The sequence below is a fragment of the Lissotriton helveticus genome, chromosome 8 (assembly GCF_964261635.1).
Source record: "Lissotriton helveticus chromosome 8, aLisHel1.1, whole genome shotgun sequence".
Lineage (NCBI taxonomy): Eukaryota > Metazoa > Chordata > Amphibia > Caudata > Salamandridae > Lissotriton > Lissotriton helveticus.
This window is the reverse complement of record NC_136069.1, coordinates 1,078,788,379-1,078,932,557: the sequence shown is the minus strand read 5'-3', so window position 1 is coordinate 1,078,932,557 and position 144,179 is coordinate 1,078,788,379.

Below are 144,179 nucleotides of genomic sequence, written 5' to 3'. Positions count from 1 at the left end.
ATGACCCAATGAAGAGGGATATGGCGCCACCAGGTGTATTTGTCTGATTTCACAGCGCTAGTGGCTTTCAGGATGTAGGGAGTCCAAGCCTCTGTTGTTGCCCAAATCGGCGGGAAGAGAGGCGCTAAGGCAACCCGCACACAGGCAGCACCGAGCCTAGCCCTGCAGCTTCCTTGTACAGGTACCCTCGTGCCCCCCTATTGGGTGTCCCCAATTCACCTAACGTCGCGGAATCACAATATCCAGAGGTCACCGCTGGGTCCCAGGTGAACAGGCACGGCGATCTTCCGTGTACCTCAGCCAAAGCCTGAGGTAGTAGGGTGCAACAGAGCACAGCGCAATCTTCTCGCTCTCAATATGTCAGTAGGCAAATCCCTGGAGGCAACAGTACATGAAGGCCACAGCACCGAATCTTGTGGGTAACAATGTCTAGTCAGCCAGGCACTTCCCCTTCACAATCCCTTTCGGGGTGGAGCGATATGGGGGAGGGCTCCACCAGGGGCTCGGGACAGCAACTCCACTGCATCACCCCACACACACAGCAATGTCTTTTTTTTAAAAAAGGGCACACGGGGCAGTAGAGGGCCCAAGTGTACAGTCACAGGTCCAGGCAGACCTCCACCACACCACAATCACACCAAATTTACATAGGGAGCGTACTTCACTCACCGCTGCAGTGCCTCATCATATGAGGAGGCCCGGGATGGGGGGGGTCAAGGCCATTACTCCAGAACTCTCCCTTCCCAATCCTCGCACCGGTGGCACCCGCCATCTGGTTCGCATCCACGGTGCTCTGTGTCCCGAAGCATGGCACAGGATTTGCCAGGTGCCTTGTAGGCCAACAACAAAGCCGCCAGGGTGCGACGGTGTCTAAACCAAGAGGACCCAGCGGCGGTCCCTGTGGGGTCCCAATGATATGGCTTCACTACTGTGGGCTGCGGGCTCCAGATCACTAGGCCAGCCCACAAGCTGGCCGCCAGCCCGATAGGGTCGTAGAGCCCATACCGAGCCACGTCGGTCCCCGGATCAGGGGACACCGAGGATGTTGTTTGGCGGGCAGCCACCATACCAGGGTCCTCCAGTGGCATCAGAGAACACCACTCGGCTCACTTAGTTCTACATATTCAGCAGCTGAGCCCCAACGAGCGGGCCCCCGGTCCAGCACCATCTTGGGCTGGAAGTGTTAACAATGCAGTAATGGTCAGCCGCGTGGCATGGGCCCGGTCACCGCCTCATCAGCTGCAGTTGGTTCGGTGAGACACACCAGCTACTCCGCAGGTTATCCGGTACAGAGACAGGAGGTTGGGGGTATAATATATAGGCTGATGTACAGTATAACTGAAGGATTTTAAGCTGGCCAATGGAGCTCGGCTAAGGCACATCCACCATGTCGGACCTCTTAGCCACACCCCCTAAATATTAGAATATCTGAAGGTTTCAAGTCAGTGCAGGAAGATTTCTCAGTATAAAAAAAAACTCTGCTGCTGGTAAGCGTGTTTCAAAGACAAGCTTAGGGTCTCATTTATGGCAATTTGGCATCGGGCAGGTCAGCAAGGCGCCTTGCTGAGCTGCCCTACGGCAAAGTAAAAAGGGAATGAATGCACCGTATTTAAGTAATATGGTGCATTCCTGTCCTTTCTGCCTGCTCTGGCACTTTTTCGTCAGTCTAACACCAACACCTGTACCCTTGTACCATGGGTGTCTGCATTGCAGGCAGAACTGAATTTGTGCAGGAAGGGACACTTTCCTGTACAAAAACAATCCTAATAGACATGTTACTTTTTCTATGTGTGCTGGAGAAAGTCCACCCACCCATGGATTGTCTTATTGGTGCTGAGTCCTGTATCATGCATGTACCATTTTACGTGATGCAAAAGTAACACAGGGCATTCAAAAATAAGCACCTAATTTTGGTGTCTTCACCATTCTGTTGCTCTTCTCCACAACAGTCCCTTGAACAGTGTCTCTGCTTGGTCATTTTTATTTCATTTGTTTCTTTCTTCTCTGATAACATCGTTGGTAGAAATCACCTTTGAAATATTGTAATTATTACTGTCATCCTCATTTAAACTCTGATATCTGTGGTCTGAAGATGGAAGACTCAACTCCATTACATTCCTAGAACTCATTTCACTCTGAAAAGAACTAACTATTCAATTTTTCACATCCAACAGGCTATTCAGCTCATTTGTAAAATCCTCAGAATTGATTATAGATATTTGACATCATATATAATTGGAATTAGGACTCTCTCTGACAGAATATTTGCTCAATTAGGGCCTCGTGTATGGCATTTTGTTGTAGGGCAGGCAGTAAGGAACCTCAATGCGCTGCCATACACCTTAGTGAAAGGGGAAGAATGCACCATATTTAAGCAATATGACGCATTCCTGTCCTTTCTGCCTGCGTTTGCACCATTTTGGCAGTCTAGTGCCAATGTAGGCACCTTTGCACTGTGGTGCAAGGTGACTCTGTAACAGGCAGGGTTGTTTTTGTGCAGGAAGGGCACCTTTCTCCACAAAAACAATCCTATGAGGCATTTTTCTCTTTATATGTTTGCTGCACAATGCAGCACACATGGAAAGAGGAACAAACGAGGAGAAACTAACACATTTCTCCTCAAAACGCCTCACCTAAGGAGGCATACTAATTTGATGAGTCCCCAGGTTTACATCACTTTGCAAATCTTGTGCAGCGTCAGACTCTATTGGTGTTTCGAGGGAAACCCCAAATCATTATGAGAGCGGTTCAAAAGTGATGCGAGTCCCTCATAAATATACCCCTTTGTTCTCATGCTCACCTTCTTTGCTCCCAACCTTAACAACACATATCTTGCACCGTGAACCATTTTGTATCCATTATCAAAGAATTTAGAAACGGTTTTTGTAGTAAAGGAAGATGCACAGTCCACTGTGTATATTAAGATCCCTTATTGTAAGTTCCTTCCAAGAAGATAAGTACAGAAGTAAGACCCCACCAGGAGCCAGCTGTTAACAGCTCAGCCTGAGTTGACCAACTGCCACAGTCAGGTAGAGAGAGACACTGTGAGTCAGAGAATCACCCAGGCATTCTATGATGTCAAAGCTGTCATAGTACAGTCTATCTAGTGAAGAATAGTGGAGAGGACATTTACTACACATCCTCTTCCCTTATGGAATAGGAACAGAACAGAGAATACAATAGGCAAAATACCTCAAATGCAACATCAGCAGAAAAGTACAATAATTTACTAAATGAGATGTTCAGAGATAACATTAGCATGAGGTATCATTAGCAGAAATGTGAACAAAGAAAAGTAGATGTTATACTATATGTCTCATCCCCTTCCCTTAACGAACCAAAGCAGCTAAGCTAAGTGGGCACACTCATAACCTCCCCACACACATGGGTACACCACAGAGTAAACACCCTAGAACAAAAGTGAGTGTAGACGGAGACGCTAGAGAGAGACACAATAGGGTTAAATATTCATTCAAGACAAAAGAGAGTAAACCCCTTTTACAAAATTTTACCAAAAACCCCCCAATCTTTTCAAAGAACTAGAGCTTCCCCTGATAAATACGTGCTGACACTAAAGATATGATAAATTCATAGCTCAAAGTCTTATCAACATGAAACCCTGGCCACGAGTTACAAGAAGATAGACTTAGACCAGAACATAGTGCACAAACAATCTCCACCAAAAGCAGGGGACAGCGCAAAGTAGAAACACTGAGATTAATAAGAAATACAACCTCCCCTAAATAGGGTACACCACAGGATATTAAACCTGGGAACACAAATAGGGCAAGGACTACCCGCAAACACCACTAAATGGGGCATGGACTACCCGCAAACACACAACCTCCCCTATGTAGGGTAAACCACAGGACAATACCTGGGAACCAAAAATGGGGCATGGACTACCCTCAAACACACAACCTCCCCTGTGTAGGGTACACCGCAGGACAATACCTGGGAACCAAAATTGGGGCATGGACTACCCACAATCACACAACCTCCCCTGTGTAGGGTACACCGCAGGACAATACCTGGGAACCAAAATTGGGGCATGGACTACCCACAATCACACAACCTCCCCTGTGTAGGGTATACTGCAGGACAATACCTGGGAACCAAAAATGGGGCATGGACTGCCCACAAACATCACTACCTCAGAAAACTAATAGAAATGGGCATTGACTACCCACACACACACTCAACCTCCCCTATGTAGGGTACACTGCAGGACAATACCTGGGAACTAAAATGGGGCATGGACTACCCACAAACATCACTACCTCAGAAAACTAATAGAAATGGGCATTGACTACCCACACACACACTCAACCTCCCCTATGTAGGGTGCACTGCAGGAAACGAACTCTGAGAAGATGAATGGGGCATTGACTACCCACAAACGCTACAACGTCACCAAACAAGAGTACAAAACAAAATACGTCACTCTCCCTTGAAACCTAAAACTACAATATCATCAACGCATGGTACACTATAAGGTTAGATATCACACTAGGAAACAAAATTTAACATAGAATACCCACAAGCACATAACTTCACCAAAGAAGGGTACAGCGTAGGGTGTAAAAGATTTTACTCTAGGAAACACCTCAACAACCTGCCAATGGTAGTGTAACCAAAACAAGAGACTGTGCCCAAAATGCGCCCACTCACAACATGCACTGAGAAACTAAGTATTTTGAAGAATAAATAAATAAACAAAAGACTTTAGCTCCGGTGAGCGGCTTCTCACCCGGGGTCTCTCCGCAGACACCACTGAGCTCCCTGCAGACTCCGTTGAATCTCGCCATAAAAATAAGAAGTAATCCAGTCTATGAGGCAAAACCCTCTCAGTCTGTTGTTCCGCACTTTCATCAAATAAACTTTGTTGGTACTGATGGAGCAGATTTCATCTGCAGTCATGCATTGTTTTATTTTTTGTGCTTCAGACAGGCTGCATTTAAATTGCCACGCACATTTTGGTGCAGGTTAAAAACATGGCACATGAAAAACATGAAAAGTGAGGCCTATTCACTTCAGACTGAAAATGCTTTTGCTGAATTAAATTAACATGTGTTTTTTTTGCAATGTAGAGAAAAAGTGGCCTTTTTACCTTTGAAGATTTTTAATAGAATGTGTTTCTCTCTTCCCAGCACATCCATTTAAACTAAATGTATTATTCCTGTCTTAATAGACTTTGACTTGTTGCATATTTTGATAAACATTTTCAGTTAATAACACCTCTTTTTATAATGTGTGTGAATTAATAATGCACTTGGGACACATAATGGACTGATTTACATGAAATTAATATTATCTTTGTGTTTGTTTTATTTTTGGGGCCTACACAAAACATGGCTGCCTGTGAATCCATCAAGACTATGGCTTGCAATTTAATGAGAAGGGAGCATGCGCAGACTGTGGCAGCTTTCCTCATGACAAAAAGTCAAGGACAACCTGAATTCTTGTCATTCTGCCAATGTACCAGTTAGTTAAAAGTGTCCATCTACTGCGCTGAGAAGGAAGGAAAGATGAATTAGATTGAAACATTTTTCCTAGTAAATGTTGCAATGTTTATAAATGTAGTTATTCATGTATGCTTCTTTTGTTAAGACTAGTGAAGTCAGGTTTTTAGAATGAGTCAGGGAAGTGTGACCTCATGCCTTTATGACTGACCAATCACGTAAGGTTCTCCTGAAAAATGTTACATCTTTGTGTACTCTGCCAATAATTATGGTATAAATACTGTCCTCTCTGGATGGGAGCTTCCACTTCTTCTTTTTTCTCAGCTCAGCTGGCTTCTATGGGTTAGGTACGAGAAACGTCTTGGGAGATTGCTGAAGGGCAGGTTTGCGTCCGAGGAGATTCAGGGGGAGGTTTCTTGCTTCCACGTCATATCTTGGCACTTCATGCCGCATTCCTTTGAGGTCTGGTGAAGGAGGGGCTGCTTTCCTCTTTAGACACAGACAGACAGAGAGTGCAGTGGATCAGGATAGATGCTAAACTTTAAGTTCATGTTTTGACTAATTAATTAGGTCTAAAAGATTTATTTGTCTTATGCATTTATTTCTCTTAATGGGAGATTTTTTGCCAACTATTTAATTATTGATTAGCTTTGCAAGACTATTTTTCTTAGAAACTCTTTAAGAATTGTGACTGAAATTTTGCGCCACATTTTCATAACTACATGTAATGCTTATATGCAGACTGTAATGTGTTCTGTATTATTGATATTTTTCCTTTTTTCCAAAATTCTGTAACCTAATTGATATTTTACTAATGAATAAAGGGTCAGAGAAAAATTAACTTTTTGACTAGAAAATAAAACCCTTTAAAATAATCAACAACTCTCTTTATTGGCTTACAATAATAATTGCATTTTGACTGTTCATCTTTATTTAAATTTCTCCTGATGGTAATACATGGTGTGAAGGGCCCAACACCTTTTGAGCGGTAAAATAGAGGTAGCATGAGGGTTTTGCATTGAGAAACTACCAGAAGAAATTACCGCTCTCCATCAGTTTTTGGTAAGCAGAGGATGGTCATTATTGATTAGTTTGGTGATTAGTAATTATTGATTTCACCATCAACTACTCAACTAATGGATCATTGACCTTAAGAGGGAAATAAAATAATTGCCCAAGTTAGATAAATGTCCAAGTCCTGATTCCTGACTCCAATGCTCAGAACCTGAAGACTGGCAAAGCAGTACTGGCAGGTGATGCAAGAAGAGGTGTGAGTATCAATAGGGTTGTGAAATGTTGTTAATATGCTAGCATGTTTTTTGAAGTGTTGAAAATATTAAGTTTTTTTGCTATTGGTGAAAATTAGCTCATTTTGAATTGATGGTGTTATTGATTATATTGGTAATTTCATAGGACATACTTTTTTGGGTATTGAGTACATGTTTTAACTCTTCATGTTAAGTTAGTGTCTTGTTCTATGTTGTCTGGAACACGCAGGTATGCACACCTGTGGAATCCCGGGAAGGAATAGCGGGTGGTAAATGGAAGCCACACTGCACTGAGGTTACTCGTCTGTTGGAATAACACTGAGAAGCTAGGTAGGGCTGGCAGTGTTAAATTAGGGACTATTTTCTGTGTGAATGATTGATAGCGAAGAGTTCACTGGTGAAACTTTGGTCTGATATCACCTAGAAAGGGTCACACCAAAGGAGTAGCAGGTTCTTCTGAGCTTAATTGACAGCAAAAGGGTTCGCTGGTGAAACTTTGGCCTAAGATATATCCCGGAGTGGATAAGTCCAAAGGAGTAGCAGGTTCTTCTGAGCTTGATTGACAGCAAAAGGGTTTGCTGGTGAAACTTTGGACTAAGATATATCCTGAAGGATAAGTCCAAAGGAGTAGCAGGTTCTTCTGAGCTTGAGTGAAAGGTAAGCGGAAGGGATTTACCTGTAGTGTTTGAAGAGTAAACGGAAGGTCTTACTTTGTGAAGGGTAAGCGGAATGTGTTACTCGCAGTGAATATAAATCTATCCTTTATTTAGCACAACAGACAGAGTAGCGAATGTATTTATGTTGTTACTAACAGAGGTATTGATTAAGAGAAATATTGCAGTATTATTTTGTGGAGGGTCAGTGGTAGGAGTAAAACTGACTAAAATTGACACTGACAGCTTTGGAGAAAAGAAATTGCATTGAACTATTGCAAAAATGAAACGGTTTGAAGGTTTAAAGAAGCTGTTAGGAGGTAAAGTGAAAAATTCGTTTTTTTATTGGTGATGCTCCTGAAGGAACACCTGTGCATTTTATGTCTACCAGTTTGGGACAAAACACATGTATGTGGGTTCAACAATGGTGCAAGATTACTGAAAAAGAGGGTGCTTTGAGGTTTCCAAAAGATGGTACTTTTGAATTGCAAATTATTGACAAATTAAGGGAAGTGTTATGTGAAATAAAGACACCATCTAAAGCTGCACAATTTGAGGCCTTAAGCCTGTGGGAAAAAGCAGCAAGAGAGAAAGCAAGTGAGGATGAAAAGGTAAAGCACCATATACAGGAGAAGGGAATTAATGCTGAAAAAGAGCTTCAAATAAATAATAATTCAGGGGATGAAATAATGGATGCATTGTTAACTGAGTGTCCACCACTTTATGTGGTTCCCAAGAAAAATACTGAAAATAGTGCTCCAGTAAATACTACAGGGGCTACTGCTTCTGTTGAACAGAGAGAAATACAGACTGAGAGAACTGTGCAGACATTTTATATTGAACCATTACCTGTTGATTCAGTACTGACAGTGATACCTCCAGGTGTTACTGCTTTAAATGTGCCTGATTTAGTCCAAGAATTGCAAACTGCAGATGCACAGATAATGCCTAGAAAAATTATGACTGTCCCAATTAATATGGTCCCTACTGAAAAGGTTCAAAGAGCTGCAGAATCAGTGATTTTGCCAGGGTTTATTTCAGAAACTAAGAACACACAGATTATTGAACAGAAAGTACACCAAGCACTGAAAGGTGAGAGAAAAATGGTATTCACAACATCTGCATCCCAGGATAAAATAAATATATTTGAAAATGGGATTTTTCAAACCTGCTTTGAGGAAGCAGCAGTGATTAAAAAGATAGAAAACATGGGAGAACATATTAACACAGGCCCTGAAAAAGAGAGACAGCTTAATGTTTTAAATGGAACATGTGAACATGGAGACATTAACAGTCTCTGCTGTTTAAATAATGAAAATGTGAACCAGTGTCAGGAAAAAGAATTAATTTCCCTGAGTATGGAAACAGCTGCATGTGCATTAACTACACATAATGGACTGACAGATTTGGCTCAAAAATATGAAACTGATGTTTCAGGAAGTTTTCCATTTCAGAAAGGTTTCAGGGTACACATGGATGATGAAGCAAATGAGAAAATGTGTTCTTCAGGAATGCAATTGCACATTGCAGAAATAAAATATTTTTTCAAATGCAATGGGTTTGAGAAATTAGGAGACAAATGGGCACGAAAACATGAGAAGAAAAAGAAACGACCAGACCTAGCAAGGAAACTGGATAAGGAAAAGAAGCCACCAGATTTAGTTGAGAAAAATAATAAACAGAATGAGGGAGAGGCTTTTGCTTACTCATTGAGACAAAAGGTGGGAGAAATGTATGTGCATATGCCACAGAATAAAAGTGAACTTGCAGCATTTCTGAACACAATCCCACAATTGAGAGACACATTTATGCTGTGGTACCCACAAGTTGATGGATTTGATGAATTTTTAAAAGAGTTGTGCATTCATTTGGAAATGTTCTTTTACATTGCCATGCAAACAGAATTGTGGTTTGAATCTAAAGTTGTGGAAAGGCCAAGTGAAGAGACAATGAAAAGGGTTTGCATGAATGCACCATCATTTTCTGTTGTTATGGAGGAAAATATAGCAGTGATTTATTTCCTAAAGGGCAGAGTGCTAGCAAAGGATGTTGATTGGGTACAGATTAAAAGAACACAGGATGGAAGTAAAGGTGTTTTGGTTTGTGCAAATTCAGGTATGGATGTTGTACTGCTGGAAAATGTGTCCTTTTGCCATCTTTATAACAGATTTGAGCATTGGAAGAAGAAAACTAAATTTAAACATGATGCACAAAAACATGGAGAAATGCAGGTGCAAAATATGCCAGTTAAGCAAATGCAAATGTCAGTTCAGAAACAGGTACCAATGGCAGAAATTTTTCAAGCACAGATGGTCCCACAAAATATGGAAAATGCTAAAATTAATTTAAATGAGTTGCCCAGAGTAAATGTGAATTGTTTCCAGAGACAAAAACAGAACCCAGTCCAACAGGTTGCTCTTTTTGCAAATGAGAGTTTTAACACTCACAATTCTGAATTTACCAATTCCATTGTGAAGGCAGTGGAAAGTCCAGATTTAGTTGCAGGAGTTTTAAAGAAAGAAATTACAAACCAAGTATTAGAAAATTGTGCACCAAAATTAGGCCCATTTGAGGAAGATTGCAAAACTGTTGTCTGTGACTCAGGCCTAGCAGGAAAACAATTATTTTGCAAATTAAGCAGCACAGATTACTGTACACCAGATAATGCTATTTTTCAGATTCCTGATGAGGATGTACATTTTAAAATGGCCCATCAAGAGACAGTTGTAGCATTGTTTTCAGAAAAGACAGTTGAAAAATTACCTTCTGCTTTGGAAAAAATAATAAACACAGAAATAAGAGAGTTCACAGAGAAGGATGCCAGGTTAATAACGTGTGCAGAACATGTCTTATTAAAATTTGAACCAGATGACATGTATTCAGGAACACAATCAGTTGCAGGAATTTTACCAATAAAAGGATTTTTGATGGAATTGATTGGAAGTTTATGTAACTTTCTGATCACAGGTTCACAGAAACCAAATAAAAAAAACAGAATAGTGCAGGAGATTAAAAGCATATTTTTTCCATGTTGTCCTGTGGTACCGAATCCAGCCAATATATTTTTTCACATTCCATGTGGTGAAGAATGGCTTATTTTTATTGATTTTTGCCAAGTTCATGTCACAGTGCCATTGCATGAGAATAGTCAGGAGTACTGTCAAAAAGAAGATGAATGTCTGGGACACAAAATTGGAAAGGGAGGTAGAAAGGTGTCACCAGAGAAGGTGGAAATAATTTCCAAGATGAATCCACCTCAAATTCAGAAAGAAGTCAGGACATTTTTGGGAATGGTTAGCTGCTGTAGAGAGTGGTTACTAAACCTTTCCCTAGTGGCTAAGCCTTTACTGAGGCTGACACACTCAGGTGTGTCTGATCCGCTTCCATTGGACAACAACTGCACAAAAGCATTCCTAGAGTTGAAAGAGAAAAAATGGCGCGCCCCAGCACTAGGAATGAAAGTTTATTTGAAAGAAAATACACTAATTTGCAGTGAGAGGGAGGGCTGCGCTCTCTCATTGCTTATTCAAAAAGATGAATGTTTTCAAAGGTCTGTGATGTATTGCCCAATGGCCTTTGACCCTAACTTCACAGAAATGTCAGCAAATGAATTGGATTATGATGAAAATGAATATGAGTGTCTAAATATCATGAAAATATGCATAAAGCCAAATTCAGACTTGAAGGATGAACATCTGAGTCAGCCCAACAGTGTCCTTTTTGTAGATGGCCCAAGTTTGAAAGGTGACACATTAAAAGCAGCACATGCTGTGCTCCTTATACATGATGTTGTCAAAGCTTCATGGCTTTTAGTGATTACCCCAGCCCAAAATTCGAAATTGATTGCCCTTACCATAACATGCAGTATATCTGCTCAATTGGGAGTCACTGTTGTCATGGGAGAGAGAAATGCTAATTCAGTTGCACAAAATTGTGTTCTGTTAGCATGTACATTCTATGGAATCTTCACAGATGAATTAAAAGAGGCCCAAGAAAATGTTTTTGAAGCAGCACAACAGGGTTGTATCAGAACTGTTTTTGAGAAAAATGACAACTGCAAAGTGACAAATGGGTTATTGCAAAGACTGATGCCCAGGTATAAATTGCCAGTTTCTCTGAAATCAGATCATAATGTGGTCTCAAAGATAATGAGTGCAGAACAACAGATTGGACAAGAAATGGATTGTAGCTATCTGCCTGAAGTGTCACGCATAATAAAGCAAAACAATGGCAGCACAGAGTTACCTTTTGCAAAAGACTGTTTTTCAGCATTACCAAAGTGGCTTGAAAATGCATATGCAAATGCACTTGTGGAAAACACTGAGGAGAACACTAGCCATTGCTGTGTAGGTCTGGTTGATGTACAGTGTGCAGTTTCTCACCAGATTGCAGCTGCTACACAAGATCTGCATAATGAATGGTGCAACGGTTTTGATCTGAGAGATGTTGTCGTGAAACATCTGAATCTGATCAAAGTGAAAATAAGAGTGAAAGGCCTTGGTTGAAAAAGTGCAAAGGATTGATGGTGCTCTGTCAGAGTTTCTCAGCACCTAAGTAGTCCAATTTGCATGGAAAGTATGAGCCATACTGATGACAAGCTGATGACAATTAGTAAAGAAATGCTGAAACTGTCCTGTTGAATTCCTTTTTTATTATTTTAGTTACTTATTTTAAAGAAGACTCACTGTTCCAAGAAGCTACTTACAGATCTCTGCACTAAAACATTTGAGCTTGGCTATATATGATCTGATTACAGACCAAACTTGTGTTTGCCTTTGAAATAGAAGTAACATTCTTATATGCTCAGCTTTTGCAATTTAAAAAAAAAAATAAAAAAATTGTCACTTATGAAATGAAATATGTGTGATGAATTATAAATCATTTTATTATGATTTGAATTATCAAGAGGGTGGATTGATGGAGCAGATTTCATCTGCAGTCATGCATTGTTTTATTTTTTGTGCTTCAGACAGGCTGCATTTAAATTGCCACGCACATTTTGGTGCAGGTTAAAAACATGGCACATGAAAAACATGAAAAGTGAGGCCTATTCACTTCAGACTGAAAATGCGTTTGCTGAATTAAATTAACATGTGTTTTTTTTGCAATGTAGAGAAAAAGTGGCCTTTTTACCTTTGAAGATTTTTAATAGAATGTGTTTCTCTCTTCCCAGCACATCCATGTAAACTAAATGTATTATTCCTGTCTTAATAGACTTTGACTTGTTGCATATTTTGATAAACATTTTCAGTTAATAACACCTCTTTTTATAATGTGTGTGAATTAATAATGCACTTGGGACACATAATGGACTGATTTACATGAAATTAATATTATCTTTGTGTTTGTTTTATTTTTGGGGCCTACACAAAACATGGCTGCCTGTGAATCCATCAAGACTATGGCTTGCAATTTAATGAGAAGGGAGCATGCGCAGACTGTGGCAGCTTTCCTCATGACAAAAAGTCAAGGACAACCTGAATTCTTGTCATTCTGCCAATGTACCAGTTAGTTAAAAGTGTCCATCTACTGCGCTGAGAAGGAAGGAAAGATGAATTAGATTGAAACATTTTTCCTAGTAAATGTTGCAATGTTTATAAATGTAGTTATTCATGTATGCTTCTTTTGTTAAGACTAGTGAAGTCAGGTTTTTAGAATGAGTCAGGGAAGTGTGACCTCATGCCTTTATGACTGACCAATCACGTAAGGTTCTCCTGAAAAATGTTACATCTTTGTGTACTCTGCCAATAATTATGGTATAAATACTGTCCTCTCTGAATGGGAGCTTCCACTTCTTCTTTTTTCTCAGCTCAGCTGGCTTCTATGGGTTAGGTACGAGAAACGTCTCGGGAGATTGCTGAAGGGCAGGTTTGCGTCCGAGGAGATTCAGGGGGAGGTTTCTTGCTTCCACGTCATATCTTGGCACTTCATGCCGCATTCCTTTGAGGTCTGGTGAAGGAGGGGCTGCTTTCCTCTTTAGACACAGACAGACAGAGAGTGCAGTGGATCAGGATAGATGCTAAACTTTAAGTTCATGTTTTGACTAATTAATTAGGTCTAAAAGATTTATTTGTCTTATGCATTTATTTCTCTTAATGGGAGATTTTTTGCCAACTATTTAATTATTGATTAGCTTTGCAAGACTATTTTTCTTAGAAACTCTTTAAGAATTGTGACTGAAATTTTGCGCCACATTTTCATAACTCCATGTAATGCTTATATGCAGACTGTAATGTGTTCTGTATTATTGATATTTTTCCTGTTTTCCAAAATTCTGTAACCTAATTGATATTTTACTAATGAATAAAGGGTCAGAGAAAAATTAACTTTTTGACTTGAAAATAAAACCCTTTAAAATAATCAACAACTCTCTTTATTGGCTTACAATAATAATTGCATTTTGACTGTTCATCTTTATTTAAATTTCTCCTGATGGTAATACATGGTGTGAAGGGCCCAACACCTTTTGAGCGGTAAAATAGAGGTAGCATGAGGGTTTTGCATTGAGAAACTACCAGAAGAAATTACCGCTCTCCATCAGTACGCATCCTTTGCATAATAATATTATGTCCAAATATACACGTGTGTATATCACAGAAGGAAAAATAAACGCGCTGACTTTCAGGCGTAGACTACAAATGCGCAGAGTCAAAAGGAACAAGTGAAAACTGTTGTTATGGGAACATAAACAAACTCAAAATGGCCGCTACGTGATGCGTAACGACGTGAGTCAAAGGCAAAGCGACGTCACAGGAGGTGCAAAAGAAGAGTTCCAGGAACTTCACAAGACGTCACTTGAAAGACGCTGCGTGAGCAGAGGTTCGTTGACTTCCTAGGACGCTCTATGCACGTCATCAATTGAACGGAGGCAGGGAGACTGTGAAGATCGCTGCTGGCCAACCGTCACTAACACACACGACGGTGAGTTAACCAACTTGACAAAGAACAGCAATGCTTCAATTCGCCAGGAAACACGGAGAATAAACACGCAGGTACAGTCACCATCCTACCTGACGTGCAAAGTCATAAACTCGTGCACATGCGACACCTCTCAGGAAACAATGAGATTTGATCCGAGGTGCAGGGCAATGTATAAAATTCGCTGAACTAAACACAGACCAGATGCCTTCCTCCAGGGTGCAGGGACAGAGTAGATATTCCAGATAGAATTTCTCTGAGGCTTACGCTTTTTTCCACACGCAGGCACATGTAAGACTGCTGCAGGATATCGATATAGGATCCTGAAACAATAGTAGACCCCTGATAAAGTAGATGAAACCTTCTGTTACACTACGACGCTTCTCAATAGAATGAAGGCTGGATGAAAAAATACAAATATCACACCACAGTCCTTAGAGAAAAGCGTAGCTGTAGACTTATCCAGACAGCAAGAAGGTGACAGGAGGCTCATCGATAACAAACGCCCAGGTGCAGGCTGTCCAAGATGAAACAGGACACTGGTGGGGTCAGCTGTGCATTAACTTTAAGCTTATGTAAAATGTCTTAAGTCCTTTTCCTTGTGGAAGTTTCCTCAATTCACACGTAGGTTCATCCTCTTTAAAACGTCGCCAAACTGTAGTAAAGGAAGATGCATGTAGTAAATACTCTGGAGTCTGTCTTGAAGCAAGCTGGATTTATTGCGCAGTTAACAACAAGCATCTTCATCAAGGAGCTGGTCAGGAACAACTGACTCAACTCAGAATCTACAGAGAAGCACAGAATCATGTACATTCTGGAATACAGTGAGGTAAGAAAAATAAAGGAAACAAAGGTAGGAATAATGTATAACACATCTCCTCTCACTGAACACAAAAGAACTAGGAACACTACAGAAAGAAAATATCTATTAGTAACAGAAACAATCTATTTGTAACATAAGGAAAGTACATGACATAGAAAACACATTTCGCAGTCATTATAGAGAACATGTTTTGATTCATTTAGCCAATCAATCAATCACAACAATAGTCATTAAGATATATGGGTGGTCTGCGAGACCGTAGACACCTTGAGGATGGCTGGAACCCATCTGAACCCTCTTCACTGGACTGAGCTTCAATAGTATCACCACCACCACCCCTCCTACACTGGGAAATATCACCAATTGGAGAAAGTGTGCGGGAATCACCCCCACCACCCCTTCTGCTTAAGCCTCCTACAGAGCTGGAAGGAACATCGGAAGGAATGAACATATAACCAGAAGAGACATCATCAATTTCACGTTGAACTTGAGAAGAATCAGACCTTGAACCATGAGAGCTGGTAGAACAAGCTTTCTGATACAAAGCCACCCTCCTCAAATTCCATTTTTCTCCATTGGAAAGCACAACATAGTGAGGGTAAACCATCTTCACCAAAAAAGGGCCTCTAAATTTGGACAAACCCCCAGAAACCCTCCCGGACTTCACTTTCACAAGATCACCCTTATTGATTCTGCTCGAAGCAGGTTCTGTTAGTCTCCTACCGGAAGTTACATGTATCGGTAAAGGAAAAGACTCAGACACAGAATCATCCTTAGCCAAACCTGATTGGGAAACCAAATTCTTGAGCCAAGAAGGGGTCAATTTCGTGCTGGCAACCCTGCCTCTCATAATCTCAAAAGGAGATTTGTTCTGAGAACCATGAAGTGTAGTACAATAGGCATAAACCATCTCGCTAATCAAGGTAGAAACTGATGAATTCTTAGAAATAGCCATCTGAATGGTCCCCTTGACTAATCTATTCAGGCGCTCACAGAGTCCATTCCCTTGTGGGTTGTAGAGGGACGTTCTGTGATGAGAAATACCTGAGGCACTAAGAAAAGAACGCATTTCATGAGAAATTAACTGCGTCCCATTGTCAGTGATGATGACATTAGGGAAACCCTCCATAAAGAATAAAGACCTTAGATACTTTATAGTCGTTTCAGTAGTTATGTCCTTCAAAAATTCAACAGAAAACCATTTTGAAAAACAGTCCACTACAACAATGGAAAACCTCTGAGAGACAGGTAATTCGTTCATAGGACCTATAAAATCCAGGCATATAGTATGCCATGGAACTTCAGGAAAGTTTAACTCTCCAACTTGAGACCCTGCTGAAACTTTCAACCGCTTTTCACCTACTATACACGTAGGACAATCCTCAACCCAGGAAGAAACAGAGGAGTCTATACCTGGCCACCAAAAATTTAATTTAAGCCTTTGTTGTGTCAATGTTTGTCCTAGATGCCCCTCATGCGCTATGGCGATAAGTTTGGTTCTTAAGTCAGCAGGAGGAACAAATTTGTCTCTGCGCATTATAACATTTTCTTCATACACAGACAATTCGTCAATAATCTTCAAGAAAGGACGAACTGAAACATGCACACAACTTTCCCTTCGTGAACCCAACTTGATCAATTGGATAACTTCTTGTAATACACAATCATTGGACATGGCTTCTACCCAATCCTTATGCGTGAAAGAACTTGCACCAAGAGAGACAACATCGTTAATCCAAGCGATGTTTTCTTCCCCACTTTCAAGATGGAACTCATCATCAGGTAGATGTTTAGTCGAGATTGCTAATCTAGACAGACAATCAGCCTGAAAATTTTTCCAGCCTTGTATGTGAGAGATATCAAAATGATACTCTTGCAGTTTAGAGGCCAATCTTGCTAGCCTTGGAGAACTACAGGCTGCACCTCCAGGAGAGAGTATCCTTATAAGTGGCTTATGGTCGGTCTTTAGGTTAAAACGTGTACCCCACAAATAAGTGCGGAAATGGTGAGCACCCCAGGCGGCAGCCAAAGCTTCTTTTTCAATAACGGAGTAATTCCGTTCACTTTGAGAAAGAGTGCGGGAAGCAAACGCAATGGGCCTCTCACCATCCTTGTGTGCCTGTACTAGAACAGCACCAAGACCACATGCGCTCGCATCAACTAACAAGGTAGAAACTTTTTTGGTATCAAACGGTGCCAATACTTTTGCACAGCAAATGGCATCCTTGATATTGTTGAAACATGTGTCCAATTCCCGCCCCCAAACAAACTTACAGCCTTTTTTAAGCAACGCTCTCAAAGGTAATGTCTTCTCAGAAAATGTTTCCACGAATTTAGAATAATATTCAATTAATCCCATGAAGGACCGTAATTGATCCTTGTCGGCTGGACAAGGAGCAGAGCGTATTGCCTCCAAGAGATCTTTTTTAGGTTTCACTCCCTTGGCGGATATTTCATGGCCTAAATATTCGATGTCTTGGACAAGAAAGGAACATTTCTCTTTCCGCAAGGTAAGCCCTGTATCCCAAATCCTATGTAATACATTCTTCAGAACTAGATTGTGTTCAGCAATGGATTCTCCAAATATCAAGATGTCATCTTGGAAAAACACCACATTTCTCAACCCCTTGAAAATCTCCGTAACTAACCTTTGAAACACACTTGCCGCCGACATCAAACCAAAGGGAAGGCGAGTAAATTGGAAAATACCTTCCGGAGTGATAAATGCGGTGAGGTGTTTCGAGGATTCATGAAGCTTGACCTGATGGTAGGCACTTCTCAGGTCCAGCTTTGAGAAGCATTTTGCTCCATGAAGGGTAGACACCATCTCTGAGATATTCGGTAGGGGAAAGGTGTCGGCAACAACACACTTATTTAAGGTCCTAAGGTCCACACAAAACCTGAGCTTGCCATCGGCCTTCTTAGAAATGACCACAGGGGAAACCCAGGCTGATGCCTCTGTTGGTTCTATGATTCCTGACTGAAGCATTTCTTCAATCAACAACTTTACATCTTCACGAATAGAGATGGGAATTCTTCTGACACGGTGTTGTATGGGTAAACTATTCTTCTTCAGTTTGATAAGGTGAGAGTAACCCCTCAGCTCACCAAGCTCGGCTTTAAACACTTTCCCACGAGTGGATCTCTTCTCAAAGCTAATATCAGATTCGAAAAACCCAAGAATTTCAATCTTCTGGCCATTAAAACCCTTTGCTGAAATGTCACTCTTATTCAAGTTCATCCCCTGCCAGAAGGTGTCAAAAGTAACTTTAGGAATAATGGTATGACGTGATCCTGTGTCCACCATCAATGATACTTCATGGGAGTCAATTTTGAAGACAGCTTTCGGTCTCTTCTGTCTGGGATCATCACCAACTACATCGACTTCATCCACTACTAAGAATCTTTCCGCTTCATTCTCATGCGGATAGTCCTCAACCGTAGCAACCCTTTGCTTAGATTTGCACATCTTTGAGAAGTGGCCCATTTTACCACATTTGAGGCATTCTTTATTTGCCGCAAAGCAGAATTTCGCTTCTGAAGAGTGGCTATTGCTTCCACATCTGCTGCATAGTTTGCTGGCATTGAAGTTTTTCTTTTGTGGAAATCTCGGTTTGTTTCTTACCACTGCAATATTGTCACTCCCACAATGTTCACATTCAGTAGAATTATTCTTATCAGAAACTACTGAAACTTCCTGTTGTGGACTCGCTTTGTGAGAATCAAGTGTCTTCATACACTTGCTAGATTCCTCAATGACCTTTGCTAGATCTATGGCATCCTTGAGCGAAGGATTCTTTGCCGCCCACAACCTCTCCTGAATTTTCTTGTTCGAACATTGTACTATAAGTTGATCTCTTATGAGTTCCTCATTCATGACACCGAATTTACATTTAATTGACAGTTCTCTGAGTTGGGCCACGAAGTCATCTATGGACTCAGATTCTTTTTGTCGTTGGGTGTAAAACTTGTATCGGTTCATGACTAGGTTCTCCTCCTTCGAGAACCTAACTTCCAACCTTGCTACGGCTTCCTTGAACTCATCATCCATGTCTTGTCCGTTAGCTCTTAAGGCTATGGGTAAAAATCTGAAAACTCTCTGCCCTTCTTTGCCCAGCGTGCTCAAAAGGATGGCTTTTTTCCTCTTGGCCGAAAATTCTTGACCGTCAAGTGCTTCGAGGTAGTTGTCAAACATAATGTACCAGTCTTCCCATGGTATCTCTGGTGTACTAGGTTCAGGTAGGAATTGTGGAGGTAATGTAATCAGGATTTGTTGTGCCATATTGATAAGTTCAATTTTATTAAATTAAAACTTTGAGTAACGATGGTATAATGTTAAAATTTTGTTAGTAAAACATGAGAACGTACCTCTGTATATGTTTTGTATATAGGAGAGCTTGTTTTGTTATATTGATGGTCAATCTGCTGATGAGAAAGCTTCTCCCGGACAGCCGGTCACAAACGAAGAAAATTGTACTTTGAAATGTAAACACTTAATAAAATGGCCGCTATGCCAAAACGAGGCTTGGATTGTCTGAGGAGGAGGCGTGAAACGCAAGGGACGTCACAGCGCGCTTGCGTGTAGAGCTCCCTTGACTCAGTCACAGTGCAATGACAACGCGCCTAGCAACACCGCCGGCGTCACATTGAGTGCGCATGTGCGCAGAGCTTTCCACTGCTCTCCGTAGGTGTGACGTCAGGTAACAGCGCGAGGGCAGCGCGCCTAGCAACACCACCGGTTGGGGAGTGCTCGCGCTAAGGGCAGATTTTTACTCACGGTTCCTCCGCAAATGAGAAATTTAGCAAAACGCTGGCAGGGCAGAGAGGTTGCACACGTGGAGTTCTTTATTTTCCTTGAAGAAGTCTTCTGTTCGTTGTTAGCTCTGCGCTCTCCGAATAACAGCCCAAATTCTCACGGTCCGTGGGAGAATACCAAGAGTATCTCTGACCAGCTACAAATCGTCGCCATAAATTGTAGTAAATACTCTGGAGTCTGTCTTGAAGCAAGCTGGATTTATTGCGCAGTTAACAACAAGCATCTTCATCAAGGAGCTGGTCAGGAACAACTGACTCAACTCAGAATCTACAGAGAAGCACAGAATCATGTACATTCTGGAATACAGTGAGGTAAGAAAAATAAAGGAAACAAAGGTAGGAATAATGTATAACAATGCACAGTCCACTGTGTATATTAAGATCCTTTATTGTAAGTTCCTTCCAAGAAGATAAGTACAGAAGTAAGACCCCACCAGGAGCCAGCTGTTAACAGCTCAGCCTGAGTTGACCAACTGCCACAGTCAGGTAGAGAGAGACACTGTGAGTCAGAGAATCACCCAGGCATTCTATGATGTCAAAGATGTCATAGTACAGTCTATCTAGTGAAGAATAGTGGAGAGGACATTTACTACAGTTTTCCACAAAACAGCTGGTTTGCAAATTCCTGTCCTCCCCGTCAAATATGAAGAAGTTGCCTTGCAGGCTAGTTGAAGAAGAAATTTTATTGTAGATTCGTGCCGAAAAAACTAGATAACAACGGACCTTCCTCCACCAGTTCCAGTCCCTCCCCAACTACCTGTCACCCCCCAAGCAGTCGTTTGAGCATCAGTAATAACAATATGTGTACTTCTTCTTGGCGTCTTGGACACTTAAATTAACTCAAAACATATCTGAGTTAATGCATGTTTCCTGGCATGGCATTTCGAAAACACAAAGAGGCAATCACTGCTACTGGGATTCCGAGTACTGTCAGCAAAATATTAATTAACTCAAAGATAGGTGTGTGCTCAAGACGCCAATTAAGAAGCGTACAGATTTGTTCTACACTGGCACAGCACTGAAAACAGCATCATGAAAGGGCCACAGTTGGGCTGCAGGCTATGGTGCAGCTTCCTGAGCTGAGTGGGCTGACATGGCCAACCATGAGCGACCCCCTGGCCCTATTTTAGTTGTGACGTGCTGCGCTAATTTTGGTATGAAGTCCGGTTCTCCTGGACCACTATATAAAATTAAATGATATCATATTACAAATATTTTGTAACATAATTTAGGATAACAAAGAGCGTTGTTAATCAGTCACAATTCTGTTACAGCATTTCTGCCGCTTGTTTCGAACAAAATGTAAATTTCTTGAAGGATTGTTAAACAACTAAGCATTAGTTTGTTCAATTTCTTCAAGGTCGGTACAGTAATTTAGCATTTCTTACTGTAGGTTCACACTCCACATGGCTCACTTGCACATCTCCTGTGAAACAAGCCTCCTTCCTCTAAATACAGCTAAAAGTTGCTTTTCTCAATTACCTAATTCGTTATTGTGTCATCATTTCGTTCCACAGGTCTTGATTGGTCAAGGCACTGCGAGTAAAACTGAAGACAAATCACTTAGTAAGGTGAGCTGCCATGACCCTGGAGACAAGAAAGCTACATTTGATTCATTAAGGTAATTGTGCAGAAACGCAAACACTTCTTCAAGAGCTACTCAAATCTTTTGAAGGACAATCAAGGTTTTTTTTAGCTTTATAAGAAACTATATTTTGTATGCCGCGGAAAGCTGGAAATCTAATGCAGAATAGGTCCTTCTGTACTCATTTATTATTCTCGGAGTCGCCACTTTACACACAACTGCAATTCAAGCACTATTCATCTCCCGCTCATAAGTGATAATTTCAAAAGAATGAACTAATGAAGGCAGAATAATATTTCATGCACACCACAACACGAGTGCCCTCTTTAATTTGAAAACGGAGACTTCTGCAGTAAGGCTCTATATCCATTGATAGGTATTGCAATATCAAACATCTGAATCGAAACAGTCCATAATGCCTGAATGATTAACCTGATATGAATATGAATGATTAACCTTCTGCTTTCTCCGACAAAGTATTTATTACTTGTCTTTTATGCTTCTCATTATACATAAAACGTGGAACTTCGCCTGTGTTCACAACAGTGATATTGCTACCCCTCATGGCAAATATCCATTTTTTTACCATCCCATATTTATGACTTCGGAAATTATGGTCAACTTGCAGATACCCTGGAATAATGCGTGTCAGGTGTAACCAAAATGTTATCACAAATCCTGGTTATGTGAATTCTGCAATCCTCTCTGAATGGCTGAGATCCCAGGGGTGAAGGCCTACCAGAAACAACAGAATTGTATCCATGTGTTTACATTGCCTACATATCAGCATTTTTCAAAAAGCAGTCGGTGTTCTCTCAAGGGACAGTGGTGGCTTTTACAAATATTGGCATGCAGTGAAAATATTGGGGAGAGCTTGCCGTGATCACTCTCTGTTCCCACGGAGGCCCTCTGATACATTTTTCAAAGTTCAAGCTGCCTCACAGGGACAGATTACCATTTAAGGATCACCCCAACCCAGGGAGTGATAACTGATCAATGGTTTGTGATTTATACTAATATAATAAAGAGAGAGCCCAAACCTTTGAGGCGGGTAATCTCAGGAACCACAGCACCAATCACAACATCCAATACAGCATTGGAAAGGGCAGTTGCAGCAGAAGGACATAGGCTATGCAGACGCCCACATATACGTTTAAAAGGTAAAAGAACCGTGCCAGTAAAGTAGTCCCTTGTGGGCGTGTCTGCGTTGTGCTGTGGGCGTGTGCTGGGGGCCTGACAAACGCTGGGGGCGTGTGGTACATTCCGCCCTTCATGCCATGTCTCATATCGTGTGCTGTGGGCATGTGCTGGGGGCGTGGGCGTGTGCGGGGTGCGGGATTACGGAAAAAAAAGCGAGCGTTGTGCCCAATATTTCACTGTTTTTTCTTCCCAGGTTCTGTACATTCCAGCTCCGGGTGTCCAGCCTGCTCCCTTTAAATACCGCTGCACCCCATAATCATAACCCACCCTTACTCCTTAAAATACCCCAACACCCTTAAACACTAACCCATCTTAACCCTATAAATATACCCTGTACCCCAAAACCCAAAGCTATCCCTAAACCCTAAAAATACCCCTGTACCCCAAAACCCAAACCTAGCCCTGAACCCTTAAAATACCCCTGTACCCCAAAACCCAAACCTACTCCTGAACCCTAAAAATACCCCTATGCCCCAAAACACAAACCTAGCCCTGAACCCTAAAAATACCCCTGTACCCCAAAACCCATACCTATCCCTAAACCCTAAAACTACCCCTGTACCCCATAACCCAAAACTATTTCTGAACCCTTAAAATACCCAAACACCCCAAAACATATACCTCAGTACCACAAAACATATACCCCTATACCCATACTTACCTTACCCAAACATTAAAAAAAACATGCTTTTACCATTCATGCATTTACAACGAATTTAGTTGTAAATGTATGCGTGGTAAAAGCATATAAAATGTAATGCCATGCGTTATAATGGCATTGTGGAGTCATCGTACTTTCGTAATGAAAGTATGCGGAGTGATGGTATGCGGAAAGAAATTTGCGGAATAATTGGTGTTTACCCTCCCCCGGTAAGTACATTGGTGGCACGGCGGCCCACATCTCCAGCAACATACTCATGTTTTTTCACCACCGATTTGAAAATATGCACAGGTCTCTCTCATTGATGGCAATCACCGACATACACTTTTAGACACACCTCCCGCCACAAGTTCTAGAATTGTGAACTTTAGAGTTGGGGAGCCACGTTCGAATCTCGGCATCAGCTCAACATCCTGTGATTCCAGGCAAATCGCTTTGTCTCCCCATGCCTACCACAAATGAATGTGTTCTTCTGTAATGTAAATTGTGCTCATGCCATGTTGTCGAGTTCGCGCTATATAATATTGCAAGGAAAAATAAAGTAGGGAAACTCGAGTTCACACACTGCTGAACGCGCACTCTTAAGTGCATCAACAGTGCACTGTGAATCGGAGCGTTTCACAGGCCTGTCACAGATAAGAAATGCCATCAAAACGAAATCCTACAAAACAATATACTACTGGCCGGCAGCAATTCATACCCGGACAACGTCTGGACGGGCGGCTAGTTCACAATAAGGCGGTGACACCCCTTTCATGCCCATCCTGTGTGTGATTTAGAAAGTGTCACAGACCTCACAGACCTTTTATTTTGAGTTGGATAGACTTTTCTGACTTGCAAAAGGGGTTTAGTTCATTGCAGATACATGGCCTGAATAGCAGGGTTTGCAATTGCAAAAACAGTTCTGTTCATTGGGCCTGAAATGCCCAGCATTTCAATGAAACTTCAGGGCAGATGTATTTCCTTTTCTTGCTGCTCTATACATATTAGCCCACAGACTTGACACCTGTGAACAAGCTGTAGCAGTTTAATGTTTAGAATGTGCTCCTCCAGCAGAAAACCCAGTTCGCCTGGATGAGGGACACACCCAAAGTATATTCCTCCCCAGAGAAAGGATCACAATTTCCCTTTGACAGACCATGGGAAGATTGATTGTTGATTACATCTGATTGACTTTCTAGATGTTTCCTTTATGCACAGAGCCACATCTGCTGTACCAATGAAAATATGCTTCTGTGGCTTCTGTATTAGCTTCTGGACTGTCCTGCAAAGAAGAGCTTTCCCATGATTACGAGGAATCCAGCAAGTTATTTTTTGGGGAATGATGATACCAGGAAGAGAACCTGTTTCGGAAGTAGAGGGACCAGCAGCCACCTAGCCAGGTCTTCATTTATTAGGAGGGTCTCTCAATATGAAATTCAATATGCTGAAGTCATTGAAGAGCTCGGTACTATCTCCTGCCAAACTCTGGCTGCCTGATCTTTTTGATCTAAATGCTCCCATTGGCAGTACCTTCTACCCACTCATTACCACACCTGTGCACATGATACCAGTACTTGGCCTTCCATGAACAAGAGACGATGCCCACTTTCCAATATTTCCCATCAGTCTCCCTCAGTATCCCTCTACTTAAGATTAGGGTTACAATTTCTCAGTTGGGTGGTATGCAGTGGTATGCAGTTATATTTTGGACATGATCACGGCACCTCTGATTCGGGTACCCAGAGCAATCCCTTTTGGCCCAAAGTCTGCAGGAAAAACTAAGTAAAAGAACAGGCATATTAATATCACTTTAGTCACAGCCCATTGACTAAATCCTAGATAATATATTTGAAGAGGTCGCTGAAGAGGTCGCTGGGGTTACCCATGGATGGAACATTCAAATGCTAAGAATCCTCATTGTCTGCAATCAGTAATATGAGTAATATGATATGACTCACACAGTATACCATTCAATAATACTGTAAGTTGTTAAGTGTGACAGCTACCCCCAGCACAGGGGTGTCCCGGCGCTGAAAATTACACTAGGTGAAGGGCGATGAAGGCGAGAGGGCAGTGTTTAGATCTGCAGTGCTGCTGTCTTGAACAGCCATGTCTTCGGGGATTTTTGAAAGCAAGCTTTGGATTTGGCGCTGCGCAGCTGGACAGGGAGGGAGTTCCACAGAGTAGCTGTTTTAACCGTGAAAGCACGCCCGCCCAGCCGTGCTTTCTCAAAGCGTGGCATCTGTAACCAGTTGTAGGAATTGGAACCCAACACTCGATACTGTTTATAAGGATAGAGTCTCTCCTTCAGATAATTGGGGCAATTTCCATTCAAAGCCCGATAAGCCATTGTCATGGCTTTAAAAATGATTATTTTCTTCACTGGCAACCAGTGTAGGTTACGCAAATGCGGCGAGACATGATGTCAAAAAGGAATCCCGCAAATCAGTCTCGCAGCCGTATTTTGAATCATCTGCAGGTGATGAATTGCGTATTTCGGGATGGCCAAAATACAGAGCATTGGCATAATCCAGCCTGGACGTAACTGTAGCATGTACCACTGTTTTGCGGCAATCATTTGGTAAGAGATGCAGAATTTTCCGGAGGTTTTTCAGCTTGCTGAAGCAGGTCGCCGAAACTTGTTGTATTTGGGCTGAGAAGGTCAGGTTTGCTTCCCATTTCACTCCTAGATTGCGGATTGAGGTAGCTGGGATGGGTGGAATGCCCATTTAGACTGGCCACCAGAACTCTGACTTCGGCACATTACCTTGGCCGAAGAACAGCACCTCAGTTTTTTCCGCATTCAGCTTTAATTTATTAGCATTCATCCAACTAGCTATGTCGCGTAGACACCTCTTAAAAATTTTAAAACCATCCACTGTCTGCTCTTTAAAAGAGAAGACCAGCTGGGTGTCATCAGCATAAGAAATAGGTTTCACCCCCCAGTTGGCTATCAACGAGAACAAAGGAGCTAGGTAGAGGTTAAATAGTAGGGGACTCAATGCTGAGCCTTGGGGTACTCCGCACCAAAGTTGTTTTGGCTGAGATTCATATGGCGTAAGGGCAACTTTCTGCGTACGTCCACTTAAGTAAGAGGACTCCCATGTAAGAGCTCTACCTTCTTTTAAGCGCCTGCCGAGGATAGTGTGGTCCACAGCGTCAAAAGCTGCCAACAGATCCAGGAGCACCAGCAATGCCGGTGCTCCTGAATCCAGTGGCCACCTAATAGACTCTGCCACCTCCAAAAGAGCCGTTTCTGTGCTAAATCTGGCTCAAAAGACTGATTGCGTATCGTGCAAGATTCCGTTCTGCTCAATAAAGCTTGTCAATTGGCGTTGCAACAGTTTTTCTAGCCTTTTTCCTGGTGCAGGCAGCAGTGATATAGGACGCAAATTTTTAAAATCATCCGGATCTCCATTTTGTTTCTTTTTTGATGGGAGAAGCGTAGCATGCTTCCACTTATCCGGAAAGATGCCCAATCTCAAAGAGGATTTCCAAATCTTTAACATCTCATCCACCACAGAAGGAGCAATTACCTTCCATAATTTCGGAGGGCATGGATCATCTGGAGCTCCCGACTGGCATCTTAACATTTCGCTTAGGGCGTCCTGTCGTGAAATAGGAGAGAATTCACTCATCTTAAATATTTCCCCCAGAGGGACAGAATGGTCCTTTTTCATATTTGCCTCCTGAGCCCGAAACGACTCATAGACCTTTATAATTTTGTCGTCAAAGTAATGTGCAATTTTTTCATACAGTTTCATAACAGTTGGGCTTGTATCTCAGACCCATAATGTTCCACGAGTTACTGGCATTTTTTGGGGTGCTGTTGCTGAGCACCCAAGATTTTTTGATATACAACTTAAGAATTATATTGTTCACGAATAGATTTGACTAGACAACTAGGCGTATTGTGTGTGGGGAATGATCAATAAAAACATTTATAAGGTTGTTAGGAAATACTGCTCAAGGATTTTCTGTGATCATTCACAGGAAAAGTATGTTGTTTTATTTAGACCAGCAGTATTGGAAAAATGTATATGATTGAGAGAAAAATGCGATGCAATGCTTCCTCCCAACTACCTATTAGAAATGTTAATGCCACCACGTGCCTAATAAAGCACACCAGGCTCATTGATATTGTAAAAATATGAGGTTACATAATTGAATGGGATTTCACTCAATACACTTCTAGAAAATGTTTTGTCAAATTGCACAATTGAGGTGCATTGGACCAGTGTTACATATAAAACTCAATATAATGTAAAAGTGATTTTACAAGGCGTGTTGACGGATTGGTTGTTCTCACACTATATTATGGGGATGTATAGTGGCAGGTTGGACATTTTAGCTGCTGCACTTTCTCACAAGCACTCACTGCTGTCTCTTGTCCTTTTTCCACAATGTCTTTTGAAGCTCTCCCCAGGTCCCTTTGGATTCAAATTATCACACCCACTCCCCTACCACTGTACTCCCTCAGACATCCGATGTCCCTACCTATTTTTAATACATTTCTCATTCCATTTTTTTGCTTTGTAGCTAGAGTTGTGCTAAATAAATTACATGCATACATGCATTCATACAAAGTATCATTGTCCAACAGCGGTTAGAGTTCAAAACCAATTTCACATTTGGAACTTTGCATTCACCAATATAATATTACCTAACCATTTGTTTAAAACACTTATTAAAGGACATATGATCATTTTGAATGAGTAGCTTCCATGGTGGATGCTTTTAACTGAGGAGGTGTGAATATTGTTTTATTTCATTGATCTTTAGAAGCAAACAAATGAGGCAAGGAGCTTTAATATTTTCAGGACAGTAGATGAAATGTATGGCTACATGGCACAGTTTGAAGGACAGTGAGGATATCCCTGTTAGACCTGGCATCCTTAGGGTGGTCTTATCCCAGAATGTTTCCTTCTTACCTTCACTTTTTGCTGATTCCTTTTGTGGCCTTAGGACTCTGAGCACTTTACCACTGACAACTAGAGCTAAAGTACATGTGCTTCTCCTCTAAAATATGGTGTTATTGGTGTATCTCTCAAATGGCACTTTTAATGTACCTTTAAGTTCCTAGTACAGTGCACTGTATGTGCACAGAGCATGTAAATTATGTGCTACTAGTGGGCTTTCAGCACAGAGTATGTCACCCACTCTGGTAGCATTTTAAACATGTCTCAGGCCTACCACTGCAGAGCCTGTGCAGAGCCTGTGTGTGCAGTGTATACTGCCACGTTGACTTTCCATTTAAAATCCTTTGCCCCTTTTATTACATATAAGTCACCTCTAAGATAGGCCCAATGTAGCCTATGGGACAGGGAGCTAGGTAATTATAAGGCAGGACATGTACTTTTAATTTCTGCATGTAATGGTAGTGAAAAACTCCCAAACTCATTTCTCACTATTGAGAGGCCGAACCCTCTCATAGGTTAATATTGGGAATTCCTTAATACACTTAATTCCTCATTGAGAGAAGGTCGGGGTACCATGTTTAGTACCTCTGGAAAGGTGATGACAAATCCTCTTTAATGGTAAAGGTGGATCTTTAGTTACCCTTCAGAACATTCTGCTTTTAGAAAATTGTACTTTTGTTATGATCTTAGCTCTTTGGTGTCTACTGCCAGTGTTTGATCACTGGTGGACTGGGTATGCAGTCATTTTATGTATTACCCCAAACAGGCCCTCATAAAGGAAGAGCTGGGTGGGACTTCATGCTCTTCCTGGGAGGAAGGAATGAAGGAGGGGCTGGGCACAGCATCACACCTACAGCTGATGTGGCTGTCCTCTGACCACACTGAAGGAATTGCATAACTGCCTGTAGTGAGTCTGGAGACAGGGCAGGATGAATGGACCTGGGTGCATGTCAATGTCCCTTCTTTGAAGTCACCCCCACTTCAAAGGCACAACTGGGTATAAGTACTTGACATCTGACCATACCAACTGTGTGCACTTCTGGACTTGAAACCACTTGACAAGAAGAAGAACTGCTATGCTGAGGATTACTGCTTGCTGGACTGCTGATCTGGAAGACTTTTGCCTTGCTGTGCTCTCTGCAGCCTGCTTTCTCTATCTGCCTGTCCCTGAGTGTCTCCACGGGCTAGATGACTAACCTACTGTTCTTCAAAGACTCAGGAACACCAAATCTTTTAACCCTGCTCCTGTGTCTGGATCATAGGAAGTGACTCCAGGTGTTCGCTCCAGTGAATTGCCGAATCCTCTGCTGTGACAAGCAGAATTGATGTATTGCACTTGGGGTCTGAGTAGCGTCACCAGAACCACCACATTGACTGCAGCAGTGCTGCCACCACTGAAGGACAATTGACTCATCCCATTGACAAGCATGGAGAAACCCGACACATCATCTATGGAATCAAGACATCGTAGAACCAACACTCGTCTTCAGAATCCGATGCATCACCATCAACGTGTGGAGAAAATCAATGCATTTTTTCAACTGTGGGACTGACATTGGTCCATCAATCAACACATCCTGCATCATGGATACTTTTGCTCAACAGGCCATGCATGGGTCCTATAGCCTGGATTGCACTACATCATGGCTGGCCTGTAATCTTGACATTGTCATGGTCCAGCGTGACCTGATAACCCCTTTAGTGCTATTTGCTTCTAAGCTGTATTTAATTTTTAAAAATTCATGTCTCAATTTCTACATATTGGATTTTGTTGTACTGCTTTTGTTTTATTTATAGAATCCTAATGTATGTTTCTAAACATGTGTGGAGGCTTTTTGTAATTTTTTCACTGTTTTACTCTAGGAGGATTGCACAAATACTTACTGCATGGTCTCTTAAGTTAAGCCTGACTGCTTTGTGCAAAGCTTCCAGAGGGTGGGCACATATTTATTTAAAGTGTGTGTCTGACTCACCCCGACTAGGAATGTGGTTCCTCCTTGGACAGGGTGCATACAGTTTTAACCAAAAACCCAACTAGTAACACACCCCAACAGTAAACATTTTTCACATAAGAAACAGGATGTTCTAAATTAGGCCCCAACTAAAATGGTTCCTAAAGTTGCAGGTAAAATTTCAAAACTAAACTGTGCATTGAGGAATTTTTAATTAAGATTTGAATAAACGGGTTAATTTCTCTGTCTTTCTTTGAGCTATTTCTTCAAGGAACTCCATAAAAGTATGGAGATGACAAGGATGATTTTTTAAACACCATTGGACTTCACTATATACAACTTTTAAACTTTGTAAGTAAATGCCTTTTTTTGCATGATCACATCCAAAGTTTGGACTGATGCTGCTGTTTTTTCAACTCTGAGAGTTACGTTATGTTAAGAGTTTTGTAGAGCACATGGTTGCCCCAGCAACAGGGCCTCCCATCACTAATCCCTAGACAAACAGAAAACAGAAAAATCACAGGGTAGAAATTAATTTGGAAAGAGAAGTGTCTTTATAGCTTTCCGAAGAGATCCATGATCTCAAATACTTCTAATGTTGGCTGGAAGGGCGTTCCAGATTATGGGCGCAAGGGCTGGAAAAGTGCGACCTCCGGTCCGCGCTCTGCTGACACAAGGGGCACATTGTAAGTGTTGGGCAGAGGAGCACATTGGGTGGTCAGATTGTAGGTAGTGAGGAGATTGGCTAGAATGTCGAAGGCAAGAGCATTTAAGATTCTGTGAGAAATACACAGGACTTTGATAATGAATCTCTTTTCCTCTTGGAGCCAATGGAGCCTACATAGGAGATTGGAGGCTGAAAAAGATTTGGGCAGGCTGAAGAGCATCCGAGCAGCAGTGTTTTGTGCCTTTTGCAGGCGATGAATCCGTGCTTTGTTAGCACCTAGATACAGACAGTCTCGAAAGTATGGTAAACTGGATGATGACATCACAGGTGTTGGCTTCTAAGAATCCATGCCGTGGCTTGAGTCCACGTAAGAATCCAAAACAGACGCTGGCAACTGACTTTGTCTGCGCATGGTAAGTTAGGGCGGAGTCAACCCAGACCCCCAGTGAGAGTGCATTGAGGACTGCTAACCAGACCTCAGTGGCGGGGCTTTGACTTTTGAAGTTTAATGTTAGATTGGCTATACCCAGTTGGCACAACTTGATTTACTGATAAGTCCCTAGTATATATCAAAAATATCGGAGGCGGAATATCGATGTCAAGAATATCGAAGTCCTATCTACATTAAGGTAAGTACAAAAATATTGAGAAAAAGAATATTGTTGTAAAAAATATTGTTGCAAAAAATATCGTTTTTTTAAATGTTAAATGTTTAAAAATAATATAAAATTAAATAAATAATACATATAATTAAAATAAACATAGTTACACATATGTTTAAAATTATAAGTAATACATATAATGTAAATAAAAATAAACATATACATATAAAATATAATATATATACTTACTTAATATTATTTACAATTAATTACTCTAATAATTTGAACATTGTTAAAAACATTTTATACATTATAAATACATACATACACATACAACAATAATATAAATAAAAATATCAAAACTATATATAACAAATTATAAAAAATAATTTAAAATAAATTATACACTACATTAAGTAAAACACTAAGGGCCCGATGTAGGTAAGTTCATTTTTCCGGTTCTTAAATACCGATTCATACCGAATCGGTATTTATGAATCGGAAAACTGAATGTAGCTAAAAAATCTGTAAAAAATACCAAATCGGTAACAATCGGAATCCACACTCTGTAAATACTGATTCGGAGAGAATCGGCAATATCCGAATCGGTATCACCCATTCAACCCTATGGGCCTCCAGGCCCATAGGAATGAATGGGAGATACCGAATCGGATATTACAGAGTCGGAGATTACCGAATCGGTATTCACCGAATCGGTAAAATCCGATCTCGAAAATTCGAATATAAGACATGTGAGCCAGTTATCCATTCAGGGACACCCACCACACCCCACAACAAAGCAACTGAGAAATCAACCAATCAGATGCAGGTACCACACCCCAGTTCCTGGAGGTGGCCACACCCATGCAGGTGCAGAGCTAAAGAACTGTTTGGAGAGCTTGAGGGGAGACAGAGGAGCAGGCTGCACTGAGCCCAGCAGAGCATCACCATGGAGTCCCAGGAAGGCCAGAAGGATGGAGGTGACAGAAAAAGGAAGCTAAAATTCAGCACAACTGAGCTCCAGGTGCTGGTGGAGGACTTAGTGCAGCATTACAGGCAGCTTTTTGGGAGACAGTCCCTGCAAGTAGCAGAGTGTGTCAAAATAAACACCTGGCTGGCGATCCAGGGCAAAGTAAATGCCCTAGGGGTCACACATCGGAAAATTGAAGATATAAAAAAAAGGTGGTATAATATGAGGATCACCACCAAAAAGAAGATTACAACCCAGAGGAAAGAATCCTTAGCCACAGGTGGAGGGAAGAGCCGTGCACCAAGCCTCACTGAACTGGAGCAGCTGGTGGAATCCACCATGGAGCCGGAATGCATACACTGGATTGGGGATGCTGACAGCTCAGCCAGAGCTGCAAGAAAGAAAGGTAAGATGCATGGACATGAATCCCCACCCATTCCCTGGCACCTTCCCCAATGTGGGTGACTGAATCACAATCCAGAACACATGTCAGTACTTACCAGCAATGCATCATGGTAGTCGTAATCATAGGAACATACATCAAAGCAGCCAACACAGAATTCAGCATGCCATGCCACACTCCCCATACACAAGCAGTTGAGGCTTAGGAAATTGTGTGATAGGAATGCGTTTAATGAAGACACACAGGTGATCATTGTCCATGTCTGCCCACAGGAGAGTCATCGCGCAGTGCAGCGCAGGGAGGGGAGGCGAGCGCACCAGCAACGGCTGTGAGGGAGAAGCCTTCAGACACATTAGGACCCAGCACTGTCCCTGAGGACACTTCCACAGCGCAGGCACCCACAGCATTGGAGGAAGACACCACAGCACAGCCACTGTCACCCCTGCTGTTTGGGACACAGACTCCGGAAGAACCTGCAGGTGCCACAACACCAACCTCAGGGTCCTCTGTGCATGTGAGGCCAAGGAGGCAGGATGTTCCACCACTCAGGATCTTAGAAAGCTCTGATGAAGAAGAGGTGGAGGTTCACACACCTAGCACTCCACTACTGGCTGGCAACGCAGGGCAACAGGGGGTATCAGGATCTGTGCCTGCAAGTGTCCATGGTCGTAGGGCACGTGAGCGAGACGAGGGGCAGGATATGCAGGGGGTCTTTGCTGGTTTGGAAACCACTATGGTGAAGATACAGCGCATGCAGGCCAAAGGGATCATGGCAGTGCACAGACAGGTGCGCATCCTGAACAGCAGGATGTCAAACATTGATCGGAGGATATGCTCCATGGCCCTAGGAATGGAGTCCATGGCAAAAGGAATGGAGTCTATGGCAGAGGGGGTGAGGGAAATGCGTGTGCACATGGGTTCCCTCTGTGACATGCTGGAGAGTGACCAGACAGAAAGGCGCAGGAATAGGCATTTACTTAAGCAGCAGAATAAGGCCATCAACCGGCTGGCAACTGCAACCACCCTGCTATGCCGCCGGTCAGTGAACATGCAGACTGACATTGTGCACTACTGCAGTGACTTGTCCAGGGGAATGGGGAGAGTGACCTCTGCTATGGAGGTACTGCTGACACAGCAGACAGCCACTGCTGGTAACACGTGTGTCGGGGACACAGAGGAGTCCACAAGCAGGAGTGGATCCAGCACGCCTGTACAGGACGTTCATCGGAGCAGCAGGCTCCATGCAGAAGACCCTGGCACCACTGCGCAAGTTGACCCCCTGCCCCGTAGCTCCCACACCATATTGCGTAAGCGCAGGCATTAACAAATAATCCTGAACACAGGACATGTCACAGTGATGTGAACTTTGGCCACCCAGTCTGAAATGCGGATGTTGTTTGATTCATGTGGTCTGGTATATGTGAAGTGCAGTAGTGCATATTAAACTAAGTGCTTCAGGAACTAAAGATGCCTGTGTCTCCTCACTCTATAAGAAATATCTGGTTGTGATTTCTGCGCGTCTCAGTCTGCCATCTGTTGCTGGTGCTGCTCCTGCTGCATTGTGATCGGCTTGTTCTGTCCCATCATCTATGTCCTCATGATATGTGATTTCTACCTCTGTGCCCTCCTTGGTGGCAAGATTGTGCAGCATGGCGCAGGTCGCAATAATTTTGCAACAGATCATTGGCATGTACTGCCGTGCACCTCCACTCTTATGGAGGCAGTGAAATCTGCTTTTAAGCAGTCCAAAAGTGTGTTCCACCACGCAACGTGTTGTTCTGTGTGCCACGTTGTAACGCCTTTCACTCCTGGTGGATGGATTCAGGTAGGGGGTGAGTACAAATGAACGCAGGGCATATGCACTGTCACCTGGGTGGAAAATGAAATAATGATTAGTCACATACTCATGATTGATCCTTCTGCATTGACTATCAGGGTGTCTCACAGTTATTTACCTAGCAGGTATCCATCCCCAAAATCACCAGCAATAAGGCGTGTGTGTATCCCACTATTCTGGAAGATGTAGGAGTGGTGGGTACTCCCTGGAAATTTGGCAACAATGTCGGTAATGATGTTGGCAGCATTGCAGATCACCTGCACATTGATTGAATGCGTAGACTTCCGGTTTCTTTAAATGTGTTCTGTTGCTGCAGGTGGGCATAGTGGGATGTGCGTGCCATCGATACAGCCTATGATATGCGGGAAGTGTGCAAGTTGGTAGAAATTGGTTTTGGTCTTTGCTAGTTCAGCAGGAGTGTCAGGGAACTCAATGTAGTGTCCCATCCTCTGCATCATGGCGTCAAGGAATTTCCTGAAGAAACGTGACAGGCAGCTTTGGGACACCCCACCTGCAACAGCAATCACATTCTGGTAGCTCCCAGAAGCAAGAAGGTGTAGGCAGCACAGCACCTGCACATGGGGTGGGATGGCGTGTGCTCTTGGGGTTGGATGTTCCAGATATGGGTGGAGGTCCCTGATCAAGTCCAGGATGGTTCTGGGGTGTAGCCTGTACCTTTGCAGGATCTCTGGTTCAGTCAGTTGGAATAGGGTTCTCCCTATAACTCTACTTATGCCCACTGCCTTGTACTCTCCTCTCCTCTGGCGAGCTTTTTCTTCTCTTTTTTTAGCGCGGGGACACGCCGAGATGGCGTAATCCATGCGCTCTATAAATGTCTTTATTATTATTATTTCTGCCTATACACCTGCTCCTTCCTTAGCCAGACCCTCTCTCCTGCTGCCTGTATCCGTAGCCGCCTTGTCATTATGTAGAAAGCCGCCATTGTGGTTGCACTGTTGCATTTTGGGGCCTTCTTTTATATCCTGCACCTGGTTTCCACCTGCTTTCATTCCGTGGTAAATACCGACTCTTAAATACCGATTTTCATGGTATTCGGTATTTTTTGGGTTTCCTACATCTCGATATGCAGTTTTTACCATTTCTGATTTACCGATTCGGTAAATAAGAATTCGGTATATTACGATTCGGAAAATACCCATTTCTTATTTACCGACTCGGTAAATAAGAATTCGGTATATTCCGATTCGTGAAATACCGAATCGGTATTTTACCGACTGGTTTTTACCGATTCGGACACTTTTTTTCCACATACATCTCGAAACTCTTATTCCGGTCGGTAAGGGCCGAAATTACCGAATTTCGGCCGTTACCGACCGGTATTTGGCTACCTACATCGGGCCCTAAATATTGGATAGCGAAGGGGTAAAAATTACTGTTCCAACTCCAGAGAGTGCAACAGTAGGGAAAGTGTTGGATAGCGTAGGGGTAAAAATTACTATTCCAACTATAATAATAATAATAATAATAATAGGCAGGTTTATAAAGCGCCTGAATATGCTCAATGGCGCATCTCTGCGCTATAGTGGGTGGTAATGGCAGAACCCTCGCAACTTTAGCATAGCACCAGTCTACCGAGCAAAAAGATGAGTTTTAAGTCTGCCCGTAAATCTTGCCTCTGAGGAGTTCTAGGCGAAGTTCCAGCGGAAGTTTATTCCAGCTTTTTGCCGCCAGGAACCTAAAAGACCTACCACCCATGCGAGCCTTTCTCACTCTGGGGATCTTCAGTAGCCCGGAGCCAGCAGATCTCAGTGCTCGGGGTGGCTCATAGCGGGTCACAAGGTCCTGTAATGGCACCGGTGCCTTACCACCCATAATGCGGTGGCACAAACACAGAGCCTTGAACTCAATTTGGCTCCTCACCGGAAGCCAATGAAGAGCTCGGAGTGCTGCCTTCGAGGCCGATCTCCTAGGCAACCTCAGGACCAGGCGGGCCGCGGCGTTCTGTAACACCTGGAGATGATCAAGACTCCTTTCTGTGGCCCCCAAATAGAGGAGATTGGCATAATCCAATCGTGCTGTTACCAGGGCATGCACCAGTGTCCTTCGGGCCTCCGTGGGTAGGAGCTCAAGAACCTTCCGTAGGCCCTTTTGGACACCAAAGCACACCCCCACCACTCTGTTAATCTGAGGCCTGAATGTCAGATCAGTATCAAGCCAAATACCAAGATTTTTGGCTTCCTGACAAGGTATCGGTGCCAGCCCCAGACAGGGTAGCCACCATGCTGAGTTCCACACAGACGACCCCCCCCCCACCACGAGCACCTCTGTCTTTCAGCCGGTCAGCCTCAGGCAGTTGGAAGACATCCAGACTGCAAGCTCCTGCGTGCAGGCTCTGAAACTGTCCGCAGCAAGACCCGGCGCGCTCGATAGGGAGATGACCAGCTGCGTGTCATCAGCATAGGACACTATGCGCAGCCCATGGCCCTCCACAATGGTAGCCACCGGGGAAACATACAGGTTGAATAGGGTTGGGCTCAGGGGCGGCCCCTGTGGAACACCCTGGCCCAAATTGACCACTCTGGAATAGCAGTTCCCCTGCCTAACCTGAAAACCCCTTCTCTGCTAGGAAGGACTGGATCCATTTCAGAGCAGCGCCTGAGATCCCACCTTCATTCAGACACTGTAGCAAGGTGGTATGTGCTACAGTGTCGAACGCTGCACTTAGATGCAGCAGAATCAGGGCCATGGTTTGGCCCTCATCCACCCCCTGTCTGATGGTCTCTTTTGCCATAAGTAGGGCCGACTCGGTAGAATGTCGAGGCCGGAATCCAAATTGAGTGGCGTGAAGGAGGGCCGCCTACTCCACGAATTCCATCAGCCGGATATTCACGACCTTCTCCGCTAATTTGGCCATATAGGGTAGGAGTGATATGGGGCGGAGGTTCTCCAGTTTCTCGAAACTGACGTTCGGTTTCTTTTGTAGGGGAAGTACTACCGCCTGTTTCCACCCTATGGGTACAGTATGAGTCCTAAAAGAAACATCCAACAGATGCCTAATATAGGGCTCCAGGATCACCAGGCTTTCCATGAGCCGTTTGGGTGGTGCAGGATCCCTCGGGGAGCCAGACTTTACCGATCTGCAGATCTGTATAAGCGCCTCCGGAGGGGGGATGGTGAGGTAAGCTAAGCCACACAGTCCCCTAACTTCCCTCGTAGCTTCAACAAACTCAGCACCAGTTGTAGTTTGGGCAGGGAAGGACAAATAGATGTTTGCAACTTTTTTCGCAAAGTAATCCGCAATACGGTTGCATGAATCCAACGAGCAGGCCCCCTGCACCACGGAGGATTTCGCTACCGAGATGGATTTATAGATTTTAAACAATTCCTTCGCGGAATTCTCCGCCTCCCTAATCCTTTCTGCATAGTAGGCTGCTTTTGATTTCCTTATCAACCCATGGTAAGCCCGCCTCTTCACTAAGTGCTCCTGTCTGGTTTGGCTCGAGAAAGCCACCCTCCACTGCCTCTCCGTGCGTTTACATTCCGACTTTGCCAGCCGCAGCTCATCGCTATGCCACGGAGACATTCTGTGTGTGCGGCGGCCCGGCTTAACCAAACAGAGAGGGGCAGTGCAATCCAGGGCCTCTAGAATACGCTTGTCAAGGTTACTACTGGCTGTCTCCGCATCCATCCCACCCGGCCTCCCTCCTTTATTGAGTGCCTCATCAAAACTAATCTGAGAGAATTTTGCCCACTTCCGGCTGGGATAGTTCAAGGGTGCCTGTTCCCATAACCTAGCACCTGGTATTTGCACCACAAAGGGCACAAGAAGATGATCTGTCCAAGGCACCGGGATATTGGGTTTGGTCTCTACATTCCCCCAATTAGCGAAAATTGGGTCCAATAGATGGCCCTGCTGGTGGGTGGGGGTCTTCACTCGCTGTTCCAGCTGGAGTGCCAGCAGTTCTTGACACAGCCCTGCCGCTCCTCTATCTAAGGGGTCGTCCATGTGCATATTCAGATCTCCTAGCACAAGGAACTTATCCCTTCGAAGAGCGGCTTCGGTAATTCCCTCTACCAGACTGTCTGCAAACCTGGAATAGGGACCCGGAGGCCTATAAATCAAGAAGCCCTTCACAGTGGTGCCACCATTTACCCTAATGGTAAAGGCCCCTGCCTCACTGTCCGTAATGGTCATGTGCTCCAATTGGCAGGTAAGCGGTTGCTTAACTGCAATAGCAATGCCCCCGCCCCTGCCGATGGGCCTGTCCAGCCAGGCCATCAGATACCCCTCTGGTAAGGCCTCAATAACATCTGGATCCGAGACCTCGTCTAGCCATGTTTCTGTTAGAAACAGGAGATCCAGTTGTTTTCCGTAAGCAGGTCACAGATGTCTAGCCTGTGTTTGCGCAGGGATCTGACGTTAAGAAGCCCGCAGTTTAAACTGGGGTGATCCTGCTTGTCCTCTCCCCCTGTGCAACACACATACTGACAGTGTTTGGAACTCACATTCTCCTCCACTCTCATGCGATGTAAGCACGGGTTAGGGTTCAAAGTGCGGAGGCTGAGGAGTTGATCTCTGCTCCACACCGCGCGGACTCCCCTCGGACCAGGGGTTGGGGCCCTGGCCCGCGCCCGGCCGCGGACAGGCGCAGACGGGCTCGCCTTTGGCGCGCCGCCGGCGCGCCCGCTGCGCTGCCGAGCACACATCCGCCTTTTAACACCCCCAGTGCCTCGCAACACTAGAGCGCTGCCCGTCCTCCCCCACGCACCGGAAGTGGCTGGCTTGGACCTACCACGCCCTCTGCTCGAACGGTGCTAGTCACCGGCGTCAGAACGGGGCGGGTAGGAAGGAAACGAGACCAGCCCCCCTGTCCCAAGCTGCTGCCTTCAGGTAGGAGACCTCGGGAGAGCAGCGGTGCCACCCGCAGATTTTAAAAATGCCTCCGGGGTGACTGCCAGTAGAGCTCTACAGTCGGGATAAGCACAAGTAAAATAAAACTAACAAAGTCACGGAGGGAGCCTATTCGCTCTCCTCCCTCTGTTCCCCTCGTGGTTAAAAGCAAATTAAAAACGGATCAAAGGTCGCGCAGGCGCCGTAAGCAGCTGGGACACTGCCACTGTCCACTCACCAACTCCAGAGGGTGCAGCAGTAGAGAAAATGTTGGATAGCTTAGGGATTAAAATTACTATTCCAAATCCAGAGGGTGCAATAGTAGGGAAAGTATTGGATAGCGTAGGGGTTAAAATTACTATTCCAATTCCAAAGGGTGCAACACTAGGGAAAGTGTTGGATAGCGTAGGGGTTAAAATTACTATTCCAACTCTCGAGGGTGCAACAGTAGGGAAAGTGTTGGGTAGCGTAGGGGTTAAAATACCTTACTAATAATTACAATAATTTTTTTCTAAAAAATAACAATTTAATTATTAAATTACAACAAATTAATTAAGACTACCATATATAATTCTTTAAGAATAATTAACAATTAATAATTAAATAACAATTAAAATAAATGCAATTAATAACAACAAACAATAATTAATAAAAAACCAATTAGCAATTAATAATTAATTAACAGTACATTATTGATAAATACCAATAAATTATAAATAATCAAATGTAATTACCAAGTATTAATTAACAATACATTAATTTGAAAAACAATTCTTACAAATGTATTACCAATTAATAATTGATAAAAAATAATTTAATTATCAAAACTAAACACTGAAATAAATAATTACTTAATTACTTCCCGCGTATTACCCTATAACCTCACAACACACTTCAATAATAAATAATACACTTAATATAATTACCAATTAATCAATTAACAAAAATGTATTCCCAATTAATAAAAATTATTACCAATTAATAATTATTTAACATAAAATTAATAATCAATAACAGTAATACAAATTAAATAATAACTTAATTTCAATTAAATTACTTCCCGCCCTATTCCCCTATAAACCCACAACCCGCTACAGAACTAAAGCGCAAAATGTCTTTAAAAACATTTAATAATTCCTAAGAAATATTTAAATAATTTACTATAATTAAATTACTTCCCACCCTATTCCCCTATAAACCCACATCCCGCTATGGTACAAAAACGCATAATTTACTTGAAAAAATTATTACTAACTTTCTAAAAATGTAATACATATATTTTAAAACTAGTTCAATAATTAACAAAAATTATAAAAACAAACATATAAAACACATAATAAAATACATAACACTAATATTAATATCAATATTAGTAACATCGATATTTTTGCTATCGATATTACTAACTTCGAAATGAACAAAAAATTATATTTCTTACCTTCAGGTCGATATTCTGGTCATCGATATTCTTGATTTCGATATTCTGTCCTACCGATATTTAAAACTCTATATTCTTGTAGGTCGGGAAAAAAAAGTTGATATTTAGACTGTTTACTACTTACACATGCCCTGTAAGTTAAAGTGTCCCACCAGTGCTGCAGCACAAATTGGCCACTTTGGAAGTGATAATGTGAAAACATTTCTCCCAGCTTGCCACTGCAGACTGGCAGAGCAGTTTTAAACTGCTAATTCGACTTTGCCATTTAAACTTATTGCTAAGCCAAAACCCCTTTTTTTAATATGCTTGTCATCTCACAGCAAGCCTATCGAGTCCTAAGGCAGGTTGCTGGATTTTGAAAAGCAGTGCATGTAGTTTTACATTTTCTAACAGTAAGAACCCCAAAGTATCATTTTTACTGTGGAAAGCTAATAGCCCCATTGGCCAGTACAGGTTTCCAGTCTGAACACTTAGCTTTGCTAACTTCTGAGTAGGACTGCTAAAGTTGGTACTTCAAGGTATCAAATTGATGGCTAAATAATTCCTACATTGATGCCCAAGTCAAATTTAATGCAACGTTTAAGTAAATTTAACTTTAAATAGTTACCAGTCGGTTGCCTACATTTTCCTGTGGCCACATGTGGATGCTGGCCACAGGACAGCATTCTGCCCTCCTGGGACGAATTGTGAACAATTCTCAGTAGTAGGAACAACTGAGGCCTGCCATTGGAAGAGGTGTCACCTCTGCTTCGTGGAACTTGGCTAAGCAGAACTCCGCAAAGTGACAAAAAAACTCTTTGGGGTTCCGCTAGCAGCAGAGTGTGGTGTGAACTGCTGTTCACACTGATCTTCCTGCCGCTCGGGTAGAAATTATACCTGAGAAGCAGCTCACGCTCGCCAGCTCTGGGGAAAAACTCTGCTCCTTGCGAGCTCCAAAAACTCAGCAAAACTAGCGGAGTTCCCCGTCCAGGACTAGCAGTAAGCTACAAAAAGTCCAAAAGCTGAGCTTTAATGGGGAATCCGCATTAGAAGGGCAAATTGTTGACACTCCCAAAAGGAGCTGCTCTTTTGTTGAGTAAGCCAGGTTGGCATCTGGGACAGAGAGGAGAGACCTGGGCGTGTGGTGCTCAGGCAGCCACATCTCTAGGGTGGGCCACCAAGCTCTATACGCTGAAAGAGGGATCTCCCATTTTGGGAGTAGGCAGAATAGGGCACTCTGTAATAGCTAGATCATACACTTCACAAGATTCACCAAGAACAATTGATGGCCAGAATTCTGATCAATGTCAAACATTCACCCCAGTACAGAGATCTGGCCCTAAATCTATCGTTTTTTTGCTCCTCGTGCCATTACAGTTTAGACCCAGCCATATGCATATCAGTCTTGACCCTGTTCCCCATGGGAACAGTCAAGCCTGAACTGCCAGGCCAGGCCCTCCTTGGACTGGAAACAAGCATCCTGGGACTGGTTTCAGGCATCACCCCTCATCAGCCAGGCTAGCTTGACCCCAGGGGGATGGAGAACATGGGATAGGATGTCATCATCAGGTGGGAAAGCTTCTACTAGCCCATTGGCTAGAGACGGCCACTTCCGGTGGACATTTTCTGGGCATGTATCAGTGCATCGCACATTTAGGCTTGGCAGCATCACCGCAGCATCACCGGGACTGCCACATTTTCGTCACCTCTGAAGGATGATCAACGCATCCTTTCAACAAGGGTGGAGATACCCGGAACATCAGCTATGGAATCAACGCATCACAGAACCGATGCTTGTCTTCGCAATACAGCACATAGCCATGAACCATATTCTGACCAGCCAGTATCCACAATCACTTGACCGCCGTTGACTGCTGAGGTGCAGTCTGAAAGACCATGTCCTAACACTCAAAAGTTTCACCCCAGTCTGCTGGACAGGGGTAAGTCATCAGAGTGCAGCTTGGCCACCACATGATAAACACTAGCTTACATCAAAGCAAACTGCTGAATTCACTGTGGCCAAAGACCAGTAGTTCAATGGCAACTGGAATTTTGCTTACCCAAAGAGGACTTCGGGGGACATTGACTCCTGTAACCAAAGTTGCCGTACCTGGATCATGGACCAATGAGAAGCCCCAGGAATAAACCTGTCAACCCTTGTTGACCACACAGCATCCTCAGCATCTTACAGCATCTTTCGTATTCTGTCCCTTTCATCAGGATCACTCCATTGAAGTCTAAAGCACTGCTCCCATAACGCTTGGAACTGGATTTGAATCTGCTTTGATGCTAAGGTAACTGTCCTATTTCTCCTCCTTGGCCCCACTTCCTTCCCCCATCTGATTCTGTTGCACAAAGCATGCCGGAATAACTCAACTCAAGATATATACTGTTTTCAGTTAGTGCTTACCAAGGCTTGTTCACATTTTTTAGTGTAAAGCTGCAATTTAAGTTCCATGTAAAAATCTGAATCCCTGTAACCCTTTAATACATTTCGTTTGTTTAGGTGCCTTAAAATTCATAAAAATAATATCTATTTTCATAAATTGGTGTCAGATTTGTTTGAGTTCCATACAGGTCACTATTGTGAACCTCAACAGGGAGAAACCAGTCATTCATTCTTCTGAGGTTAATAAACTGACAATAATTAAACTGGGCCTCAGTAGAACCTGCAATCTGTAGCACGTGGGAATGACAACACTGCAGTATTAAGCAGTATTGGAGGAAAAGCTATTATTATTATTATTATTATGATTCTTCTTATTATTATTGTTATTATTATTATTTATTCGACCTGAATGCCTTAGTATGGCATGTCCCCAAACTCTTTGCCTTCTCTCCTTCTGTTTTGCTCAGATTCGTTTACTACTTTACCACTGCTAATCAGTACTAAATAACTTGTGCTCACTCCTTTAAACATAGACCTGAAACAGTCCATATGGCATGGTGCATTGTGTGTTAAAAGTTGGATATTTAATTTTGAGTTTTACATGTCCTAGTAGGGAAAAACGCTTACATGTATTGTTCACTACGGCGATGCCTACCTCTCCCATAGAATAATGTTAAGTGGCCTTATTACATTTATTAAGATATAACTTTTGCTCGGGAACAGATAGAATTGTAATGTTTGGTCTATAAAGGATTTTAATTTAAAATCTACTTTAATGGTAAACTCGAATTTGAAGCCATAATTCTGAAAATGTCAAATTTAGCAAGTAACTGCCTAAAGGGTGCAACTGTTGTTCACCCAGCTGCTGAACTGCTAGAGTAAGGAAAACGATACTGTAAAGTGAAACTCATAATCTAAGTTAACCAAGTTCATCCAAAGTGTACCATTCAGTATATCTTCCTTTTGTAATTCATTACTTTGCTGCTTATATAATCACTCCAAAGACATCTATATTGAACCAAAATACTTTATTCACATTTTCAAATGCCTTCTGTTGCCCATCCAAGCTTTAACATTGGCACATGCGGTTAATCTATTTCGTAACAGCCTCTTTAAAAACCCACAGCATTTCGAACCAAAAAGTTCTTCGTCAGGAGTCACTGTGAATAAATTAGAAGAAACTGCTAAACCAACCACTCATGAACAAAAGTAAATGAGATTAAACACATTCGATAACTGTCAGTGCTAATCTCACCCCTTAACCCTACTCGATTTTACCTTCTAGAACTACTCCCCAACATCCCCTTGTGAATGTCAACTGAAAATGCTTCAAATTACTAGAGAGTGTCAACAATCCCTTCACATTATTTCTCCATAAATCTAATGTAAACCCATTTTCCTAATAAAAATGCAACCTTCTCATGGCATATGCAAAAAGCAAAAATGTCCCCATGATATGCAAGAAACAAAAATGTCCCCGTGATATAATCAAAATGGGCCCAATCTTTAAATTTTTGCTTGTCAACCTGCTTGTGCATTATCACCATCCTCCCACCACCCCATACATTCCCATCAAACAACAACCTACATAACCTCGCCCTTAAGTATTGCCTCATTAAAAAAATGAAACGCATATACCACGTGAAACCGTTACTGGAGGGCTGTCATTTTCGTGCCTCTCTTAATTTCCTGAAACATAACCTTTCTGCCTCCCACTGAACCCGTGCTTATGAAGCATTCCCACACGTGTCTCCAATACCACTATGTGATTGGCAAATAGACAAAACCCATGACTTGCTTTAACCAGTGCATGTACTTAGTAGTCAAACAAAATCTGCCTGTGAATCCCATAATGCTCTATTCACTATGGCAAAAATAGTGGATCCAATTAAAATTGTGCGAAAACCCACTGAAATATATTAAAAATCAAGAAATATTGCTATGCCATAAATTAATAAAACTTCACAAAATCATGTTTGTATCGTTCAAGTGCATAGCAAGCTGAACACCTCTAGTGCTCAGTTTAGCATTTTCTCCAGTCAGTTAATGCGCTATTCAAATGTGAAGTTACATTCGTGAGGTGCACTAGTTAATTTCGAAAGTTTCTGTGGAATGTAAGGCATTCATCTGATTTATTCCCCATCCCCTTGATGCCCTTCTGCGGGAACTCTCCATTTTCTATGTGTTTGACCCAGATTTGTTGCTTTTTGCTGAGCTCATTATTTGTATTGGCTTTAAAACTCTGTGCACCTTAACCCTGCTTTCCAGTAGTAAAGTGCCTGCACCTGCATTTAAACATTGTTGAATTGGCATACTCCCAACTGGCATATTTAACTTGTCTATAAGTCCCTAGTATATGGTACATATTGTGCCCAGTGCCTGGAAGTAAAATGCCACTAGTGGACTGCAGCACCTATTATGCCATCCACTGCAGTGTCAGTGCCATCATGGCTTCAGACCTACAACTGTGAATTGACAGGTAAACACCAACTCTTTTAAGTATTAGCAACTCACCCCTGTGAAGGCTCTGCAACCCACAAGGTAGGGTGCATGATATTAAAAAGTGTGACATGTAGAAAAGTATTGTTAAAATGTCCCTACAGTGATGAGCACCCACAAGTTATTTTTACTGTGACAGGCCTATCTGCCCTATGTAGAAAACCAGAGTACAGATTTAAAAACTAATATGGTATCTCAGAAATTGGAACCCCTACAAAAAAATGTGCAACTATTTTTAGTAGTTATTAAAAATATAATTTAATGGTGAAGAAATATTTTACTAAATATTCAGAAAATGTAATTTTTAGACAGATACCTGTTCCCTCACCTAAAGTCCTGTAGCTCATTTACATTAGCTCTTCTGCTTCTCCCAATAAGTAATAAGACTTGAGTATGTGTAAATAGATGTGTGATGGCTCCCAGGTGCAAATCATGAGTGGACCTGAATTGGCAGAGATGACTGCTATGAACCCCACAGAATATTCAAGGTGGGGTGGTGGGCATACTGTTTTACACTAAAGTGTCAAAACCACCTTAACAGGTCTGCTGGGTTCCCATATAACACTCAGGGCACATTTAAAAATGTTGGGGATCCACTGTCTTGTTATTGGAAGACCCAGCTTTTTACCATGCAGACTTCTTTCTCTGGGTTCATTATGGGTTCAGTGGCTGCCTCAAACAGGACTTTAGTTTTAGTTGTGGGAGTACACTAGGATTCCCGTATTACACTTCTCCCCCCCACACACCTAGCCCTCAGAGCCCAAGCTGAGTGTGGCCGAAGCCTGTCACCATCTTGAAAATGCTTGAAGTGGATAGGGTTAGCCCAGAGAACTTTTAACCCATTAGTTAGGGCGTACCCAGGAGTCAGTGCCACCCATTAGATAGTGTCAAGCATAAATGTGGCACCACCAGGAACAAATGCTGAATAGAGAGGAAGGGAACATGGCGGCCTGCTAAGAAGATGTCCGGGAGCTGCTCTCCACGTGCCGGCATAAGCCAACACTACCGGCATCCACCTCGGCCATTATGCCTAATTTTCCGCGCATTGTGCTGATCACCTAACCGTAGGACGTGGTGGTCGTTTTTCTGACTCCTATTGAATAAGGGTGGGCTGAAAATTCGGTCCGCTCGCGGAATTTGCGGATTTTCTGCGATTTCGCAATCCACGAATCTCGCGAAATCACGGTAAAATCTGCGAATCCGCGAGTGGGTCGAATTTTCAGCCAAGCACTTACAGGGTTACAGCAGCAGGTGCAAAAGTTGAAGCTAATTTCTTTGTAACCTTTTACAAAGGGGTTACAAAGAAATTACCTTCAACTTGGGCACCTGCTGCTGTAAGCCTGTAAGTGCTTCCTGGCGCCTTGTTGCCTACTTGCAACTATTCTCTGACCCTGCTCTGACCCTTGAAGCAGGGTCAGAGAAAAGTTACAAGTAGGCAATGAGGCACCTGTCACGAAAATTAAACCTTAACAGGAAGCACTGACATATATAAAAATAATAAATGCACCAGCCCCGTAGATGAAGTGCATCATCAGAGCTGTGTGAATAATAACTGCGTCAGCCCTGTGCCTGAGGTGCATCATCAGAGCTGTGTGAAAAATAACTGCCGTCAGCCCCATGCAGAGGTGCATCATCAGAGCTGTGTGAATAATAACTGCCGTCAGCCCTGTGCCTGAGGTGCATCATCAGAGCTGTGTGAATAATAACTGCTTCAACCCCATGCCTGAGGTGCATCATCAGAACTGTGTGAATAATAACTGCTGTGAGCCCCGTGCCTGAGGTGCATCACCAGAGCTGTGTGAATAATAACAGCTGTGAGCCCCGTGCTGAAGTGCATCATCAGAGCTGTATGAATAATAACTGCGTCAGCCCCGTGCCTGAGGTGCATCATCAGAGCTGTGTGAATAATAACTGCCATCAGCCCCGTGCTGAGGTGTATCATCAGAGCTGTGTGAATAATAACTGCGTCAGCCCCGTGGCTGAGGAGCATCATCAGAGCTGTGTCAATAATAACTGCGTCAGCCCCGTTCCTGAGGTGCATCATCTGAGCAGTGTGAAGAAAAACTGCCCGCATCCCCGTGCTGAGGTGCATCATCAGAGCTGTGTGAATAATAACTGCATCAGCCCCGTGCCTGAGGTGCATCATCAGAGCTGTGTGAATAATAACTGCGTCAGCCCCGTGCCTGAAGTGCATCATCAGAGCTGTGTGAATAATAACTGCCGGCATCCCCGTGCTGAGGTGCATCATCAGAGGTGTGTGAATTATAACTGCGTCAGCCCCGTGCCTGAGGTGCATCAACAGAGCTGTGTGAATAATAACAGCTGTCAGCCCCGTGCTGAGGTGCATCATCAGAGCTGTGTGAATAATAACTACGTCAGCCCCGTGCCTGAGGTGCATCATCAGAGCTGTGTGACTAATAACAGCTGTCAGCCCCGTGCTGAGGTTCATCATCAGAGCTGTGTGAATAATAACTGCGTCAGCCCCGTGCCTGAGGTGCATCATCAGAGCTGTGTGAATAATAACAGCTGTGAGCCCCGTGCCTGAGGTGCATCATCAGAGCTGTGTGAATAATAACTGCACCAGCCCATGCCTGAGGTGCATCATCAGAGCTGTGTGAATAATAATTGCGTCAGCCCCGTGCTGAGGTGCATCATCAGAGCTGTGTGAATAATAACTGCGTCAGCCCCGTGACTGAGGTGCATCATCAGAGCTGTGTGAATAATAACAGCTGTCAGCCCCGTGCTGAGGTTCATCATCAGAGCTGTGTGAATTATAACTGCGTCAGCCCCGTGCCTGAGGTGCATCAACAGAGCTGTGTGAATAATAACAGCTGTCAGCCCCGTGCTGAGGTGCATCATCAGAGCTGTGTGAATAATAATTGCCGGCAGCCCCGTGCTGAGGTGCATCATCAGAGCTGTGTGAATAATAACTGCGTCAGCCCCATGACTGAGGTGCATCATCAGAGCTGTGTGAATAATAACAGCTGTCAGCCCCGTGCTGAGGTTCATCATCAGAGCTGTGTGAATAATAACTGCGTCAGCCCCGTGCCTGAGGTACATCATCAGAGCTGTGTGAATAATAACAGCTGTGAGCCCCGTGCCTGAGGTGCATCATCAGAGCTGTGTGAATAATAACTGCATCTACCCGTGCCTGAGGTGCATCATCAGAGCTGTGTGAATAATAACTGCTGTGAGCCCCGTGCCTGAGGTGCATCATCAGAGCTGTGTGAATAATAACAGCTGTGAGCCCCGTGCCTGAGCTGCATCATCAGAGCTGTGTGAATAATAACTGCGTCAGCCCCGTGCCTGAGGTGCATCATCAGAGCTGTGTGAATAACTGCGTCAGCCCCGTGGTTGAGGTGCATCATCAGAGCTGTGTGAATAATAACTGCCATCAGCCCCGTGCTGAGGTGCATCATCAGAGCTGTGTGAATAATAACTGTGTCAGCCCCGTGCCTGAGGTGCATCATCAGAGCTGTGTGAATAATAACTGCCGGCAGCCCCGTGCTGAGGTGCATCATCAGAGCTCTGTGAATAATAACTGCCTCAGCCCGTGCCTGAGGTGCATCATCAGAGCTTGTGAATAATAACTGCGTCAGCCCTGTGCCTGAGGTGCATCATCAGAGCTGTGTGAATAATAACTGCCGTCAGCCCAGTGCCTGAGGTGCATCATCAGAGCTGTGTGAATAATAACGGTGTCAGCCCCGTGCCTGAGGTGCACCATCAGAGCTGTGTGAATAATAACTGCCAGCAGCCCCGTGCTGAGGTGCATCATCAGAGCTGTGTGAATAATAACTGCCGTCAGCCCCGTGCCTGAGGTGCATCATCAGAGCTGTGTGAATAATAACAGCCGTCAGCCCCGTGCCTGAGGTGCATCATCAGCACTGTGTGAATAATAACTGCTGTGAGCCCCGTGCCTGAGGTGCATCATCAGAGCTGTGTGAATAATAACTGTGTCAGCCCCGTGCCTGAGGTGCATCATCAGAGCTTGTGAATAATAACAGCTGTGAGCCCCGTGCCTGAGGTGCATCATCAGAGCTATGTGAATAATAACTGCGTCAGCCCTGTGCCTGAGGTGCATCATCAGAGCTGTGTGAATAATAACTGCCGGCCCAATCTCCCCAATGCTGCGTCAAGCATTGCGCCTGCTTCAAGCAGGCGCAGGGTTTTGACGCAGCATTGGCCTAAAAGTGACTGAGTAAAATATTGCAGATTTCCCTCAGCCACTTTTAGGAGGCGTTCCTGCGCAGGAACGCCCTCCCCTGCGCCGGAACACCTCCTGATGGCACAGGGCTTTACAACGTGACGCATCTCTCAGATGCGCCACGTTGTTAATACCCAGCACCATGGCGCATCTTTGTGCTGCCGCTGCGTCACAAAAGTGACGCAACTGTGGCGCAAAAGAGGCGCAAGCGGCTTGTAAATCTGCCCCATAGTGCTTTTACTACACTGCAGCTGCGTAAAGGGCCAGAAGATGTGTCTCCAGTGACCATGTGTGCCTGTGCCTGTGTTACAGGCACACATGGTCAGGGGAGACACATCTTCGGGCCCTTTAAGCAGATGCAGTGTAGTAAAAGCACTATACATTTACCCAATGAGGGAGCGCTTACTGGATTAGCCAGTAGAAAGTACTCCAGGGCAAATCGCAAAAATTGATTTCGCAGGAAAATCCGCAAACTTGCAGATTTTTTGCGATTTCGCGGGGAAGTCCGCGAATTCGCGGAACGCGAATTTGCAAATATTGCCCATACATAATATTGACACGTTTTCTTGGTCTTCGGTGTGTCAGGCTGTCTCGGGCTCCCCTTTGATGTGTAGCGGCTTGGCCTAGTTCATGGCTGCGGGTGCGCTCTCTGAGTCTAGAGCAGAGTGTCACGCCCTCCCCTGCCCTGGATGTCCAGGATGCAGTCCAGGGGGGGAAGTCTGGCAGAGTCAGCATCTGTTGTAGCCTCCAGGGAAAGTCAAGCAGCCACAGCAAAGGTTTTGATGTCAGAACCTCAGTAATTCAAGCAGTTTCGTCCCCAGTGGAAAGGAGCCTGCTGTAAAATCCTATTACCAACTCGGTTACTAGAAGCAGGGAAGGGATGAGAGGCAGAAGTATGGTGCAGGCCATTCATATATGGAACCCATGACCCATTTACTTGAGAGTAAGGATTGCGTAGACTGGGGGTGGGTTAGCAGTAGAACGTAAGCTTGCGGGCCCGTGAGCTCAACCTGCTAATGACTTATCCCTTGGAAAAAGGTATAAACTTAGATCTAACACCGTTCTCTTTTAGGACTGAAAACCACAAAATGAAATATCAACTAGTCAGCAATTGCAGCCTCCAGTACCCCCTTTGGGTAAAAGTATGGGCCTTTCTACTAAACCCTCACAAGCAAAGGACACTTCCCTAAAAGAGCGAAAAAAGAGATCCGACCTAAGAGGCCTATAGTGACACCCTCTCTTAGGTCATACTTAAAACTGAACTCTCAGCTTAATATGGAGACTTCACAAGAGGTAGCTGCCTCGCCAGAGAACGTGCCCGGAGCAGGGGTAGCTCCTCTCTCCCACTTAGCAATTCCCATCACTAATAGATTTTCATTACTGAATGACTCTATTCTGGCACCTGAAAGTGACAAACAGATAGGGGAGAAAGAAACCCTAGTTGATTTACATTAAACCCAGATGCAAAATCCTACATCAAGCCAACACAACAATGTAAGGTTAGCCAGGATGCACCAGGCTTGGCCATGCTTCAAGGGATGTTGAGTCAACTCACAATTGAAATTAAAGAATGTTTTTTAACCTCAGAGACTAACCAGAGGAGGATTCAGGATACATACATTAGTCTTGAGGAAAATATACTACAGTTAACTCACAGTATGGAGGTACATGTAGTAGCTAGGGTGGGACATGAAGGATGACACCCAGGAAGTGGTTAGGTTAAAACACAGGTAGAAAGACCTATCAGAAAAACTAAACGAATTAATAATAACTCTAGGAGGAATAACATCAGGATTCTAGATGTCAAGGAAGAGGTGGAAGGGGACAATGTCATGTCATTTGTAATAGATCTTCTGACCAATGCTTTCCCATATATCGCATCTGGTATAATTCTGGAATCTGGAATCCAACGGGTACATCGCAACCCATTTAAATTAAACCCTTGGCGGAAGAAACCCAGAAAACGTCTGATGAATATACCATCTTACAGACTTAAGGAAAACATTTTAGGAGGGGGCGCCCTTCAGCAAAAAACATCCAGGTCCAGGAGTTAACCTTTAAAATCAGGTCCAATATCTCTTGTGAGACAGAAGATAGACGTGTGAGCTGGGCAAGTGAATAGACCCTCTAAGGGAAATTGGTGCCCATATACAGCTAAGGTTTCCAGCAATTCGTAAAAGGATGTGGGCCAATAAAATGCATAATATTCAGTCTCCAGAAGAAATGGATAGCTTTTTGGGCCTCAACAGGGCTAGTAAATAGTTAAGACACCCATCCTAGAAGACGGTTGGTGGTGACAGTGAAGTTTATTTGTAAGTTCTGCATTTCGGGGTAGTAGCTCAAATCGGCAAATGCCAATAGGTAGCAAAGGAGTGTTCCCTGGGGAGGGAAGGGTTACTAGGGGGGGGGACATGTGGTGCAGAGCATAGGGGAAACAAATTGTCCTCACTCAGTATAATGGAGGTTAAAAGTTGCTGTTCGACCTTGATAGAAGATGAAGGTGGATAAAGGGAGGTCTCCAGGAGGGGAGTTCTTGGAGGTTATGAGTTGGGATGTGACTGGCTTAAGGGTTAAAAGGAGGCGGCGTGTGGTCCTTCAATAAAAGAGCCCCACCAGGGTTGTTTTGCTCCAAGAAATGCACCTCTTACGGCCTGAATGTCTAGCATTCTTCACTAGGCAAAGATGGGTCGATAACGTTATAACTACAGACCAGAAATATTGGTCTAAGGCTGTTGCTATAATAATTAAAGCAAATTCAGGAATAGAACTACGAAGATCGCAGGCTGATGAAGGTGGGCACTGTTTTGTAGCAGATGTTAAAATCTGCCGCTCTTTATATACCCTGGCTAGCTATTACGGTCCGAATGAAGATGACATCTCACCCATGAACGATCTTTGCTCTAGTTTGCTAGACTTTGAAGCCCCACTCATAATTGGTGGAGACTTTAATGTCCTTTTAAACAATAATGTGGATAGATCTTCCCCCACACTCATATCACTTTGCCATGAGTTAAAGCTTACCTCCTTTCTATGCTAGATAATCTAAGTCTACGTGATGTGAAAGTGAAAGTGAAAGTGAAAAAGCTTTTATTGTTTGATTATTTAAAATCATTACAATATTACAATATGCTAACGATAAATAAAAAAATAAAATAGTTATCTTAAAAGAAACATGAGTTATATTCCCTAATTTTTTTCTCCAGTCAGTTCAACGTAAAACCTTCATAAAATGTCATATTCTAACTATGCAGTTTAAAAACAAGGTGCATTAATGTTTTTAAATGGGAGGAATGTCCACTTCTCCCCTCCTTCCAGGCCTACAGTTTTCTTTTTGCAGCTCTGCGTTTACGGACAGTCCTACACAAATTAGGTCTGTGAATTTCCCCAGCCGTGCTACTATTTGACTTGCTGTAGACGAAAAACACAAGTCCGAAATTTCCCAGCATCGGGTGAGGCCCTGAGCTCTGCAGATTGGAATGACCTCTCTCTGGCTAACTTTGGGCAGCAACACAACAAATGATGCCAAGATTCCTGGTGATAATCACAAAGTCTGCATGCTACTGTTTTATCCACACGGGCCCAGCTCTGGTTGAACTCCACTATGGGTAGTGCCAGGAGCCTCATATATGTGATCTTTTTTCGGGTTTGAGCGGATAGAGCTTGCTCAAAATACGGCTGTGCTGTACCCACTTTATAAAAGGCATCCAGTGAGGAGAGATTTGGGTGATGATGCAGACTGGCGAGATCTCTTGCGAATGATATATGCTTAACCTGTCGGTTCACTGATCTTTTCCATGCTGCAATTGAAATATTCGTGTTGGCCAGGTTTTGCACCTCTATTTCCAGCAATTGATTTGCTACTGCCAGTTGCGCTTGCCAAGAGGATCCGCTTTCTTCGAAGAGTGTTTTAATTTGCGCTTTCAATGCCGTTGCTGGGGCATGCAGGGTGCTAATGTAATATTTTATTGTGTCTCCCAGGCAAGAGATGTCGGGGCGAGAAAGCCCCAGCTCCAGCCTTACTCTGGCTCTCCTGGCCTGTCGTGGGATGCCCAGCACTTTCTTATATGCGGCAATTTGAAAACTCATATAAAAGTTGGTAAGGGCTCCAGGGAAAATTAAATGGCCGTAATTGACTGATGGCACTATTTTTGTTTTTAAGACTTTCAAGATGGCTTCCATGGATGGGCTATGTAGTTTTCGGTTGAGGTTTCCCAGACTGCAGATAATTCCTGCCCCTTTACTTCTTAGATGCTTCAGATGAGCTGTTGTCTTTGCTCCCTCCGTTAGCCTGAGGCCAGGTTGTTATAATTTTTGCAAGATCTAATTTGCTGGTCACCCAGGCGCCATTGGGCTATATGCTTTCGATGGTACTTCCCAATCATGAAAATCTTGGTCTTCTCCTGGTTTACCAATAAATTATTCTTTTGATTAAACCTGTATAGCACATCTAGGGCTTTCTGTAAGCCTGTCCTGGTATGATCCAAAATTACAATATCGTCAGCGTATTGAAGGATGTGAAGCCACATATTCCCCAACTTTGGAATGACTAAGTTTGCCCCCTCCAATGCTTGACCCAGGTCGGATGTGTAGCTGTTGAACAGAAGTGGTGCAAGAACACACCCTTGTTTAAGGCCGTTATTTGTTTGGACCTTGTTGGTCAGCGACGATTGACTGGTCTTAATCCGTACCCAGGTCCCTTCATGTAGAGACCTTATTGCCTTTAACAGCTTTTCGGGGATGCCCCAATTGGTGAATAATATGCCACTATCTACTCGGTCGAATGCTGCGCTATAGTCCACGAAACAGCAAAACAGGGGAGGTTGAGTGGGCTGAGTCGCACGTCTGGATAAGTATCCCAGTGCTATGATGTTATCTACTGTGGAACATCGTGGTCTGAATCCAGTTTGAAAAAAAGGCAGGATGTTGTGCTCCTCCGCCCAGCTTTCTAATTCCTTCAACAGCACTCTAGCAAATGCCTTTGCTTCGATGTCTAGCAAGGCCACGAGCCGATAGTTTTCAGGTTTTGTGCGGTCTCCTTTTTTGTGTATGGGGCAGAGTATTGAGCCTTTCCACGAAGATGGAATGGAGGACGTTTCAAAGGCGTGCTTAAAGAGTGGGGTTAGCAGGTCTGCCCAGAATCCGTATGCCTCTTTGAACACCGCCGCTGGGACACCGTTGGGGCTCGGTGCACTGTCTGTCCTCATTTTCTTGATCAAGTTGATTATCTCTCTTGTGTTAATGAACCAGCACTTGACCTCATCTTCGTTATCTAGTAGATTTTGTTGTTCTTGCGTGACCCTCATTGCCTGCTCTGTTGTGTACAATTGCTTTGCATACTTGACCAACTCCATGGCTGCCACGCCGTTTTCTTTACTTTGGTCGGTGTGGCTTAATTGTCTGATATATCTCCAGAATCGGACGTGGCCGTTTTCTTTGAGCATATGAAATATTTTCAGCCACTCTGCCTCAATTTTTTTTTGTTCGGATTCTCCAACTTTTATTCCTGTGTTCACTTCGTAGGGCTTTTATTTCCGCGTTGAGATGATTTGTAACTCCTTTTCTTCTCGCCTTCAGTGCTTTAGAGAGGCTCCGTTTAGTTTGCTCTAAGTCCATGGGGCTTGGCTGTAATAGGTGGTTTTGCGGGTGCATGCGTTGAGTTTTCAGATTCCCCCTGACCTGTCCTAGGACCGATTTTAATTCCAGGAGTAGATCCTTCCAGTGCTCCGTGGGAGGCGACATTGTTTGGATAACCCACTCCATGAGCGCTGGACTTGATTTTATGGACCACTTTATTCTGTTCAATACTGTGTGGTGCTCTTCCTCGGTTGGGGTACCCAATGTTCCGGGGTGTTTTGCGGTTTTCCCGTTTATATCAAGTGTGACCCTCAGTGGATTGTGATCGCTTTCTTTCCTATCTCCCACCTCGAAGTCCTTAAAGTATGTTGCAAGTTTCTTTGCGATAAAGATGTAATCGATTGTTGACTTATTCTTGAAGGTGGGCAAGGGACGCCATTGTGGGTCCACTGCTTTCATGGAAGCATGGGTGGAAACCATGTTATGCTCAAACAGCAACTGATGTAAAGGCACCAATTCTGATATGCATGAGCTGTCCCACGTATCATTGTCTAGCCCCCTGGTGTTCAAATCCCCTGCAATGATTTGGAAGTGAGATACATATTTGTTTATCAGCTGGTCCACTTTTTTGGATATTAATTTTATTGTTTGCTTTTTTTACCTTGTGGTGGGATTTATGTAGCAATTAATTATCAACAAACGAATTGCGTTGTTATTACTTTTGAGGCCGGAGATCAGGACTGCTTGAAGATTCACAGAGTTGGTTTCTATTGAGTTTACCTCTATTTTACGGTGGGGATTAATGTAGATTGAAAGCCCGCCTGCTGCTCTCCCGGGTAAAAGATTGTGGGTCCCGGTCTTGTTTAAATAGCCCAAATAACTCGGAACACCTGGAGCGGAAATAGAGATAGAAGACGTGTGGTCGCGCTGAAAGCGCTGAGTCACACAGAGCGTGAGCGCATGTGTGCGCGATCAGTGTTTCGCGCGCATCCGCATTTAGTATTAGACTAGTGCAGTGTTACCGCGCATGCGTATTGCAGCGCCGGATGTTGAATGCCCGTAGTCATCCTTGATTGCGCTACACTTGCATTAAAGGAGAACTACTTTGAGTATGAGGGCAAATTCTTCCTCCAGACGAACAGAACTTCCATGGGGAGTGTCTTCTCCCCTAGTGTGGCGGGGCTATACGTCCATCATTTTGAGAAGACCCACATTGAGGCACCCACAAACCCCTACCTGACCAACATAATGACATGGCGTCGCTACATCGATGACATTTTTATCATTTGGGAGGGAAATGAGGAGACACTGAAAGACTTTATCCACAGCAATCTTCTCTCCTTACAGGTTTGGCGCTAATCTCTGCCTGTCCACATTGTCTAGGGTCTTCTCTCCCTGCCAGGTGACCCAAGGAGGCTTTAACAGCAAACAGCAAGTGTGAGGGTCATGCATTATCCTTACCTGTATCTCAACCTGCAATGACCTCGCTGTTTAGCCCACCACCCCCACCCTCATTTTTACCTTAAAAACCACCGCCATGCAGTCAGCTTGGCCACATTTCTGCCGCTTTTAGGTCGTTTTCACACACCATAGAAGTCGGCAAATGTTGTGTTTTTTGATAATTCATCCTAACGGACTCTACCTTGTATGTCTGTCTGTGTCCTATATGTTATGTGTACAGTAAAGTAGAGGGAATCCCCCTCTTACACGTAACGCACCTTAGCGAGTGCGACACTTTTAATACAAAACATATCACTTAATATAGTTTCTATCACCGTCACATACTCATTGGTCCTGAGGAAAGCCAGTTTTAACCCAAAAGGCCTGGCTGAAACATGTAGACCACATAGGACGCAGGAGATCATAATTCCCTCCACCGCGTCCGTTTGCCTTTTTAGCTGCTAACAGGGGCCCAGGTATTAAAGTTTATCCATACACCCTCGGGCACTGGGACCCACTGTATAGCTTTTAAAACTTTCACTTCACATTCACCAACACTGCATACTCAGAAAGTATACCAGCTCCTCAGTAATCTGGAGTCGCAGCACAACCGGGACACATTTGGTGTCACTGTGGTGGGCCCGATGATGAAGCATGCCACCAACTAGGTTGGTGGGTGAGGGCTTCATGACCAAACCGAATGGTTTGTCAACAGGCGTACCTATTGAGTCATTCTAACACAACGTAGCTAGTCCTTATTGATTTACTGTATATAACCAAGGGGATCCGGACTGGCTTACCTAGTCCTCTCTCTCTATTTTGATTTGATGATAGAATATCATGGTGCCTTTGATGTAGTATCTGGGGGTTAGAATGACCTTGCATGTTGTTTTACTAGTTTGATTTGCTTTGCCCTGATCATTTAGTTCTCCTTCGCTGCTGCTTGCTTTGCATCTAGTGTCATGGGTCCGTTGGCCTAAGACCGGCTGCTGGGCCGAACTTTGAAATGGCTGTTCCACTTAGTCGCTCATTTTCATTTATGTGATGTGTGGCGTAAGGTTAGAGGCGATTCTAGAAATTATTCCTTTTAATAGCAAAAAGAATAGTCACTATTCTAGAATTGATCAACCATGGCCTGTATAGGGCATGCCACCGGGCAGTGACTTGGGGTGGGGGGGCTGGGTGGGGGGTTGTAAAATGCGGCAAACGGACGATTTCAGGTAAGTAACGAAAAAAAAAGCGAATTTCGTTGGGCACGCTGCGTCGCATTTGGCAATGCAGCAAGTGCAACAAAATTCTCTATATAAATTGCTCTATACCTATAAGGTATAGAGCAATTCATAACATGACAATGAGTGGGACAATGGCTTCGTATGCTTGTCACTTTGTGACACGTGGACATCAAATTGATGGGTTTTCAAGCTTAACGGACCTAATGTCCCAGTGTCCAAGCCCTATTGATACGGTTTCTATCTAGTTTACTCCAACAAGACACAGGGTCTAATTTAGAGGTTGGTCAATGGGTTACTCCATCACAGCAGTGACTGATAGCCTGTCTACTAAAATATAAATCCCAAAGGATATAACAAGATTTATTTTTCAGCGGACAGGATCTCCGGCAACGTTGTGACAGAGTAAACCATCCGGCAAGATCTCAAAGGCACACTGTGTTTAATTCCTCAGCTTTCAGAAGGATCTCAAATATGCTCTGGAGTTGCAGTCTTGTAGATCAATTGAATAAATTGGAAAAATACACATGAGAAAAAAATGATCCATTACAGAAATGTTCATAGCCTGAAACATAGTGTCCTGACACAGGGAGCTAAGTGGCTTCTATAAATGGAGAAAGAAAATTACCAACATGTAATTAGGTCTTCCCTCCATTAGACTGTGTGAAGTGAACGCCTTGATTACAGTACTCACAGAGTCAAAATGTGCAGTATAGAGTTTATGTGCTTAGCCATTTCTCATATTGCGGGCTGATTTACATTTGACTTAGGGTTGGTGCAGAGTGAGAATTAAGGGCCATTGCATGTAATGCAACTGTAATACAGCAGATGGGATGTCTGTCACGTTTGTAATGGAGTAACTGGCCCACAGAACATCAAATCAGGCCTTCAGTATGAATAAAATAAATGGCCTTGTGCAGATCTGACTGTTCTACTTAGTTCCTCCTGAGTGCTTTTCCTATTGATGCCGCTAAACCTCTAATGGGAGGTGCATATAATGGCACAATTTTTGCATGTCATGTGTAAACCCTTCACACAGTTTTGTGTTTTTACTGTTTTCAAGATGCAATTTGGATATCTGCTTTTTGTTTTTTTAATATGAGCTCAATATTTCCAACATGCAAAGCACGGCCAACAGGCACATTAGACATTGTTTCAGGGTCCGTGTCACAAAGTTCATGCGGGCCCCATTCAAGTACGAGCGTATGTTTCTAAGTAAGACACACAAGGTTTATTTTTAAAGGGTGTGATGGGGAGTGTGGCACTGCTCACAAAGGAACAACGTTAAAGCACCTCCTATTGAGAGGCATTCAACTGCAGGAAAATGGTATATGCTACGAGTTATACAAAAAAGCGGGCGGAAGGGTGATTGCTGGATGCTAATAGTGAAGACTTTCATTGCCCAATATCACGCTGATTGCTTGATATGTAGTGGAATCCATGTACTAAAGTGTGGCAGTGAAAGCAGGGCGGCTTCTCTGACAACATTCGATTTTTTTTAATTTGGGTTATAGGAGGATGATATGCATTTAACACCACAGCACGCTGTCCTTGCAGTAGAGCGCACCTTTAACCCCTCACGTGCCTTTGTGCCCTTAACAGGGTGGATGGGAACCCTAGTGGTTCTAATGAAACTTTACTTCTTTACTTCTGCATAACCAACATCGTGCATTTAATGCACTAGAACATGGGCGTTCTTTACACATGGCTCAGTGTAAACATGAGTGGCATGCAGCCAATACTGGTGGGTGTAGTGTATGGGATTGTGTACTTCTACAAACATCCTATGGGGTATGGAAAGATGCACCCACCCTTGGAGGCCATGGACATGCTTAATGTAGGGCGCTATCAGGAAGGGAAAACACAATGGGTGTCTTACTAGTTTTAAGATCGAGAGCAGACTTCACTTGCTATTATGTAATGCTGTCTTAAAACTAGGTCTGGCTGAAATTTTAAATTTGCTTGCTTCGCAAAATCCCCGAACTTATGCCATTATGCCACATTCGGTAACTACGCACCATTCCTGATGAAAAAATTCCAAATACGCACAGGATCAAAATAATGTGCGCGTTTGGTGTTCATGGCATTTTAGCTTTCTCTGTGTTAAAATAGATGCTGAAATAACATATTTGCTATTTGTATTATGACACATAATTTTGCATAATTTTGCTGCAATTTCGTGTAATCATGTAAAAACTATTTCTATTAAAGCATGGCACTGCAGTTCTCTTGTCAAAATTAGTGACTGCGGTGACTGCTTTTCTGGGTATCCGTGACCAAACACGTAGCGGAAGAATAAAAAAATAGCATTACCACCTCAAAGAACTACGGAATCCCGAGAGGAAGACGAATCGGAAGCGTGACAATCAAAGGACTGCATGCGGATGAAAATACAACAAAGAAAGAGCCACAGTCAATAAACTGGAGCGTGTTCTTAAGGACGAGACCCAGAAAAGCAGTCACTACATTCACAAATTTTTAATAGAGAATCAAAATGGAAATCAGAAAATAAACCAACAAAGAGATCAAGAGCCATCTGAAAGCTCTTGAGCCCTTAAAAACAGACAGCAGAAGTGTCCTACAACAGGAAAACGACAACAGCCCTGAGGAAGACCTTCTTTGTAAATACCCAGGTCCAATCCTGAAGGTCGAAACGCGTCGGCACATAACCCTACCCATTCACTTACCCATCCACAACCTAAGGTCAAGAGTATCACTATTGCTGAGTCAACGGAAGTAAAAAGAGACTATTAGTGCAACCAACATACAGTGGTTGGAACTTTGAAAAGAAATACAAAAGTGCTCTCTGACCTTAACACCCTTCACTCTGTTACCTGGACCACAGAAAAAAAGGAAATATCAAGGCTAAGTAGTGTATATCCCGATAAGTGAGGACTATGTAGTAGGACTTTATGGCACTAATGTAATGTCATGGTGAAAATGTTTGTTGTTTGGTTATGCACTGTAGATAATTTAAGAGTTCAGTGACAGGTTTTTTGAGTATTCAGAAAAAGGCTGGCGCACAACACATAGCGGTGTGAGTAAAAAGAAATGCTAAAGTTAAATGGTGCTTCTTGGTCAGAGGAAACCCAAACCTCTGAAAAAAGAGTAGGGAAGAACCCTCCCTTCTAGTTTACATAAGCAAGGTCCAGAGCACACAAGAAAAGGTATCTTTCTTTGAGGGTAATCACATGCGTCAAGTAAAGATAAGATCGTACACCAATGGTTCTTTCTATTCGTTTTTATAGTTCATAGTGGTACTCCTATCAAAGGAGATCCCAAGAACCTGAAACCAGCCGACACGTGTTTCGTCAGATCGGGCAATCACCCGTGACTCTTCAGGGCTGAAAGGTGTAAAAGTGGGCTGTATTTACTAACAGAATGCAGGTTATCATTCGAGCCCCTTACTTCGCACGGCAGGCTCTCTCTTACTGCTTTTCCCAAAGCTCTGCCGACCTTAAACCAGGATATGCCGCTAGACCGGTTGATTCAATCTTTAGTTACTGGTCCTGTAACACTGAATATTTCAGTTTCCTCTATGTCCATGGAGCAGGAACCTAGCCCAGTGAAACCTAAAGTGAGAGCTAGAGGGCAGAAAGCAAAAATGAAAACCAACCGCCCGAATAACTCACCTGCTGTAGTGAGGAAGACTCGGGAAGCCTTGAAGCATAAAATAACCTGTAACAAGCACAACTAGGAGAACAGAGGATGTTGTTCCCTCTGCTGGTGTTAGCAGTGAGGCCAACTCTTTTATTTTGATTCAGAACAGGGCAGGGTCACCATTTATCAGCAGGCTGGAGGGAGATTTCTGGGATAGGCTAGAAACTATGATGACTACCCTAATAGACCCCATAATCCAGAAAATATGTTCTGTTGAAGATAGGCTGTCTAAATCAGAGAAGCTGATGGTACAGGCCCCCCCCAGAGAAATTAACAGCAACTTCTGATAAGCCTAAAGTCCCTGTAACTACGGAAGGTGGAAGAGCTGGGTGAGACAGAGAAGGAGGAGCCTCCAGTGTCAGGCAATCATCCATCAGTAGGGTGCCAGATAAGAACTGTTCCACTAGTCTGAGGACTGCTAGTATAGATCTTGCAGTTCCCATACACCAGTCATCTATAGCAACAGGGTCCGACATTGTATAGAGATGAGAGACAAGAAGATAAGACTCCTCAGGTGAAAACCCTTTCTACCATTGACCTTCCACCGGAATCCACCCTGTATGTAGTGATCCTGGGTAGTTTTCCTGTTCTCCCATCAGGGAAGAGCAAAGAATATGATCAGCTCCTCAACAAAATAAACCACTGGTTCACACATAACACTACCGTCAGCCCGCGTATACTTAACAATATACCTATGACCCATAGGGTAAACTGGATCGGGAGCTCACGTAAAGAAGGGACTGGTGACTGTATTATCATACATTGTGATAACCCCTATACTGCTGGTTGGATTCTCTCTAGGGATCACAGTCTTTTCCCCCTAGTGCTCTGCCATCAAGATACTACCCTTGAGCTATTTTTACAGGCCATATAACAGTAGGGAAAGGACAGCAGATGGCTTGGGGGAACCATCAGTTGGGGTGGCCAATTAAGACCATATCCTAGCCATCACTCTATTCCCCAGGTCCAACCATTGTTAACTGTGGATAGGCCGTTTGGTATCGACCATAGATTGGTGCTAAATAATAGATTTGACACCCTGACTGGTATGGAAGAATATGATTGACTGCGGGGCCCTGAATTTGCAGGGTCTGAGCAGGCCGCACTGTCCCAGGATCCCAGGGAGGCAGCAGTAAGGTCTTCGAGGCTGTCTTCTAATAACTTTCTATCCTGGAATATAGCGGGGTTGGCAGCAAAGTTACAGGATCCTTGATGGGTAGTTTATGTTAAACAATTTATGGCAATAAGCCTACAGGAAATGTGGTTGATAGATTGCGACTTTTTTCTGGAAGGCTACAAGGCCTTCTTTGTCCCAGCGAGACCATCTCTGAGTGGGAGACCTAATGGTGGCTTAGTTATTTACATTTCCGGGCCTATTAACTGCAAACTGCAGGTAATGCCCATTATATACCGAGGTATCCTGGCGATAACGGCTCGCAAGGGGGGCACGAGTTGGGGAATTATTGATTTTTATAATTCATTTTCTTCCCCGTCTGAGTCCAGTAACCTAACTTTCCTGGTAGATGCTATAAAACAATCCACGAGTCAAATCCTACACAGCCTCCTGGTAGCTATTGATTTAAATATACACCTTTGTGGTGAGCCACTTACGGCTTATATTCCTGAAATAGGCTGCCTGTGTATGTATGGTTTCCATTTCGAACATTCTGTTCAAGGAGAGTTGTTAAACGCTATGATTACCAAATTAAATTTGGTGGCAACGATGTCTTTAAACTACCCGCACACTAACTTTCCCGTGCCCACAATTAATGGACACAGTGGTAAGGGTTCTTTTATTGATTTTATTTTAATTTTGTCCTCTTTACAATCTTTAGTGAACAACTTCAAAATTATAGAGAGTGAATTTAGCGACCATAATCCCCTAACGCTCTATCTGTCAGGTCCACTGGCAGAAAAGGCTGGGGATGTACCAAATCAGGGCCTACTGCATCCAACTGACGGCAGGCGCAGATTAAAATGGTCTCAAGTAACCCCAGAAATATTGTATGACAAGATTAAAATAGCATGTGTCGTGAACTGTCTCTCTGTCTAATGGAGCGGTCCTCGCCAACAGAGATCTTAGATGCTTTTAAGTCTAACACACATAAGGTGTCTGCATTTTTAACTGCCCCTGCAAGAGGACAAGCTATGTATGGTCCTAGATGGTTCGACTCCCACTGTTCTAGAGCAGCAAAGAGGCTGAGGGAAGCTTTGTCAATAAAACCCAGAATTCAATCTGACGTCATAATTTGTCGCAGGGAATATAAAGCGGCCCTTGCTATTCGAAAGGGAGCATTTAAGGATGAAGCATGGAGGGAGCTGCTTGAATCCAGCACCCTCAGAAATAGCTCGAAGTTTTGGAGCATTGTGAATAGACCCCTGTTTACCCCGGGAGGAGGGGAGCCTTGAATCCCACATAACTGAGGAGTAGTGGGTACTACATTTTGAAATCATGTTGGATTGTCTGCCTAGGCATAGTGACAGGGAGTCATATGATATTCAGGAGGTAGTAATAAAATTTGAGAGGGGTGAAATCATGGAAGGTATAACAGGTTTAACTGTTGGAAAAGCACCCGGCCCTGACGGGATCCCTCCAGATCTCTTTAAGTCTGATCCCTCCTTCTGGGCGCCGATACTGGAGTCTATATTTAATGTGGCAGCACAGTATGGTTGTCCTCAGTCGTAGTTTCTGTTTTCAAAAAAAGGCGACAGAAGAAGTTACTATTGTTATAGACCCATCTCACTAATAGACTCAGTGGTAAAGGTGGTAGGTCGGGTCCTTCTTCAGAGATTATCATCCTGGGCAGAGGACAACAGGATTTTGTCAGAAGTCTTGTATGGTTTTCGATGGGGACAGTCTACAGTAGCTAAATGTCTTAATTTATTTCTGATTCTGAGCAAGTATACTGTTGCTCGAACTGGGACCATTCACCTTGCCTTCATGGATTTGTCATCGGCATTTGCTTGTGTCAATAGGAACAAGCTCTGGCAGTCCATGAGGGCAATGGGAGTGGAGAACACTGTTGTTAATTTTTTGGAGGACATGCGCAAATTCCACTAAAGCCAATGTCAGGTTCTCACAGGATCTGCGTGTTACGAGGGATTTTAGCATTAAAAAGGGAGTCCAGGAAGGCTGCATATTGGTCCCTTTTTTATTTAACCTTTATATTAACGAACTGGATAACGCATTAAGGGCAACAGACGTTGATTACCCTATTTTAGGATGGCGATGTGGACGATGCCATTCTCATATCCAGGACTGAAAAGGGGCTACAAACGCTTTTATCTACTTTCTCGAGTTTTATGTCAGACAGGGATCTGGCAATTAACAATTCCAAATCATATGTCATGCAAGTGGGGTGTTCAGGCAAGAAGAACTTCCATTTTAGAGTGGGAGACTCTAAGATCCCCCGTACTAATGTGTTTTCCTACTTAGGGGTCTTCTTTGATGATACGCTTAAGTGGGGCCCATTACTACAGAAAAAAAGGGGACCAGGCTAGGGCGAATTCAGCAATCTTCAATGTTGCATCCAAATTAGGGAAGAAGCCCACAGGAGCTATGCTACAAGTGTATCAGGTGAAAGGTCTGGCCATACCTTCTTATGGCAGTAAAATATGGGGATACAATGCAGATCATACCCTCCAAGTATCGGAAAACGACTTCTTGAAACGCCTATTATGTGTTCCACGGGGTACATCCAACTTAGTGCTCCATGAGGAGCTGGGGGTCCCTTATGTAAATTATGTACTCTCTCTGTGACCCCTGACCTGTTGGTTAAAAAGCTAGTTGAATACAGACCTCCCTCTCACCCACTTGATCATAAGAGATTGCATGGCCCTTGATAACTCGGCTCAAATTCCGTGGCTGAGCTATGTGAAGAAAAGCATTGGAAGGCTAGTTCGGGGGGACCTATTTACCAATCCCGAATGCATTACTAAGAGGCATGTGGAGGTAATCAAGGTAGCCTTTTTGTCAGAAAGGAACATGGAAAGGGAAGCCAAGGAGGTACAGAAATCAAGCGTGCGGATTTACATTATGCTTAAAACAACCCCTAGAACAGAGCCATACCTCATGGGGTCTTTGTCCACACATGAACATTTTTTATTAACTAGGTTTCGGCTGAACCTTTTTCACCTTCTGCTTGCCAGACCCAAATGTTTTACTAGAGGCAAAGTGGCAGCTCCCTATAGCTGCGACGGACAGTCTCCGCAGGATATGCTGCATTTTATGTTCTTATGTAAATTTTATGATTCCCCTTGTAAACGCTATTTGGTTCCTATTTTAAAAAGAATGAATTTTAGACAGGTTCATCCTGCATTGGTGTATTTGCAATAACTGAAAGAGGACTGTTTATTTTTATAGAGGGTTTTTTAAAAGCTATTGTCAACTACTCTAGGAACTACATGGATCAGTAATGAGTGTTTTCCTCAGGTTCTCTCTTTTTATCTATTTATTAATTATTATTGCTGTTTTGGTTTTCGCACAAGCACTGTCATTTAAATTGTTTTTGTGTTGTGCAACATTTATGGTTTGAACTAAAAACCGAATAAAGTTTTCTTGAATTGAATTGATTGCAGGAATAAGCGATAGAATATTAACCACAATATTAAACCAATGCGACCCGTCATGCCCCATATTGGGGCCCGAAACATTTATTGTTATCGCTGCCATCCATTAGGTGTGTCTGACTTCCATGACCAGTTCTAGGTAGCCATCTCTGGGAGCCTGGTCTGACTCAGGATTCCACAAATACAATACATCCTCCGTTTGCGTTAAAAAAGTGCCCTCCTGTCCTGTTCTACCCTCGGCTTAGCTGGATACGTCAATGAGTTTTTAATGGAACAATTATGCAATTGTGTTTTTTACCTCTAAAGTAGACCTTCTGGCATCCTGTACAAACATAGCGTGTAGAACGCGATGGAGTTGTTGTCATACTGTAGGTTCGGTTGAGCCTGTTCTACAGCAGGTTAGGGTCCCTATCTCGGTAATTAGTTAGCCGGGCCATGATGTCTCTAGGGATGGTTTGGCCTAACAGGGACTCAAGCATGTTTTCCACAAACTGTTCCATGTTAGGAGGTTGCTCCATTTCAGTCACATTTATTATTCTAACATTGTTTCGTCACAATCTTGTTTCCAAGTCATCATTTTTAATTTTAATCTGTTTGAGATCTCTTGAAAGTGCTACTAATTTTTCGGTGGAGTCCCAATCTCTCTGATACTCATGATTCAGACTCAGTTAATATACTGTCGTGCTAATCGAGTCTCTCTTTTAAGTGATCATTCCCAATTTTAAGTGATTTATCTTATTTTCAGGCTTCCGTTCATCTCCTTTAGAAGATCTGCAACTTCCGAGGCTGGATCATGAGTTGCGGATGGCTCCTGCCCAGCCGTTTTTTCAGCTCCTTGTTTCCCCCAAATTGCAATATGGCCTGTTTGTGGTCAGTTTTCTCCATGTCATTTTGGCACGCGACCCTCTCACCAGTCAAACTGTATTAGCCACATCCACAGGTTGGATTAGCAACTGAAAAAGCAGGGCCTTCAAGGTACACAATGTAAAGCACTCTCACTGCTCACCCATACTTATGCTTCAGAGTTGTGCCTTGCTCACTGTTACTATCCCAGGGGTATTGAGGGCCCGGCCAGACCGCAGGGTGCCCCCACACTGCTTCCACTGTGACCTTGCAGACACCAGCCAGGTTCAACAGCAGCATCCCAGGACCAAAGTGGGAATCTTCCTAATGGATTGCTAGGCCCATCTGCACTGCAGACCACACTGCCATTGCATCCCACGGCGACCTTTAGTAGAGTGCACAACTTATTTCAGGCACTTTGTACTGGAGCCACCTAGGGCTTCAACAAGCGCCGCTTCCACCTCGATCACTACTTGACAGTGGTTCAGGCACCAATGGGTTATGAACGATGGTGTACAATGGGCCGAACCCACAACAGGCCCCCACAGAGCACTGCTCCTCCTCTGATGCTTCTGGTCAGTAACAGGGACTCTATCCCCTTACATTCCCAGGCATCACCTCCTATGTACCTGCCCACTCAACAGCAGCACTGAATTCTACAGGCCACAATCACAGCAGGCGCCAGAACAGTGATACAGCAGGCCCACCACTGCTCGCTGCTCTCCCAGAGATAGCTTGGTCTACTACTGGAGACCACCGTTGCTGTTCTTGTGTGCTAGCTGCTCAAAAACACTCCGGTCCACACTGGTGTCCGAAGTCTGATGTTGATGTGTTCGATTAATGCTGCTTTCACTCTTGGGCCAGTAGAGCTCACCTAACAAGAGGCCCCGTTCTTGCACAACTCTTTGGTGCCCCATGCCAGCTGACCTCTACCTCTCATTTCATTTGTATAAACATTAGCAGCATTAATAGCAGTGCCAAGCCTTGCAACTCCAAGTCAGATTGTTCAGAGCCAGCAAGCTCCATTAGGCACCTGCTTCTCACTTAGTCCAGCTCTAATTGGAGATCACTCTAACCAGTTTGGTATGGCCTAAGCCACAAATATCTGAATAAATTGTTCCAGATAAATGTAGTCTCACAATCATTTATTAATGATTGCACTCTCAAACATTGAACCTTCATCGCACTCATTGATTCAAGTAGCTTTCTGTGCACTGTCACCCATACATGCACTCCCCTACCTCATAGAGGCTCAATCACTCATTCATCCTTCCAGTTTTCCAAAATGTACTCTACTCTCACATTCATTCAGTACTGCATCCATTCACCCACACCTAGAAACTCAACAATAGATGAAGAAAAAATGTCCCTTGCAACCCAAATCTTTTGGCCTCACTGTTGTTTTTTATTATGTATGTCTGAAATTGCTCGTCCTATATTAAAACGAATCAGGGCCCCTAGTAAAATCCAATTGTGTGGCTGCTGTTTTTTCTCTCGCAAAATGAATTTGTTACAGCTGCTACACAAAGCATCCTCAGCTTTATATTTCGAAAACATTTTATAAAAATCTTTTAACCTAGGGGAATTAGTTGTTACTTTAAATGTCAGCACATGAAGTGTAATTGTGTCAGGCACTGTACAAAAGCTAACTGGTCCCCATCTCCAGCTAATTAATGTAATTAGACACATAAAGTGATAGTGTTGCCCACAATTGTTACACATCCCAGTTTAGAAGTTTAGAGAAGGGATTTTATCAGCGGACAGAAATAACTTTAAGTACACAAATGCAATTAGAGAAATATGGATGCAATTATTTAATCTTTGTCATGATTGATTTTGTTTCTCTATTAAAACAAATGTATGCTGAAGTCACAAAAACAGCTGTAAAAAATATAGTTTTTCGACAGGGACTCTGACATTAGAAGAGTCTCAAATACGCTCCTATTTCTGGAATCCTAATGTACCACTTACAAGACGCATGCAAATTAAGTATGAAAAGTAGCGTGCTGTGTTTCTGAACTGACTTTGATGGAAAAAGGTGCCACATCACAGCTTTATAATGTGTCTTTCCTTGAATCATAATTTAGTGAATAGAGCCGCATAATTTTGTCCTCCATTACAGCATAATTCTGATGGCCTTGCTTATAATTGACAGCTTTAAAAATTAATTACAAATGTTGTCAACCCTGTCATTTGAAAACACAAACTGTGGGTCCAAAAAAACCTTTGGGCCTCTGCATTAAGTACTGATGACAGTTTGCCAATTGTAGCTGCAGTTTTATTGAGTGCGAACTCGGCCCATGTGTATTGGAGCTCTTTACCTGAGCACCATATTACATTGAACAAGGTTAGATTTTTTAATTTTTTAGGCTCAAGCTAATTAAGTGATTTGCCCAGAACCACAGCATTTTGTACAAACGCTGGGACTCGAAACTGGTTTCCAAATTCCACTTGTAAAATCAAAAAAGTCACTCAGGGAAATTTCTCTGCATTCTGAAGCCTTCATTCGCCAACTAAATCATCTCCAGAGCAGACTGTATGACTGTTGCATTATAGTTGGTATCATTTAGTTTCAGTCATTATCAGTCTTTATAATGTATTCACTCATTTCCACTCCAAACAAAATAGCAATTTAATATCTTATTGCACTTGTTCAAATACCTCGCATTCAAACTTCATCTAGTCGGTTAAATGTAAAGTTAGTTGGGTACTTTACCTCACCTGATGTGTTGTAGTTAAGCCTTCTTGAGGTTTACAGAACAATTTATGTGCGGGGTGTAATGCTTTCTTCTTTATCAGGCCCGTGTATTAGATTAGTGACCGAATATAAATGTTATTTACCATGGCAGAAGCCCCATTGCTGAACCAAAGAATCAGATGGTGGCATTTCCTCCTCACAAAAGGGATTTGATAACACTGAACCTCTCCCAGTTTTTTGTTTTTTGTTAGGAAAAGCTCTCACCACAGGCATGTTCCTGGGTCTGGGGAGTTAACTAGCGAAACTTAGTGAACATTGAAAAACTATTTTTTTTAATTTGTTTTTATTGAGCAGAATAAAATAACATACATGAAAAGCAGCATCCCTTAACATCGATATACATTATAATACAATTAATACATCATTTTTCATTATGGAGGATTAATCGTTTCAAACAGCTGGAATATGTTGGGCAATCCTACCAACCCAGCTAGCTTGCTTACAACATAAAAAATAGATAACACCGGAGTAGTATATGTTTATGGAAAAAACCTTCTCTTGTACTAAAGGGCAAATGCAGTTAAACTTAGAATCCTAAGAATATCATTGAGCAGTATCATTTACACAATTAGATAAAGTGCTAGTGCTAGTGCAAATATATGCTCCTGAAGGAAGCCAAACTAAAGTGCAAGCCTTCTCTAGTACTAAAGTGCAAAAAATATAATTAAGGTAAAAGAAATGTCATTTGACAGTGTAATTTCCACGATCAAGTAAAGTGCAAATGCAAGTGCAGATATATACTCCCATTCTCGTTAAAAAGGAAATGGAAATACCCTTGATGACCCGGGAGTATGATTCATAAAAGAAAATCAAAAATAATCCTTACCCCTGAGCCTTCTTATTAATCATAAACATAATTCAGATAATTATTCAACACCAGTTTGTCCCTGCAGATGCCTTTCCATTTGATCAAAAAGTTTCCAGATTGACACAAATTTCTTAATCACTCCCACCCTTTTAGCATATACTTCTTCAAAGGTTCTCACACATTTAATTTTTTTATCCATTCAATAAGAGTTGGGGTCTTGGTCGTTTTCCAATTCTGCAAGATCAATAAATGTGCCACCAAGAAGGAAATTGATATAAACATTTCACCCCCTTTTGTTAACACCTGATGTGCGCTTTATTTTAATAAATCAAACAATGCCGCCTCCGGTTCTAGTTGTACAATGGTTCCGATAGTGTGGCTGAACCCAGCACATAATTCCAGCCAAAACGACCTCATTCTAGGGCATGTACAAGCAGTATGTAGCCAAACCCCCTGCCCGGCTTGCTGACATCGAAAACAGGTATTTTCCACCTCCGGATAGGTTTTATGGCGGGCCTGTGGTGTATAATAAGCCGACTATCGGGACAGGAAAGCCATCCTTTTAAAATTGGCAGCCCTAAGTAGTTTATTGCCATTCTGCGAAATCACATTCACTCAGTAATGCATCCAATCACTCACACCTAGAAACTCAACAATAGATGAAGAAAAAATGTCCTTTGCAACCCAGATCTTTTGGCCTCACTGTTGTTTTCTATTATGCATGTCTGAAATTGCTGGTCCTATATTAAAATGAATCAGGGCCCTTAGTAAAATCCAATTGTGTGGCTGCTGCTTTTTTTCTCGCAAAATGATTTTGTTACAGCTGCTACACAAAGCATCCTCTGCTTTATATTTCAAAAACATTTTATAAAAATGTTTTAACTTAGAGGAACCAATCGTTACTTTAAATATCAGCACATGAAGTGTAATGACTTGTCAGGCACTGTATAAAAGCGAACTGGTCCCCATCTCCAGTTAATTCATGTAATTAGAAACATAAAGGGATAATGTTGCCCACAATTTATACATATCCCAGTTTAAAAGTTTAAAGAAGGGATTTCATCAGCGGACAGAAATAACTTTAAGTACACAAATGCGATTAGAGAAAGATGGATACAATTATGTAATCTTTGCCATGATTGATTTTGTTTCTCTATTAAAACAAAATCATGCTGAAGTCACAAAAACAGCTGTAAAAGACACAGGGCCAGATGTAGGTAGCCCAATACTGGTCGGGAACGGCCGAAATGACAGAATTTTGTCCATTACCGACCGGTATTGGGCTTTTGAGATGTAGGAGCCCAAAAAAGACCGATTCGGTAAATACGAATCGGTAAATTCCAAATCGGTATTTACTGAATCGGTATTTACCGATTCGGTATTTATCGAATCGGTATTTACCGATTCGGTAAATAAGAAATGGTAAAAAAGTAGAATAGAGATGTAGGTAACTTCTAAAATACTGAATTGAATGAAATTCGGTATTTAAGAGTCAGTAATTACCATGGATTGAAAGCAGGTGGTAACCAGGTGCAAACTATAAAAAAGGCCCCAAAATGCAACAGTGTGACCAGAATGGCGGCATTCTATGTGATAGCAAGGCAGCTACGGCTACAGGCAGCAGGAGAGAGGATCTGGAGACGGGAGGAGCAAGTCTACAGACAGCGGATCACGCTCTTCAAACTTACTGAGGCAGAGATCTTGCAAGGGTACAGGCTTCACCCCCACACCATCCTGGACTTGATTAGGGACCTGCACCCACTCCTGGAGCACCCACACCAAGGGCGCACGCCATCCCACTCCATGTGCAGGTGCTCTGTAGCCTACACCTCCTTGCATCTAGGAGTTACCAGGGGGTGATAGTTGCGGTAGGTGGGGTGTCCCAGAGCTGCCTGTCCCGTTTCTTCCGGAAGTTCCTGGAGGCCATAATGCACAGAATACATCATTCCATCAGCTTACCTGACACACATGCAGAACTGCTAAAGACCGAGACTGACTTCTATCAACTGCCACAGTTCCCAAACGACATTGGCTGTATTGATGGGACACACATTCCAATCTGCCCACCTGCAGCTACAGAGTACATTTACAGAAACGAAAGTCAACCCACTCTATCAATGTGTAGGTAATCTGTGATGCTGCCAACCTAATCACAGACATTGTGACCAAATTCTCTGGAAGCACCCATGACTCCTCCGTCTTTCAGAACAGTGGGATGTACACACGCCTGACAGCGGGGGAATTTGGAGAAGGATACCTGCTAGGTAAAACACTGTGACACACCCTGATAGATATTGCAAATGTATGTGTTGTTGCCCATGTAATTAATGGCTCTCTCATTTCCTCATAGGTGATAGCGCATATGCCGTCCGCTCGTTCATCCTGACACCCTACCTGAACCCATCAACCCCGTGCGAGAGACGATTCAACGTGGCACACAAATCTACTAGGAACGTTGTGGAGCACACCTTTGAGCTGTTAAAAAGCAGGTTCTGTTGCCTCCACAAAAGTGGAGGCGCGCGTCATTACTCACCACTCATCTGCTGTAAGATCATTGCTACTTGCGCAATGTTGCACAACCTTGCTACAAAGAAAGGTACAGAAGTGGAATTAAGTGATTTTGAGGACCATGATGATGAATGTGCACAGCCTGAGCCCAACACAGCAGGAGTGGGGCCAGCAAAAGATGGGAGACAGATACGGGCAGAGATCACACACAACTACTTTTAAGTAAGTAAAGAGACACAGCCAGGTGGAGTATGTACCCAACGTAGTTTATTTTTTTGGCACTACGCCAGAACAGAAATTGTATCCATCCATACTGGGAGTCCTGGGTTCCTTCCCCATTCCAGGTCAGGAAGTGTGGGCAGCATTAGTTATTTGTGGCCACACCTACTGGTTCCAGATGAAATTGGCTGGCTGTCCTCACTGGGTGTGTGGGCAGTGGCAGCCCCATGGAGCCTGCTGCTCCTCTGTGTGTCAGCAATAGGGGGGGTTGTCATGCTGCTCCTACTGGTGCTCTCCTCACTCTCACGCACATCCAGAGCAACAGTATGTGCTGACTGTGCATTAAGAAGCACCTCAGCAGCACTTGTCACCCTCACAAGGCCCCTGGAGACTTGACTGCTGCTGTGTGCCGGTCCCTCCTGCATGTTTACGCATCACCTGAAAAGTAGGGAAGCGGCAGTGGCTAGGCGGTTGACTGCCTTAGTGTGTTGTTGTGCTTGCTGCCTGTCCTTTCGCCTTGTTGCCTTGTCCTGGTCAAGCTTGGTGCACAAGAGCAGCACGGACTGGGACATGTCCCGCATCCCTGCAGCCATCTCTCTCATGCCTGCTGCCATCTTTCTGTTTTCATCCACCATTGAGCTGATGCCCATTCCTATGTTTGCCACTTTCTCATTGAGGCGCCTCATCTGGCGTTGCACCGACTGGATGGCCTTCCCCTGCATACGCTGTATTTTCTCCATTCTACCCTCCAGTCCACGGAAGACACTGGGACCCTCAACATGTTGCAAATCACTGCTGTCTCTGGGCCTGCGGCGTCTGGTACCTGTGCGGGCCCCCTTGGCACTGGACTGCTTTCTTCACCAGCCAAGGTTGGTGTATCACCCCCCACCGTGTCACCTGCTGATGGCTCCATTTGATCTAGTGTGGCAACTACATGCCTCTTGCTTTTTTGGACTGCAGGTGTTGTGTTAGCCGGTGACGCAAGCAGTTCAGGTGAGGACAGGAGTAGAGGGGAGCCATAATGCTCTGGGGAGGCCTGCAGCTGCGGTGACATTTGAAGGTCTTGGGAGGCTGGCTGTGCTGTTGGTGCACCAGTTTCCTGTGTGGTATACCCGGCACTTGTGCTTGCCTCCTGTGGGACTTCCCTCTGTGGTGCACTGCCTTCCTTCTCCTCGGTATGCCTGCGAGATGTCTCGCCTGTGGACAGAAATTCGTACATTATCTCTGTGGTCCTGCAGGACTGCTTATACAATTAAATTCTAATCTCTGAAACACTGTCGCTATTGCCTCAGCTTGCTTATCACTGATGTGTGTTGCATGCCTTCTTGTTTGGTGTGCTGTATGACATGGTAGATGTTTCAATGACTACATCTCCCATATTGCATTGCTGGTGTATATTGCTGCCTCTACTGGAGTGGGGTTTACACTACCGCATAGGGGAAGGGGATGGGGTGGGGGTGATTGCTGTGCATGCTTCTTACCTTTTCTGGTGGCAGCTCTGGCTGAGCTGTCTGCATCTCCAATCCCACTGACGCTGTCTGGTTCGATGGTGGACTCCACCAGCTCCTCCATGGTGCCCTGTTCCTCCCTCCTCCATTCAGGTTTGCATGTTTGTAGAGCTCAGCCATCTTTCGCTTTGTCAAGCTCCTAAGATCGTACGACCTCTTCTTCAGGTCGTCAGTATCCGGTGGGGTCACTCCAACAGCATTTACTTTTGACTGTTGTTGGACTTGGCCCTTTTTGCAGGGTCAACCGTGAACTTTTTGCCTTCCACCTATATTTTCTCTGACCTGTTGTTGGCTATTTTATGACTCTGGGCATTTTACCACTGCTGATCAGTGCTAAAGTGCATATGTATGTATGTATAAAATATTTTATTACACGCTCTGCTACTACAGAGTATCCTGGCGCTCTCCCCTGGTGCTCTCCCTACTGTAAATTAATGTATGTGTTGATTAGTGGTTCCATGATTGGATGTTTGGTTCACTTGTCAGACCCTAGTACAGTGCACTGAGTGTGCCCAGGGCGTGTAAATCCAAATGCTGCTAGTGGGCTTGCAGCACTGGTTGTGCCACCCACAGAAGCGGCTTTGTAAACTGTGTCTAAGGTCTGCCATTGCAGAGCCTGCGTGCAGTCTGGTACTTATATGCTGACTGGGCAAGTGCACCCACTTGACAATCTCTAAACCTTCCCTTTTCTTCATATTAGTCACACCTATGGTAGGTCCAAGGGCAGGGTGAATTGTAAGTATAAGGTAGAACAAGCCATGATGTGTGTGGCATGTCCTAATAGTGAATTACAGCCATTTTCGTTTTTCACTATTGCAAGGCTACATGTTCTCCATAGGCCAGAATGGGATCATTATACTTTATAATCCTAGCAGACTCAGAGAACATGGTAGAAACCCGAGTTTAGTATGCCTGGACTCAGAATAATAAAATACATCTTTTAGTAAAGTTTATTTTAATATTCTGTGTTTGCAAATACCACTTTTAGAAAGTAGGTATTTGCTTGCCTAACCATTTGAGCCCACCTCTGCTAGGTTGTGTATTCCTTGTCTGGGTTTGTGTGTGACAGACTGGGGAATTCCAAGAGACAGACTGGGGCAGCCTGGTGGTGAATAGGGAGATGTGCAACCAGATGGGAGGGAGGAGTTGCACCTGGGACCTGAATAGAACTATACCTGCCCCCCACAGTGCTGGCTCCACCCCCTGTGGTGTGTCTGATGTCTCTGCCCTGCACACTGAAAGAAGAGAAGGAAGACTGTCAACAAAGTGCTCCAGGACTGTACTTGTCTTCAACAATGCTGGCTCCACCTCCTGTGGGGCGTCTGATGTGCCTGCCCTGCGTTGTGAAAGGAAAGGAGAAGTCTGGTAAACAGAGTGCTTCAGAACTGGTTTTGACTGGGCACAGGCCCCTCTCCCCTCAGAGAACAAAGGATTTTGGTGTATAAGTATTGGGACCCTGATCCCATGAAATTAGATCACTCCTGGAGCTGACAAGACAAAACCTCTTCTGAGGAGAAGGAACCTGAAGAAACTGAGGAGTGACTATTCCCAAGCTGACGTGCTGCTTGGGGGATTGGCCTGCAGTGGTTGCCTGACTGCCAAAGAGAGGAGAAAGGACTTTGTGGACTTTACCTTTGATTTTCAACTTGTGCAAAGATCTCCAAGGGCTTGGAAGAGAGCTTGCCCCCTGACCGAAGTCCCAGGACCAGTGGACTTCACCAGCCTTTGTGAATTGCTGCTGTTCCAGTGGCTACAGAAACAGGGAGCTGTGACCGACTCTCATGACCAGCCTGGTGTCCTATAGGCACCTCATTGAGCAACGTCCGCCTCGAACAACGCAAGCTCTGTGCCCACCGACTCCGTCCCGACGCCGTCAAAGAGCCGGTGCATGCACCGTGACTGGAAGGACACCACAACGTGCAATGCCTCGCTACACCGACTCGAACTGGTCTGACCTACGCGTCACTGATGCTGACTTCGAGTCTTGTGATCGCACCGGAGTTGGGCACCGCCTCGCACGCTTTGCGACGCACCGCCTGACTCGCACCGCTGTCCGGACTGATCGACACCAGCTCCCGAACTCTAGGTCTGTCACCGCACCGTAAAGCTGGAAGAACCGCAACGAGCAACGTCTGCCTCAAACAATGCAAGCTCTGAGCTCACCGACGCCGTCAACGAGCCGTAGTCTGCACCGCTACTGGAAGGACACCGTGACTTGCAACACTTTCTTTTTCTACACCACGACAAACACCGGAACCGCCTCGCACATCCGTGCCGGCCACCTCAAAGAAAAGGTACTGTGACTGAGTCTGTCGACATTTGAGTGGGCCTGGACCGCCGCGGTCCGCTGGATTTGTTAGACTCTGTGTTCTTTTCAGCAACGCTGTACCCGGACAAGGCTACCGACTCCTCCAGAACCTTGAACTAACATTTTTAAACCTGAACTCTTGAAATTTGATAGTACTGTGGATTCTTTTTGTCGTTTATTGGTCTTGTAGTAACTCTATATAAAGAATAACTTATTTTTTATATAAAACCTGTGTGGTGTCCATTTGTAGTGTTGTCACTGTGTTACTGTAGGTGGTCACAACTGCTTAACTTACATCGCCTCCGAAATAAGCCTTGACTGCTCGCGCCACGCCGCCCAGAGGGTGAGCAGGGGTTATTTTGAGAGAGTTATTCCCTTGCCCTGACTAGAGGAGAGGGTCCCTGCTTGTCACAAGTACCTACCTGTGCCAACCAGAGACGACCAATTCTAACAACTGTATTGCCAGCCAAATCTTCCTTTTGGCAGATCCTGCAACCAGCAGGGACTGTTTCCCAAACAATTTTAGGTTTTCCTTTACCACCTCCTCCACGAGGACCTGCAGCTCCATGGTGCTGAATTTGATCTTCCTCTTCCTCTCTGCACCTTCCATCTCAGTGTTGTCTGCCATTTTTTCACTTTGAAAAGCAGTAACGTTTTCCTGTGGCTCAGGGGCTCTGCTCTGCTCTCACAGCCTCTACAGAAGCTTCTGATTGCTTGCACCTGCATGGGTATGTCTACTTCCTGGTTGGGAGGGGGGTTGGTTGCACCTGATTGGCTGAATCCTGGGTTTATTCTTATTTGGAATAGCCGATTCGGTATTTACCGATTCGGTATTTACCGATTTAGTAATTCCCATTCAATCCTATGGGCCTGGAGGCCCATAGGAATGAATGAATAAGTAAATACCGATTCGGTAAATACCGATTCGGTAAATACCGAATGGATGATACCGAATATTACCGATTCGGTAATTTTTACCGAATTTTTATCTACATCCCATTTACCGATTCTAAAATACTGAATCGGTAATATTCTGTATTTTAGAATACGTATTTTGGATTGACCTACATCTGGCCCACAGTTATTTCGACAGGGCACTCTGACAGAACAGTCTCAAATATGCTCCTATTTCTGAAATCCTAATGTACCACCTACAAGACGCATGCAAATTAAGTATGAAAAATAGCATGCTGTGTTTCTGAGCTGACTTTAATGGAAAAAGGTGCCACATCACAGCTTCATAATGCGTCTTTCCTTGAATCATAATTTAGTGAATAGAGCCGCATAATTTTGTCCTCCCTTACAGCATAATTTTGATGGCCTTGCTTATAATTGACAGCTTTAAAAATGTGTTACAATACTGTCAACCCTGTCATTTGAAAACACCAACTGTGGGTCCAAAAAAACCTTTGGGCCTCTGCATTAAGTACTGATGGCAGTTTGCCACTTGCAGTTGCAGTTTTATAGAGTGCGAACTCGGCCCATGTGTATTGGAGCTCTTTACATGAGCACCATATTACATTACACAAGGTCTGATGTGCCCAGAATCACAGCATGTTGTACAAACGCTTGGACTCGAACCTGGTTCTCAAATTCCACTTAGAAAATCAATAAAGTCTCTCTAGGAAAATTCTCTGCATTCTGAACCCTTGATTCGCCAACTAAATCCTCTCCAGAGCAGACTGTATGATTGGTGCATTATAGTCAGTATCATTTAGTATCAGTCATTATCAGTCTTTATAATGCATTCACTCATTTCCACTCCAAACAAAACAGCAATTTAATATATGATTGCACTTGTTCAAATACCTCGCTTTCGGACCTCATCTACTAGGTCAAATGTAAAGTTAGTTGGGTACTTTACCTCACTTGGGGGCATATTAACAACGACCAGCGATAATCATCGCTGGCCATGCTTAGCGATAATTATATTATCGCAGGCCATCTCTGGTATTTTTCGCCTTGGTAGCGCGTAATTAACAACGCGTTACTCCATGGCGATAAAAATTCCAGAGAAAGCGAGGTTATCTCCCTTTTTTCAGGGAACATCGCTGGTTTTCCAGCGATGTTCTCTACAAAAGGGCGATAACCTTGCTGATACGACACACAGGGTCGTATTAGCATAATCCACCCTTATGTTAGGGATGGCTAAGCCAGGATTTTAGCAGATGTTAGATTTGGGTGAAAACTGACATTTTCGCTAAAATCTAATGTGTGCCAAAACCATGTGGGCTGCCTTGTAAATAATGCGATGTAAACATCAGCGATATTTGCAAGGTAGTCCATCTGGGGTATGCCCAGTAACGTCCACTTTGCATCTCATTGGAGATGCAAAGGGAGGCATTGGGAAAAAGAGTGCAAACATGCGATTATGCATGTTAGCACCCTTTTGAAAATAGGGCGCTGGTTTTATCTCCGCTTTTTTGGGCTTTGTAAGCCAAAAAAGTGGAGATAAAGCCCTTGTAAATATGCCCCTTGGTGTGTTGTAGTTAAGCCTTCTTGAGCTTTACAGAACAATTTATGAGCGAGGTGAAATGCTTTTTTCTTATTGAGGCCCGTGTATTAGATTAGTGACCGAATATAAAAGTTATTTACCATGGCAAAAGCCTCATTGCTGAACCAAAGAATCAGATGGTGGAATTTCCTCCTCATAAATGGGATTTGATAACAATGAACTTCTCCCAATTTGTAGTTTTTTGTGAAGAAAAGCTCTCACCACAGGCAAGTTCCTGGGTGTGGGGAGTTCACTAAGGAAACGTAGGGAACATTGAAAAACTCATATGTTTATTGGAATCCAGAACACAAATTTGCAATTAGTTTTCCGCCGCAAAAATAATTGCAATACGTGCAGCTGTCAAGGGCAGAAGTAGGGATATTTTTGGCTAAAAGGGGAAACATATTTTCATTGGTGGATCAAAAAAGGTTCAAAAGTGCCAAGGCATATTTGAATCACATTGTTTGAGAGTCTGTGACAGTTTAAGATTCCAGGAAAAAAGTCTGTTTTTTTTTGTTAATTTGTAAAAAATTGTCATTTACGCCAATTAAAAAAAGAAGCAACTGTGAGTCAGTTATAAACTTTTTCGTTGGCAGCAGGACGTATATACTTGTGGTTCACTTTACAGTGTGGTGGGTATTTATTTATGTTTGTGCATCTTAGTGCATGCAAACAGGACCAAGCCCTCACCAGAGCGCTGAAGAGAGTATGAAACTAAAGCAGAAACTATTGACATGTAACCACCAGTATCATGGATGAAGATTTACCGCTATATGTATCAAGCTATTTAGCATTCGCAAAGGCCGAAATTCTGCGAATTTCGGCCTTTGCGAATGCTAAATAGACAAATGGAATGTATCAAACAAGTTTGATGCAAAATAAGGATTAGCAAAATTTGCTAATCCTTATTTTGCGATTGCACTTAAGGAATTGCAAATTTTGCGATTCCTTAAATGCAATGTATCAAACAAATAAAATGCAAAAAATGCCATTAAGGAGTAGCAAATTACCACCAACTTCTAGTTGGTGGTAATTTGCGAATTCTTATCAAAAATCTTTTTTGATAAAAACCAAAGGTGCCATATGACGCCCATACATGCCCTTAGGGCATGTATGTGCGCCATATGCCCCCAAATGTCTTTTTCAGGGGTGCAGCAGGGTGTTCTTGAGACACCCCTGCACCCTTGGAAACATCCCTAATTTGCGATCAGCAAAGTGCTAATTGCAAATTGCACTTTCATTCCTATGGGCCTCCTGGCCCATGGAAATGAAGGGGTAATTTGCGATTGACAATTTGCTAATCTCAAATTAAGGAATGCTAAGGAATCGCTATTGGAAAGCGATTTTGTACATACATACCGTTTTGCATTTCCTAAATAGCGATTCCTTAAAATTCGCTATTTAGGAAATGCAAAATGGTTTGTTGATACATATAGCGGTAAATCAGGATTGGTATACTCATACAATTCGCAAGCATGCCATGCAGAAGTGAGTTAATTGTAATTGCTTGCATTAGGACACAGTGCACCTTGCGACCTAAAAAAACATGGGAAACTCTAAAACATGGAAACCTGCTGCACATGTGGAAGTTCTATGCTTTTTATAAAATCTAAATTTACCCTTTAAATCACTTTATCCACGACAAATACATTTCTTGTTATATAATATAAAAACGTATTTTAAAACCAAAACGTACGTTTGCTGTCTTATTAAAAAGGTTTCTTATTGCACAGAGAGCCAAGCTGATTTCTGTTACATTTTTTCCTTTGTTAGTTTTTGTGAAACCTGGCCAGGAACTTGCTAAACTTTACAAAAACTTGGCAAAACATCCTGAAATCAAATTAAGTCGGAAAGCTTCCATTAGAGTTAGTGTTTGAATACTAGCCAGGGCTCTGAAATTTCTACAAGGAAGCAAACTGGGTCAGATCACTTAGGGCTGAAATGAAAACTGAGTTACAGGCTGATCATCTACTTAAAACAAAATAGAAGTGTCCTGTCAAATAGGATGTGAACAGTAGCCAGCAGCAATACTGTTACTCAATACAAATACGTGTAATGGGCCCCACCAACTTCTGCAAATGAAGTAGGAGTCGCTTATGCTTCGTGCTTAGCAGCAACTCCAGAATTTGAAGGAATTTCAGTCATCACCAAACCTAAAATGAAGCTATTAGTTTTGCAATGCCATTTTAATATAAAAACCGTCATATTTCAAATGAAAGGTTAAAAAATCAAAACAACTTAAACGCGTTCTTCAATATCAAATGTATAGCTACAAGAAATCTTGATAACACAGTTGCTACTTACTTGCAGAAGACACAAATCATCAGAAACAGTAAGACACTAATTGGCACTAATATTTATTCAAGGTTGTGCAGTAAATCCTTTGAAACGTATTTTTCTAAACGCAGCTTGAGGTCAGTCATCCAATTAGGTGTTCTCAATTGAAGTCTTGTTGGGAGTATTTTGAATTACTGGGAGTAAATGTGGAATTTGAAACATAAACAGCAGTAAAATGAAACATCTTAAATTGATCCTGAAATATTGATTACGATTTAGATGTAGTGAGCAGCAGATCATAAATGATTCTGAAATTTATGGTGAGCACTGTACACATCAGATATGAGTAATGTTTAAAGCACTCTTCAGTTTTTCCACTTTGAATAAAGGCTCTCCATCAGGATGTTGTAGCAAGACAGAAAACTCCTATTATTCTTACCTTAGCTTGCACTTCCCTGAACACATTGAGAAAAAGCACTAGCAACGCCAAGTGTTTTTTCGCATATACGGCTTGTAGATCAGGCATACTGGAAGGCAGAAAAGTACTGACAATACAAATTGGAACTGGGTATCAAACATAGGGTTGAGGTTCTCATAGGAGTCATTTAGTAATCCTCATTGGTTACCGTACTGTGAAAGAACACCAATCGGTAGCTCATTGAATGACTTAGGAAGGGGACTTGTGTACACAGAATGTACAAGGGAATTTTTTTTATTATATTGAGCTTTTATATGTTAATAGAATGCTGATGGTGTCATCATTAGGATGGTTAAAAAGGGCTACTTCCAGGTGTTATTAATAAAACATGTAGGGGCATATTAACAAGGGCCTTATCGCCGCTTTAGCGGGAATTTTTCCGCTAAAAGCGGTGATAATTTAATCACCCTATTACCTAGCTGTCGCTAACACCAGTTAGCGACAGCTAATAGGAGATAGCGAGCTTCTGGGGGCCCACTTTGCATGTCAGCGATATGTATCGCTAATGACATGCAAAGTGGGCGTGCCAATATTTTAGCGACTGGAAACAGTCGCTAACATCGCTAACTCCGATTACCAACTTTTGGAAATAATCGCGCTAAGCGCGATTATCTCCAAAAGCTAACGACTGCCCAGAGCAGTTCTTAGCCATGTTATCCAATGGTAGGTGGATAACATGGCTAAGAGCATTTGCTCGATAATGCAGGAATATTGCTGATTTCTCAGCGATATTCATGCATTTCCCACGATTTTTACCGCTTTTGAGATAAACCTTGATTATATCAAGGTATCTCGCGTTAAAATCGTCGGAGCGTGGCGATATTATTATACCCGCTAACCAAGCTTAGCGATAATTATCGCTATTGCTTGGTAATATGCCCCGTAATGTCAAGAAGTGAAAAGTCTAATGTGCGGTTAATGCAAAAATAGGGAACAGCCAGCACAGTACATAATCGAAAGACAATTATTATTTCAACTGACTGCCATCCAAAAATGTCCAGATGAAGAATGTACTGCTAAAATACACAAAACGTAGTACCATTTATGTATCATTTCACTCAGTATAAGTGAATGGAACTTAATCATGTAACAGAAATGTGTTACGTTCAGCAAAAACATTTCTAATGAACAGGTGGCAGAACTTCGCCTGGAGGAACTGTGAGGAGCCTTTGAGGAGAAGATATAATTTATGAATACAATACTGAGTTTAAAATTCTCCAAAAATCCCACTACTTGTTGCCAACACTGAAAAAGTGGTTATGCTTTGCAAAACTGTGCAAATGTACTAATTTAAATAAAATGGCTTCTGGGGATAATAGATCCAAGAAAATTAGCAGGTATAATTGAGGCTTAAGAACAATTCAGATCGATAAGAAAAGCCATCTATATTTGATCATAAAATATATTGATACCCACAGAGATATGTGTATATATATATATATATATTCACTGAAAAAACCATAGGTTTCAGGAGTTATATAGTTAGGAATTAGCTTTTAAAACGCCTTTGAAATTCACTCAAAAAACTATAAGTTTTAGTGGTGTTATAGTTAGCTGGACATTTTTCTCATACAAAACCATTGAAATTGCTCCCATGTAGTTAGTTGTACTAACTATATTTCGCGCACCCGCAATCCACTGCTGATGATGTCACATATTAGATCATTAATGACATGGTCAGTGACATCACTGATGACATCTCAAATGACATCACTGATGACATCATCCAGTGAATGTGGTTTGCTTCGTTATTTAAATATGCATTATATATATAGCAATTTGCATTGAAGAATAAGTGGATATATATAAATACATATTTGGATGGAGGATTTAGTAGCAGTGTAATTGACTGTTTACTTGACCAATTTATAATGTCTCACTAAATATAGTGGATAGTGACTAAACTGTGTGAATATCTGTATCACTTTGTCAGTTGTTGTGTAAACTGATTCTACAGTTGGTTACTAGCTATGTGAAAGTCTATATTAGTTATTGATTAGTTAACTGAGTATTTGTATGGGAGTGTGAAAGTGTGTGTGGTTCGGTGGGGGGTGTGTGACTGTCCAAAGATGTGTGAATAGTTGATTCAGTAGATATATGAAGTTAAAACTACATGTTCTAACAGTTGTTTGGGTGAGTGAATATCTTTATGGGTGTGGTGATGAGCAAATATATTTCTCAATGGTACAGGTCCAACAAACTAGAAAAATAAAAGGCAGTGTATGTGTCAGTTGTTGTATATAAACTAGTATACATAAGACACAATGATTGTGTGAGTGACTGTATGGATAACTGTATACTTGTAATAATGATTTTATAATTCACTAAGTATGACTTACTATCTAAATGAATAGAAGAAGTGATGTTTGTATAAGTGTTTTGCTAAGTAAATATGTAAGTATGATCCATTGTTTGCATAAGTGAGTAGGATGACTTCATATGTGAATAGGATGCGTGCTGTTGTTTAATGTCGATATAGATGTATAAGTATTTTTGATAGTGTTCTATTGTTCATTGACAGCATGTAAGAGTGAATCCATAGGTAAGTGATTAGATGTGTGTATACATCTATGAATCACTGAGTGGATTTTTAGATACTTGTATTGCTGTGACAATGGATTTAAATATGATACTCTGTATTTTACAAAGAGTGATGACAAATTGTAATAGTGTATGAAAAGGTGTATGTGATTGTCACGTGGATGATGTCATCAGTGATGTCATCAGTGATGTCATTTGAGATGTCATCAGTGATGTCACTGACCATGTCATGAATGATCTAATATGTGACATCATCAGCAGTGGATTGCGGGTGCGCGAAATATAGTTAGTACAACTAACTATATAGGAGCAATTTCAATGGTTTTGTATGAGTAAAATGTCCAGCTAACTATAACACCACTAAAACTAATAGTTTTTTGAGTGAATTTCAAAGGCTTTTTAAAAGCTAATTCCTAACTATATAACTCCTGAAACCTATGGTTTTTTCAGTGAATTTCAAAGGTTTTTTAAATGCTAATTCCTAACTATATAAGGCCTAAAACCTATGTTTTTTCAGGGAATTTGCAAGGTTTTTTAAATACTAATTCCTAACTATATAAGGCCTGAAACCTATGGTTTTTTCAGTGAATTTCAAAGGTTTTTTTAAATGCTAATTCCTAACTATATAAGGCCTGAAACCTATGTTTTTTTCAGTGAATTCGCAAGGTTTTTTAAATGCTAATTCCTAACTATATAAGGCCTGAAACCTATGTTTTTTTTTATTGAATTCGCAAGGTTTTTTAAATGCTAATTCTAATAGCGGATAACGTTTTTATATATTAAAACGTTTTTTAAATCTCAAATGCCTGCTTTGCTAACAGAGTTTTTAAGCACAGGCTCTTTTGTCTCTGGTGGCCATCTTGGGAGACTGCATATCAGAATTTTTTTAATGAAATATTAGAGGATTTGAGAAGTCACTCAAAATGTGCCCTAATTTTTCTTTCTTCAGCACTAATCATAATTTCAATGGCAAATTGAACCCCCTCATTTTGTTACTTTGCAAATTAAATGTTTTAAGTGTTAACACTTTATTCCAATCAAGATGACTTCAGGTGTGCCATAATTTTGTCATAAGTAAGACTGTTAGCGCTCTAGTTGTTCTTTAGAACACTCTGGGACATTCTGTCATTGGGCTATAGTTGGGCTACATCTGGCTGATATTTAAGCTACATTTGTTTTTTTTTGTCTCTGGTGGCCATCTTTGGGCTACATTGGGCTACATTGGGCTACATTTGGGCTCTAACATATATATAGCCCAATGTAGCCCAATATATATTTTTTCAAAGTTCATTTTTGTAAAAACCACTGGAGCACATATCTTGAGACATAGCAAAGGCACATTGGGCTACCAGTCCCTACAATTTTGCCAAGTTTGGTGGAAAACCATTCAGCCGTTCGGGCTAAAAGTGAGTCCAACCGCCCTTTGGAAATTAACATGGGGAAAACACGTTTTGGGACCCCCCTTTTATCTCGGCCTCCGCTTGACGAATCCCCCCCAAACTTTCAGGGAAGTACCGGAGCGACGCAAGGCAAAGTTAAGGAAAATTTCAGGAAGATTCCTCAACCTGCGCCAAAGTTATTCCCAATAGAATGTTGCGATTTCCCTATGGAAAACAATCCTAACTATTTTTTAAATCTCAAATGCCTGCTTTGCTAACAGAGTTTTTAAGCACAGGCTCTTTTGTCTCTGGTGGCCATCTTGGGAGACTGCATATCAGAATTTTTTTAATGAAATATTAGAGGATTTGAGAAGTCACTCAAAATGTGCCCTAATTTTTCTTTCTTCAGCACTAATCATAATTTCAATGGCAAATTGAACCCCCTCATTTTGTTACTTTGCAAATTAAATGTTTTAAGTGTTAACACTTTATTCCAATCAAGATGACTTCAGGTGTGCCATAATTTTGTCATAAGTAAGACTGTTAGCGCTCTAGTTGTTCTTTAGAACACTCTGGGACATTCTGTCATTGGGCTATAGTTGGGCTACATCTGGCTGATATTTAAGCTACATTTGTTTTTTTTTGTCTCTGGTGGCCATCTTTGGGCTACATTGGGCTACATTGGGCTACATTTGGGCTCTAACATATATATAGCCCAATGTAGCCCAATATATATTTTTTCAAAGTTCATTTTTGTAAAAACCACTGGAGCACATATCTTGAGACATAGCAAAGGCACATTGGGCTACCAGTCCCTACAATTTTGCCAAGTTTGGTGGAAAACCATTCAGCCGTTCGGGCTAAAAGTGAGTCCAACCGCCCTTTGGAAATTAACATGGGGAAAACACGTTTTGGGACCCCCCTTTTATCTCGGCCTCCGCTTGACGAATCCCCCCCAAACTTTCAGGGAAGTACCGGAGCGACGCAAGGCAAAGTTAAGGAAAATTTCAGGAAGATTCCTCAACCTGCGCCAAAGTTATTCCCAATAGAATGTTGCGATTTCCCTATGGAAAACAATCCTAACTATTTTTAAAATCTCAAATGCCTGCTTTGCTAACAGAGTTTTTAAGCACAGGCTCTTTTGTCTCTGGTGGCCATCTTGGGAGACTGCATATCAGAATTTTTTTAATGAAATATTAGAGGATTTGAGAAGTCACTCAAAATGTGCCCTAATTTTTCTTTCTTCAGCACTAATCATAATTTCAATGGCAAATTGAACCCCCTCATTTTGTTACTTTGCAAATTAAATGTTTTAAGTGTTAACACTTTATTCCAATCAAGATGACTTCAGGTGTGCCATAATTTTGTCATAAGTAAGACTGTTAGCGCTCTAGTTGTTCTTTAGAACACTCTGGGACATTCTGTCATTGGGCTATAGTTGGGCTACATCTGGCTGATATTTAAGCTACATTTGTTTTTTTTTGTCTCTGGTGGCCATCTTTGGGCTACATTGGGCTACATTGGGCTACATTTGGGCTCTAACATATATATAGCCCAATGTAGCCCAATATATATTTTTTCAAAGTTCATTTTTGTAAAAACCACTGGAGCACATATCTTGAGACATAGCAAAGGCACATTGGGCTACCAGTCCCTACAATTTTGCCAAGTTTGGTGGAAAACCATTCAGCCGTTCGGGCTAAAAGTGAGTCCAACCGCCCTTTGGAAATTAACATGGGGAAAACACGTTTTGGGACCCCCCTTTTATCTCGGCCTCCGCTTGACGAATCCCCCCCAAACTTTCAGGGAAGTACCGGAGCGACGCAAGGCAAAGTTAAGGAAAATTTCAGGAAGATTCCTCAACCTGCGCCAAAGTTATTCCCAATAGAATGTTGCGATTTCCCTATGGAAAACAATCCTAACTATTTTTTAAATCTCAAATGCCTGCTTTGCTAACAGAGTTTTTAAGCACAGGCTCTTTTGTCTCTGGTGGCCATCTTGGGAGACTGCATATCAGAATTTTTTTAATGAAATATTAGAGGATTTGAGAAGTCACTCAAAATGTGCCCTAATTTTTCTTTCTTCAGCACTAATCATAATTTCAATGGCAAATTGAACCCCCTCATTTTGTTACTTTGCAAATTAAATTTTTAAGTGTTAACACTTTATTCCAATCAAGATGACTTCAGGTGTGCCATAATTTTGTCATAAGTAAGACTGTTAGCGCTCTAGTTGTTCTTTAGAACACTCTGGGACATTCTGTCATTGGGCTATAGTTGGGCTACATCTGGCTGATATTTAAGCTACATTTGTTTTTTTTTGTCTCTGGTGGCCATCTTTGGGCTACATTGGGCTACATTGGGCTACATTTGGGCTCTAACATATATATAGCCCAATGTAGCCCAATATATATTTTTTCAAAGTTCATTTTTGTAAAAACCACTAGAGCACATATCTTGAGACATAGCAAAGGCACATTGGGCTACCAGTCCCTACAATTTTGCCAAGTTTGGTGGAAAACCATTCAGCCGTTCGGGCTAAAAGTGAGTCCAACCGCCCTATGGAAATTAACATGGGGAAAACACGTTTTGGGACCCCCCTTTTATCTCGGCCTCCGCTTGACGAATCCCCCCCAAACTTTCAGGGAAGTACCGGAGCGACGCAAGGCAAAGTTAAGGAAAATTTCAGGAAGATTCCTCAACCTGCGCCAAAGTTATTCCCAATAGAATGTTGCGATTTCCCTATGGAAAACAATCCTAACTATTTTTTAAATCTCAAATGCCTGCTTTGCTAACAGAGTTTTTAAGCACAGGCTCTTTTGTCTCTGGTGGCCATCTTGGGAGACTGCATATTAGAATTATTTTAATGAACTATAAGAGGATTTGAGAAGTCACTCAAAATGTGCCCTAATTTTTCTTTCTTCAGCACTAATCATAATTTCTATGGCAAAATGAACCCCCTCATTTTGTTCCTTTGCAAATTAAATGTTTTAAGTGTTAACACTTTATTCCAATCAAGATGACTTCAGGTGTGCCATACTTTTGTCATAAGTAAGACTGTTAGCGCTCTAGTTGTTCTTTAGAACACTCTGGGACATTCTGTCATTGGGCTATAGTTGGGCTACATCTGGCTGATATTTGGGCTACATTTGTTTTTTTTGTCTCTGGTGGCCATCTTTGGGCTACATTGGGCTACATTGGGCTACATTGGGCTACATTGGGCTACTGGGCTCTAACATATATATAGCCCAATGTAGCCCAATATATATTTTTCAAAGCTAATTTTCGTAAAAACCACTGGAGCACATATCTTGAGACATAGCAAAGGCACATCGGGCTACCAGTCCCTACAATTTTGCCAAGTTTGGTGGAAAACCATTCAGCCGTTCGGGCTAAAAGTGAGTCCAACCGCCCTATGGAAATTAACATGGGGAAAACACGTTTTGGGACCCCCCTTTTATCTCGGCCCCCGCTTGACGAATCCCCCCCAAACTTTCAGGGAAGGACCGGAGCGCCACGAGGCAAAGTTAAGGAAAACTTCCGGAAGATTCCTGAACCGGCGCCAAAGTTATTCCCAATAGAATGTTGCGATTTCCCTATGGAAAACAATCCTAACTACTGTCTATCGCCAGTAGGTAATATATATATATATATATATATATATATATATATATATATTACCTACTGGCGGTCGCCAGTAGGTATATATAGTTAGGATTTTTTCTCTATGGGATTTTTGAAAATTCTATGTCTAATAACTTTGGCGTTTGTGGACGGAATTGGCTGAAATTTTCTGGAAAATGGAACATTTTGTTTCTGAGCAGCCCCTGGAAATTTGGGGGGGGTTCGTCCAGGGGGGGTCGAGAAAAAAGGGGGGTCCCAAAACGTGTTTTTAACATTGAGTTTTCCATAGGGCGGTTGGCCTCACTTTTAGCCCGAACGGCTGAATGGATTTGCATGAAACTTGGCAAAATTGTAGGGACTGGTAGCCCGATGTGCCTTTTGTAGGTCTCAATATATGTGCTCCAGTGGATTTTGAGAAATTAACGTTTAAAAAAAGATATATATCTGTAAGCGCGCTCTGGGCAGCGCTCCGGTTCGCGGACCTTACGCGTACCGGAACTTCGCGTAGCGAAGCTGATTGGTTCTCCGCTGTCTGTCAACATTCTAAACAGTCCGGAGCGGCCGCCATCTTGTCTCTCGGTAGGATTGAGAGACAAGAGGAGGCCAAAACATAAGGGGGCATACTAGATCCTCCCTGACCCCCTAGGTTTAATGTGGAGGTTTTAAAAGGGCCCCGCGGGGCAAAAAAACCAAACTTTTTTTTTTGTTTTTTTTGCGTGGGTAGCGCCCGGTCCGCGAACCGGGAAGCGTTCTGGGCAGCGTACTGCAATGAAAAATGAATGATAGACTTTTTAAATACTGTATGTTAATTGATTGTTGGTTTTGTTGATTATTTTTTATTTTTTTTATTTTTTAAGCAATTATTTATTATTGTGATTGTGTTTCAAAATTTAATAACATTTCTAACATTTCACTGTCTGAAATGTCGTCATTTTCATTGAACATAGCTTGTAATCTATGAGGGTGTAAAATGTCCTCATTTTGAAGGAGGTCATCCACTGCTTGCACACATTGCAGTAGTTCTTGGTCCCAAGTTTCATCCATAAATTCTATATAAATTGGATCAATTAATTCTTGGCTGCTCTCTTGCAGGACAATTTGAAATGAAACTTTCTGTTCGCCTTCCATGTTGCCTGAAATTTGGATAAAAAAAATATATATTAGTAGAGATAGGGCACTGTTGGGATTAATTTTAGATAGGCATTTTTTAACAGAGAATTTATCTTTGGGCAGTGTATAGTATCAGAGTGGAAGTAGGAATATAAAAAAGTGTATGTGATTTAACATAATTAAATTCATAATTATAAAAGAGAAGCCTAACTCCATCCATAACTATAACAGAGAAGTCTATGTAAATCTATAACTACTACAGAGGGATAGTATATAACTACCAGAACAAGTTTACCATATTAACTGATAGTACACAATATAGTTCAGTTTTTAAAATAACAACTTACCTTTAGAAAGAAGTTGAAGTGATTAGTGAAAATCCAATTGAAATGTACACCAGGAAGTAGTAGTCAAAATGGCTGTGTTTCATTCTCTTCTTTTATATATATTCAGGTACATAACCAATCAAATGTCAGGTAAAAAAAGTAGAAAATGAAAGTAACATTTTAATTGGTTGTCAATTCCAACACTTCAGATGTGTTTTGAGAAGTAATTTACCTCAGGGTATTTAGAGAGGTCTACAGGCTAAATGGCTAAATGGAATTCCAATCAAATTTGTGAAAATGGTAGGGATTGGTATGTAGTATGAGCTAATCTATATTTGGTGAAATTGTCTCCAGTGGCTTTTCTGTAAACTACTTTCCCACCTTTTTTGATGGTGCGCTTCCCAGGGAGCGACCCGGTACGCGAACCGTTGAGCGCCCCGGTTCGCGAACCTTAAGCGTTACGGGAGTCCACCATTTTGTGTTTCGGTCAAATTAAGATACAAAATGGAGGGCAAATAATGTTCAGAATGGGTAGGTTTTGTGAGGGTGGCTGAGGAGGCTTATATGTGCGAAAGAAAACCATTTTTTAAAAAAATTTCGCCAGGTTAGCTCCCGGTTCGCGTACCGGGTAGCGCCCCGGGGAGCGTACTTTGTTGAAAATTAGTGAAAAAAGTTATAGTAAAATAATAATTGTGAGTGATCAGATGTAGGGTAGCTCTGAGAAGAGCTTTTGGGTTTATGCTACATTTAGGTACTTATAAGTAGGTACCAATGCACAGTCTTAAATTCAGAGTGAAAATTCTGTTGCCCTCATCTGAGAAGTGAACTCCATCTCCTCTGTAGATATCTTGCATGTAGTAACGCAAGTTATTGTTGTACAGGGAGCCCATTCCATGGTCTCTCATGTAAGCTGAAACAGATTTGTTTACATGCTTCCTCGACTTCTCAATTTGTGGACAAAATTGGTTTGACCACCTCCATTTCTGTCTTTGGCATATATTTGAATATACCAAGGCAGTCTGAGGAAAAAGTGCCATTAATTGCTCAAAGGTGTCCTTTAAAAGCATTTCCAGACCTACCCCAGTCAAAGTGCCCAAATCATTACCTCCACAGTGCACAATTAACAGGTCAGGTTTGGGCAAATGCATAAAGGTTTTCACCAATGGTATCAATTGGTGACATTTTAATCCTCTGTGGCCAAACCACTTAATTTCCACATCTTGTAAATTGAGGTTAGGTAATTTTCTGTTCTCAGCATACCTGTGAGCCCAGTGGATATAACTATGTCCAACAATCCAGACAGAAAACATGGTGAGAAAAGGTTCTCCTGCAGTCAGATGAAGTGTGGCAATGAAATGGCAGTTGAAAAAATGAGAGTTTAAAATGAAAAAAACTGTGGAGTTTCTGTGTTCATGAAGCAGTAACAGTGATTGGTGGATTTTGATTGCTGAAAACAGAAAGTTAGGGTGCATGGATGAGTTATTTGAAAGATGTATTTTGAATGGTCAATAAAAAATCATTAAATGAAAGAATGCACTGGATATGCAGGTGCACTGAGAGTTCAGAGTTCAATTGCAACATTGTTGTGTGAACTTGCAAACACCAGACGTCTTCCAAGAGGTGGTTGCCATGCAGAAAAGGCATGAAATGGCAGAGGGAGGAAGGGTTTTCATTTGAAAAAAAGTGATTGAAGAGTTTTGATTGGGTGACATGAGAGATATGTGTGAAGAATTACAGCATTTCTGTGCTTTTGATAGCTGCAGACTCTGGAGTGCATACCTTTTGCTCTGCTGAAGACAAATTGGTGTGTTTCTGAGACTGTTTTCAAACTCAAAGTATTTGCTAAGGTGAGAAAATATTTCTTTAATTTAGATAGAGAATAGTGTGCTTTAAGGAGAAAATTATGAATTATGTGGCGCAAATTGCTTGTAAATATGCTCCCACCTGTGCATGGAAAATTTAGATTTTGAATGTTTGTGTTACATAGCCATGTTAAAAGTGATACAAACATGCTGCAAAGGCAATCAAAAAACGCTTTTATGTGTCTTAAGGACATTTTAAGTAATTTTCCCATGTGCAGTGTTTTGAAATTATGATTTGAAAATCGTTTTTGGGGAAAAGGAATTGTTTTTAAATTAATGACAAGGACATAATGGTGTATGCTTCTTTATAAGGCAATTGACTGTCCCTGATGTTATTTTTCCCATTTTAATGTAAGACCTTTCTCTGTGGCGCAAATTGCTTGTAAATATGCTCCCACCTGTGCATGGCAAATTTAGATTTTAAATGTTTGTGTTACATAGCCATGTTAAAAGTGACCCAACCATGCTGGAAAGGCAATCAAAAAACACTTTCATGTGTCTTAAGGACATTTTAAGTCATTTCCTCATGTGCAGTGTTTTCAAATTATGATTTGAAAATCGTTTTTGGGGAAAAGGAATGGTTTGTAAATTTATGACAAGGACATAATGGTGTATGCTTCTTTATAAGGCATTTCAGTGTCTCTGATGTCATTTTTCACATATTACATTAAAAGACCTTTCCCCGTGGAGCACATTCCTTGTAAATATGCTCCCACCTGTGCATGGTAAATTTAGATTTTGACTGTTTGAGTTACATAGCCATGTTAAAAGTGACCCAAAAACTTGCAAAGGCTTTCAAAAAACACTTTCATGTGTCTTAAGGACATTTTAAGTAATTTCCCTGTGGGCAGTGTTTTCAAATTATGAATTGAAAATCGTTTTTGAGGTAATGGAATGTTGTTAAAATTTATGTGCGCCATATGCCCCCAAATTTATTTTTCAGGGGTGCAGCAGGGTGTTCTTGAGACACCCCTGCACCTTTGGAAAAATTCCTAATTTGCGATGAGCTAATTGCTAATCGCAAATTGCACCTTCATTCATATGGGCATCCTGGCCCATGGAAATGAATGGGTAATTTGCAATTAGCAATTTGCTCATCGCAAATTAGGAATGGTAAAGAATCGCTATTTATTCCTTAAAATTCGCTATTTTGGAAATGCAAAATAGTTATATGATACATATGGCGGTTGATGTCTAACAAGATAAGAAGCTTAGGGATACATTTATGATGACTGGCGCAATGAAGTGGACATCACTTACTTCATTGGTAGAGCTTTACATGTATTATGTCCTCTGTATTCTTCATCAAGCGTAACTTTAATCTGCAATCCTGAGTAGGCCTCACCTTAAACAAACCTCTGGATAGGCCACACCTTATCGTCATCCTGAATTAATCATTTAAAATGCTAGGGACAGATTTATGATAGGTGTATGCCTCTTTTGCGCCACTTACAAAACACTGTCCACGGGGAAATGACTTAAAATGTCCTTAAGACACATGAATGTGTTTTTTTAAAGCGTTTGCAATTTTTTTGGGTCACTTTTAACATGGCTATGTGACTCAAACAGTCAAAATCTAAATTCACCATGCACAGGTGGGAGCATATTTACAAGGAATGTGCTCCATGGGGAAAGGTCTTATAATGTAATATGGGAAAAATGACATCAGAGACAGTGAAATGCCTTATAGAGAAGCATACACCATTATGTCCTTGTCATAAATTTGCAAACCATTCCTTTTACCCAAAAACGATTTTCAAATCATAATTTGAAAACACTGCACATGTGGAAATGACTTAAAATGTCCTTAATTCAAAATTTGCTATTCCTTATTTTGCGATTGCACTGAAGGATTTGCAAATTTTGCGATTCCTTAAATGCAATGTATCAAACAAAAAATATGTAAAAAATGACATTAAGGATTTTGAAACTACCACCAACTTCTAGTTTGTGGTAATTTGCAAATTCTTTTCAAAAAGCATTTTTTTCCAAAAAACAAAAGGTGCCATATGACGCCAATACATGTCCTTAGGGCATGTATGTGCGCCATATGCCCCCAAATTTCTTTTTCAGGGGTGCAGCAGGGTGTTCTTGAGATACCCCTGCACCCTTGAAAAAATTCCTAATTTGCGATGAGCTAATTGCTAATCGCAAATTGCACCTTCATTCCTATGAGCCTCCTAGCACATGGAAATGAATGGGTAATTTGCAATTAGCAATTTGCTCATTGCAAATTAGGAATGGTAAAGAATTGCTATTTATTCCTTAAAATTCGCTATTTAGGAAATGCAAAATAGTTTGATGGTACATATGGTGGTTCATCTGTAACAAGATAAGAAGCTTAGGGATACATTTATGATGACTGGTGAAATAAAGTGCACATCACTCACTTCATTGGTAGGCCTTTACATGTATTATCTCCTCTGTATTCTTCATCAAGCGTAACTTTAATCTGCAATCCTGAGTAGGCCTCACCTTAAACAAACCTTTGGATAGGCCACACCTTATCGTCATCCTGGATTAATCATTTAAAATGCTAGGGACAGATTTATGATAGGTGTATGCCTCTTTTGCGCCACTGTGCGTCACTTTTATGATGCAGCGGCGGTGCAAAAGATTTGCTATGAGGCGACAAAATTACAAATTGATGCATTTAGGCAGATATGTCATGGTGTAAAAAAAACGTACCACATGAAACCGATGCAGCAGTGATGCAAAAGATGCACCATGTTGCAAGACAGGCCTCACTTGGGGCCATATGTATCAAGCTAATTAGCATTCGCAAAGATCAAAATTCTGCGAATTTCGGCCTTTGCGAATGCTAATTAGACAAATGGTATGTATCAAACAAGTTTGATGCAAAATAAGGAATAGCAAAATTTGCTATTCCTTATTTTGCGATTGCACTGAAGGATTTGCAAATTTTGCGATTACTTAAATGCAATGTATCAAACAAAAAATATGTAAAAAATGACATTAAGGATTTGGAAACTATTGTGGTAAATTGGTGGTAATTTGTGAATTCTTTTCAAAAAGCTTTTTTTTAAAAAAACAAAAGGTCCCATATGACGCCAACACATGCCCTTAGGGCATGTATGTGTGCCATATGCCCCCAAATTTCTTTTTCAGGGGTGCAGCAGGGTGTTCTTGAGACACCCCTGCACCCTTGGAAAAATTCCTAATTTGTGATGAGCAAATTGCTAATCGCAAATTAAACCTTCATTCCTATGAGCCTCCTAGCCCATGGAAATGAATGGGTAACTTGCAATTAGCAATTTGCTCATCGCAAATTAGGAATGGTAAAGAATCGCTATTTATTCCTTAAAATTCGCTATTTAGGAAATGCAAAATATTTTGATGATACATATGGCAGTTAATCTCTAACAAGATAAGAAGCTTAGGGATAGATTTATGATGACTGGTGCATCACCAGGGATGTGCCAGTCATCTTGCGCCGCTGTTCCGCCACCCATGGTGTGCTGCATTTACAATGCGGCGCAGCATGGGGCAAAAACGGCACAGATGCTTGACGCATCTGTGCCGTTAAGGTGGCGCATTGCTGGAGTTGTATCGCAAGTGCGATGCAGCTCCAGCAAGGCTCAGGGGTGCACCATCTCCACAATGTTGCGTCAAGACCTATGCCTGCTTCAAGCTAATTGCTAATCGCAAATTAAACCTTCATTCCTATGAGCCTCCTAGCCCATGGAAATGAATGGGTAACTTGCAATTAGCAATTTGCTCATTGCAAATTAGGAATGGTAAAGAATTGCTATTTATTCCTTAAAATTCGCTATTTAGGAAATGCAAAATAGTTTGATGGTACATATGGTGGTTCATCTGTAACAAGATAAGAAGCTTAGGGATAGATTTATGATGACTGGCGCATCACCAGGGATGTGCTAGTCATCCTGCGCCGCTGTTCCGCCACCCATGGTGTGCTGCATTTACAATGCGGGGCAGCATGGGGCAAAAATGGCACAGATGCGTGACGTATCTGTGTTGTAAAGGTGGCGCATTGCTGGAGTTGTATCGCAAGTGCGATGCAGCTCAAGGAAGGCTCAGGGGTGCCCCATCTCCACAATGTTGCGTCAAGACCTATGCCTGCTTAAAGCAGGCGCAGGGTTTTGACGCAGCTTTCTCCTATCTGATTGTAAATACGGCACACCATGGGTGGCAGAGCAGCGGTGCACGTTAACTGGTGCATGCCTGGGGATGTGCCATTTAACATAAATCTGTCCCTTTACATTTAAGTATGTGCAGGGGACACAGAGTTGGTGAGGCTTATCCAAGGTTAAGAAGAGATGAGTCCTGTTCACTGAAAAATTAGACATAGGCTTCACCTGCTCAGCATCGCTGGACATGGCTAAATAATAGCTGCAAAATGTTACTCTTGTTAAACAATTTTACTATTATAATCTCTGAGATTTGTCTCTTACTCTGCAACATCTCATTGTTGTTATCTTTCTTTAAAGATAAAGACAACATCAACATGAGCGACAATCTGCAATCAGTTGATTTTGACCTCATCATTGAACTTGTAATTGAAACATCAGTGGATGTTGATCCCTTGGATGATTTAAATCCTGAGGATGAAGAAGAGCGTGATGAGGATGCAGATTTGTCCGAATTATATGACATAGGGTGGGAAAATGACCTGCTTGAGCCTATGGAACTATAAACATTTATTTTTAAAATTTATAATAAATAAAAAGTAAAAGTGTAAACCGTTTAATTTAAAAATAAAGACACCTTCAAAAACAGGTTATGTGTAGTGTCTTCAATAAAATATTAAAATATGCTCATAAAATTAGATCAGATTCACATATAAAATAGCACAGGTAACATGAATATAAATTCCATTTCTTTTCTGCTATTTCTGTATTGTAAATTTGCCAAGGACTAAAAAATCTTCTATTTAAAATGTCAAGTAGTGTGTTAAGTTTTTGATCACTGTTATTGATTTACTGTTTGGTAAAAGTGGTTAATAACATTTTTTAATATATTTTACCACAGATTCAACTGCAGATCATTTCAACATTTCACCATGCCAACGAAAGAAAGAGAGAGAAAGGCTGCAAAACGTCAAAGACAGCAGGTGAATCAAAAGAAGCAGCAGTCCTCTAACAAAAAGATTTGTCAAGTCACGAAGAAAGCACCGGGTAAGAGTACAAAAACATTCATAAGAAATATGTGTAGTAAAAAAAATATTACTACAGAAAATGTTTCAGTCCATAAAAAGAGAAGCAATTCAAATGGAAAGGAAAGGCCAATCAAAAATGTTACTGCTAGAGCAAGAGATAACTCTGTGCATGATAGTAGAAGGAAACAACAGTTTAGGGACATTCGTAAACGAATGTTCCGCAACAGGATAATTGGCAATTTGTTAAAAAATATTAAGAAAGGTCAACAGAAAGTTGTTTTTTATAAGAGAAAAAAAAAAGTTGATAAAGTTATTGATCAGGCATTTGAAATTAAACGTAAGTTATTTATTTTGATAATCAATAGAATTAGGAAGCTAAACAAGGCAATTTATGATTTCAAAAGAAATAGTAGATGGAAGAGAATAGTTAATCGTAGTAATTTTTGTGAAGTTTTTTCTGGAGAATGGATGCATAGTTCAAGCTGTGAGGCATTTTTAATGAGGAGAGTTATTTCCAGGATAATGATTTGGTGCATGCAGTTGACACCAGTGGTCGTGCTTATGAAGTGAAAGATGGTTGTCCAGTTGAAAAAGAAAAACTTGTGACAACAGAGACAGAAGAGGTGTTAGGTAATGAGGTTTTAGGAAGACGTGCTAAGGGTCCTGTGTACACCTGGAAGTGTAGTAGTATTTGTAGTGTGCGACAGGATTCCATCAATTTGCTTTGTGATTTTGTACGGTCATTTAATAAGAAAAGTTTGAAGCAGAAAATAAGGTTGTTGCAAGAATTAGATCCTTGCAGAGTGAGAGAAGTGACAGGTTTGCATGGTCATTCACTGGCTTGTCTTTCCAGGAGAGTATGCCAGAGTGTTTTTCATCATTTCAGGATGCTAGCAGTGCATCATATTAAAGTGAGGAAATTAGTTAGAATGTTGTATTATGCTAAGAGTCCAGCAATTATGCTTAAACAATTATGTGCTGCTCTTTTGCATTGTTCTGAAATAGATGTGAAGAATATATGTGAAGAAATTGAGTTTTGTTACTTTGGAAGTAAAGAGGAGAATGTTGAAATTGACCAAGAAGAAGCGGGTAATGTGGAAGATAGTGTACAGGTTTCCAGTACAGATAATTTCCAGAGGGAAATTGTCACATTTCAGGTCAAATCAAGTGAGAGGCCAAATTTCACTTGTGTGTGTTGTCGACGCACTTATTATAAGAATCAGACTAAGTTATTGGATTTATATGCAAAAAGTGAAAGGGAAAATAATAGTGAATGGAAGGATTTTGCAACATACTTGATGGTAGAAAATTGTTTTGATTTGGGATTGGATCAACGTGTGTGTACTTATTGTTGTTGCAAATTAAATCAAAACCAGATGCCTGCTAGAGCAGTTCATAATAATCTGGAATTGGTTGAGATTCCTTCTGAATTGAAGGATTTAAATACTTATGAATCTATTTTGATTCAAAGTATCCATCCCTTTCAGGCTATTGTAAGAATGGAGCCAAAGACAGGGAAATTGCCTCCATCAGATTTACAGAGAGGATTAAAGGGAAGAGTTGGTTATTTGCCTCTAGATTTGAAGAAAAACATTAACACAATTGGAGTAGAAAAAGTGGAAGAGGAACCTCTGGTTATCTTAGTTAATGGGGTTCCGACAAAGAATAAGAAAATATGGCAAGATTTAGTAGATGTTAGGAAAGTTAAAAAGGCAACATTGTATTTGAAAAAAAATAATAAATACTATAAGAATGTATATGTTGCAGAAGAGGAAGTAAGTGAGGAAGAGGATAGTGATTTGTGTGCTGGTCAAATTGAGAAAGTAGAACCCTCTACTAGTGAAGAAATATATGAACATTATAGTGTTCATCCTTTGCATTCCAAGGAAGTCATGGGGAATGCTATTGAGTTGTTTCAAATGAAACAAGCCAAAGGGAGTCCCATTAGTGTTTGGGAGGAAAGTTTGGAAGCTCGGTGTTTCCCACAGCTTTTTCCAACAGGTCAGGGAGGAAGATATGATGAGCGACCTCATCAAATTCCTGCTTCTGAATACCGGACTTTGCGATTGTATGCAGGAGATGCTAGGTTTCGACAATGCATTCCTTATTTGTTTCATCTCCTGTTTGAAAGCGATCTGTCTGGACTGTCATATGCAGTGAACCACATCTTGAAAAGTGGTATACACATGCAAAACATCTCGGCAAGTGACTTTATGGATAAAGTCAATGTCCAAGACAGTATTTTGGATTCTCACCTGATTAATCTCATGGCGTGTCAGCGTGGTACTAATGAGTACTGGTACCGTCGTCATGGTGATTTAAAATGTATGCTGAGGAACTTAGGTACTCCCACATGGTTCCTCACTCTGAGCTGTGCCGAGTATGGCTGGGAAGACTTACTTGAATTTCTACGAGAGGCAAATGCTAACGTAGATAACATCGAATTCAAGACACCCGGAGAACTGTGCTCTTTGGATCCAGTCAATGTATGTAGGTACTTCAATCATAGATTTGAAGCTATGATGTCTTTCATCATGAATAAGAAGAATCCACCTCTTGGAGAGGTGTTGGATTTCTTCTGGAGAAAGGAGTACCAAGCAAGAGGTGCTCCTCATATACATATGTTGCTGTGGATCAAGGATGCACCTAAATTTGGAACGGATCCAGAAGACTCAGTGATGAGTTTCATCCAACAGTATTCTACGTGTGCTGTTCCAAACGCAAAGGAGAAGAAAAGCCTAAGAGAAAAAGTTCTGCGTTTCCAAAGCCATCGATATGGAAAGTACTGCCGTCGTAAATTCCGAAACAAGGACAAGTTCTATACTAAATGTCGTTTCGGCTTTCCACGACCGGTGATTTCTAAAGGAAGAGTAAACAGTTTGATGTCTTCGCTGCGACATAATGTCATGAAGAAATCACCTAAAAACACATACAATTTGAAGAGGAACGAAGAGTCCAAGTACATCAACGACTACAACCCGGTGATTTTGTCCATGTGGAATGCTAACATGGATATACAGTTTGTGGCTGATAACTGTATGGCTGTGGCTCGGTATGTGACGTCTTACATCACCAAAAAAGAGAAGACAGAATTGAAGGATATGTGGGAGGACATTTCCCATGAAAAGAGCCTCAGCAAGAAGTTGTACAGTTTCAGTCTGAAGATGTTGTCGCATCGAGAAATTGGAGCTTACGAATGCTCTGACCGGTTGTCTTCAGCAAGTCTCTATGCCAAGTCCAGGAGTATCATTTGGGCGAGTCTTGGTCTTGCTGCAACGCGTAATCGAGTTCTGAAACCTGTGCGGGAAATTGAGTATTTGGCGGAAAAGGAGCCAAACAGTAAGGACATTTTGAAGACCAACATGTTGGATACATATTATCCAAATAGAAGCAGTCACCTCGACAATGTTTGTCTGTATGAGGTTCTTCAAAATTACATATTCAAGAGGAACATCAAAGAAGATACTGAGAAAGGAGTGTATGCTGTAATAGGAAGTGAGGGATGTCTGGTCAAGCAAAGAAAATGCCACTTGGTAAACCATCGAAAATTGAGTGGCGAATCTCCTGAAAAAAAGGAGTTTTTCTATTTAGCACTTTTGCAACTTTTCAAGCCTTGGCGTGCAGAAGAGGAACTGCTTGGAGATTTCCTCTGTTACGAAGACTCTTTCAATGCCGCCAAGGAGACCATAGAATGTCCTGCTTTTCCCAAATATGTAGAAATGTTGAATGCGGAAATTGAGCAGGAAGCAACGATTGCAGCCGAGATTGCCAGAGACAGTTCTCAGGACAGTCAGAGTTCTGCTTCATTGAGTCAGGATCCACTAGGAGGACCTGTTATCGAAAATGAAGCTGCCACTGCCATGAATGAAGTGGAAAGAGCCATGGCACATGCTCAGGAGGATGCGGTTAACTTAGAAGAGTTGGAAAGACAACTCAACGTTGAGCAGAGGAAAATATATGACGAAGTTACCATGCAAATTGATCATGGATTAAGTCATGACAAGAAAGAGTGCTCATGTACGTCGTTGAAGCCTGTCCGACTGTACGTGAGTGGAGAAGCGGGAACTGGAAAAAGTTTCCTCATTAAAGCAATTTCATGCTATTTGCAGGAAAGGACAGAGTCATCGCTGTCTTGTGTTGTCACCGCTCCAACTGGACTGGCAGCACATAACATTAAAGGGATTACTTTACATCGTTTACTGATGCTGCCAGTGGAGCATGACAACAGATTACAATATCACAAGCTATCTGGAGATGCTTGTTTTGAAGTTTCAAGAATCTTGAGGAAAATGAAACTTCTTATCATTGACGAAGTAAGCATGGTTTCCAATGTCATGCTTGCCTTTGTGCATTTGAGAATGCAAGAAGTTCTCAAAACAGAGTATGATGTGTTATTTGGTGGCAAACACATCATTGTTTTCGGAGATCTTTTGCAGCTGACACCAGTGAAAGGGCAACCTGTGTTCAAAATGCTCACGCATGAAGATACCAGGAAGTGCCTAGGCAGCATTGGCAACGTCAATATATGGTTAAACTTCAATTATGCTGAACTGCATGAAAATATGCGTCAGGCGAAGGATGAAGTTTACAAGACTATTCTACAAGATGTTAGAATTGGAAAAGTGACCGAGCATGGGAAAGAAGCTTTACATGCACGATTACTGTCAAATTTATATCCAGAACAAGATGTTGTGCCTGAGAATATTTTTCAGAAAATTACTGATAAGAAATCTGGAATATGTTTGATGCCAACTCTTGCAGAATGTGCCAAATTCAACAACAAAATGTTGCATTTAGAAAAGCAAGAGATTGTGAAACTGGAAGCTATTGACAGAGTAGAGCATATGGGATCAACAATTATTTTGTCTGAGAATCTGAAAACAAAATTGGATTCATTAGAGAAGAGTATATCTAAAACTGCAGGTTTTGAAAAGACTCTGAATGTGTGCTTGAACTGCCGTATAATTTTAAGAAGGAATTTACATGTTGAAAGAGGTCTGGTAAATGGATCAATGGGTAATGTTGTTGATTTTGTAAAATACAGAAATAGAGATGGAATTGAATTTTTAAAAATTAAATTTGATGGCATTGAGGAAGTACAGCTAATTGGTCGTTGCTCTGCTAGATTTTTGCTTGTAAAAGACTTATATGTTCGCCGTAAGCAGTTTCCTGTTTGCTTGGCATATGCGGTGACAATCCATAAATCGCAAGGTTTAAGTGTAGACTGTGCATTGGTGAATATTGGCAGTTCTGTGTTCAAGGAGGGTATGGCATATGTGGCATTGTCACGAGTTAGAACTTTATCGGGATTGTACTTGATTGAGTGTGATGTCACAAACATTTGTGCGGATCTAGATTGTGTTAAGGAATACAATAGGTTAAGAAGAGAGTATGCGCCACATTTGCCTCAGTATCCTTTGTTTGAGAAACGTGTGGTAGGCCGGAAACGAAGAAATGTGACCAATACTGGGGAGGTTGTAGCAAAAAGACGAAAAGTCGATGAACCTAAAATTACAAGCAGAAACAAAAAGGATTCTGTTGAAGATGTTGTTGGTTTTCAATTTGAAAACAGTTCTGGTGTCAACTGCTATGCTAATGTAGTGGTTAATGTTTTGTTTTCTCTAGAAAATGTAAAAGAAGAGATTGTGGTCAATTCTGATCAAAGATTTTGCAGTTTGTTAAATTCTGTGTTAGAGAAATGTAGCACTGATAGAACAAACATAGAAAGTGTGTCTGAAATTCGAAATCTGTTAGACAGATGTTCAGGCCAAACACAATTCTCTCAAAATATTCAGCAAGATTGTCAGGAGTTTTTAATGTATATGCTTGATGTATTGCATGCTGAAGGTGTAGATGTAGATCAGCTGTTTGGGCTTTCTTATCAATGGCAGCATGACTGCGAGAACTGTATGGTATCAAGTACTACTAGTGTAGACTCAGAAAGATTTATATATTTAACTTTGCCAGACAGTAAATCAGTCTCCTTTAATAAGCTAGTAAAAGCAGCTGATCACAACATGGAGTGTAGCCAATGTAAATCTGAAATGATGTCCACATTATTTATACGAACATATGGCCAGTATGTCATTTTAATGTTCCAACGATGTAGGCCTGATGGAACAAAATTGACAACTTTAATTAAAAATTTTGTAGCTTCGCAGTTGTCAATATCAGGAAGGACTTTTGTAACTGCAGCAATTATATATCATGACGGCCCTTCAATAACATCAGGACATTACACAGCTTATTTAAAGTCTAGAAATGGCTGGTCATTCTGCAACGATTCTGTTTTAATTTTCAAAAAAAAATTGCCGTATGACCTTAAAAACTCTTACCTGGTGTTTTTAAAACCAACATTTTAGGGAAATAATCTTGGGATGTGCTCTGTGGAATTTCAAGAAGTTCTAATGGCTCCTACACAATTTGGCCTTGAGGATAAGTGTAGTTCAGAGACATAACTTCTAACCATAAGACTGGACGTCATGGAGAAATAAGTGCACTTTGAATGAGTTCAGAAAAACTATTTCTTTTTATAAGCTAATTGAAGCAGCCAATCAAAACATAGAGTAGAGGGAATGTAAGTCTGCAATGCTGTCTACTGTTTTACATTGCTTTGTGATTGAAAGTGATGTAGAGAATTAAATAATTGTACTAGTCATAGAGTTAGTGTAAGTCTGCTTCATAGTAAGCAGTATCAGTGTCATAGGAAATGTAGAACATGACTGAGCAAGAAGGGGAAGATATTACTATTCCAGGATTGTGAAAATGATCTTCAACATTTTAATTCTGAAAGTTGCAGAAATGCCAAATGACGGGATTGGCTTACAAGAAATCCAAGAGTTATAAATGGCTCTGACAAGATTTGGCCTTGTGGAAACTTGTGGTAGAGAGCAAGAAGTCATTTATTGCATGTAACATGTTTTTAAAAACGATGGAGATTTTCTTTCAGAAAGTGGCGGGCTGAAAGTAATAACAGCACAAAAGAGTGTAAGCTGTTCATAGGACATCCTTTGACGTCATGGAAAGTAAGTTAACTTTAAGGAGTTCTGAATTCTGATTTGTTATGTTGTATGGGTTTTTTAAACACAATCATTTTGATTGTGTTTTTTTTTCCCCGCTGTTATATGATGAATACCTTCAAGTCACTGTTTTTAGTGAATTTTGATACATTCTGAGAACAGCAAAAATAAACCATTTAACATGTATAATTAATTCTGTACTGTTTGCATTTATGATGTATATGTAGAACTGTGTAGGAGGCATGGAGAAGGTGTGGCTTCTGTAAGTGTCAAAGTTGTTGCATGCAGTGCTGCACTTCTGCGTATTCTTTCATATGCTAGACTACATCTGCACAATGAGATACCTAAGCAAAGGAAACACAAGTGATGTGATTGTGAAATGAGCAAAATAAATTGCACGTATTTCATTTACATCACCTGTGTTTCCTATCATTACGAATCACATTGTGCAGATCAAGTTTAGGTCTGTCCAGGGAAACATAGGAGGTTTGGACTTTGTTCAAGAGTGCAGTGGACATGACTCACTTCATTGGTAGACCTTCACATATATTATGTCCTCTATTCTCTTCAACAACTCGAAATTTCATCTGCAACCCTGAGTAGGCCTCACCTCAAACAAACCTCTGGATAGGAGACATCTTATTGGCATCCTGAAGCAATTATTTAAAATTTTAGTGTCTTGCGACACTATTCTGAGACAACAGCAATGCAAAAGATGCACCATGTTTTAAGATAGGCCTCACTTCATCTGCATCAAGATACTGTTAGTTTAAAATGTATATCTTTAGGACTGTGTAGGGGGCCTGGAGAAGCAGAAGCTTCTGTAAGTGTCAAAGTTGTTGAAAAACTGTTTGTCCTTCAATCTTTTCCATTGTCTTTTGTAATTTTTAAATACATGTTTTAATATTTTTCAAATGTTTGTTCTCTCTTTCACAGATTGAAAGTATAAAAACAAAAAGTGAGTAATTTAAAGACAATTATAAGGTAAATGTTTTGTACTCTTTTCGTTACATTTCTATCACATTTAACTACTATTAGTTCCACTGCTTCATTTCTTTAACCCTCAGTTTCCTGCCTTTGCTACTTCCCTCATTCCTTTCTCTATTACCTACTTACTCAACTCCTTCCACTCTTTTTGTCAGTCCCTGTCTTCTCATAGTTCCTCACTCTTGTTCACTCACTCCGTCTCTATTACTCTTAGTGTCTTTGACTGATCACTGTATCACTATTTGTTCATAATGCTTTCTCTGTGTAGTTGAAGCACACTAAGGGGCATATTATGAACACAGCCAATAAAATTATTGCTCTTTTTATTGGCAGAAAACTGGTGCAAAAGTGGTTTTAGCGGCAGTTTTCTGCCGCAAAAGCAGCTTTAGCGACACATTTCTGCCAATAAAAGCTGCAAAACTTTTATTGCCTATGTTGATGATATGGCTCTATGTTACTTACATTTCTTTGCTGTTTCAATTAATCTTTTTCTGTTATTTTTTGTTTTCTGTTTTCTATTTTTTCTCTCTGTTATTCCTCATGTTTTAATCTTATTTTGAACATTCACTCACATTCTCCAAGAAACTCTTCTTTGTTAATGTTATACTCTCTTTTTTTTTCTTTCACTTCGTTATCTATTTTGTTTTTCTCAATTATACCCTCTTCCGTCTTTTCTTTGGTAAATAGATCTATTAAACAGTATCTCTTCTTTACTCCCTATAGCTGTCTTTCTTTTAACATCACTCTCTGTTTACTTTCCTTATACTTACTCTTTTTTTTGAAAAAAATAACATTTTTGGTTAGCTCCCGGTCCGCGTACCGGGAAGCTAACCGGGAAGCGAACCAAAAGAAATAGAGCTTGCCAGAGTGCTAAACATTCTAGCAATTTTTTTTGAAAGGGAAGGTAGTTCTGAAAAGAACTTTTTTTTTATATTTTTGTTGTTTTATATATATATTTTTTTTTTTTGAACATTTTTTGTTTTTTTTGCATTTTTTGAACGATTTTATATTTTTTTTGGTTTTTTTGGGGGGGGAAACAACAAAAAACAGGCATTGAAAAGGGCTCAACAGGAGCAAAAAAAAAATTACTGGGGGCGGTTAGGGCAATTATGATGTTCATACGCCAGGTTGATAGCATTTATGCTCATATTGCCACATGCTAACAACGCACGACAGTGCATACAAGAGTGGATCATGTGGCCAAAATTTTCTTGTATGTTTGGCACAGTTTCCCGTGCCTCTGCTGGTGTCAATGAAATGGATATTCTTGATCTGGCCACAGGAGTTGATCTTGGATTTTCCTGCAAATCCCGTATTTCCGCCCGGCTATAATTGAGTGGATGCTTCCTGGTCATGTGCCTGTGCATAGTATGGTTCCCATAACTATATTTCTTATCCGTCCCTCTGGATAATTTTTCTTTACAGATGAGGCAGGTGACATACCTCGCATTCACTTTTTTTTGGCCAGGAGGGATCGAATAAAACTGCCAGATGAAACTGGCTTTCTTATGGGAAACCCGGGGCACCTCTTCTAAGAACTGTGGTTCTTCTCCCTCCTCTTCATCCATTTCTTCCTCTTCCTCCTCAGTGTTGGTCATGACCTGGGGAGGTGGTCCTCTCTTCCCATGAGGAGGTGGAGGTGGTGGTGGGGGTGCACCAGCTGAAGCAACTACTGAAGCCATTTCTGATATAGTAATAAAGGTCTTCCTCTCACAATGATGAAAGTCAGAGTGAGGAAAGAAGGAGGGGTTTTCATCATTTGGGAAAAACAATACTTCTCAACCAATGAAAAGTGTTATTTTTAGGTCACCTGACCTAGCCTTACATCATTATGAAACCAAAAGTGAAATGAACCAATGAAAAGTTTTATTAACAAGTCACATGACCTCTCACGCTCATGTTACGCGCTGCGGAACGCGCCCCGGTTAGCTTCCGGGTCGCTGCGCTTCGCGCCTCGGTCCGCGCCCCGGGGCACTTCCGGGTGCGCTAACGCGGTACGTCACAAGACGCATTATGCGGCAACGCGATACGTCGCGCTTTCGCGACGCGCCGCGGATCGCTTCCGGGGAGCTGCGTTTCGCGCCTCGGTCTGCGCCCCGGGGCACTTCCGGGTGCGCTAACGCAGTACGTCATAAGACGCATTACGCGGCAACGCGATACCGTCACTATGTTGATTTCTTACCGGTTCGCGGACCGGGTCGCGGCATCAATTTGAGCTAACGGAAAGCTTCCCGGTTCGCGGACCGGGAGCGAAACAAAAAAAATATTTTAAAAAAATTATTAATAAACATATAAAATATATTTTTGGATTTAAAGAAGAATACATTTTACAGCTATAGATATTAGCTTTTAAAAAACCAATGAAATTCACTGAAAAAACCATAGGTTATAGACCATATATAGTTAGGAATTAGCATTTACAAAACCTTGAAAATTCACTGAAAAAACCATAGGTTATACACCATATATAGTTAGGAATTAGCATTTAAAAAACCTTATTTTACTCACACAAAACCAATGAAATTCCATATATAGTTAGTTGTACTAACTATATATCGCGCACCCGCAATCCACTGCTGATCATGTCACATATTACATCATTCATGACATGGTCAGTGACATCACTGATGACATCACTGATGACATCTCAAATGACATCACTGATGACATCACTGATGACATCTCAAATGACATCACTGATGACATCACTGATGACATCTCATTTGACATTACTGATCACATCACTGATGACATCATACATGTGATAATACGATGAACCTCTTCAGACTCTAATATAACCTTAGATACACTCAGTGTAAACAGACACTCACAGACTGTCACTCATCCATGGAGTTACTTACACACCTAGTCAGTCATGCAAAGAATCAATCACACCTCCATTTTCACAACTATACAGTTATACACACCTTACTTATTCAAACATATACTAAAACATATTTACTCACTTATACAATCCTGGATACAAGTATACAATGATCCATACAGCCACTCACACATTCACTGGCTCTTATGCACAGTTATTTATATATGTCAACTCTCACATGTACTGTATTTTACATATGTACTTACTTTGACATGTAGCACTGAGATATCTATTCACTCACCAATACAGTCATGCACACAGTCAACCGCCCATACAGCTGTTTCCACATGCACTTTTGAACCCATACATCTATGCACAGAGTCATACACCTCCCAGCCACCCACACACACACTCAGTCTCCCATACAAATGCTTGGGCAACCAATCAATAACCCATATAGTTACTCATATAGCTACTGATCAACACATGCAGCAGTTTACAGAACAACAGACATAATGATGTACAAATTAAGACAGTTTAGTCACTAACCCATGCACTCAGTGAGACACATTCAACCAATCACTCATACAGTCAGTCATGCACCTACTAAATCCTTCATCCAGACACTTATACATCCACTCATTCTTAAATATGTAAGACATATTTTAAGTTTACAGAAAAATACAGTCACTGGATGTTGTCATCAGTGATGTCATCAGTGATGTCATTTGAGATGTCATCAGTGATGTCATCAGTGATGTCATTTGAGATGTCATCAGTGATGTCATCAGTGATGTCACTGACCATGTCATGAATGATGTAATATGTGACATGATCAGCAGTGGATTGCGGGTGCGCGAAATATAGTTAGTACAACTAACTATATATGGAATTTCATTGGTTTTGTGTGAGTAAAATAAGGTTTTTTAAATGCTAATTCCTAACTATATATGGTGTATAACCTTTGGTTTTTTCAGTGAATTTTCAAGGTTTTGTAAATGCTAATTCCTAACTATATATGGTCTATAACCTATGGTTTTTTCAGTGAATATATATATATATATATATATTCACTGAAAAAACCATAGGTTATAGACCATATATAGTTAGGAATTAGCATTTACAAAACCTTGAAAATTCACTGAAAAAACCATAGGTTATAGACCATATTAAGGGGGTCATTATGATGGCGGATTTCCCGCATACTCCGGGCCGGCGGTGGCTTCCGCCGGCCCGGAGTATGCAGGAAATCCGCCGAGGAGGCCTGAAAGACCCACCGCCAAATCAGGATGGCTGGTGGGTCTCACAATCTGTCCGCCGCTTTTCCGCCGCGGTCGGAAGGCGACCACGGCGGAAAAGCACTAACATGGCAGGCGGTGTCTATCAGACACCGCCAGCCATATTAGGATGTAGGGAAAGTAATGCTTTTCCGCGGCGGCTTTTCCGCCGTGAAAAAGCATACGGACAATCACTTTGGGGGCCCGTTGCGGGCCCCCTGGGTGAAGGTTGCGTGGGGGGTGCACATGGGGGGTACCTATGGTACCCCCCGCCTTTGCGTGCACGAAGCGGCAGGCACCGCGCGGTGCCTGCCGCTTTGTGCATGCAAATGCACAGCTTTCGTTTTTTACATTGCGGCGGGAGCTGCTTCAAGCAGCACCCGCCGCAATGTAAAACATACAGGATGTGACCGCCAGGGTGGCGGTCACATCCTAATTGCCATGGAGGGACCGCCGCTGCCCATTCGGACGGTCCCTCCTACTCAGGGGTGGCGGACGGACGCAAGTCCGTCCGCCATCCTAATCGGCCCCAAAGTTAGGAATTAGCATTTAAAAAACCTTATTTTACTCACACAAAACCATTGAAATTCCATATATAGTTAGTTGCACTAACTATATATCGCGCACCCGCAATCCACTGCTGATGATGTCACATATTACATCATTCATGACATGGTCAGTGACATCACTGATGACATCACTGATGACATCTCAAATGACATCACTGATGACATCACTGATGACAACATCCAGTGACTGTATGTTTCTGTAAAGTTAAAATATGTCTTACATATTGAAGAATGAGTGGATGTATAAGTGTCTGGACGAAGGATTTAGTAGGTGCGTGACTGAATGTATGAGTGAGTGATTAAATATGTCTCACTGAGTGCATGGGTTAGTGACTAAACTGTCTTAATTAGTGCATCATTATGTCTGTTGTTCTGTAAACTGCTGCATGTGTTGATCAGTAGATATATGAGTAACTATATGGGTTATTGATTGATTGCCCAAGTATTTGTATGGGAGACTGAGTGTTTGTGTGGCTGGCTGGGAGGTGTGTGACTCTGTGCCGATCAATGTGTACTCGTATCAATGATTGTATAAGAGAGTAAGTATGTGTTAGTATATGTTTGAAAATGTAAGGTGCTCTATGTTTAACTGTATAGATTAGAAAATGGAAGTGTGATTGATTCTTTACAGGACTGACTAGGTGTGTGAGTAACTCCATGGATGAGTGGCAGAGTGTGAGTGTCTGTATAGGTGTATGAGTGCATATGATAGTGTTGTAAAGATGAGTGATTGTATGTATGAATGATTGTATGGGTGAATGAGTGAATGTGTGTGTAGACGTAGGAATCAGTGAGTGCGTATGTAGTAACTAGTATTGGTGTGTCAATGGTTTCAAAAATTATACTCTGTATTTAACACTGGGTGTAAGAGAGGTTATATTAAAATGTGAGGAGATGCATTGTATTGTCACATGAATGATATCATCAGTGATGTGGTCATTGATGTCAAATGAGATGTCATCAGTGATGTTATCAGTGATGTCATTTGAGATGTCATCAGTGATGTCATCAGTGATGTCACTGACCATGTCATGAATGATGTAATATGTGACATCATCAGCAGTGGATTGCGGGTGCGCGATATATAGTTAGTGCAACTAACTATATATGGAATTTCAATGGTTTTGTGTGAGTAAAATAAGGTTTTTTAAATGCTAATTCCTAAATATATATGGTCTATAACCTATGGTTTTTTCAGTGAATTTTCAAGGTTTTGTAAATGCTAATTCCTAACTATATATGGTCTATAACCTATGGTTTTTTCAGTGAATTTTCAAGGTTTTGTAAATGCTAATTCCTAACTATATATGGTCTATAACCTATGGTTTTTTCAGTGAATTTCAACGGTTTTTTAATAGCAAATATCAAAAGCTTTAAAATGTATTCTTCTTTAAATCGAAACATATATTTTATATGTTTTTAATACAATTTTTTAATGTATTTTTTTTAATAATTTTTTTTGATTCGCTCCCGGTCCGCGAACCGGGCAGCTTCCCGTTAGCTCAGTTTGGTGAAGCGACCCGGTCCGCGAACCGGTAAACGGTCCGTTAGCGCAACTGTCGCGTTAGAAAACAACATCGTGACGCATCGCGTTGTCGCGTGATACGTCATATGACGCGCCGCGTTCGCGTACCCGGAAGTGAACCGGTACGCGGCGCAAAGCGCGTAACGTAAACACAACAGGTCATGTGACTTGTTTATAACACTTTTCATTGGTTCATTTCACTTTTGGTTTCCTAATGATGTAAGACTAGGTCATGTGACCTAAAAGTAACACTTTTCATTGGTTTAGAACTATTGGTTTTCCCAAATGATGAAAACCCCTCCTTGTTTCCTCACTCTGACTTTCATCTTTGTGAGAGGAAGACCTTTTGTCATCACTGAGCAATGGCTTCATTAGTAGCTTCAGCTGGTGCTTCCCCACCACCTCCACCACCTCCAAGGAAGAGAGGACCACCTGCTGAAGTTATGATTCAGCAAGAGGAGGAAGAAGAGGAAGAAGAGGAACAGCAGGAAGAGAGGCATTTTTTGCCTGAGGAGCCCAGGAGGTCTCATGTCAAAGAAAACTTTATTTGGCAATTTTTTAAATATTCCCGGGGCCAAAAAAAAAGTCAATGCCCGGTACGTAACTTGCCTTATCTGTAAGAAAGATTTGTCCAGAGGGACAGATAAAAAATATAGTTACGGCAATTATACAATGCATCGCCATATGGACAGGTGGCATCCTAACAACTACAGTGCTGCGCAGCTACAAGACATGCAAGATAATCCTCCTTCTGTGGCCAGAAGATCAGTTGTAGAGGAAGTGACGGGACCAGAGGCGAGGGAGATGGTCCCAAATATACAGATGAGGTTTGGGACAGTCAAACAAGTGTGCGTACGTTGCGGTCACTTGATTTGCTACAGAGAAAGTAGCATCACTTTAATCAACTTAGCAATTGATAATCATGTTTGTTCAGGACGATTCAGAAAATAAATTATCTTTTTTTTTGTTGCTCCTGTTGAGCCCTTTACAATTAATCGTTTTCATTCCCCCCCCCCAAAAACCCAAAAAATTATAAAACCGTTCAAAAAATACAAAAAAAATGTAAAAAAATGTTCAGAAAAAAAATACAAAAATATAAAATAACAAAAATAATTTTAAAAAAAGTTCTTTTCAGAACTACCTCCCCTTTATAAAAAAATTGCTAGAATGTTTAGCACTCTGGCAACCTCTATTTCTTTTGGTTCGCTTCCTGATTCGCTCGCCGGTACGCGAACCGGGAGCGAACCAAAAAAATTAATTTAAAAAAAAAAGAAGAGTAAGTATAAGGGAAGTAAACAGAGAGTAATGTTAAAAGAAAGACAGCTATAGGGACTAAACCAGAGATACTGTTTAATAGATCTATTTACCGAAGAAAAGATGGAAGAGGGTATAATTGTGAAAAACAAAATAGATAAGGAAGTGAAAGAAAAAAAGGAGAGTAGAAGAATAACAAAGAAGAGTTTCTTAGAGAATGTGACTGAATGATCAAATTAAGATTAAAACATTGGAATAACAGAGAGAAAAAACAGAATGCAGAAAAGAAGAAGTAACATAAAAGGAATGATTGAAACAGCAAAGAAATGTAAATAACATAGGGGCATATTATCAACATAGGCGATAAAAGTTTCGCTGCTTTTATCAGCAGAAATCTGCCGCTAAAGCCGCTTTTGCAGCAGTTTTCGGCCGATAAAAGCAGCGATAATTTTATTGGCTGTGTTGATAATATGCCCCTTAGTGTGCTTCAACTACACAGAGAAAGCATAATGAACAAGTAGTGAAAGAGTGATCAGTCAGAGACAGTGAGAGTAATAGAGACGGAGTGAGTGAACAAGAGTGAGGAACTATGAGAAGAGAGGGACTGAGAAAAAGAGTGGAAGGAGTAGAGTAAGTAAGTAATAGAGAAAGGAATGAGGGAAGTAGCAAAGGCAGGAAAGTGAGGGTTAAAGAAATGAAGCAGTGGAACTAATAGAAGTTAAATGTGATAGAAATGTAACGAAAAGAGTACAAAACATTTACCTTATAATTGTCGTTAACTTAGTCACTTGTTATTTTTATACTTTCAATCTGTGAAAGAGAGAACAAACATTTGAAAAATATTAAAACATGTATTTAAAAATTAGAAAAGACAAGGGAAAAGATTGAAGGACAAACAGTTTTTCAACAACTTTGACACTTACAGAAGCCTCTGCTTCTCCAGGCCCCCTACACAGTCCTAAAAATATACATTTTAAACTAACAGTATCTTGATGCAGATGAAGTGAGGCCTATCTTGCAACATGGTGCATCTTTTGCACTGCTGCTGTCTCACAAAAGTGACGCAATGGCAGCGCAAAAGAGGTGCACAGCCATCATAAAACTGTCCCTAACATTTTAAATGATTGTTTCAGGATGCCAATAAGGTGTGTCCTATCCAGAGGTTTGTTTCAGGTGAGGCCTACTCAGGGTTGCAGATGAAATTTAGGCTTGTTGAAGAGTACAGAGGAGCTAATACATGTCCATGCCTACCAATGAAGTGAGTCATGTCCACTTCACTCTTGAACAAAGGCCAGACCTCCTCTGTTTCCCTGGACAGGCCTAAACTTGATCTGCACAATGTGATTCGTAATGTTAGGAAACACAGGTAATGTAATTGAAAAACGTGCAATTTCTTTTGCTCATTTCACAATCACATCACTTGTGTTTCCTTTGCTTAGGTATCTCATTGTGCAGATGTAGTCCAGCATATGAAAGAGTATGCAGAAGTGCAGCACTGCATGCAACAACTTTGACACTTACTGAAGCCTCAGCTTCTGCATGCCCCCTACACAGTCCTAATTATATACATTTTAAACTGACGGTATCTTGCTGGAGATGAAGTGAGGCCTATCTTGCAACATGGTGCATCTTTTACACTGCTGCTGCGTCACAAAAGTGACGGAACAGCGGCGCAAAAGCGGCGCACGGCCATCATAAATCTGCCCTTAACATTTTAAATGATTGTTTCTAGATGCTGATAAGGTGTGGCCTATCCACAGATTTCTTTCAGGTGAGTCCTACTCAGTGTTGCAGATGAAATTTAGGCTTGTTGAAGAGTACAGAGGAGATAATACATGTGCAGGCCTACCAACGAAGTGAGTCATGTGTACTGCACTCTTGAACAAATGTCAGACCTCCTCTGTCTCCTGGAACAGGCCTAAACCTTATCTACACAATGTGATGTTTAATGTTAGGAAACACAGGTAATGTAATTGAAAAACGTTCAATTTTTTTTGCTCATTCCACAATCACATCACCTGTGTTTCCTTTGCTTAGGTATCTCATTGTGGAAATGTAGTCTATCATATGAAAGACTACGTAGAATGTGAGCACTGTATGCAACAACTTTGACACTTACAGAAGCCTCATCTTCTCCATGCCTACTACACATTTCTAAATGTATATCATAAATACAAAAAGTACAGAATTAATTATACATGTTAAATGGTTTCTTTTTGCTGTTCTCAGAATTGATCAAATTTCACTAAAAACAGTGACTTGAAGGTATTCATCATATAACAGCGGGGAAAAAAAAAACACAATCAAAATGATTGTGTTTAAAAAACCCATATAACATAACCAATCAGAAATCAGAACTCCTTAAAATTAACTTACTTTCCATGACGTCGAAGGATGTCATATGAACAGCTTACACTCTGTTGTGCTGTTATTATTTTCAGCCCGCCACTTTCTGAAAGAAAACCTCCATCGTTTTGACAAATATGTTACATACAATAAATGACTTCTCGCTCTCTACCACACTTTTCCACAAGGCCAAATCGTGTAAGAGCCATTTATAACTCTTGGAATTCTTCTAAGCAAATCCCGTCATTTTGTATTTCCGCAACTTTCAGAAAGAAAACGTTCAAGATCACTTTCACAATCCTGTACTAGTAATATCTTACCCTTCTTGCTCACTCATGTTCTACATTTCCTATGACACTGATACTGCTTACTATGAAGCAGACTTACACTACCTCTATGACTACTACAATTATTTAATTCTCTACATCACTTTTAATCACAAAGCAATTTAAAACAGTAGATAAAATTATATCAACCCCTAGAATCATTATAGGCCAGTTACCTACCCTAAATTCTCTTTTCTGAAAACAGAAAGTAAGAATATTTTTAAGTAAAAAGGCAACATTGTATCATAGTCAAATGGGAATCATTTCCGAAACAGCAGCTTTTTTTACATTTTCAATAAGGTGTGTAATAAGCGGATCTTGTTAAAGGACCATCATGTCATATAATAGCTGCAGTTACAAATGTTCTTCCTAAAATCAACGACTGTGTAGCCACAACATTTGTAATTAAAGTTGAAGACTTACTTTCATCAGGTTTATATAGTTGCAATTTTAAAATGACATTATAACCAAAAGTTTGGACAAATAATCTAGACAGCATTGCAGACTTACATTACCTCTACTCCATGTTTTGATTGGCTGCTTGAATTAGCTTATAAAAAGAAACAGTTTTTCTGAACTCATTCAAAGTGCAGTTCTTTTTCCATGACGTCAAGTGTTATGGTAAGAACACAGTTTGCTTTGGGAAATACTCTGTTGTCCTTTAACTAATCCGTGCCCACCACTTTCTGTAAGAAAACCTTCTTTTTTTCCAGGAACTATTTAAAACTCCCCAAATTTTTTTTACTCTATACTACACTTATCCTCAAGGCCAAATAGTGTATGAGCCATTAGAACCTCTTGAAATTCCTCAGAGCAAATCCCGAGATTCCTTCCCTAAAATTTTGGTTTTAAAAACACCAGGTAAGAATTTTTAAGGTCAAAAGGCAATTTTTTTTTTTTAAGTTAAAACAGAATCATTGCAGAATGACCAGCCGTTTCTAGACTTTAAATAAGCTGTGTAATGTCCTGATGTTGTTGAAGGACCGTCATGATATATAATTGCTGCAGTTACAAAAGTCCTTCCTGATATTGACAACTGCGAAGCCACAACATTTTTAATTAAAGTTGTCAATTTTGTTCCATCAGGCCTACATCGTTGGAACATTAAAATGACATACTGGCTATATGTTCGTATAAATAATGTTGACAACATTTCAGATTTACATTGGCTACACTCCATGTTGTGATCAGCTGCTTTTACTAGCTTATTAAAGGACACTGATTTACTGTCTGGCAAAGTTAAATATATACATTTTTCTGAGTCTACACTAGTAGTACTTGATACCCTACAGTTCTCGCAGTCATGCTGCCATTGATAAGAAAGCCCAAACAGGTGATCTACATCTACACCTTCATCATGCAATACATCAAGCATATACATTAAAAACTCCTGACAATCTTGCTGAATATTTTGAGAGAATTGTGTTTGACCTGAACATCTGTCTAACAGATTTCGAATTTCAGACACACTTTCAGTGCTACATTTCTCTAACACAGAATTCAACAAACTGCAAAATCTTTGATCCGAATTGACCACAATCTCTTCTTTTACATTTTCTAGAGAAAACAAAACATTAACCACTACATTAGCATAGCAGTTGACACCAGAACTGTTTTCAAATTGAAAACCAACAACATCTTCAACAAAATCCTTTTTCTTTCTGCTTATAATTTCTGGTTCATCGACTTTTCGTCTTTTTGCTACAACCTCTCTACTATTGGTCACATTTCTTCGTTTCCGGCCTACCACATGTTTCTCAAACAAAGGATATTGAGGCAAATGTGGCACATACTCTCTTCTTAACCTATTGTATTCCTTAACACAATCTAGATCCGCACAAATGTTTGTGACATCACACTCAATCAAGTACAATCCCGATAAAGTTCTAACTCGTGACAATGCCACATATGCCATACCCTCCTTGAACACAGAACTGCCAATATTCACCAATGCACTGTCTACACTTAAACCTTGCGATTTATGGTTTGTCACCGCATATGCCAAGCAAACAGGAAACTGCTTACGGCGAACATATAAGTCTTTTACAAGCAAAAACCTAGCAGAGCAATGACCAATTAGCTGTACTTCCTCAATGCCATCAAATTTAATTTTTAAAAATTCAATTCCATCTCTATTTCTGTATTTCACAAAATCAACAACATTACCCATTGATCCATTTACCAGACCTCTTTCAACATGTAAATTCCTTCTTAAAATTATACGGCAATTTAAGCACACATTCAGAGTCTTTTCAAAACCTGCAGTTTTAGATATAGTCTTCTCTAATGAATCCAATTTTGATTTCAAATTCTCAGACAAAATAATTGTTGATCCCATATGCTCTACTCTGTCAATAGCTTCCAGTTTCACAATCTCTTGGTTTTCTAAATGCAACATTTTGTTTTTGAAGATGGCACATTCTGCAAGAGTTGGCATCAAACATATTCCAGATTTCTTCTCAGTAATTTTCTGAAAAATATTCTCAGGCACAATGTCTTGTTCTGGATACAAATTTGACAGTAATCGTGCATGTAAAGCTTCTTTCCCATGCTCGGTCACTTTTCCGATTCTAACATCTTGTAGAATATTCTTGTAATCTTCATCCTTCGCCTGACGCATATTTTCACGCAGTTCAGCATAATTGAAGTTTAACCATATATTAACGTTGCCAATGCTCCCTAGGCACTTCCTGGTATCTTCATGCGTGAGCATTTTGAACACAGGTTGTCCTTTCACTGGTGTCAGCTGCAGAAGATCACCGAAAACAATGATGTGTTTGCCACAAAATAACACATCATACTCTGTTTTGAGAACTTCTTGCATTCTCAAATGCACAAACGCAAGCATGAGATTGGAAACCATGCTTACTTCGTCAATGATAAGAAGTTTCATTTTCTTCAAGACTCTTGAAACTTCACAACAAGCATCTCCAGATAACTTGTGGTATTGTAATTTGTTATCATGCTCCACTGGCAGCATCAGTAGACGATGCAAAGTAATACCTTTAATGTTATGTGCTGCCAGTCCAGTTGGAGCGGTGACAACACAAGACAGCGATGACTCAGTACTTTTCTGCAAATAACATGAAATTGCTTTAATGAGGAAACTTTTTCCAGTTCCCGCTTCTCCACTCACGTACAGTCGGACAGGCTTTAACGACGTACATGAGCACTCTTTCTTCTCATGACTTAATCCATGATCAATTTGGTTGGTAACTTCGTCATATATTTTTCTCTGCTCAACGTTGAGTTGTCTTTCCAAGTCTTCTAAGTTAACCGCATCCTCCTGAGCATGTGCCATGGCTCTTTCCACTTCAATCATGGCAGTGGCAGCTTCATTTTCGATAACTGGTCCTCCTAGTGGATCCTGACTCAATGAAACAGAACTCTGACTGTCCTGAGAACTGTCTCTATTAATCTCGGCTGCAATCGTTGCTTCCTGCTCGATTTCCGCATTCAACATTTCTAGATATTTGGGAAAAACAGGACATTCTATGGTCTCCTTGGTGGCATTGAAAGAGTCTTCGTAACAGAGGAAATCTCCAAGCAGTTCCTCTTCTGCACGCCAAGGCTTGAAAAGTTGCAAAAGTGCTAAATAGAAAAACTCTTTTTTTTCAGGAGATTCGCCACTCAATTTTCGATGGTTTACCAAGTGGCATTTGCTTTGCTTCACCAGACATCCCTCACTTCCAATTACAGCATACACTCCTTTATCAATATCTTCTTTGATGTTCCTCTTGAATATGTAATTTTGTAGAACCTCATACAGACAAACATTCTCGAGGTGACTGCTTCTATTTGGATAATATGTATCCAACATGTTGGTCTTCAAAATATCGGTACTGTTTGGCTCCTTTTCCCCAAATACTCAAGTTCCCGCACAGGTTTCAGAACTCGATTACGCGTTGCAGCAAGACCAAGACTCGCCCAAACGATACTCCTGGATTTGGCATAGAGACTTGCTGAAGACAACCGGTCAGAACATTCGTAAGCTCCGATTTCTCGATGTGACAACATCTTGAGACTGAAACTGTACAACTTCTTACTGAGGCTCTTTTCATGGGAAATGTCCTCCCACATATCCTTCAATTCTGTCTTTTCTTTTTTGGTGATGTAAGATGTCACATACCGAGCCACAGCCATACAGTTATCAGCCACAAACTGTATATCCATGTTAGCATTCCACATGGACAAAATCACTGGGTTGTAGTCGTTGATGTACTTGGACTCTTCGTTCCTTTTCAAATTGTATGTGTTTTTAGGTGATTTCTTCATCACATTATGTCGCAGCGAAGACATCAAACTGTTCACTCTTCCTTTAGAAATCACCGGTTGTGGAAAGGCGAAACGACATTTGGTGTAGAACTTGTCCTTGTTTCTGAATTTACGACGACAGTACTTTCCACAACGATGGCTTTGGAAGCGTAAAACTTGTTCTCTTAGGCTTTTGCCTTCCTTTGCGTTTGGAACAGCACATGTAGAATACTGTTCTATGAAACTCATCACTAAGTCTTCTGGATCTGTTCCAAATTTAGGTGCATCCTTGATCCACAGCAGCATATGTATATGAGGAGCATCTCTTGCTTGGTACTCCTTTCTCCAGAAGAAATCCAACACCTCTCCAAGAGGTGGATTTTTATTGTTCATGATGAAAGACATCATAGCTTCAAATCTATGATTGAAGTACCTGCATACATTCACTGGATCCAAAGAGCACAGTTCTCCGGGTGTCTTGAATTCGATATTTTCAATGTTTCCATTTGCCTCTCGTAGAAATTCAAGTAAGTCTTCCCAGCCATACTCGGCACAGCTGAGAGTGAGGAACCATGTGGGAGTTCCTAAGTTCCTCAGCATACATTTTAAATCACCATGACGACGGTACCAGTACTCATTAGTACCACGCTGACACGCCATGAGATTAATCAGGTGAGAATCCAAAATACTGTCTTGCACATTGACTTTATCCATAAAGTCACTTGCCGAGATGTTTTGCATCTGTATACCACTTTTCAAGATGTGGTTCACTGCATATGACAGTCCAGACAGATCGCTTTCAAACAGGAGATGAAACAAATAGGGAATGCATTGTCGAAACCTAGGATCTTCTGCATACAATCGTAAAGTCCGGTATTCAGAAGCAGGAATTTGATGAGGTCGTTCATCATATCTTCCTCCTTGACCTGTTGGAAATAGCTGTGGGAAACACCGAGCTTCCAAACTTTCCTCCCAAACACTAATGGGACTTCCTTTGGCTTGTTTCATTTGAAACAACTCAATAGCATTCCCCATGACGTCCTTGGAATGCAAAGGATGAACACTATAATGTTCATATATTTCTTCACTTTTAGAGGGTTCTACTTTCTCAATTTGACCAGCACACAAATCGCTATCCTGTTCTTCACTTACTTCCTCTTCTGCAACATATACATTCTTATAGTACTTATTGTTTTTTTTCAAATACAATGTTGCCTTTTTGACTTTCCTAACATCCACTAAATCTTGCCATATTTTCTTACTCTTTGTCGGAACCCCATTAACTAAGATAACCAGAGGTTCCTCTTCCACTTTTTCTACTCCAATTGTATTAATGCTTTTCTTCAAATCTAGAGGCAAATAAACAACTCTTCCCTTTAATCCTCTCTGTAAATCTGATGGAGGCAATTTCCCTGCCTTTGGCTCCATTCTTACAATAGCCTGAAAGGGATGGATACTTTGAATCAAAACAGATTCATAAGTATTTAAATCCTTCAATTCAGAAGGAATCTTAACCAATTCCAGATTATTATGAACCGCTCTAGCAGGCATCCGGTTTTGATTTGATTTAATTTGTTACAACAATAAGTACACACACGTTGATCCAATCCCAAATCAAAACAATTTTCTACCATCAAGTATGTTGCGAAATCCTTCCATTCACTATTATTTTCCCTTTAAATCCACTAACTTAGTCTGATTCTTATAATAAGTGCGTCGACAACACACACAAGTGAAATTAGGCCTCTCACTTGATTTCACCTGAAACGTGGCAAATTCCTTCTAAAATTATCCTTACTGGAAACCTGTACACTATCTTCCACATTACCCTCTTCTTCTGGGTCAAATTCAACATTCTCCTCTTTACTTCCAAAGTAACAAAACTCAATTTCTTCACAAATATTCTTCACATCTATTTCAGAACCATGCAAAAGAGCAGTGCATAATTGTTTAAGCATAATTGCTGGACTCTTAGCATAATACAACATTCTAACTAATTTCCTCACTTTATTATGATGCACTGCTAGCATCCTGAAATGATGAAAAACACTCCGGCATACTCTCCTGGAAAGACAAGCCAGTGAATGACCATGCAAACCTGTCACTTCTCTCACTCTGCAAGGATCTAATTCTTGCAACAACATCATTTTCTGCTTCAAACTTTTCTTATTAAATGTCCGTACAAAATCACAAAGCAAATTGATGGAATCCTTTCGCACACTGCAAATACTACTACACTTCCAGGTGTACACAGGTCCCTTAGGACGTCTTCCTAAAACCTCATTACCTAACACCTCTTCTGCCTCTGTTGTCACAAGTTTTTCTTTTTCAACTGGACAACCATCTTTCACCTCATAAGCTCGACCACTGGTGTCAACTGCATGCACCAAATCATTATCCTGGAAATAACTCTCCTCATTAAAAAATGCCTCACAACTTGAACTATGCATCCATTCTCCTGAAAAAACTTCACAAAAATTACTACGATTAACTGTTCTCTTCCATCTACTATTTCTTTTGAAATCATAAATTGCCTTGTTTAGCTTCCTAATTCTATTGATTATCAAAATAAATAACTTTCGCTTAATTTCAAATGCCTGATCAATAACTTTCTCAAGTTTTTTTTTCTCTTATAAAAAACCACTTTCTGTTGACCTTTCTTAATATTTTTTAACAAATTGCCAATTATCCTGTTGCGGAACATTCATCTACGAATGTCCCTAAACTGATTTTTCCTTCTACTACCATGCACAGAGTTATCTCCTGCTCTAGCAGTTACATTTTTGATTGGCCTTTCCTTTCCGTTTAAATTGCTTCTCTTTTTCTGGACTAAAACATTTTCTGTAGTACTACTTTTTTTTCTACAAATGTTTCTTATGAATGATTTCGTTGTCTTACCCGGACCTTTCTTGGTGACTTGACGAGTTTTTATTGTAGAGGACTGCTGCAACAATTTATTAAGCTGCTGTCTTTGATGTTTGGTAGCCTTTCGCCTTCTGTCCTTCGAAGGCATTCTTTAATTTTGAAATGATCTGCAGTTGAATCTGTGGTAAAATATAATAAAAAATGTTATTAACCACTATTAGCAAACAGTAAATCAATAACAGTCGTCAAAAATGTAACACACTACTTGTCATTTTTACATAGAATAATTTTTAGTGCATTGGCAAATTTAGTATTCACAAATAGTAGCAAAGAAATGGAATGCTTCTACATTTGACCTGTGCTGTTTTATATGTGAATCTGAACTAATTTTATGAGCATATTTGACTATTTTATTAAAGACACTACACACAACCTGTTTTTGAAGTTGTGTTTAATTTTAAATGAAACGGTTTACATTTTTACTTTTCATTTCCAGTAACTTTTAAAAATAAATGTTTATAGTTCCATAGGCTCAAGCATGTCAGCTTCCCACCCTATGTCATACAATTCTGACAAATCGGCATCCTCATCATGTTCTTCATCATCCTCAGGATTTAAATCATCCAAGGGATCTACTTCCACTGATGTTTCAATCACAATTTCAATGATAATATCGAGATCAACAGATTGCTCATTATCACTCATGGTTGATGTTGTCGTTATCTTTAAAGAAAGCGAACAACAATGAGATGTTGCAGAGTAAGAGACAAATCTCAGAGACTATAATAGTAAAATTGTTTAAGAAGAGTAACATTTTGCAGCTATTATTTAGCCATGTCTAGCGATGCTGAGGAGTTGAGGCCTATGTCCAAGTTTTCAGTGAACAGGACTCATCTCTTCTTAACCTTGGATAAGCCTCACCGACTCTGTGTCCCCTGCTCATACTTAAATGTAAAGGGGCAGATTTATGTAAACTGGCGCATCCCCAGGGATGCACCAGTTAACGTGCACCGCTGCTCTGCCACCCATGGTGTGCCGCATTTACAATGTGGAGCACCATTGAGCAAAAACAGCACAGATACGTCACGCATCTGTGCCGCAAAAGCAGCACATTGCAGGAATCACGTTGTAAGCGCGACATGTCTACTGCAATGCACAGGAGCAAGCCACACATTGCATGGTGCATCACTCCTTATGCCTGTTTCAAACAGGCGTAAGGATTTGATTCAGCAATGCTATAAAGCTGACTCAGTGAAATCTTCTAAATTTCACTGTGTTAGTTTTACAGGGCTTTCATGCAAATGAATGCCCACCCTGCAACAAAACGCCTATATGAAACCTGACGCAGGTTTCATGTGGCACAGGACTTTACAGCATGACACATCTGCCTAGATGCATCAAGTTGTAAATATGTCGCAACATAGCGCATCTTTTGCGCCGCCGCTACGTCACAAAAGTGACGCACAGCGGCGCAAAAGAGGCACACAGCTACCATAAATCTGTCCCTAACATTTTAAATGATTGATTCAGGATGACGATAAGGTGTGGCCTATCCAGAGGTTTGTTTGAGGTGAGGCCTACTCAGGGTTGCAGATGAAATGTAGGCTTGTTGAAGAATACAGAGGAGATAATACATGTGCAGGCCTACCAATGAAGTGAGTCATGTCCACTGCACTCTTGAACAAAGGCCAGACGTTTTCTGTGTCCGTGGACAGGCCTAAACCTCATCTGCACAATGTGATTCGTAAAGTTAGGAAACACAGGTGATGTAATTGAAAAATGTGGAATTTCTTTTCCTCATTTCACAATCACATCACCTGTGTTTCCTTTGCTTAGGTATCATATTGTGCACATGGAGTCTAGCATATCAAAGAGTACACAGAAGTTGAGCACTGTATACAACAATTTTGACATTTACAGAAGATTCAGCTTCTCCATGCCCCCTACACATTCCTAAATGTTTACAGTTTAAACGGACAGTATGTTGTTGGAGATGAAGTGAGGCCTGTCTTGCAACATGGTGCATCTTTTGCATCACTGCTGCATTGGTTTCATGTGGCACAGGACTTTACAGCATGACACATCTGCCTAGATGCATCAAGTTGTAAATATGTCGCAACATAGCAAATCTTTTGCACCGCCGCTGCGTCACAAAAGTGACGCACAGCGGCGCAAAAGAGGCACACACCTATCATAAATCTGTCCCTAACATTTTAAATGATTGATTCAGGATGACGATAAGGTGTGGCCTATCCAGAGGTTTGTTTGAGGTGAGGCCTACTCAGGGTTGCAGATGAAATTTAGGCTTGTTGAAGAGTACAGAGGAGATAATACATGTGCAGGCCTACCAATGAAGTGAGTCATGTCCACTTCACTCTTGAACAAAGGCCAGACCTCTTCTGTGTCCGTGGACAGGCCTAAACCTCATCTGCACAATGTCATTCGTAAAGTTAGGAAACACAGGTGATGTAATTGAAAAATGTGGAATTTCTTTTCCTCATTTCACAATCACATCACCTGTGTTTCCTTTGCTTAGGTATCTCATAGTGCAGATGGAGTCTAGCATATCAAAGAGTACACAGAAGTTGAGCACTGTATACAACAATTTTGACATTTACAAAAGATTCACCTTCTCCATGCCCCCTACACATTCCTAAATGTTTACAGTTTAAACGGACGGTATCTTGTTGGAGATGAAGTGAGGCCTGTCTTGCAACATGGTGCATCTTTTGCATCACTGCTGCATCGGTTTCATGTGGCACAGAACTTTACAGCATGACACATCTGCCTAGATACATCAAGTTGTAAATATGTCGCCACATAGCAAATCTTTTGCACCGCCGCTGCGTCACAAAAGTGACGCACAGTGGCGCAAAAGAGGCACACACCTATCATAAATTTGTCCCTAACATTTTAAATGATTGATTCAGTATGACGATAAGGTGTGGCCTATTCAGAGATTTGTTTGAGGTGAGGCCTACTCAGGGTTGCAGATGAAATTTAAGCTTGTTGAAGAGTACAGAGGAGATAATACATGTGCAGGCCTACCAATGAAGTAAGTCATGTCCACTTCACTCTTGAACAAAGGCCATACCTCTTCTGTGTCCGTTGACAGGCCTAAACCTCATCTGCCCAATGTGATTCGTAAAGTTAGGAAACACAGGTGATGTAATTGAAAAATGTGGAATTTCTTTTGCTCATTTCACAATCACATCACCTGTGTTTCCTTTGCTTAGATATCTCATTGTGCAGATGGAGTCTAGCATATCAAAGACTACGCAGAAGGTGAGCACTGTATGGAACATGGCTATGTAACTCAAAGAATCAAAATCTAAATTTGCCAAGCACACATAGGGGTGTATTTACAAGGACCTTCCACCACGGGGAAATGTCTTTAATTAAAATGGGAAAAATAACATCAAAGGGACTCAAATGCCTTTTAACTATACCCCAAGCAACCTATGAAACTGTAGTACTACATATCAAGAACCCTAATTGATTTCAAAAAACGTTTTTTAAACACATCATCTAATTCAATTATATACCTACATTCAAGGGGAAATGACTTAAAATGCCCTAACACACATGAAAGTGTTTTTTTAAGGCCCTTGCACCATTTTTGGGTCACTTTTAACATGGCTATGTAACTCAAAGAATCAAAATCTAAATTTGCCAAGCACAGATGGGGGCGTATTTAGAAGGACCTTGCACCACGGGGAAAGGTCTTAAATAAAAATGGGAAAAATAACATCAGAGAGACTCAAAGGCCTTATAAATATGCCCCAAACAACCTAGGAAACTCTAGCAGTACATATACACAAATCTAATTGATTTCAAAAAACTTTTTTAAACACATAATGTAAAGCAATTATATACCTACATTCATCGGAAAGTGACTTAAAATGCCCTAAGACACATGAAATCGTTTTTTAAGGCCCTTGTATCATTTTTGCGTTACTTTTAACATGGCTATGTAACTCAAAGAATAAAAAAATCTAAATTTGCCAAGCACACATGGGGGCGTATTTACAAGGACCTTGCACCACAAGGAAATGTCTTAAAATAAAATGGGAAAAATGTACATCAAAGGAACTCAAAAGCCTTGTAAATATGCCCCAAGCAACCTATGAAACTCTAGCAGTACATATCAAGAAACCTAATTGATTTCAAAAAACGTTTTTAAACACATCTTGTAAAGCAATTATATTCCTACATTCATGGGGAAGTGAGTTAAAATGCTCTAAGACACATGAAAGCATTTTTGTAAGACCCTTGCACTATTTTTGCGTCACTTTTAACATGGCTATGTAACTCAAAGAAACAAAATCTATTTGTAAAACACTTGACACAAAGCAACATTTTAAATACACAACTTTCTTCATAATTTTCTCCCTAAAGCATACTATTCTCAATCTAAATTAAATGAATCTTTTCTCACCTTAGCAAATACTTTATGAGTTTCAAAACAGTCTCAGACACACACCAATTTGTCTTTAGCAGAGCAAAAGGTATGCACTCCAGAGGCTGCAGCCATAAAAAGCACAGAAATGCTGTAATTCATCACACATATCTCTCATGTCACCCAATCAAAACTCTTCCCTCACTTTTTTCAAATCAACACCCTTCCCCCTCTGCCCTTTCTGCCTTTTTTGCATAGCAACCACCTCCTGAAAGACCTCTGATGTTTGCAAGTTCACACAACAATGTTTCAATTGAACTCTGAACTCTCAGTACACCTGCATATCCAGTGCAATCTTTCATTAAATGAGTTTTTCTTGACCATTCAAATTACATCTTTCAAAGAACTCATCCATGCACCCTAACTTTCTGTTTTCAGCAATCAAAATCCACCAATCACTGCTACTGCTTCATTAACACAGAAACTCCACAGTTTTTTTTATTTTGAAATCTTATTTTTTCAACTGCCATTTCATTGCCACACGATTCAGAAAAGGGGGTGGTGATGGACAGAGCATCTGAGTTAAACAGAACACTCATACCCAGTCAAAAGATCAGGGCTTGATCCATCACCGTTTTTTAGCCCACTGCACCATCCCAGTTCAGAACCTGGCTACATGCAAATTAGTCTGTCCCTGGCCCAGTGCATCATGGGAACAGGGCAGACCAAACTACCAAGCCAATTCTTTACTGGAAAGGAAACAAGCTTCCGGGGACTGGTTTCTGGCATTGCAGCCGTCTTCGGCCCGGCTTGCTTGAATACTGATGGTGCAGTGAGCAGGGGACTCATGTCTGAGCATACTCTGCCACTCCTATAGTGGCCAAAACGATTCAGAAAAGGGGGTGGTGATGGACAGAGCATCTGAGTTAAACAGAACACTCATACCCAGTCAAAAGATCAGGGCTTGATCCATCACTGTTTTTTAGCTCACTGCACCATCCCAGTTCAGAACCTGGCTACATGCAAATTAGTCTGTCCCTGGCCCAGTGCATCATGGGAACAGGGCAGACCAAACTACCAAGCCAATTCTTTACTGGAAAGGAAACAAGCTTCCGGGGACCGGTTTCTGGCATTGCAGCCGTCTTCGGCCCGGCTTGCTTGAATACTGATGGTGCAGTGAGCAAGGGACTCATGTCTGAGCATACCCTGCCACTCCTATAGTGGCCAAAACGATTCAGAAAAGGGGGTGGTGATGGACAGAGCATCTGAGCTAAACAGAACACTCATACCCAGTCAAAAGATCAGGGCTTGATCCATCACCGTTTTTTAGCTCACTGCACCATCCCAGTTCAGAACCTGGCTACATGCAAATTAGTCTGTCCCTGGCCCAGTGCATCATGGGAACAGGGCAGACCAAACTATCAAGCCAATTCTTTACTGGAAAGGAAACAAGCTTCCGGGGACCGGTTTCTGGCATTGCAGCCGTCTTCGGCCCGGCTTGCTTGAATCCTGATGGTGCAGTGAGCAAGGGACTCATGTCTGAGCATACCCTGCCACTCCTATAGTGGCCAAAACGATTCAGAAAAGGGGGTGGTGATGGACAGAGCATCTGAGTTAAACAGAACACTCATACCCAGTCAAAAGATCAGGGCTTGATCCATCACCGTTTTTTAGCTCACTGCACCATCCAAGTTCAGAACCTGGCTACATGCAAATTAGTCTGTCCCTGGCCCAGTGCATCATGGGAACAGGGCAGACCAAACTACCAAGCCAATTCTTTACTCGAAAGGAAACAAGCTTCCGGGGACCGTTTTCTGGCATTGCAGCCGTCTTCGGCCCGGCTTGCTTGAATCCTGATGGTGCAGTGAGCAAGGAACTCATGTCTGAGCATACCCTGCCACTCCTATAGTGGCCAAAACGATTCAGAAAAGGGGGTGGTGATGGACAGAGCATCTGAGTTAAACAGAACACTCATACCCAGTCAAAAGATCAGGGCTTGATCCATCACCGTTTTTTAGCTCACTGCACCATCCCAGTTCAGAACCTGGCTACATGCAAATTAGTCTGTCCCTGGTCCATCACCACCCCTTGTTGTAAATAATTTTGTCCACCCTAAGCGTGGAAGGGTATACTCAGATGTGAGTCCCTTGCTCATTGCACCATCAGGATTCAAGCAAGCCGGGCCGAAGACGCCTGAAATGGCAGAAACCAGTCCCCGGAAGCTTGTTTCCTTCCCAGTGTAAGAATTGGCTTTTGTAGTCTGGTCTGCCCTGTTCCCATGATGCACTGGGCCAGGGACAGACTAATTTGCATACAGCCGGGTTCTGAAACTGGGATGGTGCAATGAGCTAAAAAACGGTGTTGGATCTAGCCCTGATCTCTTGACTGGGTGAGAGTACTCTGCTTAATTCAGAGACTCTGTCCATCACCACCCCTTGTTGTAAATAATTTTGTCCACCCTAAGCGTGGAAGGGTATACTCAGATGTGAGTCCCTTGCTCATTGCACCATCAGGATTCAAGCAAGCCGGGCCGAAGACGCCTGAAATGGCAGAAACCGGTCCCCGGAAGCTTGTTTCCTTCCCAGTGTAAGAATTGGCTTTTGTAGTCTGGTCTGCCCTGTTCCCATGATGCACTGGGCCAGGGACAGACTAATTTGCATACAGCCGGGTTCTGAAACTGGGATGGTGCAATGAGCTAAAAAACGGTGTTGGATCTAGCCCTGATCTCTTGACTGTGTGAGAGTACTCTGCTTAATTCAGAGACTCTGTCCATCACCACCCCTTGTTGTAAATAATTTTGTCCACCCTAAGCGTGGAAGGGTATACTCAGATGTGAGTCCCTTGCTCATTGCACCATCAGGATTCAAGCAAGCCGGGCCGAAGACGCCTGAAATGGCAGAAACCGGTCCCCGGAAGCTTGTTTCCTTCCCAGTGTAAGAATTGGCTTTTGTAGTCTGGTCTGCCCTGTTCCCATGATGCACTGGGCCAGGGACAGACTAATTTGCATACAGCCGGGTTCTGAAACTGGGATGGTGCAATGAGCTAAAAAACGGTGTTGGATCTAGCCCTGATCTCTTGACTGTGTGAGAGTACTCTGCTTAATTCAGAGACTCTGTCCATCACCACCCCTTGTTGTAAATAATTTTGTCCACCCTAAGCGTGGAAGGGTATACTCAGATGTGAGTCCCTTGCTCATTGCACCATTAGGATTCAAGCAAGCCGGGCCGAAGACGCCTGGAATGGCAGAAACCAGTCCCCGGAAGCTTGTTTCCTTCCCAGTGTAAGAATTGGCTTTTGTAGTCTGGTCTGCCCTGTTCCCATGATGCACTGGGCCAGGGACAGACTAATTTGCATACAGCCGGGTTCTGAAACTGGGATGGTGCAATGAGCTAAAAAACGGTGTTGGATCTAGCCCTGATCTCTTGACTGTGTGAGAGTACTCTGCTTAATTCAGAGACTCTGTCCATCACCACCCCTTGTTGTAAATAATTTTGTCCACCCTAAGCGTGGAAGGGTATACTCAGATGTGAGTCCCTTGCTCATTGCACCATCAGGATTCAAGCAAGCCGGGCCGAAGACGCCTGAAATGGCAGAAACCGGTCCCCGGAAGCTTGTTTCCTTCCCAGTGTAAGAATTGGCTTTTGTAGTCTGGTCTGCCCTGTTCCCATGATGCACTGGGCCAGGGACAGACTAATTTGCATACAGCCGGGTTCTGAAACTGGGATGGTGCAATGAGCTAAAAAACGGTGTTGGATCTAGCCCTGATCTCTTGACTGTGTGAGAGTACTCTGCTTAATTCAGAGACTCTGTCCATCACCACCCCTTGTTGTAAATAATTTTGTCCACCCTAAGCGTGGAAGGGTATACTCAGATGTGAGTCCCTTGCTCATTGCACCATCAGGATTCAAGCAAGCCGGGCCGAAGACGCCTGAAATGGCAGAAACCGGTCCCCGGAAGCTTGTTTCCTTCCCAGTGTAAGAATTGGCTTTTGTAGTCTGGTCTGCCCTGTTCCCATGATGCACTGGGCCAGGGACAGACTAATTTGCATACAGCCGGGTTCTGAAACTGGGATGGTGCAATGAGCTAAAAAACGGTGTTGGATCTAGCCCTGATCTCTTGACTGGGTGAGAGTACTCTGCTTAATTCAGAGACTCTGTCCATCACCACCCCTTGTTGTAAATAATTTTGTCCACCCTAAGCGTGGAAGGGTATACTCAGATGTGAGTCCCTTACTCATTGCACCATCAGGATTCAAGCAAGCCGGGCCGAAGACGCCTGAAATGGCAGAAACCGGTCCCCGGAAGCTTGTTTCCTTCCCAGTGTAAGAATTGGCTTTTGTAGTCTGGTCTGCCCTGTTCCCATGATGCACTGGGCCAGGGACAGACTAATTTGCATACAGCCGGGTTCTGAAACTGGGATGGTGCAATGAGCTAAAAAACGGTGTTGGATCTAGCCCTGATCTCTTGACTGGGTGAGAGTACTCTGCTTAATTCAGAGACTCTGTCCATCACCACCCCTTGTTGTAAATAATTTTGTCCACCCTAAGCGTGGAAGGGTATACTCAGATGTGAGTCCCTTACTCATTGCACCATCAGGATTCAAGCAAGCCGGGCCGAAGACGCCTGAAATGGCAGAAACCGGTCCCCGGAAGCTTGTTTCCTTCCCAGTGTAAGAATTGGCTTTTGTAGTCTGGTCTGCCCTGTTCCCATGATGCACTGGGCCAGGGACAGACTAATTTGCATACAGCTGGGTTCTGAAACTGGGATGGTGCAATGAGCTAAAAAACGGTGTTGGATCTAGCCCTGATCTCTTGACTGGGTGAGAGTACTCTGCTTAATTCAGAGACTCTGTCCATCACCACCCCTTGTTGTAAATAATTTCATTGCCACACTTCATCTGACTGCAGCAGAACCTTCTCTCACCATGTTTTCTGTCTGGATTGTTGGACATAGTTACATCTACTGGGCTCAAAGGTATGCTGATAACAGAAATTTACCTAACCTCAATTTACAAAATGTGGAAATTAAGTGGATTGGCCACAGAGGATTAAAATGTCACCAATTGATACCATTGGTGAAAACCTTTTTGCATTTGCCAAAACCTGACCTGTTAATTGTGCACTGTGGAGGTAATGACTTGGGCACTTTGACTGGGGTAGGTCTGGAAATGCTTTTAAAGGACACCTTTGACCAATTGATGGCACTTTTTTCTCAAACTGCCTTGGTATATTCAAATATATGTCAAAGACAAAAATGGAGGTGGTCGAACCAATTTTGTCCACAAATTGAGAAATCGAGGAAGCATGTAAATAAGTCTGTTTCAGCTTACATGAGAGACCATGGAATGGGCTCCATGTACAACAATAACTTGCGTTACTACATGCAAGATATCTACAGAGGAGATGGAGTTCACTTCTCAGATGAGGGGAACAGAATTTTCATTCTGAATTTAAGACTGTGCATTGGTACCTACTTATAAGTACCTAAATCTACCATAAACCCAAAAGCCCTTCTCAGAGCTACCCTAACTATGATCACCATAAACAAATTTTGAATGTAATTTTTTTTAACTAATTTTCACAATTTACGCTTCCTGGAGCGCTACCCGGTACGCGCACCGGACGCTAACCGCGCGAACATTTTTAAAAAAATTGTTTTTTTTCGCACATATGGACCTCCTCAGCCACCCTCAGAAAACCTAGGGGTCAGGATACGTCTACCGTGCCCCCTTCTACCCATTCTGAAAAATTTTTGCCCTCCATTTTGTATCTCAATTCTACCGTAATACAAAATGGAGGACTCCCGTAACGCTGCCAGTTCGCGTACCGGGGCGCTCACTGGGAAGCGCTCATTTAAAAAAAGGTGGGAAAGTAATTTACAGAAAAATGACTGGAGACACTTTCACCAAATATAGATTAGCTCATACTACATACCAATCCGTACCATTTTCACAAATTTGATTGAAATTCCATTTAGCCATTTAGCCTGTAGACCTCTCTAAATACCCTGAGGTAAATTACTTCACAAAACACATCTGAAGTGTTGGAATTGACAACCAATTAAAATGTTACTTTCATTTTCTACTTTTTGTACCTGACATTTGATTGGTTATGTACCTGAATATATATAAAGAAAGAGAGAGAAACACAGCCATTTTGACTACCACCTCCTGAAATAGGTTTCAAGAAAATTTTCACTGAGAACTTAAACTGCTTTTTGAAAGGTAAGTTGTTATTTTGAAAACTGAAGTATATTGTGCACTCTAAGTTAATTTGGAAAACTTTTTCTAATAGTTTTATACTATCCCTCTGTAATAGTTATACATTTAGATAGACTTCTCTGTTATAGTTATGGATGCATTTAGGCTTGTCTTGTATAATTATGAATTTACTTAGGCTTCATCACATACACTTTTTTATATTTCTACTTCCAGTCTGATACCATACACTGCCCAAAGATAAATTCACTGTTAAAAAATCCAAACTACCTGTCTGAACTTAAACCCAACAGTGCCCTAACTCTTCTGATATAGTTATTTTTTATGCAATTTACAGCAAAAAAATGGAAGGGGAGCACGAAAATATCAATGTTTCCTTCGACATTACATCTGAGGAGATTTTAAATGAAGAATTTTTAGATGAAGATTTTATGGATCAGTCTTTGGATGAACAATTTATTGAATGCTTACAAGACATAGAAACATGCATGTTTGAGGAGATTCCAGATGATGTAATACTGGAAGTTTTATTGAACTATGAAAATTCTGACCAATAAATTTGTATTTAATAATTAAAAATTGTTTGAGACATTATTCATTTTTATATCTAATTCATGAAGTACAACCAAAATAAATAAATAAATAAAAAAAAAAACAAAAAAAAAACAACAAGAAGAACAATCAATAAACATACAATATTTCAAAATATCATAGTCTATCATTCTTTTTTCCTTATAGTACGCTCCCCAGACCGCTTCCCGGTGCGCGCCCCCCCCCAAAAAAAATAAATAGATTATTATTTTTTTGCCCCGCGGGGCCCTTTTAAAGCCTCCACATCAAACCTAGGGGGTCAGGGAGGATCTACTATGCCCCCTTATGGTAATTTCCCCCTTTGTTTTGGCCTCCTCTAGTCTCTCGATCCTACCGAGAGACAAGATGGCGGCCGCTCCGGACTGTTTAGAATGTTGACAGACACCGAAAAGCCAATCAGCTTCGCTTCGCGAAGTTCCGTTACGCGTCAAGTACGCGAACCGGAGCGCTACCCGGAGCGCGCTTACAGATATATATTTTTTTTTTCAATGTTAATTTCTCAAAATCCACTGGAGCACATATATTGAGACCTAGCAAAGGCACATCGGGCTAACAGTCCCTACAATTTTGCCAAGTTTCGTGCAAATCCATTCAGCCGTTCGGGCTAAAAGTAAGGCCAACCGCCCTATGGAAATGAACATGGCAAAAACGCGTTTTGGGACCCCCTTTTTTCTCAGCCCCCCCTTGACGAACTCCCCCCAAATTTTCAGGGGCTGCTCAGACACAAAATGTTCAATTTTCCTGAAAATTTCAGCCAATTCCGTCCTCAAACGCCAAATTTATTCGACATAGAATTTTCAAAAATCCCATAGAGAAAAAATCCTAACTATATATACCTACTGGCGACCGTCAGTAGGTAATATATATATATATATATATATATATATATATATATATATATATATATATATATATATATATATATATATATTCATTGAAAAAACCATAGGTTATAGACCATATATAGTTAGGAATTAGCATTTAAAAAACCTTATTTTACTCACACAAAACCAATGAAATTCCATATATAGTTAGTTGTACTAACTATATATCGCGCACCCGCAATCCACTGTTGATCATGTCACATATTACATCATTCATGACATGGTCAGTGACATCACTGATGACATCACTGATGACATCTCAAATGACATCACTGATGACATCACTGATGACATCTCAAATGACATCACTGATGACATCACTGATGACAACATCCAGTGACTGTATTTTTCTGTAAAGTTAAAATATGTCTTACATATTGAAGAATGAGTGGATGTATAAGTGTCTGGATGAAGGATTTAGTAGGTGCATGACTGACTGACTGTATGAGTGAGTGGTTAAATGTGTCTCATTGAGTGCATGGGTTAGTGACTAAACTGTCTTAATTTGTGCATCATTATGTCTGTTGTTCTGTAAACTGCTGCATGTGTTGATCAGTAGCTATATGAGTAACTATATGGGTTATTGATTGGTTGCCCAAGCATTTGTATGGGAAACTGGGAGTGTGTGTGGGTGGCTGGGAAGGTGTATGACTCTGTGCATAATGTATGGGTTCAAAAGTGCATGTGGAAACAGCTGTATGGGTGGTTGACTGTGTGCATGACTGTATTGGTGAGTGAATGGATATCTCAGTGCTACATGTCAAAGTAAGTACATATGTAAAACACAGTACATGTGAGAGTTGACATATATAAATAACTGTGCATAAGAGCCAGTGAATGTGTGAGTGGCTGTATGGATCATTGTGCTCTTGTATCCAGGATTGTATAAGTGAGTAAATATGTTTAGTATATGTTTGAATAAGTAAGGTGTGTTTAACTGTATAGTTAAGGAAATGGAGGTGTGATTGATTGTTTGCATGACTGACTAGGTGTGTGTGTAACTTCATGGATGAGTGACAATCTGCGAGTCTGTGTTTACACTGAGTGTATCTAAGGTTATATTAGAGTCTGAAGAGGTTCATCGTATTATCACATGAATGATGTCATCAGTGATGTGATCAGTAATGTCAAATGAGATGTCATCAGTGATGTCATCAGTGATGTCATTTGAGATGTCATCAGTAATGTCATCAGTGATGTCATTTGAGATGTCATCAGTGATGTCATCAGTGATGTCATTTGAGATGTCATCAGTGATGTCATCAGTGATGTCACTGACCATGTCATGAATGATGTAATATGTGACATGATCAGCAGTGGATTGCGGGTGCGCGATATATAGTTAGTACAACTAACTATATATGGAATTTCATTGGTTTTGTGTGAGTAAAATAAGGTTTTTTAAATGCTAATTCCTAACTATATATGGTCTATAACCTATGGTTTTTTCAATGAATTTAATTGGTTTTTTAAAAGCTAATATCTATAGCTGTAAAATTTATTCTTCTTTAAATCCAAAAATATATTTTATATGTTTATTAATAATTTTTTTTAAATATTTTTTTTGTTTCGCTCCCGGTCCGCGAACCGGGAAGCTTCCCGTTAGCTCAATTTGATTCCGCGATCCGGTCCGGGAACCGGTAAGAAATCAACATAGTGACGGTATCGCGTTGCCGCGTAATGCGTCTTATGACGTACTGCGTTAGCGCACCCGGAAGTGCCCCGGGGCGCGGACCGAGGCGCGAAACGCAGCTCCCTGGAAGCGATCCGCGGCGCGAAAGCGCGACGTATCGCGTTGCCGCGAAATGCGTCTTGTGACGTATCGCTTTAGCGCACCCGGAAGTGTCCCGGGGCGCGGACCGGGGCGCGAAGCTTAACGACCCGGAAGCTAACCGGGGCGCGTTCCGCAGCGCGTAACATCAGCGTGAGAGGTCATGTGACTTGTTAATAAAACTTTTCATTGGTTCATTTCACTTTTAGTTTCATAATTATGGAAGGCTAGGTCAGGTGACCTAAAAATAACACTTTTCATTGGTTGAGAAGTATTGTTTTTTCCAAATGATGAAAACCCCTCCTTCTTTCCTCACTCTGACTTTCATCATTGTGAGAGGAAGACCTATTTTGCTTGTTGGAAGACCTATTTTGCTTGTGTGAAAATGGCTTCATTGGTTGCTTCAGCTGGTGGACCCCCACCACCACCTCCACCTCCTCATGGGAAGAGAGGACCACCTCCCCAGGTGATTACCAACACTGAGGAGGAAGATGAAGAAATGGATGAGGAGGGAGAAGAACCACAATTCCTGGAAGAGTTGCCCCGGGTTTCCAGAAAGAAAGCCAGTTTCATCTGGCAGTTTTTTTCGATGCCTCGTGGACAAAAAAAAGTCAACGCGAGGTATGTCACCTGCCTCATATGCAAGGAACAATTGTCCAGAGGGACGGACAAAAAATACAGTTATGGTAATCACACCATGCATAGGCACATGACGAGGAAACATCCCCTAAATTACAGCCGGGCGGAATTAAGGGATATGCTGGACAATCCTAGACCAACTCCTGTGGCCAGACCAACAATACCGGTTTCTTTAACACCAGAGGAGGCACGGGAAACTGTGCCAAATATCCAAGAAAATTTTGGGCATATGATACATTTATGTATGCACTGTCGTGCATTATTAGCTTGTGGCAACATGAGCATCAATGCACTCAACCTTTCATATGAACACCATGATTGCCCTAACCGCCCCCAGTAATTTTTTTTTGCTCCTGTTGAGCCCTTTTCAACGCCTGTTTTTTGTTGTTTCCCCCCCCCCAAAAAAACCAAAAAAAATATAGAATCGTTCAAAAAATACAAAAAAAAAAAAAATGTTCAAAAAATAAAAAAAAAATATAAAACAACAAAAATATTAAAAAAAAAGTTCTTTTCAGAACTACCTTCCCTTTCAAAAAAAATTGCTACAATGTTTAGCACTCTGACAAGCTCTATTTCTTTTGGTTCGCTCCCGGGTTAGCTTCCCGGTACGCGGACCGGGAGCTAACCAAAAAAATTATTTTTTTTAAAAAAAGTGTAAGTATAAGGAAAGTAAACAGAGAGTGATGTTAAAAGAAAGACAGCTATAGGGAGTAAAGAAGAGATACTGTTTAATAGATCTATTTACCGAAGAAAAGACAGAAGAGGGTATAATTGTGAAAAACAAAATAGATAACGAAATGAAAGAAAAAAAAAGAGAGTATAACATTAACAAAGAAGAGTTTCTTGGAGAATGTGAGTGAATGTTCAAAATAAGATTAAAATATGGGGAATAACAGAGAGAAAAAAATAGAAAACAGAAAACAAAAAATAACAGAAAAAGATTAATTGAAACAGCAAAGAAATGTAAGTAACATAGAGCCATATCATCAACATAGGCAATAAAAGTTTTGCAGCTTTTATTGGCAGAAATGTGTCGCTAAAGCCGCTTTTGCGGCAGAAAACTGCCGCTAAAACCACTTTTTAACCAGTTTTCTGCCAATAAAAAGAGCAATAATTTTATTGGCTGTGTTCATAATATTCCCCTTAGTGTGCTTCAACTACACAGAGAAAGCATTATGAACAAGTAGTGATAGAGTGATCAGTCAAAGACACTAAGAGTAATAGAGACGGAGTGAGTGAACAAGAGTGAGGAACTATGAGAAGAGAGGGACTGAGAAAAAGAGTGGAAGGAGTTGAGTAAGTAGATAATAGAGAAAGGAATGAGGGAAGTAGCAAAGGCAGGAAACTGAGGGTTAAAGAAATGAAGCAGTGGAACTAATAGAAGTTCAATGTGATAGAAATGTAACGAAAAGAGTACAAAATATTTACCTTATAATTGTCGTTAAATTACTCACTTTTTGTTTTTATACTTTCAATCTGTGAAAGGGAGAACAAACATTTGAAAAATATTAAAACATGTATTTAAAAATTACAAAAGACAAGGGCAAAGATTGAAGGACAAACAGTTTTTCAACAACTTTGACACTTACAGAAGCTTCTGCTTCTCCAGGCCCCCTACACAGTCCTAAAGATATACATTTTAAACTAACAGTATCTTGATGCAGATGAAGTGAGGCCTATCTTAAAACATGGTGCATATTTTGCATTGCTGTTGTTTCAGAAAAGTGTCGCAAGACACTAAAATTTTAAATAATTGCTTCAGGATGCCAATAAGATGTCTCCTATCCAGAGTTTTGTTTCAGGTGAGGCCTACTCAGGGTTGCAGATGAAATTTCGAGTTGTTGAAGAGAATAGAGGACATAATACATGTGAAGGTCTACCAATGAAGTGAGTCATGTCCACTGTACTCTTCAACAAAGTCCAAACCTCCTATGTTTCCCTGGACAGACCTAAACTTGATCTGCACAATGTGATTCGTAATGATAGGAAACACAGGTGATCTAATTGAAATACATGCAATTTATTTTGCTCATTTCTCAATCACATCACTTGCGTTTCCTTTGCTTAGGTATCTCATTGTGCAGATGTAGTCTAGCATATGAAAGAATACGCAGAAGTGCAGCACTGCATGCAACAACTTTGACACTTACAGAAGCCTCACCTTCTCCATGCCTCCTACACAGTTCTACATATACATCATAAATGCAAACAGTACAGAATTAATTATACATGTTAAATGGTTTATTTTTGCTGTTCTCAGAATGTATCAAAATTCACTAAAAACAGTGACTTGAAGGTATTCATCATGTAACAGCGGGGAAAAAAAAACACAATCAAAATGATTGTGTTTAAAAAACCCATACAACATCAGAAATCAAAATTCAGAACTCCTTAAAGTTAACTTACTTTCCATGACGTCCAAGGATGTCCTATGAACAGCTTACACTCTTTTGTGCTGTTATTACTTTCAGCCCGCCACTTTCTGAAAGAAAATCTCCATCGTTTTTAAAAACACGTTACATGCAATAAATGACTTCTTGCTCTCTACCACAATTTTCCACAAGGCCAAATCTTGTCAGAGCCATTTATAACTCTTGGATTTCTTGTAAGCCAATCCCGTCATTTGGCATTTCCGCAACTTTCAGAATTAAAATGTTGAAGATCATTTTCACAATCCTGGAATAGTAATATCTTCCCCTTCTTGCTCAGTCATGTTCTACTTTTCCTATGACACTGATACAAGCAGACTTACACTACCTCTATGACTACTACAATTATTTAATTCTCTACATCACTTTTAATCACAAAGCAATGTAAAACAGTAGACAGCATTGCAGACTTACATTCCCTCTACTCCATGTTTTGATTGGCTGCTTCAATTAGTTTATAAAAAGATACAGTTTTTCTGAACTCATTCAAAGTGCACGTATTTCTCCATAATGTCCAGTCCTATGGTTAGAAGTTATGTCTCTGAACTACACTTATCCTCAAGGCCAAATTGTGTAGGAGCCATTAGAACTTCTTGAAATTCCACAGAGCACATCCCGAGATTCTTTCCCTAAAATTTTGGTTTTAAAAACACCAGGTAAGAGTTTTTAAGGTCATACGGCAATTTTTTTTTGAAAATTAAAACAGAATCATTGCAGAATGACCAGCCATTTCTAGACTTTAAATAAGCTGTGTAATGTCCTGATGTTATTGAAGGGCCGTCATGATATATAATTGCTGCAGTTACAAAAGTCCTTCCTGATATTGACAACTGCGAAGCTACAAAATTTTTAATTAAAGTTGTCAATTTTGTTCCATCAGGCCTACATCGTTGGAACATTAAAATGACATACTGGCCATATGTTCGTATAAATAATGTGGACATCATTTCAGATTTACATTGGCTACACTCCATGTTGTGATCAGCTGCTTTTACTAGCTTATTAAAGGAGACTGATTTACTGTCTGGCAAAGTTAAATATATAAATCTTTCTGAGTCTACACTAGTAGTACTTGATACCATACAGTTCTCGCAGTCATGCTGCCATTGATAAGAAAGCCCAAACAGCTGATCTACATCTACACCTTCAGCATGTAATACATCAAGCATATACATTAAAAACTCCTGACAATCTTGCTGAATATTTTGAGAGAATTGTGTTTGGCCTGAACATCTGTCTAACAGATTTCGAATTTCAGACACACTTTCTATGTTTCTTCTATCAGTGGTACATTTCTCTAACACAGAATTTAACAAACTGCAAAATCTTTGATCAGAATTGACCACAATCTCTTCTTTTACATTTTTTAGAGAAAATAAAACATTAACTACTACATTAGCATAGCAGTTGACACCAGAACTGTTTTCAAACTGAAAACCAACAACATCTTCAACAGAATCCTTTTTGTTTCTGCTTGTAATTTTAGGTTCATTGACTTTTTGTCTTTTTGCTACAACCTCCCCAGTATTGTTCTCATTTCTTCGTTTCCGGCCTACCACACGTTTCTCAAACAAAGGATACTGAGGCAAATGTGGCGCATACTCTCTTCTTAACCTATTGTATTCCTTAACACAATCTAGATCTGCACAAATGTTTGTGACATCACACTCAATCAAGTACAATCCCGATAAAGTTCTAACTCGTGACAATGCCACATATGCCATACCCTCCTTGAACACAGAACTGCCAATATTCACCAATGCACTGTCTACGCTTAAACCTTGCGATTTATGAATTGTCACCGCATATGCCAAGCAAACAGGAAACTGCTTAAGGCGAACATATAAGTCTTTTACAAGCAAAAATCTAGCAGAACAACGACCAATTAGCTGTACTTCCTCAATGCCATCAAATTTAATTTTTTAAAATTCAATTCCATCTCTATTTCTGTATTTCACAAAATCAACAACATTACCCATTGATCCATTTACCAGACCTCTTTCAACATGTAAATTCCTTCTTAAAATTATACGGCAGTTCAAGCACACATTCAGAGTCTTTTCAAAACCTGCAGTTTTAGATATACTCTTCTCTAATGAATCCAATTTTGTTTTCAGATTCTCAGACAAAATAATTGTTGATCCCATATGCTCTACTCTATCAATAGCTTCCAGTTTCACAATCTCTTGCTTTTCTAAATGCAACATTTTGTTGTTAAATTTGGCACATTCTGCAAGAGTTGGCATCAAACATATTCCAGATTTCTTCTCAGTAATTTTCTGAAAAATATTCTCAGGCACAACATCTTGTTCTGGATATAAATTTGACAGTAATCGTGCATGTAAAGCTTCTTTCCCATGCTCGGTCACTTTTCCAATTCTAACATCTTGTAGAATAGTCTTGTAAACTTCATCCTTCGCCTGACGCATATTTTCATGCAGTTCAGCATAATTGAAGTTTAACCATATATTGACGTTGCCAATGCTGCCTAGGCACTTCCTGGTATCTTCATGCGTGAGCATTTTGAACACAGGTTGCCCTTTCACTGGTGTCAGCTGCAAAAGATCTCCGAAAACAATGATGTGTTTGCCACCAAATAACACATCATACTCTGTTTTGAGAACTTCTTGCATCCTCAAATGCACAAAAGCAAGCATGACATTGGAAACCATGCTTACTTCGTCAATGATAAGAAGTTTCATTTTCCTCAAGATTCTTGAAACTTCAAAACAAGCATCTCCAGATAGCTTGTGATATTGTAATTTGTTGTCATGCTCCACTGGCAGCATCAGTAAACGATGTAAAGTAATCCCTTTAATATTATGTGCTGCCAGTCCAGTTGGAGCAGTGACAACACAAGACAGCGATGACTCTGTCCTTTCCTGCAAATTGCATGAAATTGCTTTAATGAGGAAACTTTTTCCAGTTCCCGCTTCTCCACTCACGTACAGTCGGACAGGCTTCAACGACGTACATGAGCACTCTTTCTTGTCATGACTTAATCCATGATCAATTTGCATGGTAACTTCGTCATATATTTTCCTCTGCTCAACGTTGAGTTGTCTTTCCAACTCTTCTAAGTTAACCGCATCCTCCTGAGCATGTGCCATGGCTCTTTCCACTTCATTCATGGCAGTGGCAGCTTCATTTTCGATAACAGGTCCTCCTAGTGGATCCTGACTCAATGAAGCAGAACTCTGACTGTCCTGAGAACTGTCTCTGGCAATCTCGGCTGCAATCGTTGCTTCCTGCTCAATTTCCGCATTCAACAT